Below are 144,179 nucleotides of genomic sequence, written 5' to 3'. Positions count from 1 at the left end.
GACAGAACTCAGCATTTTGTTGACGGCAGTAAACCTCATTCTACAAGGAATAACGCCTTTTGTCGACAGAATTTTGTTGACAGAGTTCTGCTGACATAAGGCGTTATTGCATCTACACTATCTTTTGCGTCTACACTCTCATGTCGACAAAGCAGACAAAGCAGTTCTTTGTCTACAGAACTGGATGTAGTCTAGACGCTCTTTATCGACAGTATCTGTCAACAAAGCCTCTGTCGACAAAAGCCTGTAGTCTAGACGTACCCTAATTCTGAATCTAGTTATGCTTTTGGCCTTCACAACATGCCATAGCACACAGACAGCCTCTGCATTGTGTGAAGCGGTATTTCCTTGTGTTTGTTTTACATCAGATGCTTATTAATTTCATGGGTAACTCCTGGTTCTTGTATCTGTGAATGGGGTAAATAACACTTCCCTATTCATTTTCTCCATACCCCCCATGATTTTAGAGATATAGTACTTTATCATAACCACACTTAGCCATCCCTTTTCTAAGATGAACAGCCCCAGGCTTTTAAATCTCTATTTGTATGGAAACAGTTCCATATCCTGCTCATGTTCATTGAACTTGCCTTCATCTTTTCAAAGTCTAATATATTTTTTTCTGAAATGGAGCAACCAGAACTACATGCAGTATGCCACGTGAGAATATACCATGGGATTTATATAGTGCCATTATGGTATTTTCTGTTTTATAGTTAATCCCTTTCATAAATGGTTCCTAAAACTTTGTTTGTCTCTGAAAATATCTGCTTAATGTGCAGTGGCACTCAAAAAAAAGCTATCCACAATGGCCCCAACATTTTTCGTGAGGAATAGCAGCTAATTTACAATGAACTTTAGACTTGACTATGTTGTGTAATTTTGTATCATCTGCAAATTTTGGTATTTCAATGTTTTCTCAACTTTTCTGGATGACTTATGAATATGTGAACAGTACAAGACCCATTACAGATCCTTGGGGAATGAAGAAGTTACTCACCTTGTGCAGTAATGATGGTTCCTTGAGATGCGTGTCCCGTGGGTGCTCCACTGTAGGTGTCGGGTTTGTCCCAGCACCGCAGATCAGAGATCTTTTCAGCCGTAGTCCGTGATGCTCATCTCGTGCCTTTCATGCCATTTCTGTGTGCATGGTCCAGCTCCTGCCAGTTTCTTCTGAACCTCTAGTGGTCTGAAAGACATAATAACAAGGTATTCCAAAGAGGGGAGGAGGGCGGGTTGTGGAGCACCCATGGGACACGCATCTCGAAGAACCATTGTTACTGCACAAGGTGAGTAACTTCTTCTTCTTCTTCTTCTTCAAGCAGTGTCCCATGGGTGCTCCACTGTAGGTGAGTTCACAGCAGTAGCCTATTTAAAGGAGGCAGAATTCGGAATTATCGCCTTGCTGCCATGGAGAGAACGGCATACGTCACTGCTGCATCAGTCATCAGCATGTTTGGAATAGCGTAGTATTTAGCAAATGTGAAGCTGAAAGACCAAGTCTCTGCACAACAAATATCTCATAGGGAAACTCCCTTGAGAAAAGCAGTTGACGTCGGCATCGCTCTTGTTGAGTGGGCTCTCAAAGCATGTGGAAGTGGCCTGTCTTATAGTGAGTAACACCTTGTGATACAAGTGACGATGAGTTTGGATATATGCTGGGCCAATAAAGGGTGGCCTTTGGAGTGTTCTGCGGTGGATACGAGGAGAGTCTGAGATTTCTGAAAATTCCGTGTCCTGTCAATGTAGAAAGCCAACACTCGGTGGACATCTAAGGTGTGGAGTCGTGCATGTTGTGCCGAGGAGTGTGGCTTAGGGTAAAATGTGGGAAGAACTATGGGTTCGTTTATATGGAACTCCAAAATTGACTTTTGGTAGAAATGATGGTTGGGGGCAAAGTATTACTGCATGGGGGGTGAATACTGTATAAGGTGGTGTTGCTGAGAGGGCGGATAATTCACCAACCTTTGGGCTGAAGTTATTGCCAACAGAAAAACCACTTTAAGGTTTATAGTGGTCAGGTCACAAGCTGCCAAAGGCTCACAGGGGGGCCGCATTAAGGCATCCAAGACTAGTTCCAGGTTCCAAGGGTCTACGGGTGTTTGTGGCATGGGAAAAGATTAGCTAGCCCTTTCATGAATCTCTTTGTCATAGAATGGGAGAACACAGAGTAGCCGTCAATAGAATTACAAAAGGCCGTGATTGCCACAATGTGAACCTTAAGGAAAGAGTATGCTAGGCCAGAGCATTTTAAATGTAGGAGATAGTCCAAAATGTAGTAAATAGGGACTGAGTGGGGGTCCAATTGTGCTGTGAAACACCATGAACAGAATCATTGCCATTTATGCAAGTAAGTATTGTGTGTATTAAGTCTCCTACTATGTAATAGGACATGTTTGACTGATTGAGAACAACTCATCTCCATCTGTTGGAACCAACTAGGTACCATGCTGTCAGGCGAGGTGATCGAGGTGGGGGTGCAGCAGACGATGTGGTTCTGTGTCAACAAGTCATGGCATCTGGGAAGATGGTACGGGACATGGGCCAACATGCAGGACAGGTAAGGAAACCACATCTGTCGTGGCCAATACGGGGCTATTAGAATCACTCTGGCTCCCTCCATCATTATCTTTTCAAGAACTTTGGGATGGGAAGGTGTAAAGGAGGTGCTGGCTCCGATCGCATCTCCCATTGACTTCAGTCCGATACCCGCTCATGAGCAGTAATGAGGGCACCTTATGTTGTGGTGCATGGCAAACAGGTCTATGGCTGGGTATCCCCAGGGATGGAAGATGGTGTGGAGCACATCTGGGCGCAGTTCCCATTCATGATTTATTGAGAAATGCCTGCTGAGAGCCTCGGCTATAGTATTCTGCTCCCCAGGAATGTATGCTGCGGAAATCGTAACTCTATGTTGGATGCCCCAGTTCTATAACCACATCACTTTTATGCAAAGGGATCAGGATTGAGCCCCACCCTGTCTGTTTATGTAGTATACCATTGTTATGTTGTCGGTAAGAACGCAAATAACATGACCACTTATTATGGGAAGGAAGTAACTGCAGGCATTGGAAACTGCTCTCAACTCAAGCAGATTTATGTGGAGCAAGGGCTCTTGGGCAGACCAGCGTCCTTGGATTTGTTGGTCATCGAGATGGGTGCCCCATCCTAGTAGTGATGTATCAGTAGAAATCTGCATATTTGGTGGAGATCTGTGGAAGGGTATTCCCTCAAGCAGGTTGTTGGCGATCATCCACCATGCCAATGATTTCTTTACATGAGAAGGAATGGAGACCCTCCTGTGGACATCGTGACCACTTGGGGTACATATGGAGATAATCCAATGTTTGAGACATCTGAAGTGCAATCTTGCATGTGCTACGACGTATGTCGTGGACGCGATGTGTCCCATGAGCTATAGACAGGTAAGTATCGGGGTGCGTGGACTAGTGGAAAGAAACTGTATGAAGTCCTGGATGGTTTGAAACCTGTTTGCTGGTAAGTATGTGCGTGCCATGATGGACTCGAGGCATGCACCTATAAATTCTATGTATTGAAGATGTATGGATGATTTGGGGATGTTGATTATCAGACCAAGAGCCTCAAATACAGTTTTCATTGTGTTGGTAGCATGAAGTGCTTCGACAAAAGATGGTGCTCTGATCGGACAATCGTAGAGATACAGAAATATCATGATTCCCACATGGCGTCAATATGCTGTCACTACTGTCAACATTTTTGAGAACACCCTGGGGGCTGATGATAGATTGAAAGGCAGAACTTTGTACTAGAAAGTGGTCTGAGCCGATTTGAAAATGAAGGAAGCACCTGTGAGCTAGGTGAATGGTCTCATGGAAATATATGTCCCGCAGGTTGAGGGACGTAAACCAGTCTCCACTGTGCAATTCAGGAATAATAGTCGCAAGTGTCACCATCTTGAAGAGCTGTTTGTGAAGGTAATGATTTAGGTGTCAAAGGTCTAGGATTGGCCTCCAACCTCCTGATTTTACCTCAAGAAGTAACAGGAGTAAAATCCTTTGCCTCTGAACTCATCCGGTACCTTTTCCACTGCTCCAATAATTAGCAGACGCATCACTTTTTGTCTTAGGAGAGACTCTTGAGATGGGTCCCTGAAGAGGGACGGGAGGGAAGGGTGGAAGGAAGGGTAGAAGGAGGAAGTGACATAAAGGAGATGGTGTATCCCGACTCGATTAGCTGTAGGACCCATCAGTTGGTGGTAATATGGGCCCATCGTCGGTGAAATGGTGTGACGGGGTGAAGCAACCCCATCACTCACCAGCAGTGCAAGACATGGGCAGGGGCGAAGGGTCCGGCGCCGCAGATCGGGCGGTCCCAGAAATACCGTGTGCCAGGGATGGGACACGGCATCAACGTGTGCCCGGGCGTGACGCTGACGTCATGAGCGCGCCTGGATGGGGCCGGGAGGAGAACCCGGAAGGGCGTGAAGCAGAGGACGATGGGGGGAAGGCAGGTATAAAAGAGGAGGTGAGGAACGCGGGAGGGGGGGTGAGTGAGCACCGAGGAAGGAGGGGAAGTGTGGCGTACAAGACAATAGAGGGGGAGGAGAGGAAATACGCCGGGCTGTAACATCGGCGGAGTGGACAAGACCCAGGGTGGGCCGTGAACCCCGAGAGCAGGTGTGTTTGGGGTGCCTGCCCCCCTACTACCGCCAAGAGTCACACTCCACCCCAAAGGGCTTTGAACTCAGGCCGGTCCGACTCTCCCCTCAGGGGACCAGAGCAAGAGGGTGAGCGGACGGGACAACTTGTGACAAATGGTCTTAAGCGATGGTGAAAAAGTGTTTGTGGCACAATGGCAGGTGATCAGTAGAGTGGTTTCTAGTACCTCGACCGAGGCGTCAAACCTGCTGTCTGGTGTTCTGTTGGTTAGATGCTTTCATTTGTGGTCGTCTCTTTTGCTGACTTTGTCTGGTGCGTTGGTATTCTTGCTGTCTGTACTGAGGCATTGCATGTGAGAATGGTCTTTGTCTCTGGTAGGGCGTATAACGCTTCTGGTGATATGGTGGTGTATACATGCCGAGAGTTTGAAGTGTGGTCCTGGAGTCCTTACCAGAATGGAGGACTTGGTCAGTCTGAGAAAAGATTCTGCCTGTCAAAGGGGAAGTCCCCAACCTTTGATGGGAGGTCTTTCAGAACTGCCGCTTGTTGGAGCCATGATGTTCTGTGCATGATCACTGATGTGGCGGTGTTTCACGCTGCAGTATCTGCAGTATCAAGGGCTATGTGTAGGGCTGTTCAAGAAGCCATGTGCCCTTCCTGCATTACTGCCTTGAGTACCTCATGCTTATTGTCTGGCAGATGTTCTAGAAGGAGGACCAATTTTGAATAATTATCAAAATTGTGATTGGCCAGAAGCGCAGCATAGTTGGCCATTCTTAACATTAACGTGGTGGATGAATAGACCTTCCATCCAAAGAGATCTAGGCATTTGCCTTCCCTGTCAGCGTTGCTCGCTTTGTACTGAGGAGTTTTAGCCCTCTGTTGCGTTGTATCCACAACCAGAGAATTCGGTTGTGGATGCGTAAAAAGGAACTCCATGCCTTTAGCGGGAACGAAGTATTTCTTGTCCGCTTTCTTATTTGTGGCGGAGGTCAAGGCCAGTATCTGCCATATATCATCTGCTATTTTTAAGATCGTGTTGACGAGTGGGAGGGCAACTTTTGATCTTTGGGATGGTTGCAGATTCCTTAACAAATGATGTTGCTTTTGTTGGATCTTGGAGAGTTGCACCTGTTGGCTCTCAGCAACTCTCTTGAACAGATCTTGGAACAGTCAGATATCATCAGTGGGAGATGTGTCACTGGGAAAGATGGGCTCGTCCAGTGACGAAGACGAGAGATCTGTAGGGGAGTGCCCTTGTGGCTCCTCATGTTCCGACAGTCGACCCTCTTCTCGTTCCAGTTGGGAAGGGTGAGGGGCAATTCCAGATGGAATGGGAGGTATTCTTCCTGGCTGAACTGGAGAATTTGCCCCGTTGCTTGAAATGCGAGGTTGTTGAGAGATGGGTGATCTTATAGTGATGTGCTCTGGAAAGTACAAGCGAGGTCTGTGGTAATAGTAATGGCATCTGTGTGTGTCGCAATGATATGCGCAAGGTAGAGAGTATCTGGGGGAGTATCTACCCCTGTGAGAGTTGTGGTGCTTGTAGTAGGTAGAAATTGTAGGAGATCTGGGTGATCGTGACCTGTCTCTGGATTGCCTCAAAGAAGAACCTGCTATTTACCTCTTTCCATTGTGACTACTGGCCATTTATTCTTACCCTGTTTCCTTTTAATCAGTTTCTGATCCATGAGAGGATCATCCCCTCTTATCCCATGACTGCTTAGTTTGCTTAAAAACCTTTAGAAAGTGACCATGTCAAAGGCTTTCTGAAAGCTATAGCCTGATGCCTCTTCCTCACTACCTTCTGGATCTGTGGAGTGGGGAGGGGCATACATAGGGCCCCTTCCCCAGTGCCGGAGGAAAGTACCTGATATGGATGAACTGTCCCTGCCTGCTCCAGAGCAGAGGTAGTAACAGTTTTTATTGAACCTTACAGTTAACAGGCACCATCTGAAAATTGCGCTCTGAATCAACTCATCCTTTGAAAACTGTCCCTGCTGAGGTGATTTGCAACAAAAATTGTTCTTTCCTACAAAATGCAAGACCACCACATAAACATTGTAAAGAATGCACCAATCCCATAATCTGATTGCATCTGCACATAGCTGAGTGGACTGAGCACATCCCTGTTTGTTGACATAATACAAGAGCATACATACTCCCATGCAAGTGAGAGGATGCTCTGAGGACTAACAAATAGCTCACAACTCCAACATACCAAAGTGCAAGTCTCTCTCCTCAGCAGTCCAGTGACCTTGAATTATAAAGTGACTCATATTCATGCTCCAACACATTGATGACTGGGAATGGAACTGGACATCACTGAAAATGCTTATTCTACCAGGGCAATGAGTCTGGAATGTCTTGAGCTGCTGACTAACATTTGAATATTGGGCAGATTTAGACTGTAGACCTGAGTCACCCAGTACTACATTGGCCTCATTCTGAGACTACATGAAAGAAGTCATGTAAGTAGTAGCTGTCATGAGACCCAGGAGACACTGAAAAAAGATTGCTTTCTCAGTTTGACATATTTGGACATTTTAAAACATAGTGAACTATTTTAAAAAAATCTGTTGTCTGGTACAAAGGCTGTCCCTGCTACCAAGTCCAATATGAAGCTTAGGAATAAAATTCTCTGCACTAGGCAGTTTTTCACCTTTTTGACAATCGGAAGACGTCTCAGGTCTACAAAAAGGGTGGTTGTAAAAATAATGTGACTTACTGGATCTACTTCATGAACTGCAGCCTTCAGAGATCAATTGTCCAAATAGTGGTAAAGAGCAACAGACCTGAAGCCTGGAGCCAAAGATCTGAATGGCACAAGGTTCGATGAAATACTTGGATCTATCTTTTTAGCTCACAAAGCTGTCATGAGTCAGATCCTTCAGCCAAGCTTGAGAACTGGCCAACCTAGCCTCCAGGCAGATTAATGGGCAAAGCTGGGTTGCAGTAGGATTGCCTGACTGGCTCTTGCAGGCCTGTTTTTAAACTCAGCAGCAGCAGCATGTCACTGATTGCTCAACTATAATTCCCCCAATTGTGATCACTCCTGTGCCTGCTTGTTCCTAGACTTGGCCCGCCTTGTCCTGCCCTATTTCTCTGTTTGCTAGAGTTGCCAATCCTCCAGGTTTGGCCTAGAGTCTCCCAGAATTAAAGCTTAATCTTTAATTAAAGTTTTTGAAATGTGATTAAATCTCATTAAATCTGCAATCTCCAGGAATACCTCCAACCATAATTGGCAATCCTAGTGCTTGCTCCTGACTCCAGCTCTGACCCTCAAGTTTGACTCCTGACCCTTGACACAATTTCCTAGCTCCCAGTTCTTACTCCAACTTCTAGACCTGACCCACGCCCCAATCACCACAGATGCTGAGACCAAAGCCAACCTTGATTTTTGTAACCATAGCAACTGTGAGAAGTGGCTGAATCTGATAAATCTGACATGGAATATGACAACATGGTTCTCGTTTCTGATATAGATAGCTTCAAAGGCCTGATGGCTAAAGTAGCAAGAACTGTAGCTGCACATTGTGCAGTTTCAGATCTCCTGGAAACCTTTAAACTTTAAAGGAGCCAAAACTGTCCTCAAACTTTGGATCCAACAACTGCCCAGATCCAGAAGGTTTACCCTCCAGGACCTCTGTGGGGAGAAGCACTGGAATACAATATCAGCACATAGAACACTGAGAAGGAAAATGGGCCTCTCCCAAGCATTTAAAGCATATAATATGGCTGTCCAACTTTAGGAAGACTGCAGGATATGAAGCCCACATCTTCGGTGGTGGCTTTAGTCTTCTCTGTTCCACAATAACCTGGAACTGACCTACCAAACTTCCTAAACTAAACAAAAAATACTAACAATGGAGAATAAACACAAGGATATAGACAAACCAGAACAGTTTACTTCCATTAACAGCAAACAGTTGGAAGAAACTGAGGTGACAGAGGGCAATACTTCCCCTGATATAGCCTCTCAGGGTACGTCTACACTAGAATTTTTTTGGAAAAACGGCCGTTTTTCAGAAAAAAACTTCAATTATGTCCACACTACAATCGTGTTCTTTTGAAAGAAAATTGAAAGAACAGAGGGGGTTTTCTGGTTTTGGCAATCCTCTTTCTACACGGATGAAACCTTTTTCCAAAAGGTGTGTGTGGACGGGAAAGAGGGAGTTCTTTCGAAAGAAGAGGAAAGAGGAAAAAACACAGGTGCCCTACTGGCCACTCCATCCATAGTAATCACAGCTTACATGTGAGGTAGCGTCCATTCAGTGTGGACGCTATCTTTCGAAAAAGCAGATCACTTTTTCGATGCGCTTTGGCAGTGTGGACGCACTCTTTCCAAAAAAGTTTCTTCAGAAGATCTCTTCCGGAAAAGCTTCTTCCGAAAGAAGCCTGCAGACTAGACGTAGCCTCAGCGTGATTGGAGATGCCGAGATGTGGGTGAAAGGGTGAGTGAGAGCACTCTAAGGGTGTGTCTATACAGCACTCTAAACTCGAAATAAGATATGCAATTTGTGCTATGCGCTATTTTGAGCCATTCCTTATTCCTTGTGCAATAAGGTTTTATCAGGATGGCAAAATAGCACATCCATTATTTCGAAAAATATTTTGAAATAATGGGCAGCTTGTGTAAATGCAGGGTAGCTATTTTGGGATTCCAGAGGTTTCCCAAAATAGCCATGCAGTGTAGATGTGCCCTAATAGACACTGCTTGGAGAAGGTTCTATCATTAGGCACCACCAGATTACAGTGGGGGCCCAGTGGGTACATATGTAATATCCAACATCCTAAAGAGAACATGAAATAGAGAAGGAGTATTTTCAGAACTCACCAGTCTCTATTCAAAATTCCTGTTACATTTTTATTATCCAAAAGGGGGCTAGATCATTTTTTTAAAGGACAAATAAAACAATGTTTATATAACATTTTCCTGACTATAATTTTTGGGTTCTCAATTTTTTTCTGGCAGAAAATGAGACAGAATCTTCTCTTGAGATTGACTCATAGTCAGACTTTTTGCTTTATAGTTTGTTGGCAAGAGTTCTATCTACATAACTGCACTTAATATAAAAGGGAACCTCCACCTTAACTCTGGTGCTTTGCAGAGTTGTTGAACCATTTTGTGGTATTGTTTTCACTTTCTTGTAGAAAGGAAGAGTTGCATGGCAATTTGTTTTTAGCTATATAAATGTGTATTATACTGTTCTTTTTCTGTTATCCCAGCAACAAATCCAATAAGGAAAAGTTGCAGCCCAAGTTCTAACAGCAAGTGACTTTGACTTATTGCTGTGATTATGTTAATTGCTCATCTTCCTAGTGGGTGGTTGCAGGAAGCTGTTTTGAAGTAATCAAGCTGAGATGCACCCTTCTATTTATAAGAGGTCTAGAAATCTTTCACTAAAAAAAAGAATTTAATTGAATCTCTCTAAAAACAACAGAGAGGATTTCTTTATTTCCCCCTCAGCTATGCAGCACAATAGTTTATGGTTCAGTTCTCTCTCACTGTGAATGTCTGTGAACTTAAAATGATCCTGCATAAAAGCTCTGCACACAAAGCTTGTTATAGTATTTGTTCACAGATTTTGGATGCACTGCAAGCCTGCTATAGCTCTATATTCACTCCAGGATCATCTCATACAGACATATACAATACCATGTTAATACAGACAATATGAAGCTCCTAGGCAGCTTCAGAACAAACATTATAATGTTTCATATATCAATGATGGGCTTCATCCCAATACTGTTTAATGTTTTGGCATCATTGAAATAGTTCTACAGTGCAATATGGTAACTTACCCTTATGAACAGTGATCAAAATGACTATGGGGAAAGGGATATTTTGGTCAAGAACACCAAGGCAATCTCCTGTAGTTTGAAAAAAAAAACCCTGCACAATGGAATCTTTACTCTCCATAAAGACCTTTTAAAGTTTTCTCTGAAATACTTCTTCCCTTACAAAGATCTTGGCAATCCAATTATTTACCTCAGAAACATGAAGGGCTGAGTCAACCTTCCAAAGAATCTATGGGTGAAATTCTGCTCTCAGTAACACAACTCATAGCAATAGAATTGTACTGGTGCAGATTTGGCCATAGTTAAAACATGATCTTTTTTCTGTTTGTATAGCAGCTAGAACAGTCGGGTTCCTGACTAAAACTACTAGGCTGTACAGTAACACAAATAATAAACAGTTACAATAGTAGTATTAATAAAGATGTTTAAGTCATTAAACCACTTATACCTTTCCAAAGACTTATGTGCAAATGTAGGATAGAGTAGAAAATAGGAGAAAAGCAAATTTCCTCATTTTGCAGGGTCACTGGACTGTAAATAACAAAGGTAATTTTTAAGTACTCATGATACAACAGTACTCCCCTAAGTAGTGCAGCAGACGCCAGGTTGATTTTTTGTATAACACACAGAAATTCATAAGAAATGTTTCAAAAGACTTTGCAACTGATTACAGCATAACCATACATTGACAAGTACACTATATGCAGCAGCTTTAGATAGAAAATTCAGGCTCCCAGATACCACCAGGATGCTGTGATGTAAGAACCTGGAAAGGCAGGAAATATCAGGTGGTATTATATGCTGTAAGAATAGACAAAGGGTATAACAGGCAAGATCTAGGGTAAAGAAATGAGCATGAGAAACATTTAACCTTCAGAGCAATTCAAGCACATTCTGATCTTACCAGAAAGGCAGATAACAAGTAAAGTACAAGTTCTGTGTCAAACAAACTAATGGAAGGAGGGGAATGTAATGTTCCTCTTGGTTTCTCCCCTCCCCCACACTCACTTGGCTTGTAGATCAAATAAGTCAGTTTCAAGCCTGAGCACTGACAATATATTTTTCCGGTGAATAAAATATAAAAAAGTGGAACTTTTCAATATACAATGTATTGAAAAGTGGAACTTTTCAATAGTCAATAAATAAAACAATACATTCCCTCACTCTAAGGCTGTGTCTAGACTGCAGAGTTTTTTCGAAAAAAGTAGCCTTTTTTCGAAAAAACTTCACCTGCATCTAGACTACAGCCGCGTTCTTTTGAAATTAAATTGAAAGAACGCAGCTTTTCTTTCGATGGTGGTACTCCTCATTTCACAAGGAATAACGCCTTTTTTCGAAAGTGCTCTTTAGAAAAAAGGCGTTATATAATGCAAACTGTGCTTTTTCGAAAGAGAGCATCCAGACTGCCTGGGTGCTCTCTTTTGAAAAAACGGCTTGCTTTTTCGAAAGTGCTGGTTACAGTCTAGACACTCTTTTTTGAAAGAGGCTTGCAGTCTAGATGTAGCCTAATAGACTGCAGGGAGGATACACCAATCCTACCTGATGTTGGATCCTAGTATAAATTGGATTATATGATGAATTAGGCTCTGATCCAAGACAAATCATAACTCTATGGGCTCTCCTCTCAGTCATATTTCATTACCAATCCAAAGGATCTTTTTAAAGTTTCTTCTAACTTGTCTCAGAATTAGATTGAACTTTTTTAAAAATAGCATGGTGTGGCGGAAAAGAAAGTTGAAACCAGCCAAACCTTTGGGTTCAGTCTGGGTTTCACAAACGTGGGAGTGCAGGAATTCCACAGCTTCACATTTGGAAAGAGGCCCAGATTGGAAAGTAAAAATAGAAAAATGTGTATGTGACTTGAAGAAACTGGATTGCAAGGAAGTAAAAAAGCAAAAAAAAAAAAAAGTTTCCTTTAGACCTAGATTCAAACTCTTGGGAAGTTTCAAAGTCCAAAATGATGCCGCTCCAGAGTTCCACTTAATTTTAGAACCTTCATTCAATATTCTGCACACAGGATAAGTATTCCAAGCAAAAATCAAAGATTTTTCCATCCCTTTTTAAAGTTGATTTTTAAAAATTATGTCTATAGGGTGTCAGTTCATAATTCTAATGTTTGTTTTAAAGCAGGACAATATTTAAAACATATTTTTGTGGATTTTATAACTAGAGAAGAGTTGTGGTAAATAGAGAGAGTAACTGTTACATTCCATTGTGTCATGAAGCTATGGTCAACCATATGGGCATTGCAGAGGACCATAGCTTATGCATTGCACCTCAGGTAGACAATACAGTTCAGGGTTGCCCTGTGACCTTACAATGGCGGCAAAGAAGCCATATAACCTGAGTCATAGAATACCAGCTCTAAACCCCCAGACCCACAAAAGCCCTGGGACAGGAGGCCCTTTGTGTGATACAGCTGGGGAAGGTGTCCTTGAGATGGAGTGATGCTAGCTGGTATAATACGAACCCCATATCATGCATGCAATGATAGGGGTCCCACTGGCATGTGCAAGATGGTGGGTGGCCCATGGCCTTGTTGTTCAGAAAAAAATCGAACATCAGCAATAATCCTTGATCTCCTTTTAGCTAGGCAAGGCAACAAGGTGGGGATGGACACGGTAAAGCTATAAAATTGCAGTCTGATGCATATAAAGAAAGGTGTCTTCTGGTGTTGAACAACTGAACATTTTGACCCAATTGCAAACTACTTTCCTCTGTATGCACCTATATTTTGTACTTGCTAATAATCCCACATAATTCATACTTACTTGTATGAATAGTCTTTTTTTCTTATGAATTAAATAGATACAGTTAGATATGCTTCCTAGTGCTGAAGCTGTATATAAGACGACCAATGCCATTCAGGGCCAGTCTGTGCCAAAAGAATTCAGGCATTCACAGTGGCCCCAGCCAGCACAGACTGCTTTTTCATTACTCTCCCCAGAGTTTCTCTAGAAGAAGGGGAGAATAAAAAAGTTTCAACCTGAATTACACATGGAGGAACCCCAGAGGTGGATGCTATCTGAGGGTGCATTTACACTGCACCCATAGCTCAAAATAAGCTGTGCAATTTGAGCCACATTTGCATCAATTTAAAAATAGCTTATTTCGAAATTTGGTGCTGTCTACACAGCACTTATTTATAAATAAAGCGCTATTCCGAAACGTCCCTTTCTCCTTATGGAATGATGTTTAAGGGACGTTGGAATAGCAAGCACATTATATTTTGAAATAATGGGTGTGCTCAAAAGACACGGAATAGCTATTTCAGGATACCTCCAGTACCCCCAAAATAGCGCTGCAGTGTAGACGTAGCCTAAGGGAATCCCTAAAATGGCTTTTCTAACCAACCAGCAGGCTCTAGGTTCTGAGGTGAGTAAGATTTCAGTCACTTCGGGCAATGCTGCCAAATTTGCAGATACAGGTAGAACCCATAATCCAAGACAAATCATGAACTCTATGAGCATACTAGTGTGATGTTTACTGCTCTTGTTCTAACTAGCCAATTAGCCCGTCATAAAATGGGATTTTCAAGTCTCTCCTCCACGTCGGTCTTCTCTCCTCCCCCTACTGCCTCCCCCTGTCTCTCTCTCAGCTCTCCACCGACTCCTGCCTCTCTCTGTGTCTCTCTGTTTCTCTTCTCCTCCCCCTCCTGCCTCTCACTCATGGGACTGCCTAGCCCAAATGGCCGTTTGGGCTCCGCACTCCCCATGCTGAATGGGGGGCACGGAGCCCAAATGGTCACTTGTGCTGCTTGCTCCCATGTGGCGGCCTGGCTGAGCAGCGCCACGGCGGGAGGTGAAGGGGAGCGGGGCGGTGACATTCACAGCCAGGGGGCGGGGCCTGGAGCCGCTGTCATGCCTCATGTCACCGCCCCACCCCCCTGCCCCCCACCGTGGCACTCAGCTGACTTCTGTGCCACTCAGATGCGCCACCGTGGGGGAGCAAGCGGCGCAAGCGGCCGTTTGGGCCCCGAACTCCCCATGCAGCACGGGCTGCCCAGAGGGAACAGCCAGCATTTCAGCAACAGCGCTGCTCAGAGGGAACAGCCAGCATTTCAGCAACAGCGCCCCCCAGAGGGAACAGACAGCATTTCGGCTTTACAGATTCTCAGACACTGGGCTACTATATATATGATTCCACGTGGTGGGGGCGAGTCTGAGCAGTTTTGTACTGACTACAAGTCCTGAAGTATATGAACCATTTATTGCAAGCCTCTCTGTGAACACAGCATGTTTTTCTCCTCCTCTTAGCCCCCACTCCATTTAACAGGAAGCCTCCATTACCTACCTACCTCAATAAACACACACAACAGTAGTGGACACATTGCTTAGTTTCTTCCCCTTTTGGGATGCAGGTTGAATCTATTCTGGTGCACAAGAGGCTGGGGATTCAAGCCCCGCAGTTAGCATGACAAAGTTTTAGGAAGAGGAATCAAGAAGACCACACCCTAAATTGTGGGTCTTCCTCCTGGGATGTTGGGTTTTTTGAACTGGGCTGGCCCAAATGCAACACCCTTCTGTATGGCCTACTTCCAACCCGAAGTCCTGCTACTATTACTTCATAGAAACCAGGGACAAAGATAGCCCATACATTTTAAAACATAAGAGCATCTAATTTTGATCTATTATTCTGGGCTTTTGTGTGTGCACATTTTCAATTTAAAAAATTAATAATACCATCAATCTCCCCAGGATTTGCTTTGATCCAATATTTTCTTTCATACACCCCTCTTTGTGATCATTTTCTCTTAATTATTTCAGAGTAATAAAATCATTTTGCAGGCATTAAGAATAATCAGAGAAGTTCAAATAGATCAGCCATGAAACAGTGAAAAAATAATGAGAGCAGAAGCTTTCAGCAGTTCTATTTATAGGCGTGGGCAACTATAGCTTAAATGAATAAATAAAAAGACCAGTAATTTTATTGAATTATATTGTTCAATTTCAATTGTGATCCCAACATAAACAGCTCAGTGATTGATGTGTTTTCATGCACTTGTGGAGTGTATCTGTAATGAATGTGTTCAGGACTGACCCTCTGAGAGTAAATCAATGTTTGAAAGAGACCTCTGTTGATTTGGAATTTTGATTATTCTAACTCAGATTTTAAACGCTCAGAATTTCTGTAAGGAGAAAGAAGAAAAATCACTAGAGAATATGGAAAATAATCCTGCCCAGATGTGACTCAATGTAAGGCAGTCATCCAGATCTTCAGCCTGTGATAAATCAGAGTAGTTCTACTGAAGTTAGTGGATCCATGTCAATTTATGTCATCTAAGTATATGGCCTCAAATTGTCTAGCTCTAAAACCTCTTTTACATACATTAATAAAGGAGCTTGCTCCCATCACTGCTCTTCTCAGTCTCCTGAAATGGCCTTACACAGAAGTTCCAAGGAATTCTGGTTCTGGAGATTTAGTTCAGAAAATAGTACGGTAGGGTAAACTAAGGGATAGGCTAGTATCCTAGGGCATGTCTACACTGCTAATGTAGGCATTTGAACTTGCAAATGAAGCTTGGGATTTAAATATCCTGGGCTTCATTTGCATGTTCCCGGGCGCCGCCATTTTTAAATGCCCCATAGTTCAAACTACCTGCCCGCAGCTACATACGGCATGGACTAGGTAGTTCGAATTAAAGCACCTAATTCAAACTACCATTAAACCTCCTTGCAGGAGGAATAACAGTAGTTTGAATTAGGAGCTTTAATTCGAACTACCTAGTCCGTGCCGCGTGTAGCCGCGGGCAGGTAGTTCGAACTACGAGGCATTTAAAAATTGCGGCGCCCGGGAACATGCAAATGAAGCCCAGGATATTTAAATCCCAAGCTTCATTTGCAAGTTCAAATGCCTATATTAGCCACCCTAGTTCGAATTAGGGTGGCAGTGTAGACATACCCCTATAGAGTACAACAAAGTAAGCTGCTGTAAAAACCATTTCTTGACCAGAGATGGATTGGAGGACTGAAGCAATCATCCATTTCTTCTTCTCCTTATCCTCAGCCTTGCAAGAGCCAAAAAATGTGTTTCCCCATGGGAGACCATTAATGCCAACTGAAAGAGGACCCATCATATTCCAACTCACAACACACCAGATACACGCATTGCCCCAAAATCCTTGATGCATGTAAACTGGAAACATGTTCCTAAAATGTGTTTTGAGGGCAGTCTAGATAAACAAGTTTGGTTTGGAAAGAAGATTATACATTTAAGCTATAAAGTCAATCTTTGTAAGCCAGAGAACAATAGAAGTACATTTACATATTAAGGTAAACAAAATCATCAAGTTAAACAAGTCAAGGAGAAGATCACTGAACAATTACATCAGGGAACAGAATCTGCACCCAGGAACTCTTGTAGCTCTTCAGAGACAATAGATTTTGGGTAACATTACGTGAGTTAACTCTCTCACTGCCAGAAGCTAGGACTGGATGACAGGGGATTGATAATTTGACAAATTTATATATTCTGTTCATTCCTTCTGAAGCATCTAGTACCAGCTACTATCAGCAAACTGGCCTAAATGGACAATCGGTCAGACCCAGTATGGCTGTTCTTATGTTCTTAAAAACATTATCGTTATCTGTCATTGGAGGGACATAGAGAACAGAATCACTTTGAGCTTATGAAAGCCCATACTCTCTTGGCCTGAAAGACAAGAACTGCTGGAAACTTGAAGTAAGAGAGAAACCTGCTTAGACAAAAGATTTTAACTTACTAAAATTAAGTTTTAATTTAGTCACTAGATAGTATGTTTTGCTTTTTGTTTTATGTGTAACCATATATGTCTCATAGATTCTTGCTTGTTATCTCTTACATAACTGTTTTTATTAATAAACTCATCCTTATTTCATTACAAAGCCATTTCAGTGCTGCATATTACAAGTGGAGAGCAACTTTTTTGCTAACCTAACAGGCTGACAGATTCTCTTAACTTTTGTGAGTGTCCAGTGAAAGGGAGTGGACACTTCAGGGAGGTATCTCCAGGGAACTCTGCAATTGGATGTTGCTAATTGTTCCTACTTCAGCAGATTGGCTCATAGGCAATCAGGCCTAGAGATCTGAGTCCAAACACCAAAGACTAGAGATAGAAGTTAGAGTAAAAATTCAGGAATCCCAACTGAGGGTTGACACTGAAGTCAGAGTCCAAATTCAAGTTTGAGGTGAAGTCAGAGTCAAGAGTCAAAGCCGAGGATTGCAGTCGGATTACCAGGAGTCAGGGAAGGCAGGATCAGGGCTGGTTCTGAGGCAGGAACAACATATGAATAGGATGGAAACAACACAGAGTGTAGGTGCAGTCCAGGGTCTGGTCTGGAACAATGAAGGAGCAGGGCTTGGAGAGACAAGCACAGCAGACGTAGCTCAATTTGAGCAGCTTATTTAGAGTTAAGTCCTTAGTGTAGACACACCTCAAATGTTCAGATCTTCATACCTCTGTCCTGAGGCACCAATTTCTCAGCAAGGCCACACTCCTTGGCTGCTCCTCTGATGGTCAAAATCAAAATAGAAATCAGAGGCTAGCGTGGAAGGGCATCCTACAGCCCTTGGTTTATAACAGTCCTGTTTCTATTGTCTTCAGATTTAATTTCATGCAATCAAATCTGCAGTAATTCACTCATCCTCTTAAACTTTCCACAAAATCAAAAAGATCTTATATACATTTGTACTGGAACTATTACAATTATTTTTTCTAGAATATCCATGCCAATATGTGTTATCCTACATTTTCTACTCAATCTACTTTGCTTTATTCTGGTTTTGAGGTTTGTACCTCTGTTGTGAAATCAATACTGTTCTGCTGTATGTTTAATTGGGGGGAGGAAGGGTTGTCTTAAAAAGCGTTGCCAAGCAATTTGAATTTTTTAAAAGTCCAGAACAAATAAGTATAGTCTGGGAAGTAAATATGAATACTGTAAGTACAAATTACACAAGTAAGAGGCAGGTGGCAAGCAAAAGCATAAGTATCATTGGAGCATGAGCTGCTAAAGTGGAATAATATTTATGTACTGCAAACATATTTGTGCTACTGAGCAAATCTGAGTTCTCTAAGGACTGAGAGAATCATAAACACCTGCCTTTGCAGCAGCACAGTGGGCAAGCAGTCTAGTGCCAACCAAAATAAAATACAAAAATATTAGCAGTGCTCAGATGGGGAAGATAATATTGGATAGTCCATGGATAGTCCATGCCAATATTTCTCACTCCTCTTGGCTGAAAAAGGTGAGTGGGTGGGGAAGTTTTTATTATCATGTAACACTCTATACTTGTCTATACTAGGGAATCCTTGTCTATACTAGGGAATTATTTCAAAATAACCCCCCTTACTTTGAAATAATGAGCAGAGCGTCCACACTACCAACCTAGTTATTTTGAAATAATGGGCTGATTATTTAAAAATCTGTACTCCTTCTTTCCTCAGGGAAAAATGCTTGTTTCAAATAGATATTTTGGGAGTTACTATTTCAAATTTAGTTCTTTTGAAATGATTTCCTAGTGTAGGCATATCCTTAATGTGCTAGGCGTTGAAAAATGATGTACAAAAAGAAAAAGAAGTGGATGGAAAGAGAGTTTACTATGGCATTTCCTTTGCTGTTTTGAGTGCTAAACTGCAGTTAAAGTGCCTAAAGTTAGGAATTTCAGAATGAAGATACAGACACTACCTGTCCTTTATACCACACTAGCATCAGTGCCACCAAAAGGAAAATTCAAATCTAGCCTAAACTGGCAGTGATTGTGGTGACAGGCCACTTCAGTGTTCTTTGTGAAATGAATTGGTCTTGATCCTGTTCCTACTGAGCATATGTCCTCATCACAAAAGTGACTATTATACCTAGCAGTAACTGACAGTTTGCTGAGACTCTCAACAGAGACCAAGGAATGGATTAGTATAAAGCATAAATTATCTTCTCATTGTTAGACTTGGCTCCCCCAGGACCGGAATCTAGCCGGGTTATGTGATACAGGGAAAATTGCTTTGTTGCATTTTGATGTTTATCTGAAGCTAATCTATTACCCAGGACATCAAAGTAGTTGCCCTATTCCTCCCTTGCAAAACAAAACCTTTCCCTCAAAAGACATTGGCTTCCCCCTACTGACAATTTTAGGAGGGCCATCTCACCCAGATTGCCATCTGTCTGATATCTTCAGAAAACTTTGTTTCCCCCATACCCTCCTGCCTTGAAAAACTACACAACAGGCCCCTTTTTCTCTTTTCCTCTTTGAATAAGCAGTGGTCTCCAACCTGTTTACACCCATGACCAATTTTTAAATGTCAGGGCAAGCCAAGATCTATCCCATTCCTTTCCCAAGAGCTTTTTTGAGGCCCCACCCTCTCCATTCCCCTCCTCTCTATCACTTGCTATCCCCAGCCCTTACTCATTGTCATTGGATTGACCCAGGAGGTGCAGGCTCCGGGGCTGTGTCTAGACTACACCTCTCTGTTGACAGAGAGATGAAGATTAGGCATGTCAAAATTGCTAATGAAGCAGGAATTTAAATATCCCTCGCTTCATTAGCATAAATATAGCCACCGCTTTTTTTTTCAAAACGGAGCTTTTTCGAAAAAAACCAGCAGTCTACACGTGGAGCTGTCAAAAAATAAACCTCATGAGGTTTACAGGATCTTTCGAAAAAGGGTTTATTTTTTGACAGATCCACATCTAGTCTGCCATTTTTTCGAAAAAGCTCAGTTTAAAAAAAAGCAGCAGCCATGTTTATGCTAATGAAGCACGGGATATTTAAATTCCTGCTTCATTAGCAATTTCAACGTGCCTAATCTACAGCTCTCTGTTGACAGATAGGTGTAGTCTAGACGTACCCTGGGAGGGAATCTGGATGCAGGAGGAGGTGGAGAAGGAGATGCTGGCTCAGGGAAGGGGCTCCAGGCTGGGAAGTGTTGGGGTCAGGTGGAGGGTTGTGGTGCTGAGCAAGCCACAGACATGTGGATATTGGAGTGCAGGTGTTTAGGTTGGGATCTTTGAGGGACTTAGGGCAGGGGGTTCAGATGTATGATTGGCTTAGGGTTGGGGTGTGAGGGGAGTGCAGAGGTGCTATGATGCTGTGGCCAGATGGGGGTTTAGCCCCAATTCGGGGCTTGTTGGCCAGGCTTCAGTTTTAAACAAAATATTATGTCCAACACAAAACGTTTCAACCTTGTCTTTATTTATGGGAGGGGTGGGGAACATTTTTTGGGCCAGGAAGGCTGCTGATGTACAGAAAAGTTAGTCTGGGACCACACTAGTGAGATGAAAAACCCCACCCCTCACTGATGTGGCCCCAGCTGAGACACTTCATTCCCCTGGCACTCCAGCCCCATCGGAGTGTGGGAGGAGGAGGTAGGTAGGACTGAGGTTCAAGGCCTCAGGACAGATTAACTCTTCTGGGATTCCAGGGTTAGTGAATTTTGTGAGCCCCCTTAGGTTCTGGGGTGGGACCAATAATGAGGGATCCAGTGTGCAGGATAGAGCTGTCAGTGAGTGGGATAGGGATAGGAGGGTGCAGAATCTGGGTGGGAAATAGGGTACAGGAGCAAGCTGTGGGTAGGCGTCTGGCCAGGGGAGAAGGGGCAGGGTGCTAGTGGGTATCCAACTAGGGGGAGAGGGCAGGAGCAGGCTGCTGGTTGGGATCTGTCCAGGGGAGAGGGGACATGAGCAGGGTGCTGGTGGATGTCTGGCCAGGGTGCAGGAGCGGCTCGGCTGGCACCGAGTTTCCAGGGCCAAATATCTCTCGGGAAGGATATGCAGGCAATGCTGGAAGAAGAACATGTGTGGTTCTTTAAGAAATCCAGCTGCTCTGGATCCTCCACTGCCATCTCACACTGTCCATCCCGCCTGCTCCCCCTATTCCCTGCTAACTTGGTGCACGGGCGTAGTAAGGCAAAACAAGAAAACATGCTCGTTGCTGTGGGGAGGGGAGGAGCAACACATGTGTGCTTCCTGAGAAGCTTGATCTGTCATGGAGTTGTGGGACTTCTCCTTCTCCCCCTCCCCCTCCCCCTCCCCCCCCCCCCCCCCCCCGCCCACCCCGCTGCAGGAAGCCGGCTTTGGCTCCAATTTTGTGAGAGGTGGAAGGTTGTAGCAGCAGCACAGGCTCCTCATTGCAGATGGGGGTGAGCAAGCGAAGGCTGGAAACACTGCACTGAGATCAACTGGCAGTGCCTCCGTGATCAACCAATCGATCACAATTGACTGGTTGGTGACCACTGGAATGGTGGGTGCTAAGTACCCTAATCTTCTCCAATGAGAGGCACCATTGGTCTTTTCCTCAAATCAGTCTCTCTGATTGTTCTAAGAGAATTGACTTTCCCTGTAGTATTTTGGCATTTTCATTCTGATGTTAAGAAAAGTCGTTGTAAGAATTTTCTCTTTTTTTTACCTTATCCACATTTCTGTTTCTGGTACTACCTGGAAATCAGAGGGCTACGTCTATATTGCAAGCTTCTTGTCAGTGTTTTCCCCAGGAATTGAAATTGGGGGGGGGGTTCGAATTTACGGGGAGGGGGGAGTCAGGGCTGATGAGGGGGTGAGACCATGAGGGTGAAGGTGGGCTGTAGGCACCACAGTAAAAACTGAAAAATGTTTCATGACCATTTTATTAGATTTAACTCATGTTTTAAAATCACACAAATTAAAGTTGGCTACTCAAGCCTTCTATGAAGCACTACGTCTACATCCTTCTTGGTTTCTTCTTATAATTTTGCACAGCTCTGTTAATAAACTTCTTGAATGCAATGCGTTTTTCTTCGGTGGCTTCTCGTGTGTCCAGTACTTCCATTCCTTCAATTGATATGCTCTTTAGTTCATTCATGTGATCAGGCAGAAGGTGACTTCTTTCAGAACACAAAATTCTATTCAATGATGAAAAAGAACGCTCAACTGTAGCTGTTGTGACTGGGAGTAGCAAGAGATGAATTCCTACTTCTTTCATCCCAGAAGACATAGCACAAAGATCCGGTCGAGACACTAGTGATGATAAAAAAAGAAGTTGAAGTCAAATCTTCATTCATTCGTCGTATGATATTCCACTCTGTGTTCAAATTCTCTATTCTGTCCTGAACACATGGCAGCCCCATTGCTGATAGTGCCTCACTCCACTCAACTGTTGGTGTTTTATAGGACAGGCATCTGTAAAAGGTACGTAGAGGTTGAGTAGACGCTAGAAGTCGCTGTTGTGGAATTGCAAAAGGTACAGAAATGGACAACTAAAATGATTAGGGATATGAAACAGGATGTCTGGGAATTTTCAGCTTAGGAAAGAGACGACTAAAGGGGGATTATGATAGGGGGTCTATAAAATCTTGACTGGTGTGAAGAAAGTGAATAAAGAAAAGTTATTGAATCCTTCACATAACACAAGAACTAGCAGTCACCCAATGAAATTAATAGGCAGCATGTTTTTAAAAAAACCAAAAGGAAGTACTTCTTCACTCAACATAAAGTCAACCCATGGAACTCTTTGCCAGGGGATACTGTGAAGACCAAAACTATAACAGGATTTGAAAAAAGCACTAGATACATTTCTGGAGAATAGGTCCATCAGTGGCTATTAGCCAGGATGGGGAGGGATGTAATACCATGCCCTGAGTGTCCCTAGCCTGTTGCCAGAAGCTGGGAATGGGCAACAGGGGCTGGATCACTTGATTACCTGTTCTGTTCATTCCCTATGAAGCACGTGGCCTTGACCACTGTTGGAAGACAGGATTCTGGGCTATATGGACCACTGGTCTGACCCAGTATGACCATTCTTATGTAAAAATTAATTATAATAATAAAAATGTTTAGTACAGAAACTCCCCAACATAATGACCTCTCAAGATACCAACAATGGGAGATGTTAACCTTGGCAAATAATGCATTTTAAAAATCTTGGCCTACTAGGAAACACATTTATATAAGTTTCCATTCCCAGTCACAAATCTAACATACTGGAGCAAAGTCACTAAAATATAGTCCAACAAACAAATGTTTATTAACGTGTCCCTCATTTTTCCCTCCACCTCACCCGACTCACCGATGTTGTCCTTGGTCAGTGGAGACTCAGAGTTCAGAGGTGCTTTCACGTGAGTACACCTCCCAGGTGGGGGGCAAGAAGGCACCTTGCTTGTTCCTCCAGCTGCTCAGTGTTTGCTCTGGCCACTGTTGTTCATTGTGCCACTGTTCACTCCATCACTCTGTTGCCAATGGCCCTGCACCGTCACCTTCTGGTGCTACCTGCCACTGTGATCTCTGCGAGTTGGTCTCCTGAGGTTCCACCCAGCTCTCAGTGATTTCAGCTGAGCTCCCAGTGGGGGAACCTTGCTGCTAGTGCACTCTGGGCTGTCTCTTACACAAAAACACTGTACCCACAGGAACACAGTCTCCACAGCAGGACTAAGCACTTAGACCTGATTATCAGTGATTTCAGCTGTAGTGTTCACTTAACAAAACAAAAGACTATATATGAAGCCTAATCAGCTCTGTCTTTAAACAGTGGAGAGGGGCAGGTCAAATAGTATTTGTGATTCAGACAGACCATCAAGCAAAACACACAGCTATCCCTACCCTCTTTCTTGATGCCCTCAATCAGTACAGGTTAAGTACAGTTCTACTGTCCTTTGCTCATACAATAAGAACAACAACATTTCATTCCTCCCCTCGCCCCCCCTCTCCCCCTGCATTCAAGTGATTTGTAACTTGCCCCAGCCAAAATCTATCACTTGGGCAACACAGCTCTGTTTGCTGGATACCTAGGTAGATTAGATGTGAATGTAAATACAATCTGGTCCTGAAGCCTTTCCCCCCAGCCCCCAGCTCATCATTAGCTGTCAGGGAGAGCTCATTTTGACTTTGCTTACAAATCATAATTTGAAGTTATTAGGTTGGCCAACATCATCAAAATGAATGCACTGACATGGTCATAAAAAACAACAGTGCTGTGTCTACATTGGCACACCTTTCCGGAAAAGGGATGCTAATGAGACCAGTCGAAATTGCAAATGCCGTGGGGGATTTAAATATCCCCCGCGGCATTTGCATGAACATGGCTGCCGCTTTTTTCCGGCTCGGGGTTTTGCCGGAGAAAAGCGCCAGTCTAGACGGGATCTTGCGGAAAATAAGCCCTTTTCCGGAAGATCCCTTATTCCTACTTTCAAGGAATTCCGCAAGATCCCGTCTAGACTGGCGCTTTTCTCCGGCAAAACCCCGAGCCGGAAAAAAGCGGCAGCCATGTTCATGCAAATGCCGCGGGGGATATTTAAATCCCTCGGGGCATTTGCAATTCCGACTGGTCTCATTAGCATCCCTTTTCCGGAAAGTGGTGCCAGTGTAGACACAGCCCAGCTGTATAAGGAAGCTAGTCTATGTTCATACTTTTCAAATTTATTATGCTTTTTCGGATACACATTTCTTATCATACACTGTATATGCTTTTAAAGTGTGTATTAATGTTTCAATTTCAATACAAATTTCCAAACAATCACTAAATTGGCATGTAACTAGTTCACAAAACTAGTGGGGTGCGGTGTTGGGGAAATTCAGGGGGGATATACACCCACATAGGGGGTGTAGGGAAATCCCTGCTTCTTGTGCAAGAACTATTTTGAGCAAGAGTTCTTGTGCAAAAGTTCTTGTGCAAGAGCGTGTCCACACTGGTCAAAGCGCATCGCAAAAGTGAAGCACTTTTGTGCAAGAGAGCATCTACACTAGCAGGAAACTCTTGCACAAAGACTCCCCCCACCCCCCCAGCCATTTCAGACAGGGCAAAAGAGCACCAGGACCTTCCGGGGGCAGGGGCTGGAGCTCCTCTGAGACATGTGCTTAAAGGGATCTCCCTGGACAGCCGTTTCTCTGCTGCTGCATGCTTTGGGACCTCTGGTAGGGACTGAGAGCTGTAGCAGTGTCTGTTGTGGTTGCTCTCTGCCTCATTGGGCACCACAGCTTGTGACCTAGTGCTTTTGGGGACTTTTGCCTTCTGCTTGCTGTGCCATGGAGCCAAGGATGGCCCTGTGGCTGTTCTGGCCCCACACGGCCATTTTGGAGTGTGTGCAGCTGCTACTCTACGCTGCCTTACTACTCCTGCACGAGCTCGATGCAGAGCTCACTTTGGACTCCCTCTCCCTGAATGCGGCGGCTTTGCTATGGCATCCTACCCGACTGTGGAGAGGCGATACTGGAGACTCAAAACCAGTTCCGACTGGTGGGACCAGCTGGTCCTGGAGCAATGGGATGACCAGCAGTGGCTCCATAATTTCAGGATGCAGAAGCAGACGTTCGTGGAGCTGTGTGACTGACTCATCCCTGTGCTCCTCAGACACAACACCCAGCTGCGGCCCGCCATCCCCATCAACAAGAGAGTCACCAGTGCCCTGTGGAAGCTGGCCACCTCAAACAGCTACTGCTCGGTGGCACACCAGTTCGGGGTGGGCAGGTCCACAGCCATCTTGATGCAGGTACGGCCCTTGGGGGGGGGGGGGGCAGGGGAAGGGAAGACTCCAGCCAGGAGAGGGATGGAGGGGTGGGGGAAACCCCATCACCCAGGGGCTTGTGCCGTCCCTCCCTCACATAGGCCTGTTGGTATGGGAGGGGGGCTCTGGGGCGAGAGGGCTCTGGCATGTTTGGGGGGGAGAGGGCATCACAGGGAGCAGGCACCCCCCAAGAGCTCATGCACCCACCCTGCCTCATTCTGTGTGTTCCCTGTGTTTGTCTGTGCCTTTCTGCAGGTTGTCTGAGCCATCAACGACATTCTGCTCAAGAGGGTCATCCGCCTGTGGGACATGGACGCAATTGTGGCTGGCTTCACTGCCCTGGGGTTCCCCAACTGCAGGGGAGCCATGGATGGGACCCACATACCCATCTGGGCACCAGAGCATCGAATGGCCCACTTCATCAATCAGAAGGGGTACTTTTTGATGGTGCTCCAAGCCCTCATGGACTACTATGGCTGCTTCATGGACATCTAAGTGGGGTGGTCAGGCAGGGCACATGATGCCCACATCCTCTGAAATACCAGCCTGTTTCGCAGGATGGAGACAGGCACTTTCTTCCCCCAGCAGGAATTGACAGTTGGGGATGTCTGCATGCCACTGTGCATCGTGGGGGGCGCAGCCTACCCCCTCACACCATCGCTGATGTGACCGTACACTGGACACATGGACCCCAGCTGGGAAACATTCAACCAGAACCTAAACCAGGCCCGCAACCAGGTGGAGTGCACCTTTGGACGGCTGAAGGCGAGATTCCATTGTCTACTCACCCATCTCAACATGAGCAAGCGAACATCGCAGAGGTTGTCGCAGTATGTTGTGTGCTGCACAACATAGTGGAGCAGAAGAGAGAGGCTTCGTCCTGAGATGGATGGCAGGCGAGGGCTGGGCATTCAAGCAGCCCTGGACAGCTGCCATCTGGCAGGCACACCACGATGGGATACGATTACGAGAGGCCCTCAAGGAGATGTTCTCCCAGGCCCCACACTAGGGTCGCTTCTGTCTGGCATCCACATCTATCTCCTATTCCCAACCCTTCCCTTCCCTCACCTCCCAATAAACACAAAACAGTTTTTTGTTTAACCAAGAATAAACTGTATTTTTATTTACAATAGGGAAGAAGAGTGGGCAGTGGGAGGGGGCTTTCAACTGGGAGGGGGAGTTATTGCTGGGAGGAGCAGCTCCTGCCTGTGCCTTTGTGGGTGCAGAGGCTTTGGCGCCCTTCAGGCCGGGTTGGGGCAGGCATCATGGGGAGGTGGACAGGACGGGGTGCAGCAGGAGGGGTGGCAGGAGGGGGCATGGGCACAGCAGGGAGAGCAGCAGTGTGGGGCAAGGCCATGCCATAGTGCACAGCATGTCCGATGAGAGATGTGAGGATGGAGATGGTGTTTCACATGCAGTCGCAGCGCTGGAGGAACTGGCCCCATTCCTGCTGCCACCACTCCATGTCAGCCCGCAGCTTGCTGCTAACCGTGTTGTCCATCCACTCTACGGCCTGGACGTGATGCTGGAGGAGCTGGTCGCGCTGCCTGGTCCACCGGACTGGTGCCGGGGTTGTCGGTGCCTCCGCCGTAGAGCTGAAGGGTCCCTTGCTCCTGACTGGTCCCAGGAGCACAGAACACAGAAAACGGTGATGCAGTCAGCCCTGCCCACAGTGTCCCTGAGCCCCATGCCCTCCTCCATGAGCCTCACGTTACACTACACCACAACTGTTGCTTGGGCCCAATCAGTCCCCTGTGTGTGTGATCACGCAGACTAGCTCAAAATCCTGGGGGAGTGAAGTGATCCTCCATGGGTTGCAACCCTTGGGAGATATCACTGTGAATGAAGACCTTTGTCTGTGTCCTAGCCACTTGGCATGCTGTGTCCATCTGCCTGCACTGCGTACACTCCCTCCCCAAGGTAGAGCACATGGCTTCTACTCTTGTCACTGTCTGTGAGCATACACCATTGATGCTGTAGTCATGTTTGAGTACACATCCCCACATTGCATGGGAGCAAGTGTGGCAGACGAGGTCTGGGTTCTCAGTCTACTGTCATTGATTTCCTCGGAGCTGCAGCCAGGCCTACTGGGGAGTGTATTGTCCCTGCAGCAAGACTATGTGGCCCAGAGGCTCTGGCTACCCACTTCCCTGCTCCTCCTCCCCCCAGCCCTTGGACAAGTAGCTCAGGGCAGTGCATGGCCATAGTAGGGGGCTTCCCTCGGGGCAGCAGAGGGGCTGGGAACAGCCAAGGGACTCTGTGGGGGCCGCGCTCACAGGGCTGGCTCGCTGAGCTTTTCACAGGAGCAGCTGCTGTGTCACATGGGAAGGCATGGTCGTGTGCTGTCTGTGTGCGGCACCCTTCGGGATGTGTGCGGTGTGGCCTGCGCCCTTGGGGCTTGGCTGCTTCCCTTTCCCTCCCCCAGGCAGGACATGTGTGAGCAGCAGGGTCCCAAGCGTGTCCTAGAGCTGCCTGCTGCATACATGTGCCACACAGTCAGTCTGCACGAGGTTGCATATGCTGCGTACTGCTGCACAGTGTGAAGCTCGAACTGCCTGACTGATGCTCCCTCCCCTCCCCCCAGGCATCTGTCTCCCCAACCCTTGTGAGTGAGAAGCACAATACTCACCGGAGGATCCATCGCTGGCCTCGGACATTCCAGAGGCTGGGCACTGGCTCTAGGTGGAGGGTGATGGGGCAGTCCACTTCATCACCCTTGGAACTAGTGGTCAGGTCACCCTCCTCCTCCAGGTCAGGCGGCCTGACCACCAAGGTGCACAGTCCAGTGTTGACCACCAGCAAGGGCCCTTGGACCACTGTCTCCCCCAGGATGGCATGCAAGCGGTCATAGTGGAGGCAGGTGTTGACTCCTGCCCCCTTGCCCTCAGTGTCCCTGATGTAGTCCAGGTGCAGCTCCTTAATCTTGGCCTGGATCTGTTCCAGGGTCCAGGATGGATGTCTCTGGTCAGCCAGCCACAGGACCAGGGGTCGTGGAGGAATTCCTCTTCTGCCCACAGATCCACATTGCATTTAAATTTAAAAAGTGATCTAGTGGTTTAAAAAGTTTGGAGACCACTAGATTAAAAGATACTCAATTATTTATTCAAAAAATTGTTCTTAGATGGCCTTCAGATATGCAGATCCACACAGTAATTACACAACTTATATGGGAAGTAGGGGACATCTACTTGTAAATTATTTATTGATTTTTGACAACTTGTTTGGTGACTTGCAAACATAAGAAAACAGAGTATCTGCCTTAAGAAATGCACGATCTAACTTAGAGTATTACCCATATATACATGTACACACAAAAATCAGGTATACATAGTTCACCAGTATGAGTACCATGAGTTGTTGAAATCTTTTGGTGGCTATTCAGGTCATTACACAATATAGACGTTATTTTTTCTTCTTAATATGCAATGTCCTGGTCACTTAATTTTGATTCCCTTATTATACTTGGTATAAAACTTAGAGTGTCTAATATTCATCTACCTAGCCCATACCACATATGAATTTGGCCCAAGATATAGAAATAAAAGCAATAGATTATACTCTATGTAGACTAAAATACATTAAAAATAAACAAAATAATGGAGGAACTGAGTCTCAAATCTTTAACTATAGGAAATGGGAAACAGTTTGGTTGCCCTCCTCCCCAATATCAAAATTAGTAATTATACAGCTTCCCAGAACTTCTTTCCTCCTTTTGGCATCTCTATATCTTTACATAGTCTACATCATCGTGTCACTGGGGTGAGGGATCACTATAAGAATGAAAAGAGTAGGAAAGAAAGCAGCACTGTGAGTTCTAAGATGAGAGCAGAGAAAGCCAGCAAATGATAAAGTCAGATAATCCTTCCCTTAGGATAGCACATTGGGTCATCCGGGAGCACACAAGAGAATTTTTTCCTTCATAATTTGCCATTTAAATTTTGCAAGTAGTAACCAGGATGCTGCAGTGTATTAACAAAGGGGACCTGACATTCCAAGTAAAGGAAGAGAATTGAATTAAAAAAAAACAACCATTTTTGAAGATCTCTGCAAAAAGATAGTTACCTTGGGGGAGGGAGAGCTAGACATTATCCTTTCATTTTACTCTGCTTTAATACACTGATGGAGAATATCCACTGACAGTAGTGAGAGTAGGGTGTTGTTTCAACTGTGTAGTTTGCTTTTGGCTAATAAGTTGGCTCAATACAAAATCTTACCTCACCCAGTAAAAACCCAATCAGATTTCAGTTTACTAATAATCTACCAGTTTGGATTTTCAACCCTGAACTGAAGAAATTCTTGAAAGTTTCCAGAGAATAAACACTAAAACCTGAATATCAATGACAATTTTTAAATGTGCCCCCCTCTCTTCCTCTATTTTGGCTCATAGTTCACCAGAGCCCCGATACTGCAGTAATTTACAGATGATTAATTTTACCCTCTGCAAGTAATCTTTTTAGCATCATGGGCAGGGCTCAACAAATTATGTCATCTACTCACCCGTGGCGAGTAGATTACAAGTTGCAAAACTGGCGCAGCCCGGTCTGCGCATGCGCAGACCGCAGAACCGCACGGCTGGCGAGCAGGGTTCGTTGTCACTTGGTGAGCCCTGATCATGGGCATATGGGTAAATCTACACAGCAATTTAAGTTGTGACTGCAGTACATGAAAGCAAGCCTTTATTAACTTTCATCTAGCAAGTACATACTATGGTTGATATCTAGAACCTAAATCCGTCTTGCCACATCTTCATTACAATTGCTATCTGCACCCACTTCTATGATCTCTGCTGCCATGCTTTCACCCATGAGTGTTACCCACACTAGCTAGGACTCATACACCAGTGTTTTCTGTAAGGTGAGCACTCGGGCGGCCACCCAGGAGAGGTTCAAATGCCGCTCAGCTGATTAGCAAAGTGTCCACAGTTCCCAGAGCCAGCAGAATGTGTTTCTACTGGTGGTGCATATCCATGCATACTTTGGTGCACATAACAAAATTTGTTCCACACATATATGGAAGAAATGAGAGGGAACACCGCTACACACATTACAATTACACCTTCCCTTGAGGTGTAGATGTATGCTAAGTCCTCACAAGGTTGGAGCCTGGGTACATGCTCATCTTCTTATTGTCCGATATATACAGATAACTGTTTAGAAGGAGGGCTAGGCAAAGCTTATTTCAAAGAATGAAGAAGAAAAAAAAATTTGCGATCAAAACAAAATGTACTATTGTCTATCTTACAAACCAGGATCCAATGCTCCAAGTTGCTCCAGTCTTCCAGAATCAGTGCCTTTCTTTTCCATTCAGCAGGGCTGTGCACTGCAGCATTCCAGTTGTGAGCCCTAAATGCACAGCTGTTGAGACAAAAAGGGCTTAACAATATATATGTATAATGTTTCATGTCATGTCAAATTTAAATGCAGCTGTAACTATTTTTGCAACAGAGACAAAAGAGAACCCCAACTCTAAGGCCTCTATCAAAGAGTCAAGGCTCTGTTCTGCACTCATCTTGATAAAGGCCTGAGGGCTAAAACTGAATTTTCATCTCTTTATGTTCCAAAAGCAAGAATTAACCCTTTCACTCCTAATCTCTCAGCACATCTGCTATGCTGGTTGGTTGGGTGGTTGGTTAGTTGCTTGGTTTATTTGTTTGAAAACATTTAAAAGTGTTAGGATGTGCCTGGGATAATTACAGGCAGTCCCCGGGTTACGTACAAGATAGGGACTGTAGGTTTGTTCTTAAGTTGAATCTGTATGTAAGTCGGAACTGGCGTCAGCCGCTGCTGAAACTGATCAGTTTCAACTGCAGCTGAATCTGGATGCCAGTTCTGACTTACATACAGATTCAACTTAAGAAACCCAGGCGTCCCCAAGTCAGCTGCTGCTGAAACTGATCAGCGGCTGATTCCAGGAAGCCTGGGGCAGAGCAACTCTGCCTCGGGCTTCCTGTAGTCAGCCGCTGGTCAGTTTCAGCAGCGGCTGACTTGGGGACGCCTGGGGAAGAGCAGCTGGGGTGCTGCTGGGTTGCTCCAGTAGCGCGGCTCCTCGGCGCTACTGGAGCAACCCAGCAGCACCCCAGCTGCTCTGCCTCAGGCGTCCTGATTCAGCCGCTGCTGAAACTGACCAGCAGCAGCTGAATCAGAATGCCTGGGCAGAGCAGCTGGGGTGCTGCCGGGTTGGTCCGGAGCGGCGCTGCGGGACCAACCCGGCAGCCCCCAGCTGCTCTACCCCAGGGGTAGGCAAGAAAAGCCTGGTCTGCTGGGGGGGGCACTAGCTGCTCCCCCCCCAGCAGACCAGGGGGACAGGAGCAAAGTCTTGGAGCACTCCCGCAGCGGGACAGCCCAAGCACGCCCGGGCTGTCCCGCTGCGGGCGTGCTCCAAGGCTTTGCTCCCCGTCTCCCTGCCACCCGTGTCCTCCGGGGTGAGAAAAGCTTCTCCCGGTCTCCCTGGTCTGCTGGGGGGGTCCAGCAAAGCCGCTGGACCCCCCCAGCAGACCAGGGGGACAGGAGCAAAGCCGCCCAGGCGGCGGGAGTCCCGCTGCCTGAGCGACTTTGCTCCGGGGCAAATGAGCAAAGCCGCCCAGGCAGCGGGACTCCCGCCGCCTGGGCGGCTTTGCTCGGGTGTCCCTGGTCTGCTGGGGGGGTCCAGCGGCTTTGCTGGACCCCCCCAGCAGACCAGGGAGACCGGGAGAAGCTTTTCTCACCCCGGAGGACACGGGTGGCGACCCGCCGCCCATGAGCTCCGGGGCGAGAAAAGCCCCATTCGTAAGTGCGGATCCGACGTAAGTCGGATCTGCGTAAGTCGGAGACTGCCTGTAGAGATGTTTTGTGCCTTGTGTGCCCCCTCTCCCAAAAGAGGATTCAGCAATAGTCAAACAGCTAAATAACCACTATATTAGATCTTTGGGGAAAAGTAAACAACTAGTTACTTTTGGCTATCCTAGGGTACATCTATGTTGCGCAGCTACTTCGGGTTACTCCAGGCTATTTTGGGGTACCACACGTCTTAACATACTTTTTTAAATAACAGGTGTGCTGTTTTGGCATCCTGGTAGCCCTTGTTCCATTAGGGTTAAGGACTATCTTGAAATAGCACATTATTTCTAAATTTGGCACTGTGTAGACGTGCCAAATTTCAAAATAAGCTATTTCAAAATAGATTCAAAATAAGATATGCAATTTACATATTGCAAATTGCATATCTTATGTCGAGTTTAGGGTACTGTGTAGAAGACGTACCCCCAGAGGAGATGATGGTAGCCAAGATTATTAAGCACCTGAGATCTACAATTATTATTCTTCCATACCTAAAGGAAGCCACAGTTTCTGCCCTAAAGAACTTTAAATCAAGCCTGGATTTTTCTCAGCTGTGGGGATTATGTTTGTTTGTTTGTTTTTAAAATTAAGCACATCTATCCATGCGTTTACACTCTGAGGGTATGTCTATACTAGTCACCCTAGTTCAAACTAGGGGGGCTAATGTAGGCATTCAAACTTGCAAATGAAGCCTGGGATTTAAATATAATTAAACATCATTGTACACTAACATTATACAAGCCATGTGTAAAGCCAATGGACTCAGGTCATCAACAGGTGGGATTAAATCTGGGACCTTAGAGGCTAAAGTCATGAGCTGCTGCAGTATGAGCTAAGAGACAGCTGACTCTCAGCTAAGGCTTTAGAGCAAATTTTACTCTCCTTTGTCAGTGATCTCTGTGCCTCTCGGTTGGGGTGCTGTACGAGACAACTATCCTCTTCATTATTTACTGACCTGACGCTATCAAAGCTATCCTTAAGAATGACCAGTGACCTCTCTTGGGTAAATGAAAATTTTTAAAAATATACTACAAATGTTTTTTTATAATGTGGTTTAGACATGCATTTTTAAATAACCATTAAAAATAGATGCATACCAATTATGTTAAGGGAAATTCACAATTGAGGCTTGGAGTATTCCAGTCAATATGGCCCTCTGTTAACAAAGCCTTTGAACAGTGGAGAATGATACGGTATGTACTGTGGATAAATGTAACCAGAGATCTCTCTCCCTTTGTCATATATAGGCCTTATCTATTACAATAACTATACTGATGGATACTCTAATCTAGAATAAAAGAGACTTTCAGCCTAGTTTTGACAACATGCTTGAACAACTGAGGACATGTCTACACTGCGGGGCAGAAGTTGAATTAATATACTGAAGTAACTTCAGCTACATCAATTACGTAGTTTCAGGCTAAGTCTAGACTGCAGGCTTCTTTCGGAAGAAGCTTTTCCAGAAGAGACCTTCCAAGAAAACTTCTTCCAAAAAAGAGCGTACACACCGTCAAAGCACATTGAAAAAGTGATCTGCTTTTTCAAAAGATAGTGTCTACACTGAATGGATGCTATCCAGCATGTAAGCTGTGATTACTAATGACGGAGTGGCCAGTAGGGCACCTGTGCTTTTTTCTCTTTCCTCTTCTTTCGAAAGAACTCCCTCTTCCCTGTCCACACACCTTTTTCCGAAAGAGCTCTTTTTCTGAAAAAACTCTGTAGTGTAGACATAGCCTCAGTCAAAAAAACTTATTCTGACTTTTGGCAGTGTCTACACAGCAGGAAGTTGCAGGAAGAACACTCTTCTTCCAGCGTCCCTTATTCCTCATAAAATATGGGGTACAGGAGTTGAAGTAAGAAGTCTTCCATCTCGACATTATTTTGACATTATGTCAAAATAACTGTTTGTGGTATAGATGTGGATTTTATTATCTCGGAATAATGTCAGTTATTTTGAAATGACACTGCTGTGTAGACATAGCCTGAACGTCTTATTCCCAGTAGCAAGCTGCCTGTTGGTGGAGCAAGATCATCACCATGCACTGCTACAGGACAAACTTGGGTTTAGCCGCAGACTTGGTCTGGCACTTCCCCAGCCAAGAGAGAATTTCAGTACAGTAGACAGGTGCAGATAAACCTAGCTCTTTGGACATTACTGATGTGAGGAGAAGCAGCTGCATATTCAAAGAGCTTCTCAGCTTGCTAGTTTACACAAATGTATTAACATTCTCCTTGGAGGAAACTGCTGGTATGCATTCCCAGCAGGCATTAAACTTTAGGTGACAGAGGTAGTTTAGAGAAAGCTTCAGATGCAGAGACTTTAGCTTTAAGCAGGAGCGAGCGAGAGAGAGAGAGAGAAAGAGAGAGATGGGGGGAGGGAGGGATGAGTAGTTCATAGACAGTCAATATATTATTATGGGTATAGTGGCATAGTTGTGCCTAGCACCACACTAAGGTTATAAAAAGTGTCCTTGCCCCTTCAATATTTTAATCTAAATGAAATCACAACACAAAACAATGGCAACAATCCTTCCTTGGTATGTGGGCCAAGGAAGTGCTAGGGAATAGACATCCATAGGCACAAGTAGAACAGTTTGCAGTGCAATTCTAGCCATGTTAGTCCCAGGATATTAGAGAGACAAGGTGGGACAAGGTAATATTACACAGAGCCCTTCTTTAGGTTTTAGGGGAGGGTGGATTTTCCAGTAGGGAATATGCAGAATTGATTAATATGGTGTATTTCATTTTGATTATTTAGGCTTTTATCCTTTAATATACTATTTCAATTTAATCATTTAAAATTCTATATTTGAAATCTATATGTAATTGCAGTATTGCCAATCTTTCAATTTAAATGCATGTGTCATGACATTTTGTTTTTTTCTTACAAATCCAGCTCCTGGAATCATGTGAGCTCAGGTAAATGTCACTTTCCTTTCCCCTTCCCCCTGTTTTCTTTAATTGCACCTAAAAAACTCAGAAATCAGAAGTCAAAGAAAAAATATTACTTTTTTTAATCACATGATTTTAAGGCAATCTTTGGGGGGGACTCATGATTTTTTTAAAGTTTAGAGTTGGAAGTACTGTTATTAGTAGGCCTCCTGGGACAGATTGAAAAGATTTTGTGGTTAAAAGTTCTGGGGTAGCAACTGAAAAACTAAAGAATGTCTTAGCAGCTACATGTAAAAAGCAAAACACTCACCTTTCATCCCATTCCATTTCCTGCAGTCACACTGAGTATTGGCTCAGACTTGAACTCTTGCTTTATCCACTAAAGACAAAGCTACAAGTTTGTGTATCGAGTATACTTCATTAGGAGAAGAAAGTTGTATCGATAATAGATACACAGACACACGCTGTTATCTACACTCATATTTAGAAGGAGAAAGAAGGGGAGTCGTTAGTATATTCCCCAAGCAGAAAATAAATGATGTTTGTATTTGTCTTGGGCTCTTGATTCCAATGAGGTAGTTATTAGAAGTCTCCTTCTTGCATTTAGTCATGTTTGGAATTGTTTTCAGGATGTTTAAGACTCTTTTCCTCAAGTTGTCACAAGCTCATTACCACAGAATTACATTATACAAACAAGTGCTGGCTAGAGCCAACTTGGCTTGGCTATTGCTGTCTGAGGGAATTGGAAAAGAGGATAATTTCCTTGCGTTTGGAAAAAAGTAGGCATAGACTGTACAGGAGACAAGTTCACACCCTCTCTGTCAGTGCTGGACCATGTGGCCTTTTATTTCTGAGAGTGGCTCTCCCTTTAACTGGCACTTTCCATGGACTGCATTTTTGGTAAGTACAATGTATTTGCACACCAAGGCTACGTCTAGACTGCAAGCCTCTTTCGAAAAAGAGCATCTAGACTGCAAGCAGTACTTTCGAAAAAGCAAGCCGCTTTTTTGAAAGAAAGCACCAGGCAGTCTGGATGCTCTCTTTCAAAAAAGCCCTGTTTGCATTCAAGAACGCCTTTTTTTGAAAGAGCACTTTCGAAAAAAGGCGTTCTTCCTCGTGAAATGAGGTTTTCCGCCGTCGAGAGAAAAGTCACGTTCTTTCGATTTAATTTCAAAAGAACGCAGCTGTAGTCTAGACGCAGGTGAAGTTTTTTTGAAAAAAGGCTACTTTTTTCGAAAAAACCCTTGAGTCTGGACACAGCCCAAAGCATAGGGGATCTGCACAGTAATGAATTTTCATCTCCAATGACTCTTTAAAACACAGCACTGCACTAAAGTCCCCACTGTATCACTGCAGAAATAATTACTAAAAATGTGGTGGCTATATATTTATTATTTAATATTATGGAGAACCATTTTAATGGAGGAAAAGCCCAGAGAAGGAATCTGCAGAGAATTCAAGCTAACCCAGCTCCCTGAGTTTCCTAATAAGACAACATTGATTATATCTATGAGGTTTTCCCATATGGTTCCTAGGGATGTTTTGCTTTTGTTACATTTATCAGGATCTTAACATTTTAGTCCAATGTGAATAACTAATAATACTGTCCCGAATACAATAACCCAAAACAGGCCAGATGTGGATACCCTTGCTCCTACTGAGTGGGACAAGAAGTTTATTACAACTAACAAGACTACTTGTGGAATAAAATATGTCTATTGCATATTGTGTATTCAATTAGAATAGTTGATGAATTTCAGGATAACAGTCCTTACCTTTAAGGCCCTCCACTGTACTAGATCAAGTTATCTAAAAGACCAGCTCTTGCTCTGGGACCTAAACATCCTTTGATAGTTGCATTTCACAGGAACAATGAAACTGTCAAGTTTAAGGAATAAACTCTTAAAGCAAGGGACAACATTCAAAGAGCTGGCCCAAGAGAAGGTAACTCCCTAAGTAAAGATGACCACAGAACCCATTCAGAATGAAATGTAAGATTTACTTTTTCAGCTCTGCATCTGCACAAAGCAGGAGCAACAAAGTAAAAAAAAGAAGACGGAGGGAAGAGGAGGTCAGTCACACATACATGCCAAAAGAAAAGGGGGGAAATAATTCTAGCAGCTTGGTAAGGAAGAAGTAATATAGTACACTTAGGCCAGGTCTACACTAATGGGGAAGGTCAAATCAAGATGCACAGCTACAGCTACATTTATTACATAGCTGAAGTCAATATACCTTGATTCGAGTTTCTCTGCCGACCCTACAGCGGGATGCTGATGAGCGTAAATGCTCCCATAGGCTTCACTTACTCCTCACAGAAGCAGGAGTACTAACTGCCAATGGGAGCGCCCTCTGAATTTGATTTTTCAGGTCTTAACTAGACCCACTAAAACAAACTTTGGAAGATCAAGCGTAGCAGTGTCTATCTTCCCCGGAGTGAACACACTGCCTTAGACACTATCTTGTATAGTTCTTTTTGGGGGGGTGAAGGGAAAAGGAAGAGGAGCAGGGAGGCAGTACAGATGCTATTATGATGTGTGCCTGATAGGAACAGATATAAAGAAAGAAAAAAACTCACTTTTTAATTTCCCCCAAAATTTAAATCATCTGCGAAGACGTGGTCAGAAAATGGCAAACAAATTAAAAAACCTTGTCAAAGTTTTGTGCTGGACTTTTTTCTCCCACTGAAGTTCAAAATGGATGACCATTACAGACCTTGGACTTCAGAAAAGCAGATTTTGATTCACAGAACTGATGGTCAGGTTCCTGGAGGCTAATAAGATGGGGAAAGGAGTACAGGAAAGCTGGCTATATTTTAAAGAAGTCTTATTAAGGTCATATGAAGAAACCATTCCAATGTGCAGAAAGAATAGCAAATATGGCTGGCAACCAGCTTGGCTTACCAGAGAAATCTTTAAACACAAAAAGGAAGCTTTCAAGAAGTGGAAACTTGGACATATGAGTAGAGGGGAGAATAAAAACATTGCTTTGTTTACACAGCACCAAATTTCAAAATAAAGCATTATTCTGAAATGTCCCTTACTCCTGGTAGAATGAAGTTTACAGAAATGTTGGAATAGCAAGTTCAAAATGAGTTTGCTGTGAAGACACTGGATAGCTATTTTGGGATACTCTAGTATCCCGAAATAGTGTTGAAGTGTAGATGTACCCTAAGAGGGTAGGGAAGCACTGAAATAGGTTGCCTAGGGTGATGCAGAATTGCTATCCTGAGAGGTTTTTAAGGTGAGGCTTGACAAAGCCCTGGATAGAAATTTTTAGTTGGGACTGGTCCTGCTTTGAGCAAGGAATTGGACTAGATGGCCTCCTGAAGTTTGTTCGAATCCTAAACTGCTATGATTCTATGATTTGTAAATATCTAAAAACATTTCAAACAGCTTTACTTCAATGTTTTCAATTGTATCACTATCCCACTGAGCCAAACCCCCTTCAGTAGGCTGTCCATCAGAGTTTTTGTCACTCTGGATCCTACTAAGTATTGCAGAAATACAATCCTCCAGGAGTGCACTCTCAGCTGAAACAAATACTAGTATTTTGGAGTTCAGCAAAAAGCTATTGTTTGGAACAATAGCATTCTCCCTCCTTTTTGGAGCTCTACTAAAAGCACTTATGTTCATTAATGGATATTGGGGAGACAGAAATGAAACAATTGCTGAAGAAAATGTCTTGTAAACATTCAAGCATCTGTAATAGTATTCCATGAATACATGAAACGAAAAAAATGAAAGCAATATTTTCCAATGAAATTAGTCTTTATTTAATCAGCAAAGAGTCCCATGACCTTGCAGATAATCTTTGGAATAGTAATTGAGAGTCACTTGAGAGTCCATTTGGAAAATAATAGTACAGGTTGAACCTTTCTAGTCCGGCATTCTCAACATCTGTAGTCCAACATGATTTTAGTAAGCTGGATGTCCACTTATCATGGGGGTGGCAAGGTTCCAGCACTCCCATAAAGTACAGTCACCAGTCAGAGTGCTCAGTGTTCAGTGCTGTTATTTAGCTCTAATTTACCCCTAAGAGCCCAGGAAGCAGTAGAAATGTTGGTAAAGTTACTAGACAATATTGACCTCCCATGGTTCGGTAAATTCTCTGGTTCAGCATCAGTCAGATCCTGAGGATGCCAAACTAGAGAGGGTTAACCTGAACTATAATTCACAGGACAAAACTTTACTGATATGTCAGAGGCACTGCTCTGACAATATTAAATAGTGCAGCCTTATTAGCTGATGCACTTTTGCACCAACCCAATCATTCCAACATCAAGGGCCAAGTTTCCCAAAGATCTCAACTCCCATTTAGGTAATTAATAAAGATCAGATTTTCCAGAGTACTCAGCAACCTGTAGCTCCCATTGTGAGAAAATGTGGTCAGATTATCGGAAGATTTGGTCACGGAGTGTTAATTTTGGTGTTTAAATAGGAGCTGAGCACTTTATAAAATCTGTTCACAAATATAAAGAAGATATTTCAGCAAGCATAGGTGCTAGTACTAGAGGTGACAGTGGTTTTTCCACACCTGTGGCTTGAAGTGGTCCATCACATCAAGAATTTACAGTTTGATTAAATTACCAGGCCCCAGGGCAATTGCTTCCTCTTCCCACCTTCATCAGCAGGCCTGGCGGGAGGTAATATCTTTGACTAGCCAAACTTCTGATGGTGAAATTGACAAAGTTTGATCTTACATAGAGTTCTTCTTCAAGTCAACAAGAACTTTGTGTAAGTTCAAAAGCTTGACCCTGTCATCCACAAAAGCTCTTTTTCTGTACTGTTGCACATGCACTGTAAAAATGTTATGTTTTCTTAAATACAGTTCTCAATGTGGATCTCCCAAAGATTTAGTGGGTACTGTGCACTTCCTTGGGTAAAACTTGACAGACAGACTGTTTTGACCCATGTTACGTCAATAGTTTGATCTAGTGCTCTGGCCAAACACAAGACAAAAGACATCCTAAAATCTTAGAAACTTTGCAGGGAAATGGTGACTTTTTCAAGGCTTATACCTCTGCAACCATTATCTAACAATCCCAAATTTGAGTCAATAACTCAACTATGCATTCTCTTGAAGCACATGAAATTTCAAAAGAATTTGGCTTAGAATTCAGATATTAGAGGGCTTAGAAAAGTCAACATTTAAACAGAAATCATGATGCAATCTTAACTATAGGAGTGCAGTTACAGCACCATAATATGTTTCTACCACACAGAACCACCTAAGCTCATACATAAGTTCCCTTTCCACAGGCAGCTCTTTCCAAGATCTCAGTCTTTGGAAAATCCTGTAAGCAACCTGTAACACCAGGAAAATGCAGTTTCAAGCCTATAATTTTCAACCTCACTCCGGAGACTAAATGCATATTCCTCTAATGCCAAGACAGAAGTAAATACTGAAACTGGGCCTGCAGAAAGCTTGCTGAAATGGGCATCTGTCTTCCAGACATATCTGGATCCATAGTTAATATATTTAAATGAATTTAAAATAGGATGTTCAAATGCTTATGATGCTGCTGTCAGGGGTACTAAAATCTGTTCTTAAAAATATTTGAAGGTTGAAGAGTATTGTCAACCTCACAAGAACAAAAAATATCAAAAGACTTTGAAAAGATAATACATTTTGCGTTCTTTTAATTTACTCTTTAGTGTGAGTTCACATTTTTAAAACTTTTATTTACAATGAGACTAGAAACTTTTTGAAAACAAAAGTTTATGTTCTCATACTGCAACAGTACGTTAGTAGCTAAGGATTTAAGAAAAACACCAATATCACAAGACTTGGAATAAAATTACAACACTGCCTCTGTGATAGATATGGCAATTTCCTGCAATATCCTTTGGAAACCTTATTGAATTAAGTTTAAGTATCTTTGGGAAATGAATGATTTATGTATTAATAGGTCAGGATTCTATGTAACCTCTCTAATGGGTAGATGTGATGGATCTGAGACCCGGGGGTTCAAAAGACTATACTGAACAAAATGCTAGACAAGATTGGGCTCCTGCAACAAATAGTGTTAAGTGTCTTTCCTGGGGAATATCTTGGTGGAGGTGAATGCACATTCCCCATCTCTGGTTATGCAAAAACTCTGCCTTTTGTATCTATATCCTGGGAAGCCATTGTCTGCTGAGCATCTGTTACATGAGGCCAGGAACAAAGGCTGAATTATTCCTGGTTCTTCTAGTTCTGAATCTAAGGCAGTTAATAGCTTGTAACCACAAAGAAAGCACATTTGTGGGTTTTGGAAGACTGACATCTACCAAAGCCTGAGAATGGGTTAGCTTCATAGCATGAATGTAAGTTCTTTTAATCTTTTCAATGTGTTGTCTCTGTAATGTTTTCACCTTAAGAATAAATGTGCTATATAAAGAGATGTGTGGCAACTTGGTATCATTATACTGTTCACAGCCTTCAGAGAGAAAACAGTGTGCAGATGTTTGCCTTTTAGGTGGTCCGTCTTGCAGGGAATATCAATGTAGGCAAGGAACTATGCAGCCTGCAAAAATACCAGTCAGGATTGAAATGCACACAGGTCGCTGCTCAAGAAAGGTGACAACTGAAGAGCTAAGCACCACCAGTGAGTGTCCTCCAAGGACCATGGAATGCAGTTGTCCTGAACTGTAACTGCCTTCCTGCTCGAAGAAGCTTACAATCAGGTTTAAAATATGGTGGTATGCTTGTGACACAGACACTGCAAATGGCACAGAAATATGAACTCAGTGAGAAAGCTAGGACTTGGTATTATGGTTTCCATATTTGTAGTTTCGTTCAACTTCCCCTGGATTACAGATGATTGTGGGGAAAGTTCTGTCTCACTGACATATACACATTTAGCTTCATCAAAATAACATGGAGCTTTTCTTTTCATTACAAGACTGCTTACAGCAGCTGCCAAAATTTCAGTACTTTCATGAGAGTTAGCAATGCTCCAATGGGTAGGAAGATAAGAATATGAGGGCAGGAAGGATGGGAGAAACACAATTATAATGACATCAGTGCTTTATGTAAATTTTCTCTGACAAAAATGTTCATTCTATGAGACCCTTTGTTGAGTCTGGGGCTCGGTAGGTCATGCTTGGGTGCCCCATCAGTCCAGGGTGAGGCCAGTCTCAAGTAATCCATGGGCTCTGCGGGTCCAATAGTCATGCAGTCTGGAGCCTCACAGTCTCCTAGCTAGGGCAACAAAACAATCAAAGAGTTCTATGACCTTGCAGCCTACCAACAGGGTAAGCAATTGGACTGGGGAATTAGCCCTCTAAGTAGGGCCTCCAATGGTGGCTCAGTTTGGGTTTGATGCATCCCATTACAGAGCCACTAAACAAAATTCTCACTTTTTCCTCCAGACTCATGTCCATTTTCCTAGGACTAGACCTACCTCTTTGCTTGTGAATACTTCTCAGTGACTTCAGTATTGCATACAGATTTTATTAATTCCAGGTGCAGTTAGTCCACAAACAGGCAAAAAAGGGTATTTTACTCTTAGTGTATATTTAATATTGATATTCATGCCCAAGCTCTGTATAGACAGATGCTTAGAGGCACCCATTAATTTTTCATTTAACATTAGAAGTTGGGCATGCAATACATACCCCAAGTGATCTACAAAATATCCTTGGCAAAAAAAGGACATCTCTGATGTAAATCAATTATTAATATATTGGCTCCAAATGAGTATGTTTCAACTGCAAGAGAGTAGTAGTGCAGTGTGACATATTCTAGAGCACTTGAGTAACTGGTCCCATGCCCAGCAGTAGAGGGAAATCATCAGTCTCAGCCCAAGTTATTTCCCAGGCCTGAATGTGTTTCATGAAGCCTCATTGTACAGGAAAGATACTAATTCTGTGATATTAGAATAGCCTCACAGTGGAAAGTCAGAGCAGAACTTGCCTCTGATTTGGAGGACTGATGAGCTTCCCAACATCTTTCCTTCTCTGCAGCAACTGAATGGCTACATGTCTCAGAATATTTGCAACAATCTCATTGTGAAGGAGATTCCTTCTCCTTAGCTCTGCGGGCAAAAGGTTAGATTGTACTTTTCTCCTGTTTTGCTGTACTTCACAACAATGCTATGTCTAATCTAGGGCCTGAATTATACAATCAAATGTATAAAGGTCAATTTTGCAGCACTCATTTTTGTAAAGTTGAATGTGGATGTCCCCAATACAAATTTGACTTAGTTTGACATAGTGCGTCCCTAGTAGGAGGAGTAACAGTAGTTCAGACTAGGAAGCCTAGTCTGAACTACCTAGTCCGTGCTGCGTGTAGCACTAGCGGACATTTAAAAATGGCGGCGCCCGACGAGATGCAAATGAAGCCCGGGAAATTCAAATCCCAGGCTTCATTTGCAACTCCGGTTGCCTACATTACCACCCTAATTCGAACTAGGGTGGTAGTGTAGACATACCCTGGGAGTGATGCACTGTGGGTAGCTATCCCACAGGTCCTGCTGCCCCTTTGCATTCTGGGTTATGCTCCCTGAAAATTCTCCTCCTCTTCTGCATCCACACCGTCCTCCACGCTGCTGCCTGGGGCTGTGTATTGGGAGAAATTCATGGACTGGCTTAGGAAACTGGTTAGGTTCCCCCCAGGATTCCATGCAGCTGCTCATAACAGCAGCATGTTTTCAGCGATGACCCAGACCATCCATTTGCCTCCTTTGTCATCTGGTATGATTGCCTCAGATCATTTATTTTCTGGTGGCTCTACAGGACGTCCTTAGCGTATCTTTTCTCCTCCAAGCCCTTATAGATCTTGGCATAGATATCAGCATTTATTTTGCTGCTTCATAGTTCAGTAAGAAGATTCCTCTCCCCACATAACTGGTGCTTGTTTGCGACCCTGGGCATTCATGGTCAGGTGTGCTGCTGAGGAGTGCTCCCTGCTCTGAGGTCTGCTGGCCACACAGGAAATGAAATTCAGATTTTCCTAGGGCTTTTCTTATGCACCTAGAGAGCAGTGGAGTTGAAAGTCCTGGCTAGATCAGTGACTGCAGGGCACTATGGGATACATCTCAGAGGCTAAAAACATTAATTATCACAGTGCTGCATCTGCACTACCCTAAAGTCAATGATGCATGATCAATTTACCTTTTTTCCTCATGAAAAGCAGGAGTACTGAAATCAACTTTAACGGCCCTTAAAGTCAATGGAACAGGCTAGGTGGTGTGGACTCATTGTTTAGAAAATCGACTTACTGTGGGTACGTTCGACCTGAACTCCTAGTTTAGGCCAGATCTAGCAGTAACCTACATGTTTATATCATGCCGATCACTAAATTTATCTCTGAGAATCTCTCTTCTGCACTAACAAAGCATCTTTTTTCTCCAAGATTAAGTTTGAAGAGATTCACCAAGAATTCTACTTCAGAGCAATTCTAGTAGTTGTCTCTCTATTGTGGAGTGAGGATTTTAAATTCATAGCATCCTATCGGATCTAGTTCACACTTTTCCTATTATCTTGTCTCATACTTCCTTCTGAAACAAAAAAACGGACTATGTAGCACTTTAAAGGCTAACAAGATGGTTTATTAGGTGATGAGCTTTCGTGGGCCAGACCCACTTCCTCAGATCAAATTGTGGAAGAAAATGAGCATAACTATATATACCAAAGGATACAATCAAAAAAATGAACACATATGAAAAGGACAAATCAAATTTCAGAACAGAAGGGGGATGAAGGGGGAAGGTAAATGTCTGTGAGCTAATTATATTAGAGGTGATAATTGGGGAAGCTATCTTTGTAATGGGTAAGGTAATTAGCGTCCTTGTTAAGCCCTAGGTGTAAAGTGTCAAATGTAAGCATGAATGACAGTTCAGACGATTCTCTTTCAAGTCTATTACTTCCTTATGAATTGCTTCATGATCATGCTGGGATACTTTTGGGGTGCCCAGGTCTTTCCAACAGATTCACTATAAAAAACAGTCATTCAGTGAAGTTAGAAAGGGTGTGTCTAGACTACATTCCTCTTTTGAAAGAGGAATGTAAATAAAGGAAATCGAAAATGCAAATGAAGCACAGATTTACAAATCTCATGCTTCATTTGCATAATTGCATCAGATTGCTTTTTCAAAAAAGGTTTTTTCGGAAAAAAAAAGCAGTCTAGACATGGTTCTTTTGGGGGAAAAAAACCCTTTTTCAAAAGAACCCTTATTCCTGAAAGAATGAGGTTTACAGGATTCTTTCGAAAAAGGGTTTGTTTGTTTTTTCAAAAGATCAGCATTTAAATGTCGCTTTTTTTTCTGAAAAAACCTTTTTCATAAAAGCGACTGTATGCGATTTCCTTCATTTACATTCCTCTTTCAAAAGAGGAATGTAGTCTAGATGCACCCAAAGGCTGCTTTCTCCTAAGGTAAACAAATGACTGGGGCTTTTATTTAAAGGATTTTAGGAGAAGTAAAAGTTGTGTTAGAACTTTTTCTTTATTTGGGTTATGTTTTCAGTGTGGCTTAACATGGTTGTAGTAATCCTAACCATGTTTGGAAGAGATGCAACTCTAACCATCGCAAAATGAAGCTTCAGGGGGTAGCCGAGTTAGTCTGTACAGGTAAACTGAAAAAACAATGAATAGTCTGATAGCACTTTATAGACTAACAAAACATGTAGGTGGTATCATGAGCTTTCATGGGCACAGCCCACTTCTTTAGATGACGGGAGTGTTGGATGTCTAGGACCAAAATAAATAGGGGAGGGGCGTGAGTGGAAGAAGGGAAAATTAGGAAGGGTGAGGGGGGATAAGAAAAGGGAGTGGGTAAAAAATATATCAAGGGAAAGCCGAGCTGGAAAGCAATAGGGAAAACAAAATGAGTTATGCAAGAAAAGAGAGCTCTAAAAGCAGGGCTGGAAGGCACACACTATGTTGGACAGGGAAATGCAGAAGCACAAATATAACACACACATCCTCTATTTTCACATGGCTTACTTAAATCTTGCTTTTAAAGACTAAAAGACAGGTTTGTTATGTAAATAAATATGCAGTGAGTGATAAGTGCACTAGTATTGTTCTGCCATCTGTGAGCAGCTGGCCTCCCACTTCCTAGGCCAATGAAGGCCTACCATGTTCTGGGAAAAGGGGGTAGTGGTCATTTGTGTTCACTTTTCTGTTTTTTTCACAAACCCAATTTAGAGAGAAGCATCTTGGTCTGAAATAAACTTTCCATCCCTTAACTCCACAGACCAGATGTAGAAGTGACAGCTGCCATTGAAAAGGGAATTTTTTAAAAGATTGTGGTAAAGCAGCAGGAGAAGGATGGAGGGAAAAAAAAACTGTTGTCATGAAAGAGTCAAAACTGCCAACATAAGGAGTCACTACACTATGCCAGGTGCTTATTGAAACAGGTGTTGTAAGGAGTAGGTAAGTAAGAGAAAAAGGTGTAAATCATGCTTAGAAACCATGTGCTGTGTCTGTGAATCCATTCATAGTCTTTCACTGGCTCTGTTTTGTATTCTGTACAACTGTAAGATTTTTTCCTAATGTTTCCTCTCATATCAGTTACAGAATTGCCTACATGTAGGTATCCATACATTATATTGTAGGCTAAGTGTTTCTAATAACAAAAGGCAGAAGTTGTTTAATTCACTGTGTATTGTTGTTTAATTCACTATGTATTGTGCAATGTTACTCAGGTGCCAGCAATGTCTTTCTGACCAGCACAGAGGCACAAGGGACCAACCCAACATACATTTTTAATGGGATCAGCTGTGACAGCATATACACAGAGAAGACCTTAAGGCCTTAAAGTCATCCTATTGGAACATTTTTAGGGGCCCAGAAGAACTGGTTTAATTAATCTTCTTTTTTTCAGGATTGCTTCTTCCCCCCCACCCCTCACCCCTCCTCCCCCCAGTATAAATTATGTACACTGAAAACCTGCCAATTATAGCAAATTAAGAGACTTGGCAAGTGCTTCCCTTGGAGGCAGATGGTAAATAATATTCAGATTCTGACTTGAAACAGGACGAACGATTAGCTGGTTCAGGATTGAAAAGCAGTCCAAAATACATTAAATAAAAGGGTTTAATATGAACACAAGTACTGTGGGTTGCTTTGGGGGTGACAGTGATAATACTGAAAATACTGATAATTCATCATCAAGAGAGTGGACTCCCTGAGTGACAGAAGGATTTTAGATCCTTTTGCCCTATTTTAAAAACAACAACCGTTGTTTATTTTGCTTTCAAGTGAATGAAATCAATAGCCATCTCATCCTTTCTGAAGCAATTCCAGTTAACATGACAGCATCATAGCCTAAGGACAGCTTAAATAGTGTCCTCTCAAACAAAGACAGGCATGGACCATGGACAAATATTCAAAGGCAAAGGAGTCTAATCTCCTGGGAGGCAAGGATCAGGAAATGCAGGAGCACAAGTACTACTCGTCTTCCATTTCCACAGAACTCTGTTTCTCGCGTAGGTTACAAAAGAAATGAGAGTGCAAGCCTCAACCTATTGCCCTAATGACCATTTTATATTGCACAAACCTACCTGACAAAGAGTTTAATAAATGCAATTTCTGTTACAGCCTGAAATAACAGAGATGGTGCCAGTCAGAAGGGTTCTAGCCGGACTACACTGGGATTGGAAGCTCTCTCTACACCTGCCTGTTGTCTGTCTGGGAACAATGATTATTGCTAATCTGACACTCACATTATGGCAATTTATTTGATTTACAAAACTGAAAGCACAGAGAGATCTTTTTTAAGAATCCAGACATAGATAAGAGGGATGACACAGTCAAGTATGTGTTAGTCATTGAATTCATATGGGGCTCAGGATACTAAATTTAGGAAGTGACTCAATCATCACACACAATTACTGCTATTTTCAGGCTATAAGTGAGGCAGCACCACAGCACTGATGCAAAAACATGCCACAATTAGGTCCTGCAAATGCTCTTTCGATAAGGCATAGTTTCCTAGGAGCACTCAGTCTAATTATGGAATCTGACTCTCCCTCAGGGCACACCTTACCATATGATTTCATTTTGCACATACAGTAACCTGCCAGTGATGTCACTGAAGTGCTGCTTCCCTTGATATACTCCTCAGCACACAATAAAAAGATTAATTGCTTAGATACATTGTTAAAGGGCACAAAGAACACTCGTTTACCACCCTCTTCGCATGAATATTTGTCCTCAGAAAGCACTAACATGAGTTTACTTTAAATACTACCAAGAAACTGGAGATGGAAAATAGCTGCCAAGAGTCAATGGAACTTTTTCTAGGAATTGGATTTATTCAAGGCAATTGAGCATATTACTTTGTGGCTTTTCTCACAAACAAGAGCATGGAGTTCTGAAGAAATGTGTAAACAATTAAACCACCCAAAAACTTGTTCATGAACACACACATGGTCCAGAATAAGTCAGTGTAGAGACTGAAGGTGAAATTGTGGCCCCCCTGAAGCTCATGAAAAACTGCATGAGGGTTTTAGCCTGAATCCTCACAGATTTGCCTATCCTCTTTGGAATTCCCTACAATACCCACTCAAAAATGAGTAAGTAAAGGAGGCGGGCTTATATCAACAGAATGACTCCAGCTGAAGATCTGAGCTAAAGGTTTTCAACCCTAACTTTTAATGTCTCTCTCTTCTGAGTTTTAAATCAAATCCATAATATTAGCTGAACATAAAATGCCTCTATTGGTAGAAAGCAAATTGTGCCATGATCAGGTGTATTCAAAGGCTTCTTCAGGTTACAGCAAGCCAAATTAACAGAAAAAAAGTCATTTGCTAGGCAGTGAAAACAAATCATGTTTGCTATACTCTCACAATGTTAACAAGCCTGGCATTCTTTTGGCTTTCTTTTATACAAAAGGTAGGTGAGGGGGGTTGGTTAAAAAAACCCACATCATTTTCCTAAGCTTAGCAAATGAATTCATCCCAGTTCTCATCAATCTAAGAAGCTGATTTGCTGATGCTAAGTACTTCAGAGAAAAAGAGAGTATATAGCCTCATAGAAATTTCAAAATGGGCATAGGTTTTTAGAACATTAACTTGAATTTCAGTGGTTATGGGACTTGCCATCAGATTAATAAGAACCTGGGAATTACTGTTATTGCCTAAATTGATACACCATATTTATTTTGCCTGCCTTACGTTTCTCAATGCAACTTTGAAACAGTACAGTTCTGCCTCTGACCTAACATTATACCATTGAACCCTGAAAGTTTTTGCCTGGATTCATTTATTTATTCCAATAACAGAAAAGCTTATCTACAATTGTAGATGTTTATATATATACAGAGCTTTATCTTGAATCAACATTAATACAGGTACTTATATTCTCTCAATCTACCACACACAACATTCTGATCCCTTAGCCAGCTCTCACTCTTTTAACCCACGTCATCAAGGAAAGGCTAAGGGAAAAAGTAAGCCTTAAGGAAGACGTTCTCAAACTGTACTCTGTGGACTACCAGTGGTCTGAAAGCTCTATTCAGATGATCTGCAGATAGTTCCCTCCAAGGTGCACACCTAGGCGGCTGCTCACTAGAAAATGAAGAGCTACCAATCTAATTAGTGGCTTGCAGGCCTGGCTCTTTTAATTAGGTGGCTAGACTCTGGACCCTCACATGTAAGGTGAGGTGGTGACCTTGAGGAGAATAGTAGGTAAGTGGGAGGTGGCAGTGGGGTGTGGTACAGAGAATAGGAGGTAGGTGGGGAGGGAATGGGGTGAGAAGAGCTTGAGGGGAGGGGGGAATTTGAAATATAGATGGTGGCCAGAGATGGAGGCTACTTTCCCCAGCTCTAGAACTGTGGCTGCTTGGGAGGTACAGCCCTCCTTCCCAGTCTCTGCTCAGTGCCTGTTGTGGGGGGGGAAAGACCCCTCCTGCTATTAAACTATAAGTTGAATGCTTTTACCTGTAGAAGAAAAAAAACCTTATTTATTATTAGGGGGGGGGTTATATAGCACTTTTATCCAAAGCACTTTTCCATACTTAGGTAAGGGTGCAACCAACCTTTGGAAAGATCATTAAGTGATCCTCTGAACCCTTGGCAATTTTCAAGAAAAGTTTGAGAACCACTGCTTAAGGTATGCACTGAAACCCTTATTTTCAGGTTCCAAAGATATTTTGATTACAATGGCCTGACACCAATTCTCATTTAAATCTGTGAGTTCACATGTCTCAGATGATCACAACTGCCATGAAACCACGTCAGGTAAGAAGTATTCTCTAAATGTCAGACCAATATGTATGATGCACATTTGCAGCACATATTGTAATAGCTCAATCAATACCATTATGCTGTGATATAGATTCACAGTAGCATCGAAGAGGTTTCCTGTGGATCTACAATATGCCACATAAATAGTCTCATAAAAAGTAATATGCCCACTACTGTTTGCTGTTTAATGAAAAGACTGACATTTCCAAAAGATCTTTGAGATTGCTGACCATAAAGACACTTCTATAACAGGAACAATACCACAACACATCTCTATAAACGGGTACTCACTTGCATCTTTGAAACGATATTGGATCAAACAATAGCTCAACTCAGGTACCCTCCCAGTAACATGCCAGAGACTATATATTCACCTGACAGAATACACAAAGGAGCTCCTGCTCCCTTGATAGACACCCACTGCAGCAGTGTTATCTACCACAAATAGTCTTAAAAACTTAGTTCTGACAGTCTGGAAGAAGCATCTGCCTTCTGAGACTTCTTAACATGTGTATGTAACCTAATGGTGAATGGGCTTTACCCATCTCCCTCTTTATCAAACTACATTGCTACAGCTTGAGCTAAAGAGCCAAGGCTTTCTGGTTGGGGGAAGTAACAACTCATATCCACAATTGCAGAGATGGGTGTCAACTTCAATTTAGGCTGTACATCTCTGAACACAGTTCTACTACAAAGGTCCAATCTCCCAGATATCATCTGCCATTCCCATATCTCAGCAGAAAGCACATCTTGATTGGGTGAAAGAAAATGACATTTCACTGTAATCCATGGACAGTTCCCTCTCTTCCTTTGAAGATCTCCTCTTAAGATATGAAGGCTCCTTAGGCCCTACTCCTGCAGTCTTGACATCACATTTTAGAGACTGTACCCAGAAGTACAAAACTCAGATTTTCAAGAGCCCTCCTAAAAGCAGTACTTCTGTCAGTCTGCCCTCCCAGGGTATCACGCTGTGCTGGTTCAGTCTCCCACTCCCCTCCCCACACAGGAAGCCAAGGAATATCACTACTTGGTGATCATCTGTGAAGCCATTTCAGCAACAGTGCAAACCAATGAAGAATTGGTTAGCAAACCAATTCAAATAATGCAAGCCAATGAATTAGCCTTGGGGAAAAGACCAATTCTTGCTTACAGATAACTCCCTAACCTGAAACAAATTCTTTCTGGTAACCACGCAACACACCTCCATCATAAGCATCCAGGAACCCACCCCTGCCATCACCTCCGGTGCCAACTCTGCACATACATCTACACAAGCAATTTCATCACTGGACCCAACCACATCAGCCACCAAATCAGAGGCTCATTTAACTGCACATCCACTAATGTGATCTATGCCATTAAATGCCAGCAATGCTCCCACTGTGATGTATATCAGCCAAACTGGACAGTCTCTATGGGAAAGAATTAATGGACACAAATCAGATATCTGAAAAGACAACGCACAAAAACCTGTTGGAGAACACTTTAATCTTCCTGGACACTCATTAATGGATCTCCAAGTCGCTGTTTTGTTTCAGACCAATTCCACAAGCCAAATGCACAGAGAAGGGTTAGAATTTAATCTCATTCACAAGTTTAATTCTACTGCAACTGGTATCTTGATATCGAATGGTAATCTTGATATTGAATGGCTCGCACATTATCAACCAACCAACGAAGGTGCTAATGGTTCTTGATGTCTGTGTAGAATCTGGTGTTGGTCATCTTCCTTTCCTAATGCAAACTAATGGTTCTTAGTAGCTTCTTGTAACTATTTAGTCTTTAAGGTGCTACTAGACTATTTGTTGTTTTTTAAGTCTTTCCTGTTGCAGACTAACTCGGCTATCCCTCTGAAGCTTATCTACTCACAGTCTCTTTTTTCTTCCTCCCCTCCATTTTTTTTCTTCTCTTCCCCCTTCCTCTTTCCCTTATTTATTCTTGGATCTAGACTTCCAACACTCCGGTCATCTGAAGAAGTGGGTTGCGCCCACCAAAGGTCATGATACCATCTACATGTTTTGTTAGTCTTTAAGGTGCTACTAGATTTGTTGTTTTTTAAATTTTTCAATGAAGATGAGACACTTGAGACTTATCCTAACACTAAACTCACACAAACCAAGTCATGGCTTAGTGCCTTGCCTAGACATGGCTTCCCTTTTGCAGGGGATCCACATCAAAGGAAACCTCACAAAGGTTAATTCTTAGGAATGCTGTTCAGAGTCCCACTTGGAAATTCCTTCCTTAATTGAGTGTGACACTGGGAGACACCAGAGGGCGATGTTACAGATCGTTCTCTAAATTGTGTGTATTTGTATCAGAGTTAGAACTTGAAGAAACATTGTTATCTGAAATAGAGTTTTTTCTTCTTAAACAAAACATTATATGGTGACAAAAACATGCCACCATAGGTTTTTAAGTGCTCCTGAGATAACCAGCTGCAGCTGAACCCAGTTAAACTAGGAGCATTAAAAAGGAAGTGTGCTGCTTTCAGGGAGGGAACACAGACATGTACTGACTAGAAACCAATACAGGGAGCTCTGGAGTCTAAGTGCATCTCTGTATATATTGTTTTGTTGGGGGTGTTTATACAGCATTTGGTTATTTGGACTAGAGCTGTACAAATACTGCAAAGCAGTCTTCACAAACACTCATTTGAATTCTGAACAGCTGTTTGTTTTAGCTATGGTCATGCTCCTTTTTTCATTATTAGTGTGAAAACATTTTTTGTGTACATGAATATTGGGGAGTGGCTATCCTTCATGTGAATGTTTCTATTTGCGTGTGAACAAAGGTACTCACTGTTGGTTATTTTCTGCTCTAAAAAGTTTCAGTTACCCAAGAAAGGCATGAAACACACCATGTGGCTTAAGTGATGGGTCATACACCGCAATGAGATGAAGTAAACAAGCTGAAAAAATTTCACAGAAATTGTGTGTGTTGAATAATTTTTAATAGTTAAGGCATTTTTAGAAATCAAAGTCTGTTTATGGATTCACAAACAGAAGCAAAGGCTAACTTGGATGGAATGAAGACTTTGACCAGCCCTAGTTAGTATTTAAAGATTGTTAAGCTGCTTGAAGGTGATGTGGCCAGAGACTTAAATGGTTTTATTATTTGTGTTAGGATAATTCAGGGAGTAGGCCCCCATTGTGCCAGATGCTATACACACATAATGAGAAGTTGATCCCTCCCTCAAAGAGCTTATAGTTTAATTCAGCAATGGGCAACCTAAGCTATTGAGTATGGCCCTCTATCTCAGTGGGTCACAAGACTCTTGTAACCAAGATGGCCTCTTAGGATAGGGTAGTTTTGCTAATTGCCCTTGTGTAACTAGAATTTGTGGGAGATGCCAACTGAACCGTTGCAGTGCTTTGATTGGATGCAGAAGGAGTGCACATCTCTTACAGTGAGTATTGTGTACAATCAACATCCACCTCACTTTATGTATCCTTGCTTCACCTGCATATCACTTTGATCATACCAGCTGGAAAAAAAAACTGTGAATAGAAACTAGTGGAATCTGTCAACCCTGCACATGGGAAACAGTAAATAAAATGTCTTGTGGGACACACATAGAACTCCAAACATTGCCCACCACTGGTCTAACTGATGTGTGGAGCACAAGGTAATAGTGAGACAACTGATAAGCACAAGCAGCACCAGTCACAGCAAGGCTACACACCAGTTGTGTATTACTTTGGAGAGAAGAAACTCTCTAAATGAAGCTGAAACCCTTCAAGAAGGCTTCTCTGCTGTACTTTGGGCTCTTGACAAATTCCTGTCCAGCCCCAGGCCCTGACACAGCATTATATAAACTATTGATGAGCTCTCTGAAAAGATACAAACCTCAGCCAAGCCTGCTGATGCTGTTGAGCTGTAAGACTGAAGAAAATAACAAGCAGTCTACACCTAGATAAAACCCAAACAAGGTGAAAAATGACTCCTTTGAAAAGATAACAATGAAAGCTATTTTACAGCAGTGCAGGGTACTATTTAGTAAAGCACAAGAGCATGAAGAAAAGTGCTTTTCTTTGCATCTGGAAACATATGGACAGTATTGCCATTTGACTGCTTAATGTGTATTCTTCAGAAGGACCAAAACAGTCTTCCTGACTGGAATGTGAATAGTCTTTCTAAGTCTGCTATTTCAAAGAGAACTGACATAAGCATCCAATTCTGATGCTTCTGGGTATTTTAATGTTAATGATTAAAATCATAATGTTCATCCCTCTTCCCCCTCTCCCCCCACCTGGCTTTACCAACATGCTTGTTAGGGTCTGTGTTATGTTTCACCCTACTCAAACAAAAGTATTTGTCATTATTGTTGAGACAGTTTCATATAAAGATGGGTGAAATGGGTCCAGATAAATTAAGACCCTTCACCCAGAATTCAAACTTATACCTAAGCTTCTGAGAGCTTTACAAACATTTTTTTCTTCTCCCTCCTTGTCTTTACACACATTTACCTCTTAAATTTCTAGTGTGATGGAAAGCTAGAAAGAGATATACCATATTATCAAAAGACAAGCTATTTTTGTAACAGTTCCATCCAAAATGGAAATGAGAACCTTTGAGTGCTTATCTGAAAACACTATGAACTCCATATCTTTTGTCATGCACCTTTCACTCATTCTGTGCACTAAACTAATATTATTATGACAAATGTCAATAAAGTAATACTGAAACTAAAGCTTGTTGGGAAAAATGTTGGTTCATTGAAAACTAAGCTGCTGGTGGGAATAGATCAATTCTGATACATTTTCCAACTTGAAAAAATGATGAACATTTTCAAAAGTGTCAAAATGGGACAATTTTCAAAATGACAAATCACGGCATCCTGTTTCTCAAAATTAGGCCCTTAAGCTATGTCTACACTACAAGGTTATTTCGAAATAATAACTCCCAAAACAACTATTTTGAAATTACACATCCACACTACAAATCCTCATTGAAATAGCACAGATTGAAATAGCACATTCACACTCATTGGAGCCTGAATCACATTTAAGATGGTCCCTGGAAGCTCTCTGGGCAGGGCATGAGGACAGCAGTCACTTCCTGAAACTGCTTCCTGATGCTATCTGAGGCTTATGCTTAAAAAGGGCTCCCAACTACAGTCATGTCTCATACCCTTCTCCATTGCCTACCTTCTTGAGGGACAGCAAACTTACATTGCACGCTCTGGTTACCCTTCCCGACATTACAGCAATCCTGCCATGGAGCCAGACCTGCTGCACAGCAGTGCTAGACTCTTAGACCACCTGCTGCACCTCCTGGTGCAGTTAATGTAGGCTGCCTTCATGACACTGCAGAACCAAGATGGCCAGTTCAGATTTGGGCACCTCCTCAACCTGACTCAGGCACTCCTACCCCACAGTCCCTCCCAACCTCACCAGGACACTGTGGACCTGCATTTCTGGCATGGGGACACCAGTTCTGACTGGATCGTCATGGAGCAGTGGGATGACCAGCAGTAGCTCCAGAACTTCCGCATGTGGAAAAATACCTTCCGGGAGCTTTCCGAGTGCTCGTCCTGGCTCTCCAGCAACAGGACACCCATCTGCAACATGCAATCCTCCTCCAGAAGCATGTGGCCATTGCACTTTGGAAGCTCGCCAAGCCGGAAAGCTAGCACTTGGTCGGGAACCAGGTTGGGGTGGGGAGATTGACCGTCAGGACCATGCTCATGACTCTTACTATTGTCCCAGGGGGGCAATCTACTGCAATGGGTTCTCTAGGAAAGTGCTGGAATCTCCATCACTAGAGGTTTTGCAGTCCTGGAATCACAAAGCCCTGCTCGGGTAGTTGGGGTTGCTCCTGCTGTGGGAAAGGACTTGGGCTCTGGGACCTCCCAAAGGCTCCTGCAATCCTGTGAATCTGTGTTCCTGTGAATCTGTGTTTTACAAGTGGTGAGGGCCATCAACACCACCCTGCTGTGGAGGGTCATCACCCTGGGCAACGTCAACCCCATCATCACCAGCTTTGCCACCATAGGCTTCCCCAATTGCGGGGGATGGGTGGCAGAGATTGATGACACCCACATCCGCATCCTGGCCCCTGACCACCAGGCCTCCAACTATATAAATAGAAAGGAGTACTTTTCAATGGTCCAGCAGGGCCTCGTGGACCACTTCACGGACATTAATGTCGGGTGGTCAGGGAAGACACACGACACCCGCATATTCTGGAACTCCAGCTTTTTCCAGAGGATGACTTTGGCACTTTATGACAGGGTACGCACCCTTTGGGGGTGCCTCCCAGAGTGCTGACAAGGCAACTGCCACTCGCCTTCCTGCTCTCTGAGACTTCTCACCACTCTGTCATGCTGGGCCAGATTCCTGGTCTCCCACAACCAAGGAACACAGCTGAGATTGCTGCCTCCCACCCCAAGAAGCAGTACAGACACTAAAATTCTTCAGGTCCAAGGAAAATGCAATTTGGGGCCCAGCCTCCTGGAATACAACTCCTCAAATGGGATCAGAACCCCACATGAATTATTAGGAAAGCACCCTTCAACAATGAAAGGGGGAATGTACACACTGGTGGCTCCTTCAGGTAGCAGTTATTTACACTAGGCTTGATAGTAAACAAAAGTGATCTTATTAAGTACAAGCAGTAGGAATTAAGTGGTAATAAGCGAGAACAAGCACAACAAAGTAGATTACAAACTTAAAATAAAAGAAAACATTTAGCTCATTCTAACACTAAAACCTCAGTACAAACTTATTACAAACTCATTACAAACTCACTCTAAAACTGTTCCTTTTTCTGCTAATCCTTCAAAACCAGGGCAGCTCCTCACCCTGAGGACTTTGGATCCCTTTCTTGGGAGTGCCCCTGGCAAAGACAAAAGACCTGCTAGTTTCCTATTGTTTTAAAGATTCCAACTTTTTTATGAGAAGTTACGTGGCCAGTCCCTAGCAGTTAGGGGAGGCCATGTGACTTCCAAAGATCAACTACTCTTAAGACTTAAGGACAAAAGGCTATTTACATACGGCTGCCCAGACATTGAGACATCCCAGCATTGGAAACACCCTTCATGACTTTCCTTTGCACATTTAAAACCATAAAGCATTCCATATTCCATATGTCTAATTTTATACACAAGGATGATACCTATGCCGAAATAAGAAAAACAAATCCGGTGGATTATGACATGAAGGTTGATAGGTTACATGAGACAGTTTGTCCAAAGCACCTTTGAGTTAGGTGAATCTGTATCCACTGCACCATGGGGATGTGGACATGCCTATTTGCATATGGGTGATGTAGCCTACCCCTTCCTCCCCTGGCTAATGAAGCTGTACACGGGACACCTAGACTCCACCAAACAGTGATACAACACCAGGCTCAGCAGGTGCCACATCATGGTAGAATGTGAACAGAGTGGCCACCGATAGAGTGAAAGGTTATTACTGTGCTTTAGCAAGCCCATTATTTCGAAATAATTTTGAAATAATGGATTTGCTGTGTGGATGCTCACCTTGTTATTTTGAAATAACTCAGTAGTGTGGACATGCCCATAATGGCTAGCATATAAGGAGCAAATCCAGGGTGGGCAGGGAAGGCAGGGCTGGGCGAGGCAAGCCTTGAGCCCAACCTCCAGCCCCACCCCTTCTGCTAGGCCCCACGCCTTCCCCAGATCCTGGGAGGCAAGACAGTGCACCCGTGCCCCCCTTCCAACCACAGGAAGGGGTGGGGAGAATGCACTCACTCACCACAGCCTCTCCAGCCCCAGAGGACGGTGTGCTGTGCAGCCCGGCCTGAGCCCCGCTCAGCCTCAGGGGAGGGAGGACGCAGGGCGTGCTGTCCCATGAAGCAGTCATTCTGGAGGTGGAATGTGGGCGGGACTATACGGGGTGGTTTGGGAAGACAAAGCCTTCCCCCACCTTACATACTGGATGCCCATGGACAAAGTCATTGTCAAACTGATGGTTGTGACTAAGTTACAAATAGACCTGTTCTTTGCACATGGATGGGAAACATTCTAGCAAAATTGATCATAACAAATGGGAAAAATGAAGCACAGAAAAGTTAAGAAATGATTACGGTCATAGAGAATAAGGAACAAAACCAAACACTTATTCCTGGTTCCCTGCTCTAATCATTAGATTGCAAGGCATAAAAAAGTGCCACTTATTCATATGTTCTGACATGACAGATTCAACCAATAATCGTCTTCCTTAGCAATAGTGAAAACCCCTGAAATTAGAGATCCAATTAAATAATACCTATTAAACACAAAGACCAATTGTCTAGTCATTCCTTAACTCAACCTTTACTCCTCTCATCCTTGTGGCCATGTGAGTTCCACAGAATGTCTCAACAATCAGTAGCACAGCACAGATTCTCTGGGAAGCACAAAAAGAAAACTTTGTTTCTATTTGTTTGCCTTTTTAACTCTCACCGCCATCCCATCTCATCTTATTACAGACGCAGCAGTAATGTTCAAGGAGGTAAAGCACAGTCACAATAAGCACATGCCTATTTTTAAAAATATTCTTCTGCATTCTTCCAACTTTCATGCACAACACCTAGTGCACATGCACATTAGGGTGTGGCACTACTCTGATTTGTGTGCTGGGTCAGGTATTTTGGGCTCATCATTCAGACAAAAGTGCTTTAAAAATATTGGTTCAACATATGCAATTTTCAAATGTGAATATTGGCAGTAAGTCAACCAAGAAGAACAATTTATTTCATTAACATGAGCATAATCTTTTTTTAAAAAAATCAGTATTAAGCAATGAGAAGAGATCATCTTGGTCTATGCTTAGATTAAGTGGAGTACTTCATGCAACAATAAATGCGTTGCATTTCTTGTGGTTTATTATATGATGTTACAAAAGTAGAAGCCTAGGATCTGATGCAGAGAAAGGCTGTCTAGCTATTCACAATCTGACAAATATCTATATCATATCTGAGTGCCATTCAAAGCAGCGTAAAATGTTTGTACAATCATCCAAGGACTTCACTATGTCTGAGAATTTGAAAATGTGTAACATCTTTTTCTGATCATTTGAGGAGTGTCAAGATTTATTAATGGTACTCATTATTTCATTCATGAATACAGCTATTTCATATATCATGTGATCATACATTTTGACTATTTCATCATGTTCCTTATTCAAAAAACATCTATTTCACCAATAAAATACATTCTGTTTTAGTAGAGGCTAAAAATAGGAAAAGCATCCACAGTACTAGCTTGCAATAGACTGAAAATAAATCCATGCAATCATAACTCTTACAGAGAATAATGGAACAAAGTCAAAGATATGTTCATTTACTTCCCCATTTTAAAAAAGCAATTTCTTATATAACACATGGCAAGAGATTTGTATGAAATGCATGTGAAATATATGTCCTGTGATCCAGAAGAATATACCGTATGTTGACAGTACAACAGAATGCAATCTTGATGCAATCTGGTCCATCCCAAATAACCAAAATTTACTCTTCAGAAGAGTTTTTATGAGACCTATGATAAGCCTGCTGTTTGGAGAGAGAGGATGACTTTCCTAATCTTCCCTTCATCTTGGCCAAACTTAGGTATGTCTCAACAGCTTTTTTCGACACAGTAATAAATAAGTAAACAAATAAATAAATCTGGAATGGAGATCTACAATACAGCAGAAAAAGGGAGCCCTTATACACATATCAGAGGGGTAGCTGTGTTAGTCTGAATCTGCAAATCTGATGAAGTGGGTCTTTGCCCACGAAAGCTTATGCTCCAATAAATCTGTTAGTCTATAAGGTGCCACAGGACTCCTCGACACTTATACACATATACATCCTGATGCCATAAGACAGGGCTACTCAACATGAAGCCTGTGGGTGAATCCTTTGAACATGGCTTGCACTGGGAACATACTTCATAATAGCAAGGCATCTCCCAGGCAGGGTGAGCATTAAAAGATACAAGCGGATGGGCTGTCTAGAACTGACAGGTACAGCGTGTCGACGTTTCTAGCCCCCAGGGAGGAGGTCCCAGGAGTGCCAGAGTATTGTGGGAAGTGCTTTGTATTCATGCCTGTCAGTGTGAACAAAGCTATTTGCATATATTTGCATGTATATTCAATCACACTTAAGTTGTGGCCCTCAGCATGTGCTGTGAGTATCACTGTGGCCCCAGGGGCTTCCAAAGTTGAGTAGCCCTGCCCTAGAAGATGACCCCAAATATATGTCTATAGTTCCAAAGATGGGACTATGTAATATTGATAAAAAACAATTAACTGTGTGCTAGGCATCCCATAAAAACAGAGGATTCAAAAGATATTATGTAACAAATGTTTATTAATATTTATAGTATATTCTGAAAATGGGAGGCTTATTGTATCTAGTATTTTAAGAAAAGCACTGCTTTATTATTTTCTTTCCATCAACTTTATAGTGAATTAAAATAAAGAGGTTTTAACTTATTTTTAAAATTCATGTTTAAACTTAATCCAAAGTATTTCCTGCTTTTCTTGTTTCCCCACATTAACATTCTATGTGCTACATGCCTACTAATAGATTATGTGAGCATGCACTGCAGATATATTCATCAGCACAGGTGCACATATGGCTCTCACTCTATGTTCAACATTCAAGGATAGATTCTTGCAGAAAACATTACTGCCCTCAGATTTCCACTGGCCAGTCTGACATCATCCCCAGTTCACAGACCCTTACTGCCACCTTCCAGAGCATGCTTGTACCTATCTGCATGCTGGCTCCATGAATATTTAAGAGAGAGGTTGAGAGGAGACTTACTGAAGATCCATCTGTTAAGCTGCTGGAGCAATAACAGGCACCCCTGAATTGGCCGCACACACACAGTACATAATAATGCCAGGATTCAACAGGGAATTTAAGATATTCAGCTGATCCACTGTCCAAAGCAAGCTGCAGGAAAGAAAAGGGTAGAAATGGCACATAAATGGTGAAAGAGGAATTTACGAGCAAATACAGTGAAAACTATCTCTGCAAAAATCATCTGTGACTAGTAATAAATAGTAGCCTTAATCTATCACTCTTTATGACAAGTTTACAGTTATTCTGCCCTATTTAAACTCTGCTACAGTATCCCTCATCTTATTTGACTTGAACAAACCCTGGTAGTATCACATTACAGCAAACAAGAAATCACATAGCAAACAATGTTTATTGGACTTACCTGATTTCTGCCAGTTATTTCAATGTCCAGTACTGTATCTCAGCATTTTGGGGGCAGTATGGGACCACCACCAGAAATCAGTCACAAATCAGGCCACTTTGGAGATTCCTACACTGAACTGGAAACCCTTTAACTCAGGTCTGCTGTTTGAGCTGTGTCCTTACTGTAAAATGACAGGGATTGGACCCAAGTCTGAGAAGAACATGGGCTCTGATACCCCATCCCCAAAACAGGGGGTTAGGACTTAGGTTCTGAGTGCTTGCTGAGCCAAGTTAGACTGATTTGTATGTAGACAGAATGAGGACTTGGACTCAAACCTGAGTCAGAGCCTGAGCTTAGAATACAGTATAAACATACACAAAGTCTTCTGCTGTCACCTAATGAAAGGTGGGGGTTTTTTTCTTTCTTGAGAAAAAACTACATCAGGGTTTCTAATACATCTTGATGGCTCAGAAAAAATTGAGTCAACCTCCTTGAGGGCATGTCATTCCTGTGTTAATATGGAAGCTGAAGGACAGCAGCTATGTTCTCTCTCGGTTTCATGAATTTCAGATTATGTTTTCTCCAATGATTCATTTAAAATTGAAATGAAGTGTCCTTAAAGGAAGAGGAGAAAAAAGCTGCATTATTTTTAAAAACAAGTTACATATTTTTAAGAGAATACTGAAGAACAGATGCTTTTCTCAGAATGAAGCAACAGTTTGTGATTTGTAGTTACACTGTATATTCCTGCCCTTTTTTTTTTCTTCATCCACCATTGCTCAGCGTCAGAGGACTCCAGGGGAATACTATTTCTTAAAACAAATTTCTAAAGAACTTGTCTACAGTATGACATTTATCACTTTAAACACCATTTTTTTTACTATTGCATTGGCTGTGATTTTTTAGGGCAATTTATCTGGGAAAATAATTGTGTTCAGCCGTATGTCAAATACCCATGATGAAGAGCAATTGGGACCAGAGTTTAACCACATCTGCTAGATATGGACCGCAAAGTTGTGAGCAGCATGGTATCAGCTAATTTAGGGTATGCCTACACAGCAACATTATTTTGAAATAACTAGTCTTATTTCAAAATATCTTAGTCCACGTCTACACAGCAGGCAGTTATTTCAAAATGTCAAAATACTGTCAAGCTGGAGTACTTCTTACTCCGACTCCTGTAACCCTCATTGCATGAGGAGTAAAGGAACTCAGAAGAAGAGTGCTCTATTTCGAAATAAGTGCTGTGTAGACACTCCCAATTTTGAAATAAGCTATTTTGACTTAAGCTATGCAATTAGTGTAGCTCAATTTGCATAGCTTATTTTGACTTAAGCTTTGCTGTGTAGACACGCCCTTAGTTATTAAGTGGGTCTAAACACAATACAATGTCCTCATGCAACTGAGCTTATATACATTGTTTGAAAACAGTGATAAAGTTCTTACCAATGGGAAATAAAGCTGTGTAAAGTTTAAATCCCCAAATACCCAAATTATTTGCCTTTCAATCAAGTTAATTGGCCTAAACCTAATTTTTTTCAAGTGAGAAAGAAGTATCAGTCCAGATTCCTTTTTAGTCCCAACACAAAATATATAAGCCAAGAATATACATGGTTTTGCACTATTTTGTATTATGAAGTATTGCTAATAAGATTAGGCAATCAAGATTTGTGTAATGAGATACAGAAGTGGAAGAGAGTCAGACAGGCACATTATGAAGGAGAGAGAGAACAAAAATGACAATGAATACGTTTCCCCCATAGTAAAGCTTATAGAGAAAATATATTATTGAGATAGAAACAAAGCCATCCTATTTTACATCATAATGAAGCCTTCTCCTCTTTTAATATATAACAGAAAGAAGAAGGTATATCTGCTGTATTTAATTTTACATTTCAGAAGGATAGTCCAGTAATACGGGCACTAACCTAGCTTTGGGTGAGTTGAGCTCTAATCTCCCAAAGACCTCTTGCATGACCTTTAGTAAGTCACTTACTTCTCTGAGCCTCAATTCTCCATCTCTAAAGTAGGATGATACTTTATTACTTCACAGGGATATTGAGAGAATAAATATATTACGGATGGAGTATGAAGTGCTCAGAAGTTACAATAATGGTTTGTGATTTGTAGTTATCACAAGCCATTATTGTAACTTCTGAGCACTTCATACTTTGCCCGTAATATTTTTAATGTAAAAAAACTACTGTAAATGAGTTGCAGAATGCGACTAATATCTGAACCTTCAGAAAAGATGATCCATTAATATATATAATTTCATTCTTAGACTATCCTGAGATGTTATTTGTGTGACACTATATCATATCATGTAATTACTTGGATGGCATCATTTGACATAGGACAAGCTACGTAAGCCAATGCTCTATGTCCAAAACCAGTGATTAAAAAAACAAACAAACAACAACTGTGCTTGTAACTACTGTCCTTGACAGCCAAATGCTTTACAAAATATACTTGGCGAGAGCTATTGAATGTTTACATTCCTGGCTGAATAGAAGGGGTTGCGCATACACAGTAACCACGTTTAACATTTCTATAGAAAAAACAATTAGCACAAAATGTTGGACTGTAGAGTTAACAGGAGAGATGGAATCTGATCACTATCATCTAAATATACTCTTGCAATTCTCTTCCTTTGAAAGCAGCCATCACTGTGGGAGGGGTGCATTCAAGGGTAGTAGCTATAAACAACACAAACAATATGTTACTTGTTTCTCTTTAAAAGATTGCCAGCCAATACATACCCTATAGGTGTCTCCTTCCTACTGATGGATATTTTGTTCAGCATTTTCTGAGGATTTAGTCAATCTGGATTTCTTTAATCCCCTTTTAAAAGGCATTGCTGAGAACTGAATCTGACTGATATGGTCTTTCAGTCATCTAGTTACAGGCTTAAACAGTTCCAGCTTCCTCTTAAATGGGACAGAAATGCAGATGATCTATCAGCTGTCTGACTAGGCAGTTAGATGTGTGCATGCAGCAGTATCCATGAGGGTTTGTTGTAGAGTTAGCAGTTAAGGAAACTTGGTGGGGGAAGCTCTGAACAAGGTTAAGTGGAGAGACTTTTTGCCTCTGGCCCATATCAATCTGAGATAAAGAAGAGAAATTTGCCAGTAACTGGCCCTAAAGCATTCATTCTAGAGATGGCATTCTTAAACCATAAGCTGACTATCTACCATTTTTGTACAGCATTCAGGCTGAGTAGGATCCTGATTCTGAGTGCTGCTGTAATAAAAAAATAATAATAAATAATAATTAAGCTAATGCTCTTTTTTAAAGACTTATATTCCCTGGCTTCAAAGGGCTCTGTGAAATGCTGATCGAGTCACCGGTATATTTCCTTTTTAAACATGCATTTAAAATGTTGCTGTCCTCAAAAAGAGATTTGCTCAAGTGTGAGATAAGAACTTCTTGTTCTTTCCTCTCCTTGTCTATTTCCCTCCACCCTCACTTTTACCCTGGGAAACGCTGAATTGATGAAAATGGAAATACATTTTTCTTTTTGTTTGCTGTTGAATGAAAAGAATGAATGAATGGAAGCTTGAAATGTAAATCTGTGAGCCAAATGGAGAGCTGGGTGAATACCAGAGAAATTCATCAAATACATTTGTTTGACAAATGTTGTTTCTATGTCAAATAACATACTTGGTGACTAGAATTAGACCAGCTATAAGAGCTGGTTAAATACCAGAATAATTGATTTCTCAAATGCATTATTTGACAAAAATGGCAAAATTAACTGAACAGCTTAAAAAAATAGTGTTTGACAATCCTGACATCCTTACTCAGGCTAATCTCCTTCTAGCCAATTCTGAAATCTTTATTCTACTCCTAAGTCTTCTCTTACTTGCACTGGAGTCTGTCTGCACTGATCTCCATCAACTGGGACCAACTCCAAGGTAAAAGAACACTTATTTGTTAATACATTTCCATTATAATAGTATAAAAAAGGCAAGAAATATTTAAAAATATGAAGGAGACTATTATATCTGCATAAGCACAGAAAATTGTGAGGGTATAGAAATAATGCAGCACATTCTTAGAGGCTGTAAATGCAAACTGAAAAATGGGCAAACAAAAAGAGATTATATAGTCTAACTCTTCAGTTACATGAATCCAGTGCTGCTAGCTCTATTGGCTTGTGAGGAATACTGGAGTGCACCACTCTCCTTCCTGCCCCCTCCCAATTCCAATGTATTCCCTCCCACCCTGATATGCTTTCTGCGACAGGAGAAGGAGGCTTTATGGGCTGTAGAAAAGGCAGGTATCTTCACCATGTGGCATTTCCTTGTGTCAGTGGAATCCACAACTGTTTAGTGCTCCATGAAATGGAATAAGTTTTGAGACTTGGGCTATATACACACTATCACTTACTGCTGTATAACTTCACTTATGCAGGGGTGTGAATAAGCCATTGGCAGCAGGTAAACACATCATTAGGGGAGGCTACTCTGTCCCATCCCACCTTGCCTGAAGGTCCCAGCCCTTCCCTTTTGCCAATCCTTTCCTGCCAGAGTCCAGAGCAGGCAGCTGTCCCTCAGCCTTGTGTGCACTGGCCACAGCCTACCTGCTTCAACCTCTCAGCCATAGAAGAATGGGAAGGAACTGAAACAGGAAGAAGGGGACCAGGAATACAGCATATTAGACCAGAAATATGGGGATCAGGAATAGAGCCACACCAGGCTGTTTAGTGAGGCACAGCCTTCTCCTGCCTTTGCTACCCACTGTCCATGCCCTAAGCAGCGTATTGTAAGACAGCATAGATATGCACTTACTGAAAAAAACTTAAAAAACAGAGAGTAGTCCTGCAGCACCAGAGGGAATGTCTACACTGCAGGGCAAAAGTCAAATTAAGTTACGCAACTTCAGCTACATCAATTGTGTAGCTAAAGTCAAAATAGCTTAATTCAGCTTTTGGCGCTATCTACATAGCAGGAAGTCGAAGGAAGAACACTCTTCCTTCAACTTCCTTTACTCCTCGTGAAATGAGGGTTACAGGAGTCGGAGTAAGAAGTCCTCCAGCTCAACATTATTTCAAAATAATGGCTTGCTGTGTAGATGTGCATTTTGTTATTTTGAAATAACATCAGTTAATGTTGCTGTGTAGATGTACCTTTACAGACTAACCAAAAAAATGTAGGTGGTATCATGAGCTTTTGTGGGCACAGCCTACATCTTCAGATGAATGACTGGTTGCTTTATGTTAAATTACTCCTGATTTACACTGGTTTTAGAACAGAATCTGGTCTCACAACAAGGTATAACAATAGGTTGCTGCTTGCTTTTTAAGACTGTATGTGGGTCCCGCAAGACTGTTCCTGGTTTTGACACAGAACAGAGGCCTTCTACGGCTATGTCTAGACTGCAAGCCTCTTTTGAAAGAGGCTTTTTCGAAAGCATCTTTCGAAAAAGCCTCTTTCGAAAAAGCACATCTAGACTGCAAGCAGTACTTTCGAAAAAGCAAGCCGCTTTTTCGAAAGAAAGCAGCGAGTGAGTCTGGATGTTCTCTTTCTAAAAAGCCCTGTTTGCAGTCAAGAACGCCTTTTTTCGAAAGAGCACTTTCGAAAAAAGGCATTCTTCCTCGTGCAATGAAGTTTACCGCCGTCGAAAGAAAAGCCGCGTTCTTTTGATTTAATTTCGAAAGAACGCGGCTGCAGTCTAGACGCAGGTGAAGTTTTTTCAAAAAAAGGCTACTTTTTTCGAAAAAACCTCTGAGTCTGGTCTCAGCCTAGGAGTTGTTCTCTTGGTGCATGGAAATTGTAGGTCTCCCAGCAAGCAATGGTGGGAAAGGACGGCATTTAAAGGAGACAAAGGAAGGAGAAAAACATGGTGATTCTCTCCTATGATTGTGAAGAGTTTAGAAGGAGCTGGTTTTCCCAATTGAGGGAGAGACTAGGAAAGGGACAGAAGCTTTGGATCTCTTCAGCAAACTGGCCTGAGAAAGAAACTTTGGGAGACCTTTCTCACACACAAAGCTACAAAAATATAATGAGTGTACTCTGAGCTGAAGGGAGGTTATGTTTTTCCAGAACATTTATGGAAGGTGTTCCTGATATAAGTGAAATTTCCCTTTTGAAATCTGGGAAAAATCTCTTCCAAACTATGCACTACACTTTTAAAATATTTTTAAGTCATGTTTTCCTAGTACAGTAGACTTCCGATAATTCGACACCCTTGGGACCCAGGTGGTGCCGGATTATCAGAAATGCCGGACTATCAGGAGGAACTCTGGCAGGGGCGGGTCTCATCGAAGGAGAAGCGGAGGAGGGGGCGGGGATGTGCCAAACCCTCCCTCCTGCTGCAGGGAGGCAGAGCCTGCGAGCGGAAGAGGAGAGGCGGTGACAGGCAGGCAGCCGCATTCAGGACGTTCTGGTCAGTTACAGTCACTCCGGCTGGATCCACAGCCGACACGCAGTTAATGTAATTTTCCTCTCTACTGCCGGGAGGAGGGGGGACAGGGGAAGGTAGGGGTTGGTGGGAGAGGGGGAGGGAGAGGTGGAGGGGGTAAGGATGTGCCAAAGCAGCCGCATTCAGGACGTTCTGGTCAGTTACAGTCACTCTGGCTGGATCCACAGCCGACACGCAGTTAATGTAATTTTCCTCTCTACTGCCGGGAGGAGGGGGCAGGGGAAGGTAGGGGTTGGTGGGAGAGGGGGAGGGAGAGGGAGAGGGGTCTCCCACCGACCCCTACCTTCCCCTGCCCCCCCCTCCCCCGGCAGTAGAGAGGAAAATTACATTAACTGCGTGTCGGCTGTGGATCCAGCCGGAGTGACTGTAACTGACCAGAACGTCCTGAATGTGGCTGCTTTGGCACACCCTTGCCCCCTCCTCCTCTCCCACCGACCCCTTCCTTCCCCTGCCCCCCCCCCCTCCCGGCAGTAGAGAAGAAAGTTACATTAACTGCGTGTCGGCTGTGGATCCAGCCGCAGTTAATCAATTACTCTAACAACTTGAAGCAGCTGCCGGAGCACTTCCGGGTTGCAGTTGGTGCCAGACCATCAGGCGTACCGGACCACTGGATGCCAGACCACCGGAGTTTTACTGTATCTCCCATCAATGTTCCACATTCCTCTCTCTTCTCACTTACAGGTCTCCATATTGGCATAATGTGAAGTCTTCATAAAAATATACTTTATACGTGCAGTAAATGTTATCATCCATATAATGTGCAAATTATGATAAAATTAGAAGTGATTTCTGTAAGTGCCCTGACTAAAAGGCTAGAAGAAATCTAGTGTCAATATCAAAGCAGAATTAATATACCATTTTACTGACCTACCTGTGTATAAATGAGGGCATATTTTCCTTTCAAGATACTAACATATTGAGCTGAACTTCCCAACACCCATAATGTTCACATCCAACTAAAATGTATACAGTTACCCTGTTATTATTCTGGACTTGTACACAAACCCTATATATGGACAATCACAATGCAAAGAGATTCCTGATTCTGTCACCACTAAACTTTTCTGATGCATGAATGACCCATCTAGCTTCACCATGCATTATTTTTACAGACGGATGTGTTTTTGCCAGTAGGACAAGACAAGCCACACATTCAAGGAATCATGGTATCTCCCTCAACTTGATAGTTATTCAGGATTACAGACTGGGTAGTTCAAATATGTGACCATCTTCTGATTTTGTAATGACTGAAGTAGATAAAAAAAAGTGAGAGAGAGCTCCTGATGGTAATTATACTTGTCAGAAGCATTCCACAGAAAATAACACTGGCAGGAAGAGAGGGGATTAAGTAATAAAAACATCAACTCATTAGGTGGGAATTAAGCAATATGAAGATAAAAGAAGTGTGTTTGCAGCAAAGATACTTGCCATGATTCAAACTGAATTTGTAATCAACCCCCACCATCACCACAGTTCCAGAAAAGGCATGTACCTGTAAAACAAGAAAATTAATTAGGGTTATTCTTATATGATCACAAATATCTTGAATTTTTGCAGTCTCAAAACAGAAATAAGAATGTGTACAATCCTACCATACCAGATAGGGTAAGCAATAAAATTGAGTATGTAAGGAATGTATGTGATATGGTTAGGCAATTTTTGTATAGCCAACATAGCCAAATTTCACACTCACTGTTTCTCAAGAACACACAGAGCTCTGGCATACAATTGATATATATGCACTTTCCGCTGGGGGTGTAATTCTCAATTTGAAATATACAACCAGGTTAATTCTTATAGAGCTAAAAGTCTTAGAGAGGTAGCCATGTTAGTCTGCAACTAAAAGAACTTAAAAAGTAACGACAGTCCTTAGCATCTTACAGACTAACAAAAATATATAAATAGTATCATGAGCTTTTGTGGGTACAACCCACTTCTAGAACATGCTAAAACTAACAGTGTTGGTAGGAGTGTTTGGAGGGGTTAGCTACCTCAAGCATATGCCTCACATCTCAAATGGGATCATAATCAAGGAGGCTATCCCCTCCCACTGCCATACCTACATCCTATTCTTAGTGCACTAGCTCAAACAAAGCTTGAGTTGGAGGAGACATACCTGACCTAAGTATAGATGTAACTTATAAGAGGTAATCTGGAAGAACAAGATGTGGTCAGAGAGTTTCCACCAAAGATTTTTCCATCAGAAAATGCCCATTCAAATGTTTTGTAAAAACACATAAATTTTAACAATTTTTTAGAAACCTGGAAAGCATTTCTATATTTGGAACAGATCATTTCAATTTTTCACATTTAAACAATATTTAATTTTGAAATTTATATTATTTTTTAATTACATGAAAGAATCAAAATGAAAACATGTCAGTTGACCCACCAATGAACGGGGAAAAGGTGTCAAGACACTAATTTGTGAGATAAATTTCAAGTTGTTGGGTTTTTTCTTTTTGTTCCATTTCAGAAAAAAAATATTGAAATAACAGAATTTCCCACAAATTGACAGTGCAATTCCTGCCTAGCTTAAGGTAACTCAAAAGATACTGTCTGCAATATTTGTGCCTGCTCACATAGAGCTGAACTGTTGCAATTCATTTTACAGAAGTAACTAAAGTTACATTTACACTGGCAAGTTACTGCACAGTAAATCAGCCCCCAGAGCTATAACTGGCAAGTGTGCACTGAGCGGCTCCTAAACTTTATGGAGACCCAATGGGCTCACTCCAGTTGCTGCTAGCACTGCTGATAGAGCAGCTACTCCAGTGGACCCCGTTTGCTGCCGGTGCCCCAAAACTGTTTTCCAACTGCCAACACAATTTGGCCACCAATCTATCCCAGGCAACACCCACTGCACTCCACACCCGCCCCCTCAACTTCCATCCATGAATACTCCGACAGGCATCCAATTCACTCAACACCCATCCTCATACAGTTTGGTGAACTGCAGCCTCCATGCATGGCAGGGCTGCATATGAAACCTGGACATACAAAAATCTATAAAGCATTCAGGGCCTGTCTCACCTCCTGCCTTCCTCCCACTTTCTCCTCTCCTGTCTCACCTCCTGCCTTCCTCCCACTTTCTCCTCTCCTTTCTTCTCTCCCACCCACCAAGTGCAGATGTGTCATGCTTCACGTGTGTTCTACTTTTGCTGTTTCTAATTTTAAAAATTCTTGTGTTTCAAAGCAAGCGTGTCCTTGAACTGCGGGTGGATGTGAGCTCAGCCCACAGTCCCAAAAAAGTGGCTTTCCTTATCCAAAAGTTCTGCAGCTATAGCTCATCAGCCCAGACTTTGATGTTGATGTGATCCTACCACTGAGTGCTTGTTTCTCAAGTCCAAAAGCAGAATTCCACTGTGGTCAGCACCTCCATGAATGGCACAAGAAATCTAGTGTCTATAAATGTCTATTATCATCATCACTTTGCAGCTTCTGGAATAACTTGACTGCCATGCATGACGTGTTAGTGAGACCTATCAGCATTTTCTTCAACAGCTTTTCCCTGGGACCAAAAAGGCAGAACACGCAGCACAAAAGATATTAAAAGATGGCGCCAAATGCAAGTACAGGGATTGCTGGAATACAAAGCGATGCACCATGAGGCATTGGGACAGGACCCAGGATGCCTCCTTGGCCTTCCCACAAACTCCAGTGGCAGAAGAGGAATAGTTTCTCTGTGGGTTAGCTGCCCAGAGTGCAGCATTCCAAAAGGTACTGCAAGTGCTGCAAGTGTGGTCATGCCACTGCACTGGCAGCTGACAGTTGGACACCCAGTAGAGTTTTCGCTGCTGCACTCTGTGAGCAGTGCTGTAATGGCCAGTGCAGCTATGTCTAGACTGCAGGCTTTTATTAGAAGAAACTTTTCCAGAAGAGATCTTCCAAAAAAACTTCTTCCGAAAGAGAGCATCCACACTGCCAAAGCACATTGAAAAAGCTATATGCTTTTTCGACAGATAGTGTCCATATTGAATAGACACTATCTCACATGTAAGCTATGATTACTATGGGTGAAGTGGCCACCAGGACACCTGTGCTTTTTCCTCTTCTTACAAAAGAACTCCCTCTTCCCTGTCCATATGCACCTTTTTCCGAAAGAGCTCTTTCAGAAAAAGGCTTCTTCCTCATAGTAAGAGGTTTGCCAATGTCAGAAAAGCCCCTCAGTTCTTTCAATTTTTTTTCTGAAAGAACACAATCGCAGTGTGGATATAATTGAAGGGTTTTTTTGGGAAAAAAATGCTGGTTTTCCAAAAAAAACCTCTGTAGTGTAGACATACCCTGCTTTACATCTGCCAGTGTATGTGTGGCCTAAACATCTATGAGAAAGCCAGAATAGACTATGAGATGAATTTCATTCTTTATATGTTTGGTCTCTTTCCTTACATTTAATTGAACCAAAACGCTCTTTCTTTAAGAAGTTTCTAAATCATGTCATTTAAAAGCAAAAGTGGAGTGGATGCAAAACAAGCTCTGTTTACAGTAAAGCAGGAAAAAAGGTTAACAGGAAACATTCCAAACATCTTAGTTTTGTGCAACCTCTTCATTTAGAAAGAAAACGTATTACTAACATAGTGCCCTCATAACGAGTCTTAGAAGAGAACTCTGCATGGGCTGTAATTCAAGCAAATACAAACTGGCATTACATTTCAATCAATGCTCTGCTGACCCAAACAACAGTGGAAAAGGCACCCACAGTGGAACAAACTGCTTCTAAACAGTAACATTTTTTCATGAAAAGAGAAGATTAGCACACAAAAACTTGGACATTAGAATTACTTTAAATTTTTCATATGAATAGATATTTCTTTAATACCAAAAATATATGATACATAAATATACTGATGGCATTTTTCTTACATTTTCTGCAATATATTTTATCAAAATCTTTATCAGAACTGTTAGTTATTTAAAATCACTGTTTGGTAAACTAAAAACAACTATTTTGATAACATTTTCTATTAAAATATTCATCAAATACATAAATGTTGAAAGAGAAAGAGAAAAAAATCAAAATAGGTTTAATTTAACCTCTACAAAATGAAAAAAAACAAATTTTTGAAATATTATTTAATCAAATCTTCATTTTCCATCAGTATTCCCGTAACAAAAACCATTATCACTATGAGAAGATATGTATCAGCTACATAAGAACTATTCAATTCAATCAATTTCTATTAGGGCTGTCAAGCAATTCAAAAAATTAATCACAATTTATCATGCAATTAAATAATTTAAGCACAAATAATTGTACAATTAATCACGTATGCTGCCCCTTTGAAATGATGCAGCTGATTCTGGGCTGCGTTGCACTGCCCCTTTGAAATGCCAAGGCAGCGCTTCAAAGGGGCAGTGCTGCACAGCTGACCCCAGGCGCTGCCCCTTTCAAAGAGGCAGTGCTCCCCAGAGCCCTGAGTCAGCTGGGGACTCCAGCTGATCCCAGGCTTCTACTGCGCTGCCCCTTTGAAATGCCCCTTTGACAGCCCTAATAGAAATTGATTGAATTGAATAGTTCTTATGTAGCTGATACATATCTTCTCATAGTGATAATGGTTTTTGTTACGGGAATACTGGTGGCATTTCAAAGGGGCAGTGCTGCAGAAATGCCTGTAATTAACGCATTAAAAAAATTAACCCATTAATTGTGCTCTGCATTAATCTCAGGCATTAACACACATTTATTGACAGCCATAATTTCTATAGGCCATAATGGCTTTTGCTGTCCAGTGCAACAGCATTAACATTTGGTGCTTTTCAATTAATCTTTAGATACTTTCAGATGAATTTTTGGATATTTTAAAAATATTTTTGCACTGTAATATTGCCCCAGCCACACTCCCTACACGGTGTACTCATATACCACCAGTGTTCCCTGTAAGTTTAGTGCTTGGGTGGCCACCTAGGAGAGATTCCAATTGCCACTTAGCTGATAAACAGAACTCCCACAACTGGCAGCATTGATGGTACACATCTGCACATGCCTTGGTGCACATAACAAAATGTATTCCTTAAATGCATGGGGAAAAAACGAGGGAACATTGCACACTACCTGTGCTCACTACACAGTAAGAGCTGACAGTCATGTTTACTTATTTCATTCTAGGGTAGGTGAGCCAGCATATGTAAGGAGGATTATCTGTCTGATAAACAGTTTCCCCTGAAGTAAGAAGGGGAGCCAGAGAAGAAATTGTGATTCTGAATCACAGTTTCTTCCGTGAGTTCTCTTCCTTGTTCCTGACACAGGACAAGCAGAAAAAGCTTCAGTCTTCCTCTTGATTAACAATGGGACATCTTGCCTATTTTCTGATAATTTTTGATTTAATGATCTCTTCTACATCCTATTTTGTGTAATAAAGTAGAAAATACCAGTGAAACTAAAAAGTAAGAAAGCCAGTCCCCTTTAGTTTACTAGAGTTCCTTATGTCTCCCAATTCATATTGCCAGTTTGTGCTCACTTATTTTCCATATACAATTATGCAAATATTGCATTAATGATTTCAGCCAGAAAGTTGAAGAGCCTATATCAACACTACATTGAATATGACTTACAGGTTTTAGGTAACATTTTCAAACCCATGTGAGGAGTCCAAGTGCCCTGTTTAAAAGAGATACTTAGAAGCTTTAAGTTAGTGAAAAGTCAATAAGCCTTAGCCCCCTAAGTGCCGAAGTCCCATTTCAAAATGGAAATTGGGCTCCTAATTCACTTAGGTGCTTTTGAAAGCATCACTCGATGTAGCCAGTTTACTTCTGAAAGTGCTGATCTACCATATATAGACAGAAACTTTAACAGACTAGATTGTGCTTGAAACAAATGCATTCAACCAACAGATTCCCTCCTTCCGATACTTAAATTACTATCTCCTGCGGAAGGAAGGAGGATTTAGGATTTGCACCTGACTTCACTTTTGCCCAGCTGCCTACAAAAGTAATCCAAAGAAAGCAATTTCAAAAGTAACGTGGAAAAAATCCCCCCCACAAAAAATAAAAAAACAATGCTCAAAGAACCTTCTACTCCCTGCAAGGACAGAGCGACTTTGTGTTATAAATCCTCTTTTGTTGAGGAAAAAGCACACACACACACACACACATCCCACATGCTGCATGATGCACCAATTCCCTTCTAAACATAGAGCATATTATCAGTGTGGCTGTACATATCAACAACTGAGTGACTGTTGAACACCATGTTTATCTAATGGACCATAATAGACAGAACGAAAGAGCACAACAGGAAACAGTGAGCTGTAAAAGTATGTTTCAAGCTAGTACAATTTTTTTTCCCTTCTCCAAATAGGGAAAGGCGGAGGCGAGGGCATTACACAAGACAGATCACACGGCTGTCCAGCAACCACTGAACCATAGCACAAGGGCCTTGTTTAAATAAATAATGAATTCTTTACTTTATTCTTAGAAGTGGAAATTGCCAGAGCTGAAACATAATGTCCCACAAATACTTGCAGCATCTGTTTTTGAGAGCGTGGGGGAGAGCAGTTTTTAGGGCATCAATTTTCATAGAATTCCAGTGGGTTGGAAAGAGGATTCCTAGCTCTCTATCTATGGATTGCACACATTTACAGATGGAGCATTAAGGCTGAGAGAGAGTTTTGGGTTCTAGCATGGGTTTTCAGAAATTCACCCCTGTGTTTTGCCTACAATAGAAATGGTTTGCCAAATGGTTTGTCGGTGAATAAACTCTGCTACTAGAGATGCAGCTTATATCAGTGAAAGGATTTTTTTTTTAATGTTTTGCTGCTAATGAGCAAAAGGACTGATTTGCTGGTATAAATGCATACACTGTGTTTTTTACCAGTACAGCTATGTCAGTTAGGGTATGTCTCCACTTGCCTCCTACTTCGAAGTAGGGAGGCAAATGAAGGTGACCAAGTTGCAAATCAAGTGCAGATTTAAATATCCCGTGCTTGATTAGCATAGTCGCGTCCAGTCGCCATGTTGGAAGTTGACTAGCCCGAATTAACTCACCGCATGTAGACGTGGTACTCCGAGGGAAAACCCCGTACTTCGAATTAACTGTATTCCTCATTGCAAGAGGATATTTAAATCCTGCGCTTGATTTGCAACTTCAGTCGCCTTCATTTGCCTCCTTACTTCGAAGTAGGGGGCAAGTGCAGACGTACCCTTAGGGTGCATCTAGACAGCAGCACTATTTCGGGATACTTCCGGAATTCTGAAATAGCGTTTTCGCATATTGACAGTGCACCCGTTATTTCAAAATAGCTTTTGAAATAACGGGCACGCTATTTCTACATCCCTGTAAACCATGTTCGACAAGGATTAAGGGATGTTTTAGAATAGCACTCTATTTCAAAATTTGGCACTGTGTAGACAGCTATTTCTAAATTAACTCGAAATAAGCTATGCAATTTTTGTAGCTCCAATTGCGTAGCTTATTTCGAGGTAAGGGTACAGTGTGGATGCAACCTTAGGGATACCAACATAGCTGTGTTGGCAAAACTTTTAGATGTAAACTAGGGATGTTAAATTTCATTTAATCAACTAGTTGATGGATTTTCCATAAACTAGTTGATAAGCAGAGGAGCCGCAGCACGGTTTAACTGCTCTTAATACAGTTAAAAGGCTGGTGGCAGAGACAGGGACCTGTCAGGCTCTTAATACATTTAAGAGGATGAAACTCAGCAGGGAGACCCAGTGCTAGACAGGCCAGCTGATTCCCTGATCACACCAGGTCCCCTCACAGCACTTCTGATTTTTAAATACATTTAAAAAGCAGAGGCGCAGCATCTGGGACTGGGCATGAGACAGCAATCAGCTGATATCCGGCTAGTGCCCAGTCCTTTTTAACCCCCTGCCTCCCCTGCCCTCACAGAGAGATGGTGCTGGGGGGAACTGGCTTTTAAGCCAGCTCCCCCCAGCACTGCCTCCTGTGCCCCCTTGCTCCCTCTTATATACAGCAAGGGAGGGAAGCGGCTAGTCAAGGGACTAGTTGACTATCTGATAAGTTTTTGCTAGTTGCTTACATCCCTAGTGCAAATCAGGGTTTAGGAAGTTCACATGAATTTCTTGGGTCTCAGCTAACATGGTCTCTGTAAAACTCGGTTAAAAAGTAAGAACCTCCAGTAAGACACTTGCTACATCCAGCCAAGCATTCCTGGGAAAATAATATTTTGCAAAGAACACCACACTATCAGCTGAAAGATTTTGGACAGAGAGATTTGTTGCTTTAACCCTTTTTCCCCTTTTTTAACTGAGAACTTGTGAAAACCAGATTTCATAGTGTTTAGTTATAGCAATTGGTGTAATAGAGCTTCCACGTTCCACATTCATGTCCAAATAAGAATGAGCACAAATTTTCCTTATTAAAAAAGTATAATTGTGCATGTTTCATGAAAAACTTTACTGCTTACAGTGTAACCACAATCATTTGGAACTACTAGTAAAGTTATTTTTGTTTCTTAAAAATGAGTAGGATGGATGGGGAGATTTTCTCTGATCTTTGAATATAGTTACAAGAAGGGAAGAAAAATGTAAATAAAGTAGGATAATACTGAATTCTCTGTAAGTGGTTCCCTAGGAACTAAACCCAAAGTAGAGTTGGTCTATGGCTTATTCATGAACTAATGTTTATGAGTTATTCACTAGTCAGTAGTCATGCAGTATAGCTACTCACTTCAGACATATGGCGCTGTTTCTGTCCCATAATTGGATAACCTGGGCTTTATAAACAGAAGTAATTATTCATGAACATTCAGATTTTTTTGACAATTAACAACTATATGAACAAGACAAAAGGCTTTTCAAAATTACCATGAGAACACTGCCAATATGAACAATCCTAGGGTACGTCTACACTACAGCGCTAGTTCGAACTAACTTAGTTCGAATTAGTTAATTCGAACTAAGCTAGTTCGAACTAACGCATCTAGAACTAAAAACTAGTTCGAACTAGCGTTTTGCTAGTTCGAACTAGTAAGTCCACATTGAGTGGACTCTGAACAGGGCTTAAGAATGGCCGGAAGCAGTGCCGGCAGGGCATAAAAGGAGGACTTAGAGCATGGAGATGCTGTCTCAGGCTAGCCGAGGGCTGCGCTTAAAGGGTCCCGACCCCCACCCCGGACACACAGTTCTAAGGGGTGCCCTGCTTGCAAAGAAGTTCTGGCTTGGAGTGCCCTGAGTGCCCACACTGGGCACATCACACCACTCGGCCATCAGCCCGGCTGCACTTGCCGCAGGCTGCCATCTGGGGAGAGGGAGTAATTGGGGGGCTGCAGGAGAGCTTCCACCCCCAGAAGCCCGCAGAGCCAGCCCAGTCCTCCCCATCGGGGGCTCGTACCCCATTCCTCCCTCACCTCCTTCCACTTACCCTTCCCTAGCCCCCCTTCTTATTGATGTACAAAATAAAGCTAACGTTTCTTCCAACATTGACTCTGTCTTTATTGAACAAAAGTGGGGGAGACTGGGAAAAGGAGGTGGGAGAGGGGAAGAGAAAGGCTGGGAGAGGGGAGGGCAACTAACATGATCAGGGGTTGGGAACAGGTCCCAGATGAAGAAAGGCTACAGAGACTGGGACTGTTCAGCTTAGAAAAGAGGAGACGGAGGGGGGACAGGATAGAGGTCTCTAAAAGCAGGGGTTGGGTGGAGAGGGTGCAGTCAGAAAAGTTCTTCATGAGTTCCCATAAAGAAGGACTAGAGGACACCAAAGGAAAGGAATGGGTAGCAGGCTTCAAACTAGTAAGAGAAAGTTGTTCTTCTTGCCAAAGCAAATAGTTAACCTGTGGAACTCCTTGCTGCAGGAGGCTGTGAAGGCTACAACTAGAACAGAGTTTAAAGGGAAGTGAGATAAAGTGATGGAGGTTGGGTCCATGGAGTCCTATTAGCCAGAGGGTAGGAGTGGTGTCCCTGCCCAAAGTTTGTGGAAGGCTGGAGAGGGATGGCACGAGACAAATGGCTTGTCCCTAGGGTTGGCCGCTGTCGGCAGACAGGCTACTGGGCTAGATGGACCTTTGGTCTGACCCAGTACGGCCATTGTAAGCTCAGGGCTCAGTGTCGGGGGTCTCAGTGGACCCCCTTGATTTTCATGCACACCTGGTCCTGGGTGGCCAGGCTGGCAGCTCTCCTGCCCTAGACAGCCACTTTCCTGTGCCTAGTGCGGAGATCGTGGATGAGGTCCACGATGTCCGCACTAGCCCAGGAAGGTGCCCGCCTCTTGCGGTCCAGGGCAAGCTCCCGGGAGCCGCCAGCCTGGTCCCGGCAAGAGGGGGTGGGCTGGGGGGCATCGGGTGGGTGGCTCTGTGCCGTGCCAGGTGCAGGGTCTGCTAGCTGGGTGCTGGCAGGCTTCCACCTGGCACGGGCACCGTAGCCAGCCCGTGCCCCTTTAAGGGGTCCGGGGCCGGGAGGGGGGCATAGAGTTTCCCTGGTGTTGGCCAGAGTGGCCACCAGGGAAACCTGGGGAGGGCTAGCCTCCCACTAGTTCGAACTAAAGGGCTACACAGCCCTTAGTTCGAACTAGCTAGTTCGAACTAGGCGTTAGTCCTCGTAAAATGAGGTTTACCTAGTTCGAACTAAGCGCTCCGCTAGTTCGATTCAAATTCGAACTAGTGGAGCGCTAGTGTAGCACCTATTAAAGTTAGTTCGAACTAACGTCCGTTAGTTCGAACTAACTTTGTAGTGTAGACATACCCCTACACAGGTTAATCACACTTGTATTCATGACAGTTTTGCTTTCTTTACCCATTGGATAAATGTATCCCTGAAAGTTTAAGTGGGTAGCCATTGAAATCACCTTGTTTGTTAATCCTAAACAAGTGACTCCTTTCGGTAGTTGTGACGCCCCGGGCCGCCCCGCGGTGTTTGTCCCAGGGGCTCTCTCCTGTCCTAGAGCTCCGAGTCCTTCAGTTTCCCCTCTTTTAAGCATTTATCTTCGTTTTCCCTCTCCCTGGCAAGGCGGGAGGGGAAGGGGGGCCCGGGCCCGCCCACTCTCACTGGCCCCAGCCCAGGGCCCTAAGGGTTCAGGTTCAGTTTGACCCGAGCCCGGCTGACGGGGTGCGACCCCTTAACACATCAGCCCACCAGTCAAGCCTGACTCTGCCCTGGGCTGCTTCCTTCCCCTCCGGCTCCGGCATACCCCGGCACCCAGCTGCCTGGAACAAACCGCTCACCGGGCTGAGCGCTGCTGCCGCTCCTCATCTCGACCGGGGCGACCCTCTCGGCTCCTTCACTCCTCCCCCCTCTCGGTGCTGCCGGGGCCATTTTAAAGTTGGCGCCGGGGTCGCGACCCCAGCGTCTCTCGGCGGCCCCGCCCCTCGCACCGGGGCGTCCCTCCGTTGTCCGGGCGGCGCGACTCCCGTCTCCACGGTGCCCGGATGACATCAGCCAGTGCGCTTAAGGCAGGCGTGCTCCGCGCTGCCGCCGAACACCCCGGGCAGAGCCGGGTGGCGCGCGGCCTCCCGCTATACAGTGCAGCTTGGGAGGGCGTCCCCGCCCCGAGCAGGGCTGCCCCATCACAGTAGTATGTATGTAAAGAATGGACCCAGCCATCCTGGATATGATTCTCTATTGCCCTACAATTTGTAGTGTTGTTCACTCCCATGCAAACAGTGTAGAATACTAATATTCTGATGAAACAGCTTGATGAAAGTGACTATATAAGGTGTAGAGCAATGGAAAATGAGGGTCTACTGGCAGGCTACGTCTACACTATGACTTTTGTCAGAAGAGTCAATGCAAATGAAGCATGGATTAGCATTTTCTCATGCTTCATTTGCATAATCTCTTCCAATCCGTTTTTGTGCAAGGGGTTTTTGTGCAAAAACAAGCAGTGTGGATGTTTCCATTTTGCGCAAAAATCCCTTTTTGCACAAGAGTATTATGCAGGGAGGCATATGGAAAAACACTCATGGAAATACTAACAAAACAATACTTCAGGCAGGCTATATGGCTTGGGTGAGGTTCTGGAGCTTGCAATCTTTAGGAATTCAGACTAGATGATCATCATTGTCCCTTCTGACTTTCAAGTCAAGCATTTATCCTCAGGGACGGGGGCCGAGAGCCTTAAATTGTTTGGATTTGTGTCTCTAAATTTTAACCATATCAGACCCATTTCACTGCTATTCCCCATAATTCTGTACATTTGAAACCATTAAAAATGTACTATACTGAGCAATATTTATTATACCCAATCTACAGTTTGTTAAGATGAGGCACAGACTAGAAAGTGATGTGCTTCATTTGTGCAAGTGTGTGATTGGCAGGGCTGCCACAAAGTGAAAGGATTTGGGAATGACAACTGAAGTGCTTTACAAATATAACCACGCACCTACTATGTGTGCTTCACTGACCCATATAGTGGCACTTAGGCCAAGAGAGAAAAAAAATGAGTGTGCTCTTCAGCCTTAGTTGAGCTGCAGTTGGCTTTATGGCTTAAGCTGTAGAGGCTAATGCACTAAACTTCCCAGGTTTGGTTCCATCTGTTGGGGTAACATAAGCAAAACCATTTAACTAAAAGAATTAAGTACGCTAGAATGCTATTACTTGCTTAGGAGTGTGTCATGACCATAGTGTCTCAGAGGGGCAGTCATGTTAGTCTATAACTTTAAAAACAAGTAGTCCCGTGACACTTTAGAGACAAACAAAAAAATATATAGTGATATGAGCTTTTGTGGGCAAACTCACTTCCTTAGATGAGCTTGAGCTATAGAGTCGTGTGATGAGCCAACCAACTTGGCAAATTGTTGTTCCAGGTAACAAAAGGAGTCTACATAGTTCAGTCCTCAGCATTAAATGATAAGTGACTTAAAGATGAAACCAACAGATAGGGGCTTCCAGCAACTCACAGTGCCTCCATTAAGATACATACTCAAATAGGAATAATCCAGTCCTCAGCCTGCTGGGGATATAGCCCCACCCTCTGGGGACACAGCTACCTATTAACAAGTATCTTGGGCATGCCAGCAGGTATTTCCCAGGAAAAATGATACGCCTAATAACAGAAAGCTGCTGAGCCTCCCGCTGACTGAGCAAGAATTTTAACTCCAGACAGGCTGGGTCCTCTGTTCTGTTCAATGAGACTTGTGCTACGAAGTCCATTAGGTGCTTTTGAAAAATCCAGTACTTAAACTTCTAATGGCTGAGATAGGTCAAAAACAGAACCTTCAGCCAATATCAACCCTGAACATTAGCAGTCTGAATCCATCCCTTGTTTGTGACTTGCACAATTTTAAACTGACTGATGAGATTTTACAAATCAGTTGCATATCACCCTAGGATTTTCAAAATTAAAATCTAGCTGATGGTGATCTACACTACAAAAATCAAGACACCTTATATATGGCTTCCTCTGATCATTGCTATGTAATAGTAGCATAGAGTATGTTATTTAAAAAGAACCAGGGATTAACAGCATTTTGTTGGCTTCTATTTATTGTTGTAAATAAGAATGGCCAGTCTGGGTTGGACCAATGGTTCATTTAACCAATAATCTTGTTTTCTGACAGTGACAGACGCTTAAGAGGGAATGCACAGAACAAGGCAATTAGCAACAGATCCTTTCCCTGTCATCCAGTCCTATTTCTGTTATCAGAGTTTTAGGGACACCTAGAGCATGGAGTTTCAGCCCTGCCTATCTTGGCTAATAGCCATTGGAGAATCTATCCTTCATGAACTTCTCTTGTTCTTTTTTTAACCCAGATATACTTTTTACCTGCACAACATCTTCTGGAAATGAGTTCTACAGATTGACTGTATGTAGTGTGAAGAACTACTTCCCTAGATTTGTTTTAAACCTGCTGCCTATCAACTGGATCACCCTCAAGAACATGCTTGCTGATACCATCACAGAGTTCTTATATTCTCATGAGGTATGATTTTCCTTTTTCAAAAACTGTATTAATTCTTCCCCTACATATCATGTTCATTTACGTATCTGATAATTCTGTAAACCTACTTTAGTCTCCAGTTTCTTAGCTGCTGGCTCTGTTTACTTAAAATGTTTCAGAATGCTCTACTAGAGACAAGGATTCCAGTGCTGCTGCCAAACTTAAATAGCTTATTTTTTCTTTAACATTGCAGACTCTGCACAAGAGCAGCATGTTTAAGGCCTCAGTTTGCAACTCCTCTACATTTTCTCTTCTCCACATTTCACTATTTTTCAGAACCTATTCCATATGTTGTTTTGGATGAACTGTACAAGGAAACCTATACTGGTATCTTATTGTAGTGTTGAACTATACCTTTACAAGTTCTCTAACACTTGTAAAAGACACTGCCCCAAATATGGATTCAATTGGAGGACATCCATAACATCACCGAGAAGGTCTTACAATTGCATCTATAGAACGATGCTCTGTCTATATAGGTGCCATATGCGAGAGACAGACAAGTAATAGAGACCCAGATACATGTGAAAATATCCAAGTATTTGCTCCAAAATATGTCTACAGACGCAAAATGTATCACTTTCAGAAAATGACCAATTTTTCTGATCACCAAATATGGTGATGTCTCATTTGATTAAATACAAATCTCACCATTAAAAAATCTAATCCCATCACTCGACTGTACACAGAAAGAATGCACACACATATGAATAAGCACACACTCTCACACTAATTATATCTAAGGATGAATCTAAACAACAACATTATTTTGAAATAACTAGTGTTATTTCGAAATAACTTAGTCTGCATCTACATAGTGGGCAGTATTTCGAAATAATGTCGAAATACTGTCAAGCTGGAGGACTTCTTACTCCGACTCCTGTAACCCTGTACGAGGAGTAAAGTAGGTCGGAGGAAAAGTGCTCTATTTCGAAATAAGTGCTGTGTAGACATTCCCAATTTTGAAATAAGCTATTTCAAAATAAGTAACACAATTGACATAGCTCAATTTGCGTAGCTTATATCAAGTTAAGCCCTGCTGTGTAGACGAACCCTTAGGTGCTACAATCTGCTAAGATTATCATTATAAACTGAAGTTGTGAGAAGACTGCAAATGTCAACAAAACTCCACAAAACACAGATGGCAAAAGCTACCTAAGAAAATACATCTCAGGTCTTGTAAGCAAGGAGGAAACCAATCAGGTGGCAGAAATGGGTGGTTAGATCTATAAAGGTTGCTTTACTTTACTTCTTTTAATTAGGGGCAATAGGAGCAAGAAAGAGCATTAGACTTGGAGAGAATTTGGATGAAGAGAGATGTAAATTAGAACTCCAGAAGGTGGAACAAGATAAAAAAAGAACACAGGTTGATGCTGTGACAGACTGTCCCTGTATTCATACCTTGTACACTATTGTGGTAATCTTTGTTCATAGTGAGATATCATTTGAAAACTCAATTTGCTGGTCATTATTGGCCCGGTAAAATAATGTTGCCACAAATTTATGAAAAATGATAAGATTCTACTGTCTGGTGTTACTAAAACATTACCAAGTCTGAGGAGCTCCTCAGAGACAGAGTGACTATTCTTTGGCAGGAAAGAGGTGTGGGTTAAAATATTTACATTTTATCAAAACACAGCACGTGGTTCCTCTCCATAGAGTCTACCTGTCATCATGATACCAGATGGAGATGCTTCTCAAAGGGGAGGAGAGGACTTTGAAAAGAAAGAGAACCCCTCCCCTCCTCTCTCTCTCTCTCTGTACATCAATTCACTACACCAGAAGGAACAAAGGAAGCAGTCATTACACTGAAGAAAGGGTCCTGGTCTAAGAAGTCTGAATAGTAAATCTATAGGAACATGCAGTGAGAAAACCTTTTCTTTGAATTTAACATAATTGTTAAGTTAGGCACTAGTTGTGTTTTATCTTTATTTTTCTTAAATTAATAATATGTATTTTATTGTTTTACCTCAGCCAGCATGTTTGAATTGAAATTTTGGGGAAAACTCCATTTGGGATAGCATGATTTGTACATTACGTTTCTATTAATAAAACAATATGAGACTTTATATGAGCTTGTATTGTCCAGGAGAGGACTGAGAAGTACAAGACGCATATTTCTTGGGAAAATCTCAGCTTATGAGTGAGTTGAGGTCAAGCTGCAATATAATTCAGGCTGGCAAAAGCCTGGATCTGATGGGCAGGTTGCAAGTGCACACTACATAGCTGGGAGTGACTTATATGGTGGAAGCTGATTATGAACAGTCCAGGAGTGGAGACAACAGCAATGCAATGTCAAGGGGCTACCCTAGGCAAGGGTGACATCGGTAGTCATTAGTCTGGATTGTGTCCTGTGTATGGCATAGATGCAGAAATAGGCCAAAATAGGATTTGGTGCCCCTTCACCAATCAGTACTTACTTTTCTTCTTCCCACCCAGCTCAATAACTCACTCTAGTCATCTGTGTCAATTCTTCATCTACAGGGATGTCTTTCTGATCAGTATTCTGTAGGGAATGCTTTCCAAATACATCTCCAGATCATCTGAACTGGATATGTGGCAATGAAAAATGAATCTGTAGCCCCCTAAGAAAAGTTAGGTTTTAGCATAGAACTCGTAGCCCTTACCATAGAACTTGTCTCTTTTGTCTGTTTAAACTGTAAGATCTTCTCTGCAGGAACCATCTACTACTTTGCACAGTACCTAGGACAATGGGACCTTTGATGGTGTATTCAAAAACTGGGATGGGAGAAGTTAAAGAGCTATACTAGGACTCCACCCCTCCCACCTTTAGAGCATGCTCCAACTGGAGAAATGCTTGAGAAGGGAACATCCCAGCTCAGAAGGAACTCAGCTCAGACCTACCCTGAAAGCTCCAGCCAAAGAGGCTGGAGATGCCTCCTTGAAGGAACAGAAATGTGTGCAGATTGCAGCTAAGGCTGGTAGTTTTGCGTCCCTTTTTAGTTCCTCTATCTGGGAGTAGAATCTGAGGGAAGGAAACAACCCAGGGACTGTAGTTTAGAGAGCCTCTCACAGAGACCATACATTCCTAGCATCTTGGTTCAGACCCCAGAGCTTTGGGCAGGCCTAAATTCCCCTACCACAGACCCACAACTGAATTAACACTGAGCACTAGGTTCATTGGCTCACCATGAACCCTATTACAGGCAATGGAGCCAACAGCCACTGCTGGCTCCAGGGTAAGGAGCGGCACACCAGCACACTAGCAGCGATTGAAAGAGTCCTTAGGTTCCGACCACTGCCATTGCTACAGTAGCACAGTGGCAGTGGCAGCTGAGAACCCCAGGCCCTTTAGAATCGCTGGGTCCCAGGGCAACTACTAATTCAAATACTGGACCAGATACAAAAATCTCAAAAAACACATCGTGCCATTTATTCCTTTTCCTCATAAAGGTTGTGTCCTGCTCCTCCGTGAAGGCTATTTTCATGCCAAACTCCCAATTAATCTTTTTTTTTTTAAGTCATAAGATTTTAATTAGTTTAAAGATATTAGGGAACTTTTTTCTCACATGCTCAAAAATAGGTGATTTGTATAAATGTTGTTGAGTCTTTAAATTAATAATATTACAACCAGTGTTGAGCCCAAATGGTTCTTATTTCAGAAATTTTAAAATATCTGAAAACAAAGGAGTTATAATGAAAATTGCTGTACAGCATTAATTGGTTAGTAGTCAGTACCCTGCCCTCTATAATAAAAAGGATTTTAACTCTCTACACATAGATTGAAGTGCACTCAGAGGAAGCAGCTGCTTGTGGATATGATAAAGGGTAATAACTTCCTGATACACATGGGAGAAAGGGGACTAGTGGAGTAGCAGTGCTCAATTTAACAATTCACACTCATTGTGGGGAATCTCAGTAGCTTCCCTTACTCTGTAATCAGGATAGGGACTCCCAGCTAGTTCACAGTTAAAACTTTCAGTCTACTTCTGCAGCTGCCTGTGAGGAGTGGCTTCCTGGTTATTTAGAACAAGTTGGTTCCTTCCCCACCCCCATGTGATTCTGATGTGATGAGGTAACTTTGCACTCTTCTGTGCATAACTCATTTTCTTCTGTAGGGAAAACATGAGTTGTTAAGGGGAAATATTTTTTCCCTTTTCTTCCATTCTTTTTTAAACTCACTTTTTTTTTCTTTTTTTTTGTAGCTGGAATTAAAGGGAAGTGAAACAGAGTTCAGTGCCCCAAGTGCATCACGATCTCTTGCAAATCAGGGAGATATATGAAAGATTGCTGCAATATAAAATTAAGCTGATTGGCTTGGGAACTAAGTTTAAAGACAATATTACTAAGTATAAGGAAAGCAATTGCAGGTACAGGAGAATTGTGAACCAAAGGAGGAGAGAGAGGTGGCCAGAGCAAGCACTTTTAGCAGTATAGATAGTATCCTTAGTTTGTGGATCTTCCAATAATGGCAGGTATGTTCAACTGAGAATTTCAAGAACCCATAAACTCTTTATAACACTTATAATCCACAAAAATAATTCAAAATTTAAGAGAGACATCACAGAATTCCAAGGAGAAATTATTGCTCTGCCACTGCACCAGAGTACAAGAGATGATTAACTACCAGGAACAGGTTATGAAGTCACTAGTGAGTGAAAACTGTTGATTTGCAATTGAATATTTCATGTCTTTTAAATCATGAAATTCCTTCTTCCACAATTTTCTATACCTTTCCTCTTTTCTTTCCTGACTCTGACCTCCTTTGTAAAAGAAATTTGAGATCTACTAATGATGCGTGCTAAGGACATCATATTATTATTATATCAATTTTCATTTTTCTTTCCCCATCTAAACTTCCGTGTCTTATCTTTCCTTTTCTTTTTAAAATGTGTGTTCTCATTCCTCTCCCTCTGATATCTACCGGTCCTTAAACTGTGGTTACAAACTCTGGCACTGGCTGCAAAAATTCTCAGTATAAATTCAGACGGTATTATTTTAATTGACCATCGGTAAGCTGCTGAGAGTTCAGTGCTATAGTAATAAGCAAACCATTTTAGATAAAACAACTATGTACACAAAGCTTCTTTCCAACACTAAATTGAACCTGACCCAAACTTTTATGGTTCAAAATGTGAAGGTTGTTATTTCTTATTATTTTTCATGTGTATATGTCTGCACTTCAAGTTCTACAAGGGGCCAGAAGCAAATGTTCCAAAATACCTAAAGACAAGCTGTTCTCAAAATACTCTAGTTCAGCCAGATGTAGGAAGCACCAGAAATCTCATTAGAAAGTCTGTTCACATAAGATTTCCAGCCCAAGTTTTGCAGACCAAGAAACTTGGAAATAGTTCAGAAAAGCACACAAATCTTTGATAATGAAATTGTCATACCAAATTGTTTGGGGTTCACTCAGCCCTAGCCAGCATTATCCTTAATATTAACATGTTACCCGATGATTGAGGATCAGGAATTGAGATGGTAACTCACAGACCACTAAAGCAGTTTTGTACCCTATATATTAAGTGAGGTAGAATCAATCACAAATAAATTTGAGAAGCAAGTGTAATCTAAAATTCCAGATTAATAAGTAAAACAAAGGAGTTTAGGAAAAGGTTTAGTGTCAATTTATCCCTCTGAGCTGACCCACAATATAAACTAAAACTATTATGTACAGTGTTTTACCCTTTTATTTATGGAGGTTTGAAATAAAAAGAAGTTATGGGTAGAATACGGATGACAGAGACTTTTCCGCCTTTGTAGCTAATTTGTTTAATTAACATATTGTATAAATGTAGAAGCAAAACAAATGCAATTGAATTCATAGACAATAGCCCAGATTCTAAAAGGCATTTAAATGCCTAACTCCAGTTATTTCAGTGGGAATTAGGTGCTTAAATGCCTTTAAAGATGTGGGTCAATATGCCTGGAGCTTGTTAAGAAAGAAAAATATTATGGGTAAACAATGACCCTGTTGCTCTATCATGAGTCCTGATTACCACCCCTGCACTCATTTTATTTTTATTTGTATCTAAAGTATTCGGCAACACTGCTAAAAATTCAAATAAATGTACTATAAAGAAATTATTACAATGACAATCTTTTTATTTGTAAAGGTGCAGGGTGGAGCAGGGGCTATATATTGATCTGCATATTGAAACCAGGGCAGCATGTAAGTGAAAGTGGCAAAATCTCTAAGTTCAATATTTTCTACCATTTATGAAATCAAGCTTTGGAAATAAAGTCAAGGAATTTCAGTGTTACTGACCAAAATAACAAAAGAAAATTAAAGATTTATAATAAATAGCTGCGTATAGGTTTTTCTTTTTCTCTCATTATGTACTAACTAAAGCATAAGCAGGATAGATGGGGGTGTATACATACATGTATCTGTCACTGATAGCTTTCGATCAAGGAAGTAGTAAACTTGCCCATTTGTTTTCCAGTTCCTCACTGTTAATTACTTTCTTTCATCATTCAAATTCCAGAGAGTGCTAAAAGCTCCCAGTGAAGAACAGTGTTGGAAGAATGACCAAAACAGGTTTTTTTTCATCAATGTTTCCTTCAAGAACTTGTGAAATTCCCCACATCATTCCCTGTGGAGCTGGCTGTGGGGGGAGAGGATTCTGCCAATTAATCAGTTGCTTTAGAACCACACAAACCCTTGATTATGGAAACCTTCAGGTTGTAATCTATTATTCTATTGCCCTAGTGGTTCCTTACGTGAATGTGCCCATGGTATCTGCATTTATGGAATTATTTTCACTATTTCCTAGGATTTAATTTTTTTTAAAGATAGGATCTTTCTTTTGTGTATGTGTCCTCCACCCCACAGTACCAACTCTAAAGACAACATTCCCTCTTTCTGGGAAGTGTTACTCTTTTTCAAGCCAGCAAAGACTGGCTGATCAGACAGCATTCTCTCACTATGCAGAGATCTCATGCAGAATAAACAAGATTTCTGTGTGAAATTCAGAGTGCTCTACTCTCACTAAGTCTGCTCTGTGGGAAAGATGAAACAAGGAACACAACATGTTTTGTTTTGAGACCCTTTGAATCAGTGGCCATTTTTTTATTTTTAAATTCCTTGGTAAATTAACAAATTAAATTCATTTCAGTCCGTACAAACCCCATTTGAATGTTTAAGTACAGGATCTGGGTGTAAATAGATTAAATCAAAACCTGGACATTTAATATAAGTTACATTAAACATCTCTCTTAGCTCAGAATTGAAAAAGAACTTTTACAAAATACTCAAGAAGGTAAAATATATACAGATATTAACAATTTTGTATAATGGTGTTTATTTAGGTCAAATCTTCTGAAAGTCTGTTAGCCCATTAATGGTTTGCTAATATCTGTAGTTTTCCTTAAGGCTAAACAAATGAAGAAGCCATCTTGTTTTCTACCTCACTGGACCTAGCATGCTACGGCAGATTGCCATGGCAACAGGAGCTAGTATGCCTGGTGTGAAGACAACAGTGTAGTAGGCCTCATTTCCTAAAAGCATGTTTCTACTAAAGTTGAATAACCAATTAAAAGACTCTTTTCTGTCCTCCAGGGCTTTAGAGATGCAAATAGAGTTGTGAAGCTTGCCTGGTCAGCTGGTACACCTAGTAAATTGTACAGATTGTTTTAAAAATAGACTTCAATTGAGTAACTTTCAGTAAATAAGGAAAAACAAGATGTTTCTAGAATTTCACTGAGTTTTAGATTAATCCCCACAAATAAATGCATTGTTTGAAAGAGTGGACTGAGGACAATTCTTGTTATGACTTGTGATTATTGGGTAAGCAGCTTAAACAAGGGGGCGTTCAATATGTCTTGAAGAGCCTTACAGTGAAACTTCTATGATATCAACAATACCATGTTTTGTCATCATTCCTCTGTCAGTGTGTATGAGTCACACACACTGAGTGTAAGCGAGGATTAATTATAGATCTAATAAAAAATAGATATGAAACTGTGGGATGACTGTAACTTTTAGGCATCATTCATCCTTTCATAAATGCACCATTATGACATGCTACTTTTTCTATTTTAAATAAGTAAAGATAAAATAAGATACTTTCAAGTTGCCTTTATTAAAGCAGAACTAATTTATATTATATCCAGGAAGTTTCATTTTAAAAAGGTGCATGCAATTACATAATTGATTATATCACCAAGAAATCATTTTACCTATCACAAAATCATGGAGCTGCTTAGTTCAAGCTAAAATGGCCTGCAAGAACTCATCATTTTAGTTTAATTACATTTTGAATTAGGTGAAAAAATGCTGCAGAAAATGCAGAATTTTTTTGGTAGGCCAATGACTATTAATGAGCTAATTTTTGCCCTTAGTTAAATTATTTGACTTGGTGAGAAGTCACTGCCCCGAGTTTGCATCAAGCTTTGTATCACATAAAAAGAGCTATGTGCATGAAGTATCAGATCTGTCCCGGCACAAGACTGCATCAGGGATGTTGCATACAGGGATGTGGTGGAACTCTTACATAAATCTCCAGAAGTCTTTGAACTGCTTGACAAGATGGCTAGTACAGTCATCGATACCAGGAGATTGAATTCTGCCTGTCATGCTATTCCTTCCCAAATAATCAGTGACCACTTATTGTTTTCCAGGCATGAGTTCATTAATAAAGATTCTTTATAGATTTTAATTTAGTTCACTACCCATAGCTTGAAATTATTTCAAAGACATGCAAATAACATTTTATCAACTGATTTTATCCTTTTCCTTTTGACAAACTATGATTTCAGATTTTGAGTCAAGCTGAAGTTAAACATACCTGTTTCAGTTTCAGTTTTAAATCTTTTACTTATATATTAGTAAGGTGTCTTTCACACAGTTTGATCACAAAGATCTTCTTGTTGGAATCTGGCCAGAACACCCCTTCCCCCCCTCCCCACTAAAGAACTTCAATTATCACAAACATGCAGGGCCTTGATTTTACATCTCAGCTGAAAGGCATCTTTAGTCATGCCAGATCACCTTTCCTTTAACACCAACATTATCCTTCTCACGAAATAGGGTGGTTGGTTAATTGCTACTCTGGAGTCAGCAGGAGGACAGAATATATTGTTTCAAGAGTCGCAAAAAGAGTAGGCATTCGAGAAGATTTTTTTTAAATTTATTTTCTTTTGTTTTTTAAATTCTCAGTGGAGTACTAGGTTTAAAAAGCAATGGCTGTATATTATGCTTTCAGAAAGCTTCCACTGAAGCCAGAGAATCCTTGAACTGAGTTTCACATGGAATAGAAATCTGCATGAGCATCTGAGAGCAGAATTTTGGTTTATACCAGAAGTGATCCCAAGCTACAAAATTCAGATCTAGATCTGAACGTTTGGTCTGCTATGGAAATAAGGGCCAATCTAAACCTTCAGATTTGAAAACATGTTTTCTATACAGTTGAGGATGATATGGGGTTTGATTTGGGAGCACAGTGATTCAAAATAATTAAAAAGTAGATAATGGCAGCCTTGTTTGCAGAGTGACCCTTAAAATAGGGAGCATGGAGTTTTGTGTTTAGTGTCTTGGTAATTTCCATATGCAGTTTGCTCAGTTCACAAGTAAACAGATGATTTATCAAATTGCCAGCTCTGCAAATTCAGCCTGGGTTCCTTTTGACTTGTAGAGCACCATGATAAAGAATCTGCACACCAAATTGTATCCTTCATACGGGTTATGCAGCTGTAAATGATAAAGTACACAAATGGAACTTAGTTAACTCTTGATGATACATAAGTCAGTTCAGAAACCAGCTGTTTTGGCTTCTGGGCTGAAATTTAGAATAGACAGACAGACAGATACCCTTTTATTATTCTCACTTTCACAAGCATCTTGAGACCAAATTGTCAAAGGCAGATGCAGATAAAGATAAGTACTTACTGAGACTTTAAAAAATGCTTATGCAAAGAGTTTGCTTATGTAAACTCTTATTGGTGCTTTTGAAAATATTACTAGGGACTTATCTGCCATTTTTGGATTCCCAAATAGCATTGATAATCTGACCCTTAACCACCTAAGGCTTTGTCTACACTTGCAAATAAAAAACAAAACTTATGTCTTTCATGGGTGCTCAATCCCCTTCCCCCAAACTACAAAGGTTCTGACACAACAAATGCAAGCGTGAATGTTGTTTTGTCCACAGAAGCATTGTTCACACCGCCTTGTCATTAAAAGCTGTGTAGTACAGATATAGCCTAGGTCAATGTTTCTCAGCCAGTGGTATGAGTACCCTTAAGGGTACTCGAGAGAATTCTGGGGGTTACGTCAACACAACTGAAATTTGGAGAAAAGTGAATTTTTGTTTTAAGTTTTATAGCGCTTTATTATTTTTGTACTTTTTACACCTCAAAATTTCATCAGCCGCCCAGCTCCGAGTAAGTTTTTAAATAAATGTGTTGCAATGGGAGAAAAATAACGTGTGTCTCTCAAAACTGTAGGTACTGGAGGTACATATAATTTTTTAGGGGGTACTTGTTTTTATTTTTTGAAAAAGAGGTACTTTATAAAAAAAAGATTGAGAAACACTGGTCTAGGTCACTTTTATATATGTGATTTGGGCTCCTATGTCACTCAGACCCACTGACAAGGAGGGCAAAGGGGGTAATTGCAATAGCAGCAGTGGTGGCCAGAGTCTCAAGCCCTATAAATTGCTTCCAGAGTGTTGTGCCAGATCTAGACCATGTGCTCCAGGCAGTGCTAAGGGACAGGGGAGGGGAGGGAAGGCACCCCACACTCTTGGCAGTGCTGTGGGCTGTCTTTCCCTCTGTTCCACCCCTTCTGCCCTCAGCCTCTCCCCTTCCGGTATGACGGAGATGAGGATCTCACCCACTTTGCACAAAGGCCCACAAAGACTGTTGGCTCTGCTGATGTTACTTAGGTGTTTTAGAAAATTGTAACTAATTCTGATAAATAAGGAAGTGCATTATTATACAGCCCATTCTTAAATAAACAGACACTGAAAAATAGATCAAATTTGGGACCATCCAAATTTGACACCCTCTTAACATACCTTAGATTTCTCTTTTTTACCGGCAGTATTCTAATGTTTTAGCATCTTGAGAGATAAAATGGAGCATGTTGATATGTGCAATAGCAGAGGAACAACGTATAAGCAAAATTATTTTCATTTGGATAACTGACAAAGAAAGTTTGTTCATTCTTATACAATGAACCAGGAAAAACAAATTGAGGAAGGTTGATTTGATTGTGCTATGGTAAATCCAAAGAAGGAAGCATTTGTGCTTTCCTAATGCAGACAAACAAGAAAACAAAAAAGCCAACAGATAGATAGGTGACTTATGAACTAGTCCAGTGCATTCTCAGAAGATTCACTCCAAGCAAATCTCAAGCATGTTCTTCTCATTGATTTCAATCCACTCGGATTCTCTTTGACCTCTTCAGTTTAATTTGGGGTTTCAGGTTCAAATCATCCTAAAGCAAACCTCTTGCTGAAATTATGCTTCACATGGAAGTCATCTTGTAAAATTAAAAATGTTGCACAATTTTAACCCAAAACCATAAGCTAAATCCCAGCTGGCTTGACACATGACTATTGGCAATTTAGGCCTTTCTAGATACTAGACATTATTTGAGCACTTAACTCCTTTTGACTTAAATGAGAGTTAGGCAGCTAAATATCTTGTGAGGACCTGGTCCATAAAACACTAAGGGGTATGTCTACACTACCACCCTAGTTCGAACTAGGGTGGTAATGTAGGCAACCGGAGTTGCAAATGAAGCCCGGGATTTGAATTTCCCGGGCTTCATTTGCATAAAGCCGGGCACCACCATTTTTAAATGTCCGCTAGTGCGGACTCCGTGCCGCGCGGCTACACGCGGCATGGACTAGGTAGTTCGGACTAGGCTTCTTAGTCCGAACTACTGTTACTCCTCATTTCACGGAGTCCGCACTAGCGGACATTTAAAAATGGCGGCGCCCGGCTTTATGCAAATGAAGCCTGGGAAATTCAAATCCCGGGCTTCATTTGCAACTCCGGTTGCCTACATTACCACCCTAGTTCGAACTAGGGTAGTAGTGTAGACATACCCTAATAAATCTTACACACACTGATGCCCAAAGCATGGCCTGAGCTTTATTTATTTATTTATTTTGTAATAAACAAAATATATGCAGATTTGCGCCGTTTCATAATTTGTGTATGCATTTCATTTCATTATCATGTATGGCAGGAGCATCTCTCATTTAACACAGAGCATGATCCTGAAACCCTTACTCACATGAATAATGCTAGTATAGTTAATGGGAAATACTTATGTAACATCTATTAGACATTGGCTCTAAATTGTAGGTACCTGGAATCATAGGTACATCCGATGAAAAACAATGGAAAACAAATTATGAAGACACTGAAATTTTCAAAGGTTATTTTCATTCCATAGGTTTCAGAAAGGAATGGTTTTTCATCAACTCAATTTTTAATGAAAATGTGTATGGAAAAATATCTGAATTTCTTCCTTTGCTATTTCCTTCCCTCTTTTTCATTGTTCTATTTTGCAACTTAAAGCAGTGACTGAGAAAGGAAAAATGAGAATTAGGGGGAGGGGTAGAGATAGACACTGAAAAACTGATTAAGTCTTGCCTTTTGTGGTTTCTTCAAAACAAAACATATATTTCTAAAAAAAAAAGAAATTTGGGGATGAAAATGCATAAATTTGAAAAAAAGAGACTGACAAACTTCATTCAAAAATATCCAGCCAGCTCTAATCACAGTAGTTTTCTGAGTATTTTTGCGATAGCTAAATATCTTTAAAAATCTGGCCCATGCTAAATAAAGTGCTACATTGTGATTATTGAACATAGCAAGTTCAACACCATTCAAATAATTTAATTATTTCACCTCCTACTTTCCATAATAATCATTACAGAACCAAAAACACACTGTAAATTAGTATGGGTTATATTGAAAGTAAACTTTGTATGTCATTAACACTACAACATAGTTCTGAATTGTGTTTGTTTGGTTTGGTTGTTTGTTTTACACAATGCGTAAATGATCCATATGCTCATTAATAAGGCTGATTTATTAAACACATCTAAATTAATTTTGGGGTAGTTCTAAAGCACTCATTATCTATTCTTAATTCTCTTGTTAAAGTTACACTGCATTAATCTGATAAATACACTCCTACTCCTTTTCTTGTATTTGTCTCCTGTTTCTTTAAATTTTTCTTCTCCACACTTGCCATCAGATAGAAAGGTTTTCTTAGTCTTTCCCTTGTGAACCACTCAATTTCATTTTATTTTGCTTCACTGCTGGCTCTTGATTTGTGCAGTAGTTGTCCACTGCAGTTTACTAAGGCATAGATGAGTCACTGCAATGCTAGCATTATACTTGGTGCACAAGGAATCACAGGGGCTGCGTCTACACTGGCATGATTTTGCACAAATACTTTTAACAGAAACGTTTTTCCGTTAAAAGTATTTGTGCAAGAGAGCATCTATATTGGCATGTGCTTTTGCGCAAAAGCATCCGTGCCAGTGTAGACGCTCTCTTGCGCAAGAAAGGTCCGATGGCCATTTTAGCCATCGGGCTTTCTTGCACAAGAAATTAACGTTGTTGTCTACACTGGCCCTCTTGTACAAGAATACTTGTGCAAGAGGGCTTATCCCTGAGTGGGAGCATTAGAGTATTTGTGCAAGAACCACTGATTTTGTACATTACAAAGTCAGTGTTCTTGCGCAAATACTCGTGCGCAAAATACTTTTGCGCAAAATCTTGCCAATGTAGACACAGCCAGGCAGTATATCTTACCCCCAACCCCTGATAAATTAAATGGCAATGATTTAAAATAACTATCTTACAACAGTTATCGTCTGTTTCTTTGAGAAACTGCTGAGCTACAGTACATCTGCAAGTTTGACACTATCAGCTCAGGATTAAACAAAGATTGTGAATGTCTAGCTAACTACAAAAGCAGCTTCTCCTCTCTTGGTATTCACACCTCCAGATCAGCTGCTAGAAGTGGGCCTCATCCTCCCTGATTGAATTAACCTCGTTATCTCTAGCCCAATTCTGGCCTGTATATTTATACCTGCCTCTGGATATTTCCACTACATGCATCTGATAAAGTGGGTCTTTGCCCACGAAAGCTTATGCTCAAATACATTTGTTAGTCTCTAAGGGTACGTCTAGACTACCGCGTTTTGTCGACGGAAGTTTTCGACAAAACTTCCGTCGACAAAGAGCGTCCAGACACATTGAGTTCTGTCGACAAAGCAAGCTGCTTTGTTGACAGAACTCCGTAGTCTGGACGCAGTGTTACAGGCAATAACACCTTCTGTCGACAGAGTTCTGTCGACAGAAGGTGTTATGCCTCGTAAAATGAGGTATACCAGTGTCAACAAAACTGCTGAGTTCTGTCGACGTTATGTCGACAGAACTCAGCGGTAGTGTAGACGCTGGTATAGTTTTGTCGACAAAAGTCCACTTTTGTCGACAAAACTAGGTAGTCTAGACACACCCTAAGGTGCTACAGGACTACTTGTCGCTATCTTACAACAGAATGCTTTCCATTGCATTTACAATACTACATGGAATATGCAAACTGGTCATGTAACTGGACCAGTGACAGGGAAATATAGATCAGCTGGGAATAAGCAAAGCAACAGTAAATTATAGAAAGAAACTTTATCCATGATCCTGTCAAAAATCCTTGTAATGATGATAATATCTTGCTTCCTTTTTATACCGTAAAGGTAGACCTCCACATGGGTTTTAACTAACTTTTCTCTTCAGTATGAGGCTATCATTAACTCTCACTAGTCTCAGTGTTAGTGGAATAAAACTTGCTGTTTCAATTTGTTATCTCTTATGAACCAATAATTATAGTTTATTCTATATACTGGTTTTCACAATGCAAACGTTCAGTGCAGGACATGTATATGGCCATTTCTTTATCTGAAGAACAGAAGGATAAAATTCCAGAACTAAACAAGCACTTGTTTTAGTTTTATTTGGCACTTCCATGTGGGTTTTTTTGTTTTGTTTTTGTTTTGTTTTTTAATCTTTGATCCTTAGGACACTGTCACCAAAGGATTTCTGCAAAAAAATCCCAATGAGTTTATTTAAAAAAATAAAGTTGGCAACTCTTGTTTTTTCCCTTGATAATTTCTTATTTCGTTCATCCCACCAAATTGGTCAAATTAGTTGATTTGGAAGTCACTGCTCTGGGAGAAATTATTGATGTTTTCTGTAGCATTGAGTTCCCAATGACTTGCTAATGCACCACACCTGATACAATCAGCCTGCTCTCCTCTCATGGTAAGTCAAGCCTGAACTGTGAAATGACATCCTACAAAACTGTAGGTATCCCAGCAGAATTGCACTTCAGTGAGCATTTGCCTCTTTTTGCTGAAATTGAGAATATTTATAAGTTTTTACTCTCTAGAACGATGTTCGCACCTTGGTTTCTGTTTCTATCAAAAGTCACATTCGAAAATGGAAGTGATAATTATGCAAACCTTTTAAACTATGGCTTGATCTCTCACTTTGGTAACTAATCATTAGCAAGATACCACAACAGCTGGAGGAAAAAATTGTGCAGTGCTACCAAAAGCAAGTAGCCAAAAATGAATTTTACCAGAAAAACCCAACCACCGAAGAATGGTGAAAAAAGTAAAGGTTTTCCTAAGTATTTCAATAATACTCTTAAGTTACTTAATAAACTTATTTATATGCAGTTTTTGGTTCCACTGTAATCCAAAAATCTCCCACTCAGTTGTTGCAGCCTCTACCCTGCAGGTGCCTAGATTTTTGCAACTCCGTACATAATTTTCTGCTTCTGAGAATAAGCATGGCTGCCTTGTTCTAAGCTCCCACATACCTATCTCTGACTTGAGCCCTAGAGAGGCCAGAAGCCAGAGGAAGGTAGGCCTATACTGACTAAAATCATAGGTGGGACTCATACAAAAGGCTCAGACTGAGTCCACCTATCAGACATGGGAAACACTACAGTGGCACAGCTGTAGAACTTCAGTGTAATCTAGGATTGCCAAATCAGTTGGACTGGATGATAGGAGGGGTTCTCCTGTACAGATGGTAGTTAGAATTCTTCTGTTGATGTAGAGCTGTTTATATTGGGTATGGGTTGCAGGTGGAGCCCCACTTCAGGAAGGCTAGCTCTGTCCCTTCCATCCCCCCGCAACCGGAGCCATGAGTCCCTCCCCAGCCGGAGGAGATCCCAGGCTTCCGCCTTGTGGCCAGAGTAGAATCATGCTGGCCAAAAACCTGAGGGCCCCTCTCCCTCCCAGACCATTCCAGAGAAAAGCATCTTGGCTTCTCTTCTCAAGAAGAAGCTTTTGCTATGACCCATGCAGGTTCTGAGGTGACTAAGGAAGCGGTATGTGTTAACTAAGCTTCCTGGGTTCTTCAGTAATTTCTCTGGAATCCACATAATGCCTCCTCAGCCACCCTGGAACTCCCTCCCCCCCCCCCCCCCCGCTTCAAGCCCCACAACTGGGGGTCTGACAGCAGCAGAGGCTGAGCCTCCCTCGCCTAGTCCTATCATACTCACCAACCATGTACTGGGGGTTCAGAGAGGTAGCTGAGTTAGTCTGTAACTGGAAAAACTTAAAAGTGGGTTGTTCCCACAAAGGCTCGTGATACTATCTACATGTTTTGTTTGTCTTTAAGGTGCTACTAGACCATTCATTGTTTTGTAAGTTTTTCCATGTATTGGGGGTTAGGTTGGAATAGCCATATCTCTCAGCAGTACAGTTTTTTCACCCCCCAACAGATGTAGCTATGCTGATATAAATTCTCTGTGTACACTAGCCCTATATCCCATTCAAAATCTACTTCTAGAGGAGGTGATGCCACCTGACTTGTAACTTGTAACCTTTACCACAGTCTTATTGGATAGGGGAGACCCAATTTCAGTTCCTTATTCTGCTTGTGAAGAGGAAAGGATTTGAATGGGGGGGAGTCTCACACCTTACAATAAAGGGGTGTAATCATAAAGCTAAGGGATATGCTGTTGTTGGTGGGGCCTATATCAATCTCTCCTGTTGAAGTTGTTCCTCTTTGGCTAAACAATTAACAAGTCATTGGAGAAGGGGTAACTTTTCACTGGGTCTCCCACTTGCCAGGAGTAACCCGCATCTTAGCTCTGTATGGCAACTTGCTCTTCTCACTTAGCTAGTGGGGCCTGCTGCTGGTGAGCACTGTAGTTCTGAATACATGATACAAGGTTGGGATGTTCTAGGAAGGGCCTAAGAGTGGCATAAGCCCATTCATCACTGATTTCTCTTTTAAAGAAATAATTTTGCAGGAAAGCATCCCTATACCCCAACCATAGAGAGAATTTCCATTTAATTGAACACATTTTATATGGGCTATTGGCTGCAAGACATATAGAACTCAGCAGTTCACCATGCTATGAAAAGATGGAATAATGATAATATTTTATTTGTATGTAGCTCTAAGATTTACCCAGCGTTGTTCAGGTCCTTAGGTCAAATAATTTTTGTTTTATGGAAAATAAAATGAAAAATTTACATGCTTCATTTAAATCATTGCCATGCAGTGGGGCTGGAGATGAAAGGTTCAGTATGCAGGGTGCCCTGAAGAGAAAGGACTACCCCAGCCCCCTCCAACTGCAGCAGCTTGGGGCCAGGTGAGAAACATCTCTTCATGGCCACTGCAGCTCCAGCACGCACAGCCAGGGTAGGGGTGCATGCCCCCGACTTGGTCACATCCACATCTGTCTTCCCCCTGCACCCCCCAACTAAAGTGAAAAATGCAGCAAACTGTGCATTTTCCCCTAGCTCCCTGATGAAGGGGAACAGCCAGCAATGTTCCTGTGTGATTTAGAATGAGCGGGGGGGAATGTAACTTCAGTACTTTCCATAGTTCCTAAAAGTCACCTGAGGGGTGCAAGACTCGGGACTGGGGCAGTCCTTGGAGGTGCGGGAGAGGGAGCAGTGCCCCCTGCTAACTCCTTCCACCTTCCTGGTGATTGTCTCTTTCTGTATGGTTTTATGAGAAGCAATCCAATTCCAGGCACAACCTATTTTCCTGGCACAACCAACCCCTTATCTTGCTTCAAGTTATGATAAGAGGAAGCTGCATACCAATGGTCCTAGCTCTTACTGGTTTTGAACAGACAGACAAATGGACACTCACAGACAAACTCTCTCAAATATATAGTAGATTATTCATCAGTAGGCAGGGCAGCCGCCTCAGGTGCGAGACTGTGTGGAGGGGGGGCACCACTGGACCCAAAGTGTAGAAAATTGTGTCTCCTGCTGGTGCATATGTATTCTCTCTGCTCTAGATGCACAGAGATGGTGGAGTGCTGTGCTGGAGGAAGGAGGGTACAAGAGACATAACAGGCAGGCGAGTGGACACGGGGGCGTCATTTGAGCTCCCCGCCTCAGGTGCCAAAATGTTGTGGGCCGGCCCTGTGTCTAGGGTGTCATTACATTGTAAAGGATACTCTTAGGCTATGTTTACACCATGTTTCTGAAAGTAGTGGTCCAGGGGGTGCTACCATGCCTACTGGCTTGAAGTAATAACACCACCAAATCCATTGTTTCCATTATCAGAACCCCCCACTGTAAAAATTGTTTCTGCACCCCTATGTACATACATTAAAGCTTTGAACTGTGTTTTAATCAAGTAAGAGGATAACCATGGACAACCAAGTGACATTAGGACAACTTGATTATAGTCCTAGTGTAAATAGGGTCTTATAAATATTTCCTCTTGGTTCATGTGGGGGAAGTATGCATTGCTCATTCCTACACTGTATGTGTTCTGGGCTTCAATCCCCAGGATTATTAAAGGAACAATTATATTTATTTTAAAAGAAAAAGGAAATAATTTAGGAGTAAAATCTCATTTGTAGATCACAAAGAGTAATAATGCAGTAGGTGTTCCTCTGTAAAGAAGTTTTATTTATATGCTGCTGAACATCTATTTTTAAAAATGATTGGTGTTGAATTTTCTTGGAGCATTATAATGAAATAAAGCTGCCTGGTCTTTGAACTGAATTTCTCTGAGACAAAGACAACAATAATTAGTAATCAGGGCAGGAGACTGAGCGTGACAATTTCTACCCCAGAGCAAAATCCATTAGTAGCAATGTTAGACAGTAATAATTTAAAATCTTTTAAATACCGTACAACTGTAATGCTATACTATAAGCAAGATAATTGTTTTAGGGATTTTAAAGCCTAGGTTAAGAAAGCATTCCAGAAAATTTTAACCCCACTTGAAGATTGTGATTTCAATATTTTCCAGAAGGAAAACAAATCTTTTGAGGGTCTAGTAGCAGTCAAAATGCTTATACTGACATTTTAAGATTGGTGTGAAGGCAACACAGTTTCAATAACAGATATTAACTCAAGTTTTGTCTACAGTAGTATTTTAAAAGGTACATTGCTAGAACACTAACACAATCCAAAGGCCTCGTCGACATCTTAAACTTAGACTGATCTTAGGAAAAATTCACACCCCTGAAAGACATAGTTAAACCAATCTAAGCCACAGTATAGCCTTTACTACATTGGTGAAAAGAATTCTTCTCTTGACACAACTACCACCTCTCGGTGGGATAAACTTATGACAACAATGGAAAGAACACTTCTGCCCCTGCAGCAAGTGTCCACATTAAGTACAAGTAGCTACAGTGGCATAACTACAGAGCTGTAACTCTACCACTGCAGACCTAGTCATGTAGAATAGCATAACTAACATGCAATAGTATGAGGCTAAGTCTATACTAGTAACTTATGTCACCCCCTATGTTGCTCAGGGGCATGGAAAATCCACAGCCTTCTGACACACAATTATATTGACCTAACACCAGGTGTTGACAATGCGAGGACTTCTTCCACCTCTTGGGGAGGTGTATTACTCATGTAGATGAGCAAGGCCCTACTGTTAAAGCAAGGGTAGAGTCTTCACTGAAGCACTACAGCATCACCACTGCAGGATTTTAAGTATAAACAAGCCAATGTATACTTTAACTCAACCAATTTAGCATGTATTGGGTATGTCTACACAGCAATTAAGAATCTGGGGGTGGCCCATGCCAGCTGATGGGGGTCTCATAGGGACTGGGCAAAAAAGCTATTTTACTGTAATGTAAACATTTGGACTCTTGCTAGAACCTGGGCTGTAAGACTCTGTGTGTTGAGAGGGCTCCAAGACCAACTATCTAGACTGCAATTAAATAGCCCCTTATCCCCAATCAGCTGGCATGGGCAGCCCAGAGTGTCTACTTGTAGTGTAGATATAGCTAATAAATCCGAGCCAGAACCCAGACAATTAACAAGCTTAGTTTATATTGAAGAACAACTTGCCTTATCTTCATTAGAATTTCAGAAGGAGTCAGTTATATCAAGTTAGTTAACATGACTTAAAATCAAACCTTTAAATTCCAGTCAAGAGAAGGTCTCAGATTCTCTAAAAGCCAATCTGGTTGACAAAAGTGAATGATGACTCAGAAAAAAAGGAAAATTGCAGACATATTCTATTGAATATTGGACCAGCAGTGGTTACGTGAAAGAATAAGACAATAAGGCAGGTAATTTTGAAGACAAGAAGTTTCCAGGAAGGGAGAAAAAAAAGAGAGAGAAAAAAAAAGACATAAAAATTAAAGAAAAGGTAGCAGCATACAGAAAGGAAAATCAGGAAGTGGAAAAAAATTGTACAGTAAACTTCCGATAATCCGGCACCTTTAGGACCCAGGGGGTGCCGGATTATCAGATATGCCAGACTATCAGAATGGGGGGGCTATGAGGGGTCTGGAGTGGGGCGGGAGGGGATGCCACCCCAGACCTCTCATAGCCCCCCCTTACGATAGTCTGGCTCTGCCCCAGGCGTCGCTGATTCAGCCGCTGCTGGTCAGTTTCAGCAGCAGCTGAATCGGGGATGCCTGCAATAGAGCAGCTGGAGTGCTGCTGGGTTGGTCCCGCAGTGCCAAAGTATGGCGCTGTGGGACCAACCCGGCAGGACCCCAGCTGCTCTGTCCCAGTGGTCCCCGATTCAGCCGCTGCTGAAACAGATCAGCGGCTGATTCCAGGAAGCCAGGGCAGAGCTGCTCTGCCCGGGGCTTCCTGGAATCAGCCGCTGATCAGTTTGAGCAGCGGCTGACTTGGGGACCCCTGGGGAAGAGCAGCTGGGGTGCTGCCGGGTTGGTCCCACAGCGCCGAGGGGCGGCGCTACGGGACCAACCCAGCAGCACCCCTGCTGCTCTGCCCCAAGCGTCTTGATTCAGCCTGCAGGTGAAACTGACGCTGCTGGTCAGTTTCAGCAGTGGCTGAATCCCCACGCCTGGGGCAAAGCAGCGGGGGTGCTGTCGGGTTGGTCCCGTAGCACCGCCCCTCGGCGCTGTGGGACCAACCCGGCAGCACCCCAGCTGCTCTTCCCCAGGGGTCCCCAAGTCAGCCGCTGCTGAAACAGATCAGCAGCTGATTCCAGGAATCAGCCGCTGATCTGTTTCAGCAGCGGCTGAATCGGGGACCCCTGGGGCAGAGCAGCTGGGGTCCTGCCGGGTTGGTCCTGCAGCTGAATGGGGGAAGCCTGTCCGGCTGTCCCAGCACTTCCGGGTTCCTGATGGTGCCGGACCATCAGGAGTCCTGGATCATTGGATGCTGGACTAATGGAGTTTTACTGTACTCTTCTCATAGTCCAGTTTAAAGATGGCAAATTGATGTTTAATTCTGGGGCCGGACAGGGTTTAATTATGGGCAAAAGTTCCTTCATTTTTGTTTTATACCTAAATTAAAAGGGATAATATTTTTACAATCAATAGAAGGAACACTAATAAAGCAGAGTTGCTTTTATATTTTGTATGCACAAAAATGACAAGGTGATTATGTGAGACAAGGTGGGTGAGGTAAACACTTTTTTTGGACCAACTTCTGTTGGTGAAAGAGACAAGTTTACAGGAGACAAGCTACAGCCCTAAAGCTTCTCTCTTATCAACAGGAAGTTGGTCCTGTTAAAGATATTACTTTCCCCACCTTGTGACTAATATCCTGGGACCAACACAGCTACAGTCATGAAAGTGAAAAACATCACTTTTCAGTTAGACAGTGAAGCAGCATGGGAGAGAAAATCATGTAGCATTTTAAATAAATGACCAAAAATATTAGTGAATGTATAAACAGAAGAATCAGGTTTGCAAAGTTGTATACTGTAGTAGAAATAAAGATATTATACACAGAATAAAGAACTAGAAAAGACTTCTGGGACAATCTAATCTAGGTATCCCCAGTTGTCACATGCATTAAAAAATTCTTCACCTTATAATTGTAATTTTTTCACCCACCTTTAGTAGCTGTGATAAAAGCTTCTCTCAGTGAACCTTTATAAAACGTATATTGAAATGTCTCAGTCTGAAATTCACCATGCCTAAATCACAACCGTTCTTTACACGTCAGTTTGCTTCCTACGTTCGAGAATGTTTCTTCGGATGCTGGGGGATCCCAGAGGTATCAGTGTGAAAATGGAAGTAACAATTGCCACAGCTAGAGCACACTAGGTAAAACATTCTCTACTCATCTTGAAAACTCAACATCACTGTTCAGTTAGACAATGAAGCAGCATGGGAGTGGTGGATTTTTCACTGAAGATACCTACATTTAACCAACAGTACAATGACTAGGGAATAAAATGGCAATGGTATTATATGTTTCTTAAAATGGTAGACACCAATGTTTCCTCTAACTTTTCCATCCAGAGGTGGATTATTTCCATCCATGTGCAGAACAATTTTTTTCATGTGCACCGAGGCATGTGTGAATGTGCACCACCAGTAGAAACAAAATAAAGTATCTGTGGGTGCTCTGCTAATCTCTCGAGTGGCTGAACAAGTGCACAGCTTACAGGGAACACTGGTGGACACCACTCTCCCAAATATTAATTCATCACACTCTGTAGACTATCATCACTTTTCTATCTCCACATGTATGTGGAAGAATTTCTAGAATGGTATACAAAGGCTATGGAAAGCAAAATGTTCCATCTACCCTTTCATAGAACTGTCACTTAGCTCCATCTATCCCTTTGCTGCCTGTTTCCAGATCATCATCAGGACACACACTCAGGACTACAAGAAAAGTACATGTTCACCCTATGTCTCATGTTCACCTTTCTTCTACTACGTACTCAGGGTGAAATCTGCCATGGTGTAGAATGTCAGCCCCAGGCGTATGCGCCACAGGAGGTTTGCCTACATTAGTCTATGTCTACACTTGCAGAATTTTTGTGCTGTCAGTTTCACAGATGATAGTGAAACAGTCAAAGAAAAAACCTGGTTTGGGTATTCACTTACTTCCACAAGCATCAGAGAGTGTTTATATTTGCAGCACTTCCATCACTAATGAAAGCAGCACCGCAAGGGCCACTTTCAGACAGTGCAGCTTCTCTTCTTTGATGATAGATCTTGTGGGAAGTGCGGGGGAGGAGGAGGATGATCACAGGAAGCCTGAGTCTCTGCACAGCCCTCTCGCTTCAACCACTGATCAGCTCCAATAGCTCACCATTACTGCAAGCAGGGCATCATTTGCTCCATGGAGAAGGCATTGGTGAACACTTGCCAACAAAACAGGTCGAGGTGTTTCAAAGTTCATGGAGCTTTACGGGGGGCGAAGGTGTGAAGGAGAGTCTGTTTATTTGGCATCTGAGCTGCTGGCTAGTGTGGTCAACTAGGTACTGTGGGGTATCCTGAAGAGGCTAAAAGCTCTAAAACAGCAAGAAAATTACTTCACTTGCACATCACCACAGAAGCACCACCAGTAAGAGCTGTATGCCTCACGCGGTGCTGGGTTTCTTTTTGCAGTGAAACTTTTGAGTTTCACTGCTAGGAGTCATGAGTCATTTTCAAGTGTCCATGCTCTCCACACTTTGCACAAAAAGGGACTTTTCCAATTTAAATGGCAAGTGTAGACATGCCCTTAGAAAGGAAGTTGTACTACTTTAACTATACTGGTATGAAAATATAAACATGCTCTGATGCTTATGGAAGTAAGTGAATACACAAACCAGGGCTTTTCTTTTACTGTTTCACTATCACCCGTGAAACTGACAGCACAAAAACTCTGCAAGTGTAGAAATAGACTAATGTAGGCAAAACTAAAGTGTCAACCTCCTCACCCATTAACTACACTTCAGTTAACTTTAAGTATAGTAAATGGATAAACTTAAAAAGCACCAAATGGTCTGGTAGCACTTCATAGCTTTATTTCATAATACCATCTACGTGTTTTGTTAATCTATAAAGTGCTACCAGACCATTTGTTGTTTTTTAAGTTTATCCTGTACAGACTAACTTGGCTACCCCCTGAAGCTATAATAAATGGATACAAGTTGTGTGTATAGACAACACTGAGATTATTAAATCATTTGGATATGATAGAGACACTGTTAATTGAGACATTTAAGACTCATCTGGATAAAGTTTTACAAAATCAACTGTATTGAATTGATCTGCAGAAGCACTGGGATGGATTAAATAATAATAAAATATTAGGCAAAGTATTTTTTTGTAATTACAGAACTGAAAATGTTTTAGTCAAGACTGGACCCCATTTACTCCATTATTTCTTGTCCACACAGGGAAATGTACCACAATAATTATACTGATATAACTTTGCATGTGGACACTGTTATTCCAGAATAGAAACATCCATTCAGGGAGTTATATTGATGTAATTCATATCAGGGTAATGTAAAGATATAAATATGCGAGTCAATTTCCCTAGATATGTCTCCTTATATCACCAAAAATAATAATACTCCCTTCAGTGAGGTTTATAACCAGGTCAACACTTATAGACACTAGTATGCATGCCCAGTCCATCAGTAGTTGTTTACCTAAGCAAAACTTATTTAATTATTCTAATCTCAATTCTGTCCCTTTCACTCACAGGCCTTTGTGACTTTCTAAGAATCATAACATTTGCTCTGCCTTTCTTGCTTTGAACGTAAGACTTCAGAGCAGGTCAGACATGCCAAAAAGCTGTTAAATTTGATCAGCTAGCTAATGGGGATAAGATGAAGAATTTCTTCCTATTCATTGACCATTCCTGTTGGAGGGAAGGAAATCAGCTTTGTTCATAAAAAGATGGAACATGATTTCTTCTGAAATTTCTCAAATATCTCATTATCCTCTTGCATGTGATTTATAGTATGGCTTTGCCAAAGTTTGTGGAGAAGGAAGAGGCAGAACGCAAGACCACTTGCAGTACTGCATTCTTTTTTTCACCCTAAGGGCTGCAATACAGAATGAAAGCATCCATAGTTCACATTAGCATTGTCATCCCCATCAGCAACCATCTGTTTCAGCTGTAGAGAATGATCTGTCAGTTTTGTTGCTGTTTGGGGTAGAATGGCACACAGCCTTTTCATCCCTGACTTCTAGAGAACTAAGAGGCAGTTAACCATGCCAGACCAGGCCTTCATGTTAAATAGGTCATCAGTCCACCATTTAAGGAATGTTTCTGTATTGCCTTGTTTGGAAGTGTGACTTAAAATTGAAAACCTGTTCATTGTTTCTTGTAATTTTCTCTAACAAGCTAGCACATTATTTACTTCACAGAACCTTCATTTCCCTTTTAATTCAAAACCAGAGTATTAGTAGCATTATTCATACTATAGATATTATTACTGGCATTAACAATAATTCTATAATGTGGTTTACAGAGTCTTCTATCCAAGGATTTTAAAGTACGCTATCAACAATAATTCAGCTTTATAATGTCCCGAAAGGGTAGGCAAATATATAAGGAAAGCATATTTTACAGCCTCTTAACAGAGCAAATCTACGCCACATAACATGTTAGGGCAGGAAACAAAGAAATCTAGTTACTAATGCAGTGCAGGCCTATACTCAGGGGGTGCAAACGAACCCCCCCCCCCCCAGTCCTTCATGGGGCTGGCTGGGGAAAAGCAGGGAGGTGCACAGAGAGGTGCATTGCCCCAGCTTCCCTCCTCAGTGCTCCAGATGCCCGGGGGAAAGCAGGGAGGTGCACTGCCTTCTCCTGTGCTCTGGCCAGCCAGGCAAGGCTGGGGCTGATTCCTCACTTCCTCACCAAGGAGCGAGGGGGGGGTGGGGCTGGGCCACAGAGGGCAGGGCTGGGTCGCATGGGGTATGTGAAGTAGGCCCCCCAAACACACAGAAATTCCTGTGTATGGGCCTGCAGTGGGAAAATTATAATTTGACCAGGAAATTAAGGTTAATACTCCTATTCTGAAATAAGGACTAAACTGTGCAAATCATTAAACTTCAATCAAGGATCCATTAGAGCGTGAGGTTTGACCTCAGTCTAGGTTCACAAACACACAGTGGGTAGAGCTGGTCAGGAATTTTCCATTCCAATGATCAAAAAAATCAAAATGTCTATGGGTAAATTCTGCAATTTTTTAAAAATCTTTTGTTTGTTGAGGGAAAAAAATCAAAATGCCAACTCCTCATCTACCCATCTTGATGACTCTTGTCAAATTCAATTTCTCTCCTATGGGGAAAAAGCGGAAAAGAGAGAATCTGATAGACTGAAAAACTCAGTCTCTGTTCTCCTGAAATAATGTTTCTGGAAATCCATTCCTATGACAAACGTGTCAAGATGGACATAAACTTTCTCTCTTGGATCACCATGAACATTGTGAAGATGCACTTTGCTGATGCATTTAGAATTTGAACTGTGTTAGTTGGGAAAGATCATCATAGGGCAAGTCATGTGGGATTTCAGCTGTGTCTTTTAATTAGCTGAGCTATCCCAAGCAACAGGGAAGGTCATCAGAAGCCATTTTCTCTTAGTTTCTCAGGAGAGGGATGTGTTCATCTAAATTTTCTGAACTACAGTGGAAAAACAGAAGCAAAAAAGATTTCTTCCCTTTTGATAATTTATCACACACAGAATGATTGTTTGTATAAAGAGGGAGGGAGGGGTTTTGTTTCTCTTTTGGCAAATTTTCCATGACATTCTCAGTCAAAGGGAAGAGATTTATTTTAGTTTATAGGACACAGACCTCACACCAAAACACTAGAGCAACAGAGGGCTCCGCCTTATTAATTCTACTAGTCAGTGTTAACCTTATTTTAAAATTTGCAGGTAGCAAAGGCAATGGTTACAAAGTGTACTGAGATCTGATCTCCATTCATTCACATGCTTTATCTTTCTGAATCTTTCTCTCTTTTTAGCTGAAATGTTCTTTGATTAGTCTCAGCTCCAAAAGTAGATATTTTCTTGAATGTTGAACATTCATTCACCCATTTCTAAATTTTCATGAGTTAAAAAAAAAAAACCTCTTAAGATTAATGTCTTTTGACATAACTCATGACTTATTTTATGAGTCGAAAACATTCAGCAGATCTCAACTAAATTATGTATTCATTATTTAATCACTCTCGGTGTACTCGGAGCTGTACAGTACAGAAAGGAATGTCCAGCTCAAGGATTGGCTAAATAGATAACACATCACACTCAAAGGGGACAACATGATGCAGGTTTTTATCTTAGAACATCTTAGATAAGATTCAGGAGAACCATAGAAGATAATCAGAACATGAACAGCATTTTAGCCACGGGGGCAAAAGAAAAGTTGGACTTTTTTGGCTGTAAAAGAAGTGAAGATAACTATAAAAACAAGGCATTTAATAGTTTAAATAAAACAGTATTTTTAAAAAGCCATATGAGATAGTGCTAAATATCTGATGATCAACAATATAGAAGGAGGGAAAATAATTATTCTCACTGGGCACTAAAAGTTAAAGAATAAAATGCTAACATGGAAAATTATACATTTAACTTCTGATATGTAAAGTTCCAAAAATTATCCAGGCTATGTTACTCTCTGAAAATGATATATTTTATTTAGTCATTAAGAACAATATTTTGATACTAAGGTCAGACACAGTTTGTATAGAAGGAGGTAGTTTTAGTATAGCCTGTAAACATGATCAAGGAAAGGATAAAAACAGATTTATGGGAAGGGTAGTGCTTCATGCAAAGATTCAGACTACAGATCCAAAAAGATCTTCCAACAACATTTTCAGGTCTGAATATATGAAAATAATAGAGCTATTAAGAGAAAGAGGAGCTATATTAGTATCAATCATTGAGAGGTAATACTGAGCAGAATGACGACTTCAGTTGAAGTCAATATTAAAATTTATTGATCTGAGAGAAAAATATTGACCAAGGTGAAGCCAAAGTCAATATTTAACTTCAGGAATAGTAAATCTTGATAGTGACTATAAAGAGCAGTGAGCATCATCTATATCTGAAATATATTCTGTTATGTTTTACAAGGGACTAGAAACTCTTAAAACAAGATTGATTTTCTGTGATTTCAGAAGCCCTGGCTTGTAGACCAATCCAAACTGTATGCACTTTATTTTCAAAAGATCATATAATGGTTGGGGTGGTCTAGAAATTGAGAGAACCAATCCAAGCATGTAAAAGCTACCTATTTAACTAAAACATTTGAGATCATCTTTTGCAGATTTATGTTAATTATTAAATGCTGAAGCACATTGGAAGCTAAAGCTATTTAACAGTTTATTGGAAAATCAATTATAAAGTATGTAAGGTATCTTAACAATTGTCTGCCTTTTTCTTAATTTTCTACTGATCCACCTCAACACATCAATTGGACCCATAAAAATGTTCATGTATATAACAGTTCCCATTATATTTGCATGTTATTTCAATATATAAACTATCATATATTGATGCCCATAATTTTCTGCTGGTGTGTTATTAAAATTCCTATCAGTTCTGCCACCAGTGTATGTGCTCTGTTTCCTAACCCTCTGCCTAAAGTTTTACAATGTTAAATGGAAAGATCTCGTTCTTTTTTGCTCTCTCCCTTCCTGAATCTCTTTGCTAGTATTAATGAGATGGAGCTGATTGTCACAACTATGATAAATGCAAATTAATAAATACAAATAACTACGCAAAAACCCACATCATTTAACAGCCTCGAGGCAGCTCTAACAAACAAGTGTTCTCTATAACATTCAGAAGGGTTTTTATATTATTAAATTAGAAAGTTATTTGATTTTAAAACCTGCTGAATATTTATATTTATTTTTCTAACATCCAAATAACACATTTACAATAAAAGATCATGTGGATAGCCCTTGAGGATACCAGTGTTCCTAAGCTAGACAGTAAAACACAAGCACAAGGAATGATGTACCACAACTGAATACAATAAGATTTTAATTGTATCAGCAGAGGTTTTGTGACGTTAAGAATCATTGCAGTGAACCTCAAATGGTTTATTTATGTCACCACAACCCCAAAATTAAATTAGTTCTTATATACTTATGCTTAGGATCATAAAATTAGATATAGAAAGCCATCCTAAATGCCCATCTCCCAGTCACTGCCATACACAGTCCCGTTTTCTAGTACACAGTCCAGTCTAGTTAAAAATATCCTAAGCTACTGAGAGAGAATAGCCTACTTTTTCAAAAGTGTACACTAATCTTAGGCAATGTTAGACACTGATTCTCAGGGTGTGATTTTCAGAAATACTGAACACCAAAAACTCCATCCAAAGTCAGTGTGTTCAGCATTTCTCACAAAGTTGGGCACCCAAAATTAGTGGACACTTGAAAATTGTTTGTGTATTGTTGCAGTAGCTAGGTTGGTCGTGGAATATTAGAGAGAGACCAGGTGAGCCAAATAATATCTTTCAATGGGACAATTTCAGAGACACAAAAGCTTACATAAAGCTCTTCTTCAGGTCAGTTTGATTAAGTCTATACTAGGAAATTATTTCAAAATACAGAAGAGTCTTAATTATCCAACCCTCGCTTATCCGACATTCCGTTTATCTAACGTGCTACTCGCCAATGTGATAAATTGATGAATAAGAACGCAGCATGTACAACAGCTAATCACAATCTGTACTGCGCATCCACACCATACATACCTAGTGTGCTTGTTAGCGATTGTGATTACATGAGTGCAGTTGTGTTTTTGTTTGATGACACCAGTACTGTATTTCTTAATAAAGACGATATTATCTAACTAGAGAAAGTGGATAGGGAAGGGAAATGGATAGGGCTTTCGACACAGCACTAATTTATATTGAGCAACAGAGAGAAGCGACCGCTACAGACTTACTGCTGTTCAGATGCTGATGTGATCTTGCCACGAAGAAAAGTAAGGACACCCAAAAACAACTCCTGATCATTCATTTCTTTTTATTAGTATTCTGTATTATCTGACATGTCCACTATCCGACCATCCTCCGGTCCTATTTAGGTCAGATATTGAGACTTCACTATAATGTATTTCAAAATAATAACTCCAGAAATAACTATTTGGCTACCTCCTATACTGTAGCACTATTTCAGGATATTAGGAGGTATCCCAAAATAGCTATTTCATGTCTTTTGAGCATACCTGTTATTTCAAAATATAATGGGCTTGCTATTCCAACATCCCTGTAAACCTCATTCCACGAGGAGTACAGGACATTTCGGAATAGCAATTTATTTCAAAATAAAGGTACCTCTAGACTGCACTCCCTTTTTGACAGAGGCTTTGTCGACAGATACTGTCGACAAAGCCTCTGTCAAAAAAGAGTGTCTAGACTACAACCAGTACTGTCAACAAAGCAAGCCACTTTTTCGAAAGAGAGTCTAGATGCTCTCTTCGAAAAAGCACAGTTTGCATGCAATAGCACCTTTTTTCAACAGAGTATTATCGAAAAAAGGTGTTATTCCTCATAGAATGAAGTTTACTGCTGTCGACAAAACTGCCACATTCTGTCAACTTACTGTCGACAGAACGTGGCGATAGTATAGACGCAGTTATAGTTTTGTTGACAAAAGCCCACTTTTGTCAACAAAACCCTGTAGTCTAGATATATCCTAAGTGCTGTGTAGACAGCACCAAATTTCAAAATAAGCTATTTTGAAATAACATTGAAATAAGATACACAAGTTGCATAGCTCAAATTATGTAGCTTATTTTGAGCTAGCGCCACTCTATAGGCAACCTTTCAAAATAAGCATTATTCCTCATCACAAGTAGGGGTTTTTATTTCGAAATAACAAGCCCATTATTTTGAAATAATTTTGAAATAATGGGTTTGCTGTTTGGCCGCTCGCCTTATTATTTCTACATAAGGGGAGTTATTTCTAAATCACTCCCTAGTGGAGACATGCCCTTTGGCATTTGTAAAAATTGTTTCCTTTAGCCATTAATTTTGCATTGTCTAAAAAAAGTCAATTAAATTTGTTTGGCAAGATATTCTTTACATATTCTTGCAGCATATTTCTCATGATTCTGTATGTCTCCTGAACTCTCATGATAGTAATTAATTTTTTAAATATTTGTTCTGTTTTAAAAGGGGACACGGATGGAAGCTGGGTCATTATTTAATATAATACAACATTTCATAAATGATTTCCCTGCTAGCAAGGAGTATTGACACACTGTGAGACTGAGTGTTTCCTAATGCCTTGCTAGAAAAAATGACATCAAACTTTATTATAATCTCGTCCAGGAAGTCAAGTGTTTTGCTCAAGTTAAGTATCTCTGAAGTTATAAACAGAGGTGATAACACTGGGGTTTTACACACTTGAAAGGAGACAGAAGAGTCAAGGTCCATTAGTAATCAGAAAAAGGGGTTTTAACAGAATCACATTAAAAGGGTTTGTTTTGTTACTGCAATCTGGCTTTTGAAATGCTTACTAACCAATGGACGCTACTGAAACAAAACAAAATAAGCAAAAAAACTCCTTGTGATATTTCTGGGGAGAGATAATACACATTTTGGGGGAGGGAAGAATCCCTCAATATATTTTTCTCTCTCAAAAGATTTCACCAAGTGTGGCCCTCATCAAAGCATTTGGTTGGATTGTGATGATTCAGTCTCTTTGTTTCCTTCTTACAGGATGAAGTCTTTACGCAGTATTGTCTGAATGTTTGCTCAGTTAATCTCCTAGCAATGTGTGATGAACAATCTGCCTATTGACTGTCTCAGCAATTGTGAGGCCCTCCACCCTCACCCCATGTTGAGACTCATCTAGTCTCTGCTGGCTGCTCATTTTCCTTTTAAAGAAGTGCTCTGTCTCTCTTCCCATCCCCCAACTTACAACTTCCACCTCCCTCTGCTATCCCATACCCTTCTCTTCTCCTCTGTCCCTCCCTTTGGAATCTGGAAAATGCTGCCTACATCATACACTGTCCTTGAATAATTACTCAGTTCCAGTCACCTTGACAGCGATACACAGAGCGATCTCTCTACTAAGTTTCATATCTTCATTTTCACACCAAGGAAAAACAAACTTAGGATGAAAAGGCAAGTTTTGGCAACAGCTGTCATCACATTATCCACAGAGTACTAGTAATGAATAGTTGGGGGAGGGGGAAAGGGGAACTGTATTGGAAGCTACACATTATGACTAAAACTCATCTGACCTCAGAGCAGAGTAGATCACTCATGGCCCCCATCAGCACCAACTTAAAAGAAAAATAAAGGACCAAATACAAATCCAAGATACAACATACTAAAATTTTGAATTAGCTTGAAATCAGAGGATTTGCCTGTGCAGAGCCAAATGCAGGACAGGGAACCATATCTTGCAAATGGCCCCTACTTTAGCATAGGAAAAATTAAAACTCAAAATTTCCTAAGCCTTGGTGTTTTCAGTCCAGACCTCAGGAAAGTTTTCAAAAGTACCAGCATGATTTGGAGGCCAAAGTTCAATTCTCAAAAGTGATTTCAGCACTACTATACTTCTATTTTGAAACTAAAAGGTGCAGCCCCACAAGCCAAACCAAACCATTGTCAGCAAAATGCTGAACAGTTTAAATGATACAAAATGCATTTTTTAAAGACATGGGTTTGAAAAATTAGCCTTTCCCTGAAACAATCTCAGAGCCAGTGATTCAAACACATATTTCCCTATGTATCTGCAGTACAAGTGTGCTATCACCGGGCAAATCTACACAGCAGCGCATGTCACCCTGTATGTCTATTGTGTAGCTTATTTCAGCTCTTGGTGCTGTCTATGCAGCAGGAAGTCGAAGGACGAACACTCTTCCTTTGACTTCCCTTACTCCTCATGAAATGAGGTTACCATGAGTCAGTAAGAAGTCCTCCAGCTCAATATTATTTAAAAATAAAGGGTTGTAATGTAGACATGCACGTCAGTTATTCCAAAATAACGCTGCAGTGTAAACATAGCCCCCGTATTACAAAATAGACGAAGCTACATCTCCATCAGCTCAGGTTTAACAAATTTTAGATGTGATTCTTTAATTTTTAGTGAAATTTGGGTTCAAAATTCATGTGCCATGCTCAAAATGTTTCCCTTGGGGTTTTTAAGACAAGCTTATTTCTCCCATAGAAGCATGCTATTAAAATAAAACCCTCTCTTAACAACCTTTAGTTAATCCTTTGCACTATTCCACACACCCATAATTAATCACTACATGCATGTGTGTAAGAAGAAATGAGGCAGAGCTTTATCACTTTTTCCAGGGATCTAGGATATTGCTTTTCAGATTAGCACCAAGTAAACCCAAAATTTTATTCTTTGCAATGGCTTGTATTTTGAAGTTCTGTAGAATCTTCAGTTACAGATATAATTAATTTTATTTTCAAAAGAATTTCTGATAATAAATACTGCCTTTTAAAGAAATACATTACAGCACTGCTGATTCTGCTTTGTGAAGTTTCAGAAAAGGAAGAAACTTCTTTTAAAATAAATGAAAATGGTGACATTAAAGAAACTGTAGAAACTTTGGATGTGTGTAGTATATAACGGTTGTCTCTCTCCTACATTTTGTTTATACCTCTGTGTCACAAGTTTCACACTGTTAAGAGAAGGACTAATCAAAAGAAGCTTGTTAAATAACATGCCTTTAATTAACTTGATCTCAGAAGTTTCCCCTAGTCAAGAAAAACAGGAAAGTTGCATATTTTTATGCAGTTCTCCTCTCTAAGTACAAACTCCAATTCTCCACGATCTTTCTGACTCCCTATCTTGCCCTGTCCAGTCTAGCTTTCACTCTGCTGCCTCTTCAAACATGCACACCAAATCACCAGCATCCTCATTTACTGATTAACTCCATCACCCTTGTGCTTGCCCCCGTTAGCACAATTCTTCCCTGCCCTCAGAGCTCCTCAACCCCCACTCATTTATCTCCAACCAGCCTTTTCTCCCTTCCCAGAAACCATCACCTAAGAAAATCTAAGAAAGCTGATCACAACACCAAAATGTGCTGTTCTGTAAAAACATAGAAAGCTTTCTTTGGGAGACTTTTGGATCAACAGGTGGATAAGAGATTAAGTGGGTGGTTCATATACTGGCCTGCATTGTAGGGGAACAAGATTCAAGTGCTGGTTTTCCATCCCAGATCTAGTCAATGAAGCAGGGCAGGGACATGAACTTGGGGCTGCCATACCTCAACTGCCAGGGTACACATCATCTTCAGAACTCCTTCCATTCCACTTGACATCCACAACCATCAGGCCCAGAAGCCTTTTCCCCAGCCAAGAATCTCACCTCACCCCAACCCCTTACTGGAATTAAAGAAGAAGAGGAAGTGGCAGGGAATGATAGTGGTGGCTCCAGGCAAATTATGTGGCCTGTTTGTTGGAATGGACAGAATTTGCCCCTCAGAAATATTTTCCCTACCCTGTTCGTACTTCCTCTGCTGTCTATGAGCTTTACAGGACTTTTTTTTACCAAGTTAACTGTCAGTTTACTCAAGGCATTTACCACATTTGATCCAGACCACTAATATTTATTCTAGGCATCAGCCCTACTAAAAGCCCATTAAAGACAGCAGGTGGTCCTGCATCCTGCCATGCATCACCCACACTAAACAGAGTCTACAGTTCAGGAGGGCATTTTTGGTGGGGCATAGTCCCATTAGTCAATTAAAAGCAGTAGCTGCCCCTACCTGGCACAGGGAACTGAAGAAGTTTAAGTTCATATGGCCATATCCTGGCTTGCAATAGGGTCTCTCTGAATTTCTCCACCAGTGCAAAGGTGCCCCAAAGACAACTTACATAACTGCTGGATTCTGATAGTCTAAGGGGATCCAGAGGTGGCAGACAGCCACTCTAACAGTTCCTACCCTTACCTATCTAGATCATGAAGATAAAGAGACAATCACTGGAGAAATGAGAAAGTGACTAGGGGATATCCATGCACCCTTCTAATTCCTCAGCTGCCATGAAGCCCATTGGCTTCGTGGATAGCCATCTTCATTTAGAGCAGCTCCACTATTGAGAGAACATAAAGGTAGTCCAGATTTGCTTTGCATCTCCCTCTGCTCCTCACCAAGCTGTATCTGAGGACCTGGCATTTTAACATCTATTGCTTTCCCCTGAAGGAGCCTTAACAGCACCTGCCCTGACTCATTGCCTCTTCCAGCTCTGAGAAGCCAGAATTCTCTACAGTGTGTCTTGGCTGAGGGTGGCATCTCCTCACTTTTGTCAAGACCCTCAATCTCAGATGCAGCAGAAGAACATGGCCCCTGAATTTGCTTTAATAGTAATACCCTGGTTGTGCAGCCTATTGGGTCATATTTATCACCTGTACTCATCTAAGGTTTGCTGTTCATAAGTAATCAGCCTCAGGCAAAAGAAATAATACAGCATTTCTTATCTTCAAATTGCTTTCCAAACATTAGCTAATTAAAGGTCAGGAACAATTTTTTCTAAGCTACTTTACAAACACTACTTAACAATAAAATAGGGACATTTTAGAGTGTGTGAGGGGAGGGGGTAGTTTATTTTTGTTGTTGTTTTGTTTTGCTTTTAGATCTAAATATCTCTAATAGCAGCTTGCTAACTGAATAATATGGAGATTTTCCTACAGATCAAATAGAAACAAACACATACAGAAAGTTGGTTCTGATCCTGCAAATATGAAACTTTATGAGTAACACTGCTTAATTGTTTTTGAAAATCCAGTTCACACATTTTTTTAGCTCCTAGTGGCCATACACTTGTTGAAACTTTGCAGACTGAGGACAAGGAAGGCACCCAAAGAGTTGGTTCCTTTTATGTGGCTTGTCACATGTCAATAACCTCGGTGCGTTAGTAGCAAGTTCTCATTCTTATCAGTCTCTCAGTAATGAAAAAAAAAAAAGAGAGAACGCAATAAAACTACACTAATAATCCTGAAGAATTCCAGATCTTCCAGGTAGAAAACATAGTATTTTCTCTCTCAAACTGTTAGTTCAATATCAAAATTAATCATACCACATTGTATTAAAGTAGCATGAAGGTTTATCAGACCCAAAGAAATTCTGAATTAACGCAAACTTTTCTACACACTTTCCTTGACTCATCTTATGGTTTGAGCTCTAACCACACACATAGGCTCTTTAAAAACAGCATGACTTAAGAACGTGCAGCATAGTATCTGCCTACACTAAGCAAATGTTAAAGTCTTCTATAAGTGAATTAAACAAAAAAAAGGGCTCCCATCGATTTAACTGATTTTTGGATCAAGTTCTTACTCTCTATGTTTCAGATTCCCAGGGATAAAATGGGAACATACAGGGATCCTGTGGGAATAAATTAATTACTATCTTTGTCTCTATGTCTCTTGCTCCACTCATCTGAAGAAGTGGGTTGTGCTCATGAAAGCTCATGATACCATATACATTTTTTGTTAGTCTTTAAGTTGCTATAGGCCCATTTGTTTTTTTAATATCTGTGAAACACTCAGCTACTGCAGTGATTGAAAGGAGGGCACATTTAACAATATAGGTGTATTAGCCTTGTGTATTCAGGGCAGAAACAATGCTCACTGATTCTCACTCTGCCTGCACTAGTGTAAATTAGGAGTCATTCCACTGGAGATGGATCACATTATATGTGAAATCAGGCACCATCTTTTTCCATGCCTCTTTTTAGACAGTGTAAGAAATAATAAAAGGGGCCTGTTTGAACCCTGCTGAGGGCACTCACAAGTGCGTCAAAGGAACCAAGAACAGCTTTGTTTTCACTTTGTAGTTTAGACAGGATCTTAACTATTTTCCAGATGCATTCAAAGGCCTTGGCCTTGTTGATTTGTTTAGCACAGTAACCCTGCCTTGAACAGAGCAGAATTATGGATGTGTTTACCCAGTTTTGAAAATAATGTCATTAACTCATTTCTGAAACAGTTTTAAAAGCCATGTTATCATTAGGAGGAGTAAAGGGCACTCCGGAATGTATTTTAGCCCCAGCACTCTCTGCAACTCAGCAATACAAAACAAAGCGGTAGTGTTGGAGTTTTCCCACCGATTGTTTCATTTAAAAGTAGGGAAAAATGAAAAAATACAATGGATTTTAAGTATTCATCACGCAATGCCTGAAGTTCTCAGTCCACTTAAAACAGAATTCTCATGAATATGTATGTGGACAGATATGACAGACTGAGGTAACCCACTTGATGCTGTCACTGTTTACTCTATAAAACTGTGTGGCTAGGCCACAGGCAAGAACTCTCCTTTCATGTGCAGATGTCAGAGCTCAATGTCCAAGTTCAGTAGCCAGAAGTTTATTTAGGGAGGCTAGGCATTGTAAACTGCCTTCCAGATGTTGAACTGGGCACTCTTCCACTCCAGGAGTTACCATCTGCAACACTGCCCCAGTCACAGCACAGACAGGAAACTGGACCAGTTTAGTATGTAGCTGCAGCAGCCCTGGATGAGCCAGAGAATAATCTTGTTGAGCCTGGTCCAGGATCTATGATCAAGAGGACAAGGAAGCAGGTGAAGTGATATACTCCTGAATTTACTTAACATGTTAGTCTCTCTTTCCCACCAGTATCTTCATGCTATAAGAATGTTATTTTCAGCTACTTGGTGGCACCAGTCATCCATGAATGGTAAAGGGCCAATAGCACTCTTGTCCAGGAGTGCATCAGCCACTGTAACAAGGTGGTCTTGAGAGATCTACAAGCAGACCTTTGAGTTGGGGCTGCAGACCTTTGAGTTGTTTCCTGTCTGAAAATGGGACAGCCAGTGAGCTGGAGAGCGAATAGGTTAGTATCATCTGTTACAGCTTTCCAGGCAGACTTAACAGTAATGGCATCTCATCGCAGGTCTGGCAGACTTATGCATGCTAGCACATATCACCTGAAGGCTGGTGTAGGATATAAGCAGCCACTGCAAGTGGCTGAATTCAGATTCATGTCAACAAGCTGAATGCAGAGGCAGCACCCCCAAAGCTTAGAATATCATTCAGCTGGAGCATACACAAGGGCCAATACAGAGTACATGGAACCACTGGGTCTGTTCCTCAAGAGGTGCCCAACAATTTTTGTAACAAGGCAGTACCAGAAGAGGCTTCTGAAGTGAAAACTAGTATGTCAGGCTACAGTCCCAATTATCAGAGAGGTAGTCTGGATCTGTAAAAACAAAGAGGAGTCCTGTGGTTCCTTAAAAACTAACAGATTTATTTGGGCATAAGCTATCATGGTGTCAAAACCACTTTATCAGATGCATGGGGAGTCCCAATTATGTGACATCTGACTGAAATGGCAGTAACCACCCTGTACATGGATCAGTATGGGTTGTCTGAAAAGATGATTGTTGAGATGGAAAGCAGCACCAGCTCTCTTCGTTTTGTTAAGATTTAGTCTCTGCTGCTGGCAGTATGTGGTCCAAGGTTATGTCTATTCTACGCTGAAGTTCCGAAAGAGGATATGCAAATTCCACGGGAAGTTGCTTATCTTCTTCCAATCTCACTTTCAAAAGTGGAGCTTTCGAAAGTGAAAGTAGTCGGGACACATTTTTTTCAGCCACCCCCACCCCCTTTTCAAAAAGCCGCTCTTCCTCAAAAAATGAGGGGGGTTCCCAAAAAAATGTGTCGCAACTACTTTCACTTTCGAAAGCCCTGTACATTCAATAAAATTAAAATGTGAAATATTCAGAATAGATAAAAGGAAATATCTTTTCACACTACATGTAATTTGAGTGTTAATGCATTGTCATAGATCGCCACTAAGGCCGAGAATTTAGCAAGATTAAAAAGGAATAGGATATTTACATGGATTAATAAAAGTATCTGGAGTTCGGACAAAAATTCAGAAGGGATATTGATCATCGTGCTTCAAGGTTTAAGACAATTTCGATTAGGGGATGTCTAAACTACAGAGTTATTTCGAAACAACAAGGTGAGCGTCCACACAGCAAGCCCATTATTTTGAAATTATTTCCTATTCCGAAATAGTAAACCCTCATTCAATGAGGCATAGCACCTATTTCGAAATAGATATTTTGAAATAGGATGAGTGGATGGCACACCTGTGCTTATTTAGAAATATTTGGCCTCCAGGGCTTCTCACAGCTGCCCTGGTGGCTCTGTCCACACCCCTCAGAACTCTGTAGTTTCCCTTCCCCTGCAGCCTTTAAAGGTGCAAGCAGAAGGAAAAGTGCTTGTGGCACTGTGCCACACACCAGCAACCAGCCCAGCCCTCCTTGCTGCCAACGCAAAACCCAGCACTTCCCTCTCCCCCTCCCACCACCACAGCTGCAAGCTCTGAAGCCCCAGGGATACAGCAGACAAGGATACAATTTCTCACTCTGTGTGCCACAAGGGCTGCCTGCATTAACTGTGCCAGGAGGTGCAGCAGGAGGTCTAAGAGCTGGTGACAGCTTTGCAGCAGGTCCAGCTCCATACTGGAAGTGCTGTGGCATCCACAATGGCAACCAGAGACAACACTGTGGTGTCTGCTGTCCCCCAAGGGGATAGGCAATGGAGAAGGGTCAGACACATTGGTAGAGGGGAGCTCTTTTAAGCACGAGCCTCAGATAGGCACAGGCAGCAGCTCCAGGAAGTGACTGCTGTCCTGATGCCCTGCCCAGAGTGCTTTATGCACTTAAATGCAGTTCAGGCTCCAATGCACTTTATGCACTTTATGCACCTTAAATGCAGTTCAGGCTCCAATCTGTGTGGACGCGTTATTTCGATACAGATCTGCACTATTTTGATGGGGTTTTGTAGTGTGGATGCATTATTTCGAAATAGCTATTCCAGGAGTTATAATTCTGAAGTAACTTATTTTGAAATAATGCTGTAGTGTAGACGTGCCCTTCGAGATCAACATGAGACCTAATTTGGGGTGAGGAAGGGGAAATTATCCCACAATTGCCTACTGTAGCTTCTTGTCCCTTCCCTGAAGCATTTCATCTTAGCCACTATCAGAAACAGGATAAGGGCTTAGGTGGACCTCCAATTTGATCAGCATGGCAATTCTTATTCACATTGTGGGTGGGTGGTGGTTCCAAGTCATAAGGAACCAGATCAAGTTTAATAAATTAAATGACATCTGGACTCTAAAAATCAGACTATATTATTTTCCCACCACACTCACTTGAGTCCAAGCATGATTTTAGCAGCCAATATTCTTGCAAACCATATCATTAGATATTAACATTTTATACCACTTGAGGAAATTATAAAGTTTCTGATCATGTGCAGTGCAACATTGTCTCTAGCTCTAATAGCTCCAGTGATAATAGTCACTAAAATTAGCTGAGAACAGAGGGAAGTAGGAACATGCAAAAGCAAATGGTTATAAAAATGGTGTGATTGAAATTTTGATCTGTCTCAGAACACCAGCAACAGAAAATATTGCCATGTATCACTAGAAAGCGAGAGTTCCCAAGCTTTCTGATGGAGTGGAATGCTAGTTTGTAACCCTGGTGATTCATAAGATATACATAAATGGTCACTGGTTGCTTAGAAAACCAAAATAAAGTGCAACTTACCAAACAGGCAAGAGCACTTTCTTCATCCCACACATATGGACTTTTCAAGCACTTTCACAAGAGCTCTTCAGTTAGATGTCCATTACTCCACATCATAGTTTGTCAGTAGGTCTACATCTAGACTGCAAGCCTCTTTCAAAAAAGGCTTTTTTGAAAGATACTTTCGAAAAAGCCTCTTTCGAAAAAGAGCACCTAGACAACGAAAAAGCCCCTTTTTCGAAAGAGAGCACCCAGGCAGTCTGGGTGCTCTCTTTCAAAAAAGCACAATTTGCATTACATAGCGCCTTTTTTCAAAAGAGTACTTTCAAAAAAAGGTGTTATTCCTCGTAAAACAAGGTTTCCCGCAGTCGAAAAAACTGCCGCATCCTTTCGATTTACTTTCAAAAGAATGTGGCAGCAGTCTAGACGCAGGGAAAGTTTTTTCGAAAAAAGGCCACTTTTTTCGAAAAAACCCTGTAGTCTAGACACACCATAGGTGCTTCAAGACACGCTGGCTACGTCTACACTGGCCCCTCTTCCGGAAGGGGCATGTAAATTTCAGCAGTCGTCGTAGGGAAATCCGCGGGGGATTTAAATATCCCCCGCGGCATTTAAATAAAAATGTCCGCCGCTTTTTTCCGGCTTTTAAAAAAGCCGGAAAAGAGCGTCTAGACTGGCCCCGATCCTCCGGAAAAAGTACCCTTTTCCGGAGGCTCTTATTCTTACAGTAGGAATAAGAGCCTCCGGAAAAGGGCACTTTTTCCGGAGGATCGGGGCCAGTCTAGACGCTCTTTTCCGGCTTTTTTAAAAGCCGGAAAAAAGCGGCGGACATTTTTATTTAAATGCCGCGGGGGATATTTAAATCCCCCGCGGATTTCCCTACGACGACTGCTGAAATTTACATGCCCCTTCCGGAAGAGGGGCCAGTGTAGACGTAGCCACCGATTTAAAAACTTAGCAAAAATATATTATGCAAAAAATACCAGAAGGAGCCTTCTGTATATTTAATTAATAGTTTAAATATCCCAAAATGTTTATAATATAAATCTGACACCTACTTGAATTTAAAAAAAAAGGGTTATAGGAATGCAAACAGCATATAAGAACCTAAAGGGGAAAAATCTTACATTATCTCTTAAAAATACCCCAGCATATTACATGTATATGGATAATAATTAGCTGATTTGCTTGTTTTATTATTTTGTTTTCTGAATTCCATATGAAACTATTGAGAATTAAGAGAGAAATAACTATTAATAAATCCTCCCATTAAATGTTTACTGATAACCAGCCAGCTTTTCAAACTAACTCAAACTTTCTTAAGTTTCAGCTGTGAGTGGATTCCTGTGGTTCAATTATCAACCCCTGAAAAAATGAAAAAAAAAAACACAACTAACAGAGGCTGCTGTCACATGGCATTAAGAGACTTATTGTGACTGCTGAACCAGTGCCTGAGATTACTCTACGGTTAGGAATTCTGTGTACTTTGTTTTAAAACTCTGCTTGGTAAGTCTTTTTCTTTATTATGTTAAAAAAATTAAAAATAGCAAGAAGTCTCCCAGCTGGGAATGAAGCCTAGAGACCCCTTGAGCAACTTGGGTAATTACACTGTTGGATAAATTGCAGTTAAGCCATTTGGTTTAACTGTATTGCAACCAGAGGCTAGACCAACAAAAGAATGGAAAGGGGACAAAATGTGTGCTGACAACACTACTAAAAACCAGGGAGGGACAGCCTTTCAATGTAAGGCATCTGCTACTGTCTTCAGGATATTATACTCCCGAAGTACTTTAAGTCACAGACAGGAATTGGCTAGCTACAGTTTATGTAGTAAAAAAGCCCAATCAAACAAAAAAAAGTACTGATCTCCCATGGAAGCTGTGATTTCATATTTCAGACACCAGCAAAAGAATTTTATGCATTTGCTTCCCAGATATAGTCAAGAAATAATGAACACAGTATAATGAAATTACAAAAGAAAGTCAACCTTTACATTTAGACAAAGACCCTATATTTTCTTTAAATAAAAAGGTGATTTTGTCTATTATATTCTTTAATTTTCAACAATTGAGTTATACTACTACTATACCTATTTTCCAAAAGAGGTCATATGTATCCTCTGATACCATAAAAATTAAGATCTTGTCTGTTCTTTGCCAAAATTAAGGGTCCTTCCTATTCCTTAAAGATAAGGCTTTCCCCATTGTCCTGTGCCAAAGCTTCCTCTCCACTGTATGTACTGTTTCTTCTATGCATCAGTTAGTGGCTGCAATTCTGCTGTATTATTTATATGTACCAACTACTACACCAAATTTTAAGTCAGTAACTTTTATGAGAGAGAGAGAGACTGGTGATGCATTCCCTTTAAGGAAGTGAAAGGACTGATGTTAAATGCGATCTTCTAGGATTAGATCCATACACACACACACACACACACACACACACACACACACAAAAACCCCACACAACTTGGGTGGCCATGTCTGACATTTCAGCATCATTGACATCCTCAAAACTCCTGCTCAGCTGCTGCCTAATCCTGTAGGCACCTAAAATTTTTATACCGCTCAGAAGAGTGCCCTAACCATTGGGATATTCTGATGGGGCGGGGGAGTTCCCTCACTCTCTCCTTTTGAAGCTGTTCCTTGTACTTCAGGGCCAGAAATTCCGAGAGGTAGAGTGCTTGGATGCTTTGGCCATGGGGCTGTGGGTGGAGACAGTGTCTGGGCTCTCTACTTTTTCACCCAAATGAAGTAGGGAGGCACCAAATCAGGGCATTCACCCTCAGCAGCCCTCCGGGAAAGATTTTGTCAATTTTACAGGCAGAAAGCGAAATTGATAAGAGCCTTTCCTAGCAGCCAGAGAACTGTCATTTTGATTTTCCCAATGGAAATTTGAAATTTTCCACAAAACTAAAATTTTCCCATGGAAAATTACTGTTTTATCATCAGGGCAGTGGTGTGGGGTTTTTTTTTTTTTTTAATGAAAATCATTCTGACCAAATAAATAAATAAATCAGCTAGCTCTCAATGTTACTCTTCTATACGGCACATGAACTAGTGGAGTGTTCTACAGTGGCTGCCAGGATCATCACGGATGTTTGTCTGCCCTCCCTGAAGTCCTGCTGCTTTGGAGGCCCCTAATGTAATATATAACACAGTTTGGGGCAATGAAGCAGCTGTTTCTGCACCATCCTTTTCTCTAGAGGCATGGAAGCATTGCACTGGTAAATGAATAGCTGTGAATACCTTTTGGAATTTGGGGTGTAGGTAAAATACTGATTTCACTTTTCAGTTTCCTTCCTGGGGAAGTAGCCTACAGGAGAAGCACCACTGAGAAAAATTTCAGAAAGACCAAAAAAATTAAGACTTGAGCATGTGATGAAAAATGTAAATCAGTATGGATAAGTACAGTGTGATGGATATTGCAGTAGCAGTTTAAGCTACTTGTACACACTCATGGCTTCTGAATTACTATAGTTAACCTCTCAGATCTGACCATCATCAGCTGGGTGAGGAGGTCTGCCCTGCATGAAGGAGTAATTGAAAAAGCAGATAAAATATAATCTTAGGCTTAATTCAGAAGGGGACAGGGAATCATGGACAGAGAAAGTATTGGAAGACAAGAGAAAATGTAGTATTAATCTTCAAAAATAGGAAAAAAGAATGATCATAGCAATTACCATCCCATAAGTAACTTCTGTTCCTACTACGAGACAAGGAAGCCCTACATGTCTAGAGTAGCATGGATTGCTTAAAAAATATTCCATGGCACTTGTGATTTATGTTTTTGGGATGGAGGAAGAGAACAGAATTACAAAATTAGTAGATGGAGTTCAGTGGATGCAATATTTGATTTTCAGCAGCATCTGATACAGTCTAATGAAAGCTGTACTCATGCCATGCCAATGCCCTTTGGTTAAAATGACTGTAAACAAGTAGGATGATAAATGGCCATGTATCACATCTACGGTAGAACACAAAGAATGAATGTTAAATCTGGCCTCACTGAATATTTCATTAAACAAGGTGAAATAGAATCAGAGTCCTGTGTTTGTTTACCTCAGATGTTGTCACTTCTTCCATGTGGACTACCAGCACTTCCAAACCTCAGAGGCATTAAAGCCAGTAGCCACCTCCACTCTCCTGGAATAAACCATAGATAAACTACAGTTCTCAGCTCTGGAATTAATTTTTTGCTTTGATTTGCCCCGCTGACATCTAATACTTTAGGGCACTGCAAGAGACATCATCAGTATGTCAGGCTTTTCCTGAAGAGAAAAAGATCTGTGTGTGCAACAGGGGTCAGCGTGAGGGTGCGTGGAGAAAGATGGAGATTGTGTAGAAGTCCATAATTGGAGCTGGATTATATGAAGGATCTATGCCACAGAATGTTTTCCAGGAGTTTTGCTTTTGAAGGTATGTCTACTATGTACTGCTAAATGTTGTGCCTTTACCATGATATAATTCTCTTAGGGTATGTCTACACTAGTTCGAACTAGGGTGGCTAATGTAGGCATTTGAACTTGCAAACGAAGCCCGGGATTTAAATATCCCAGGCTTTATTTGTATGTTCCTGGGCGTCGCCATTTTTAAATGCCCCGTAGTTCAAACTACCTGCCTGCGATTACAAACGGCACGGACTAGGTAGTTCGAATTAAAGCTCCTAATTAGAACTACCGTTACTCCTCCTGCAATGAGGACTAATGGTAGTTCAAATTAGGAGCTTTAATTCGAACTACCTAGTCTGTGCTGCATGTAGCCGCGGGCAGGTAGTTCGAACTACGGGACATTTAAAAATGGCAACGCCTGGGAACATGCAAATAAAGCCCAGGATATTTAAATCCCAGGCTTCATTTGCAAGTTCAAATGCCTATATTAGCCACCCTAGTTCGAACTAGTGTGGCAGTGTAAACATACCCTTAGATATTGTATTAGGGCAATAGAAATTTTATGTAATGAATGTAATTTAGTCCCTCTTCCAAATTCACAGATATTAATTTTGGAAGAGCAGCTAGTAGTGAGGTCAGGAAAATAAAACCATTCAAAATATGGGCAAAACATTGTTTTCAATCTAAAACATTATACATCTGAAATTTACAAGTGGACAAAGATACTTTGAAAGCAACAATGCTAAAACAGACCGAGGAATAATAGGAAATAGTGAATTAGACATTAATTGTAATTTATTGGGACACTAAAATAAAAATACACAAATTTCAGATTTCATATGTTAAGAGCATTAAAGCCCAAATCTAGCAAAGCCAATGTGACTGCTCATATCCTCATAGCTAGTACACATATTCTGAATGCTTGTTAGTTGCTGCATGCATTAATGTTACTTGTAGTATCTATGTTCCATGCTGTAATATAATGTATCAGTGTCTGAATTGTGAGCCACACATTAATTAGTGTGATGAGCTGGTCTTTACAGAAATTATTGTTCCCCCTTCCTGCAAAAGAGAAGACTCATCAATACCAGAAGGCCATGGGTAGACCTTAAAACTGAAATGTGTCCACATCTGGATTGAGGAAATGTCAACAAAAGGACTATTGTTCTGCTCTCCTCTCCATAAAGATGAATTATGCAAGATCAAACACATAATAGAAGTCTATATTATCTTTTAAAACCTGACATGAGCTCATTCATGTATCTATATTTGCTTGCTTTAACCCTGTAAATAACTCTCTATTTCCCTTTCCTATTTATTAAATCTCCATATAGTTAACTATAGGACTGTCTATAAGCACTGTCTTTGGGGTGAGACCTAAAGTTCAATTGACTTAAAGTGACTGTTTTTTCAGGACCAGGAATAACCTGAATATTACTGAAAGTCTTGGTATAAAGAGTCATTTATGAGAGAGACATGCTCACTTGGGTGGCAAGACAGACCAGAGAACTCCAGCTATGTCTACACTCGCAGCTTCTTGTGCCAGAAATATGCAAATGAGGCTAAGCGTGGAGTATTGCCAAGCATCATTTGCATACCTAATGAGCCACCATTTTTGCAGAAGAGGCTCTTGCGCCGGAAGGAGCTGCCTACACTGCCCCTTCTTCCACAAAAAAAACCCCTCTTGTGCAATGCCTTTATTCCTTAAAATAATCGGCATAACAGCATTGTGCAAGAGGGTTTTTCTTGCACAAGAAGGGGAAGTGTAGACAGCTCCTTATGGCGCAAGAGCCTCTTCTGCAAAAATGGCGGCTCATTAGGTATGCAAATGAGGCTTGGCATTATTCCATGCTTAGCCTCATTTGCAAGGCTTGACAAACTATAGAATCTACTCGCCCATAGATTTCAGCCGCACGCCCTGTTTACCGGTGGCGCGTGCATGCGCCATGCGACTCTTGCGCATGTGCAGTGCGGGGCTGGCAAGCGGCTTTTGCCACTGTTTGTCAAGCCCTGCTCATTTGCATATTTCTAGCTCAAGAAGCCACGAGTGTAGACATAGCCTAGGGGATTATCTGACTCCGTGTTAAGACTGCTAAAGTTCCTGAGGAGTTTACACTTCATTCAGTTGGTTAATGAAATCCAAGATTAGAATTAACAACCAATTAGGAGTTTGTGCCCTGGTTTTTATTGGCGTTCCCTGAGGTTGGTACCCACACTTGTGTGTCAGTAATGGGAGTATCACACACATACTGGGTAGAATACAGTAGTAGAACAGAGGATGTGTCTACACTGCACAGTCCTTTGGTGGCATGTTGAGTACATGTAGGTGAAGGGAGGCTGGCATGGTCCTGACTATTCTCCTTGAACTTTGACACCTAGATCCCCAGTACACTAGGGCTGGGTTGGAGCTGGGAGCCATAGTGTAGATGTGCTAGGCTCCTATAGGGAAGGGGTGGGGATGGGACATCAGGAACCAGGATGGAGATAGTCTCCCCAACAGCCAGATTACTGGGCATTCATGCCCTGTACCCCCATCCCCTCCAGCTAAAATAGGTATAAATAGTATAGAATGTAAATCACTGCTTAGGAAAATAAAGACATGACAGAACTGTATATAGCTCTGTACACACACAAGAAGTGCTCCTCTAATCAACCCTGCTATTTTTAGCAGTGTAGTTTCCTGCCACCAGGGTCTTCCACCCCACCTGTCTACCCCTACACATCAGGGAATTGCTGGAGTCTTTCCCACCACTATGAAGGAGTCCTGCAGTGGGAAAAGGCAGTGGCAGTGGGGAGATAGAGGAGAAAAACTCCATCATCCAATCTAATTTTAGCGACTCAGCCAACAGGGTTCTGCTACTTCCCTTGGGAGACTATTTCATTCAATTAGGCAATTTCCCTTCATACTGAGCTTCTATTTTCCATTGCTCAATTTCATCCCATCGTTCATAATTATAACTCCCTGAAAACCCTAAATGTGTCTCTTCTTGATGTTCACGGGCTTTCAGTATTCATTCATGGTGATCTGAGATTTGATCTAATTCAGGCAAGCAATATATATTTGGTGATTTTAATTGTCTCTCATAAATCAGTCCTTCTAACCTTGTCATAATATTTTCAGCTTTTTGTTGAATACTCTCCAGTTTATTGACGTCACTAAGGTGCCCAAAACTGAATGCATCACCCTGTGTGTGGTGTCACTAGTGCCAAACATGTTATAAAATCTCTCTGAATGGAGCCAAAAATCATAACGGATTGTCTTTATGAAGAGGCTATCAGTTCCTCATGTAGCTCATAGAAACAATGGTACATTGTGAGAAATGTGACTGCGTTTGTTAATGCAAGAATTAAAGAAACCACTGGCATAACAGGAGTCAAAAGGTCAGTTTCTCTCATTTTCATGATGTAAAATTGGAGTCGCTCCATAATAATCAATGAAGTTACACAGAATTTACGCCACTGTAACTAAGAATAGAATTTTTACCAGAGTGTCAATGTTGTGGATTGGTCCTCATATTCTTTAGTGGAAATGGGATAGGTTTAGAAGTTAAAATTAAAAAAAAAAGTTAAAAATCACTTAGAAAAATTAGATGTCTTCAAGCCTCCAGGGCCTGATGAAATGCATTCTAAAATACTCAAGGAGCTGATAGAGGAAGTATCTGAGCCTTTAGCTATCATCTTTGAAAAATCATGGAAGTTGAGAGAGATTCCAGAAGACTGGAAAAGGGCAAATATAGTGCTGATCTATAAAAAGGGAAATAAGAACCACCCAGGAAACTACAGACGAGTCAGTTTAACTTCTGTACCAGGAAAGATAATGGAGCAGGTAATTAAGGAATTCATCTGCAAACATCTGGAAGAAAATAAAGTAATAGGTAACAGCCAGATGGATTTGTAAAGAACAAATCATGTCAAACCAATCTGATCGCTTACTTCCATAGTATTACAAGTCTTATGGATAAGGGAGAAGCAGTGGATGTGGTATACCTAAACTTTAGTAAGGCATTTGATACAGTCTTGCATGACCGTCTTATCAATAAATTAGGCAAATACAACTTAGATTGGACTACTGTAAGGTGGGTGCATAACTGACTGGATAACCATTCTCAGAGAGTAGTTACTAATGGTTCACAGTCATGCTGGAAAGGCATAACAAGTGGGGTTCTGCAGGGGTCTGTTTTGGGACCAATTCTGTTTATCAACTATTTAGATGATGGCATAGAGAGTACGATTATTAAGTTTGCAGATGATACCAAGTTTGGAGGGGTTGCAACTGCATTGGAGGATAGGGTCATAATTAAAAAACATCTGGATAAACTGGAGAAATGGTCTGAAGTAAATAGGATGAAGTTTAAGAAGGACAAATGCAAAGTACTCCACTTAGAAAGGAACAATCCATTTCACACATAGGGTGTGTCTAAACTACACCCCTCTGTTGGCAGAGGGATGTAAATTAGACACATCAAAAGTGCAAATGAAGCCAGGATTTAAATATCCCATGCTTCATTTGCATAATGGCGGCCACCTCTTTTTTTCTAAATCAGGCTTTTCAAAAAACAAACAAACCCGGCAGTTTAGATGGGGCATTTTCGACAGAAATGCCCAATTTCGAAAGATCCTGTACTCTTTCGATGTGTCTAATTTACATCCCTCTGCCAACAGATGGGTGTAGTTTAGACACACCCATACAGAATGGGAAGTGACTGTCTAGGAAGGAGTAGTGCAGAAAGACATTTAGGGGTCATAGTGGACCACAAGCTAAATGTGAGTCAACAGTGTAGCATTGTTGCAAAAAAAAAAAAAAAAAGACACATGATTCTGGGATGCATTAACAGGTGTTGTGAGAAAGATATGATGTCATTCTTCCATTCTACTCTGCACTGATTAGGCCTCAACTGGAGTATTGTGTCCAGCTCTTGGTACTACATTTCAAGAAAGATGTGGAAAAATTGGAGAAAGTCCAGAGAAGACCAACAAAAATGATTAAAGGTTTAGAAAACATGAGCTATGAGGCAAGTCTGAAAGAATTGAGCTTGTTTAGTTTGGAAAGGAGAAGACAGAGAGGACATGATAGCGGTTTTCAGGTATCGAAGAGGGTTTCACAGGGAGGAGGGGGGGAAATTGTTCTCTTTAGCCTCTGATAATAAGACAAGAAGCAATGGGCTAATGGGCTAAACTGCAGCACAGGAGGTTTAGGTTGGACATTAGGAAAAACTTCCTGTCAGGGTGGTTAAACACTGGAATAAATTCCCCAGGGGGATTGTGGAATCTCCATCCTTAGAGATGTTTAAGAGCAGGTTAGGCAGACATCTATCAGGGATGATATAGATCGTGCTTGGTCCTGTCATGAGGGCAGGAATCTGGATTTGAAGATCTCTTGAGGTCCCTTCCAGTTCTAGTGTTCCATGATTCTATTATTCTTTTCCATGTCAGGCATGATAGAAATGCTTCTCAAATGCTGCAACCATTATGAAAGGATAGGTTTGTTACTGACTAAAGCAGAGATTTTCAAGTGCACAAAAGTCAGGTACCTAAGTCCCATTGATTTTCAGTATAACTACCTTTTGTGTCTTTGACAACCTACCTCTGAATAACAGTTTAGCAAAGCACTAGAGCACATGCTTCACTTTAAGCATGCAAAAAAAGTCAAGTGCCAGCAATGCCCCTTTGTCATATATATCGGCCAAACTGGACAGTCTCTACTACAAAAGGATTAATGGATACAAATCAGATATTAAAACTGGTAACACAGAGAAACCTGTTGAGGAACATTTTAACTTGCCTGGTCACTCATTAGTAGATTTAAATGTAGCTATTCTCTTACAAAGTAATTTCAGGAATCAACTAGAGAAAGAGTCTGCGGAACTGACCTTCATACTCAAATTTGATACTATCTCTCATGGCTTGAACAATGACATAAACTGGATGGCCCATTGTATTCAACACCCAAGTGACATCAAAAGCTAAATATTGGGCACTTACAGCCCATTCTATTAGCCTCATTTAGCATGGACACTTTAATTGACAGGTTTTCCTCCCCTCCCCTCTCTGCTTTATAATTGAGCCTCTGTGCCTCTTGCTCCATTATTTCTGAAGAGGGTTGTTCCCATGAAAGCTCATGATGCTATCTATATAGTTTTGGTTAGTCTCTCAGGTACTATAGCACCATTGTTGTTTTTAAGGGTGTTTTAAAACATGCACGTATTCCTGCTGACTCCAATGGAAGAATTCACATGCTTCAAGTGAACCATTTTTAAAGTGCTTTGCTAGAGTAAGGTCTAAAGGAAGACTGAGAAACATATGAACCACAGGGAGATACTGCCCATTACTTGAAATGACTCAAAAAATCTATGAACTTGGTTATTTACTTATTTTAATTTTCACACATCTCTGGAATTTCTAGTTTCAGCTGTGAGAAAAAGCATTGCAAAATGAGCCCTTGCAAAATAGTTCTCAATACTTTCTGCACATCTGGAACTAAAAAGAATTGAAAATCTCACAAAACAACCTGATATCGAAACATCTTTTAGCCTGATTTCCAGACCAGAGAATTCTCTGGTTTTGGATCAGCTTCAGGACTTTCAATGCTTCTCCCAAAATTAGCCCTCCTTCTGAGGTTCACCAACCATTACTAATACAGTAATCAGGGTTTCAATTTTAGGCTATTACAAAAAAAGAAATAGCTCCCTCAGAGACAAAAAAAATCCACACACTCCACAAGTTTACCAGCATATGTTAGGTAGCACAAAAAAACTTAAATATTTTTGTGTTACTCTTAATTCATCAGCCACAGCTGTCATTTTCATACAGTCCTAGTCAATTTCACACTGAGGACACACCATGGGCTGACTGAGGACATGCAAATTGGGCAAACATCCCTGAGAAATGCTTGGCAAATCTGGCTTTTCAGCTTTGTGTTTACTTGCCAAAAGCATCCTCAACCTCCAGTCTACCCTTCACCATGCCTAATTTAATTTCTAAACGTCAGAAGCCTTAAAAGTGAAAATCCTGCAAAACACTGCCTACATCTCTCAATGAAATGAGAATGCATATCTTACAATTATGTTTTGTTATAGGTGCAAGAGAAGTCAAATCTTTCAGTTACTCTTGACCACAAATGCTAATACAATTACAAACTGTGTCTCCAAAGAGCTATTGAATTTTTAGGGAGCACTTTCCCCACATACAAATAAATCTCAAAATGCTCCTGTTACATACCACAACCCAACATTGCCAGGAAGCCAAGAGGCTCATCTTCCACATTAGTGCATCTGGTTTGTATAACTATTCCCCATTCCAATGCAGTAAGACACTGCACTGCTCTCTAGTGAGTTCAAGGCAAATGATTTTCAACAATCCGCCATTTCTATAACAGTTATTTAATCTTTCAAATGAGACCAGTACATTTTGTTGTAAAAATAGAATACTCATATTCTTGAAGACAATCTCGGTGTGGCTTCCTTTCTTTGGGGTCTTCAGGACTTTCTGACAAATGTATTGTATATGTACATGCATGTAAGTATGCATAAATATGTGTGTGTGTGTGTGTGCGTATGTATGCACAAACATATGTATATGTGGCAATGGGTAGATATAGATATCATGAATTTTAATCAGTTTTGAAATGGCTGGGGGAAATGGACAATACTCTTCAAACACTGCAATTTTATGCACTTTATTTTACAGATGAAGAATTTTTGCTTAAAGTGAGATTTAAGGATTTGCCAGTAGCCTACAGTGAATACTTTATTCTTTTCTTTTTGCACTACTTTGACTGGCCTTCTTTCCCCTCCAGTAATCATTGTCTAAAAAAAGAAAACCTCTAGGAGCACTTCACTTCTATCCCTTCCCTCTGGCAGAATGCCCAGCCTCAGTATGATGCTTTTAAACCCTTTCCCTTTTCCTGTGATACAAGGTTTTCACAACATTATTGTCCTGAACAATACAGCAGGGCTATGGGCTATGACACCATTCATGCAGTGATATACTGAACAGCTTTTTAGACGAGTACATAACTACTCTTCTAAAGAGTTCTGTGTATGTGTGTGCACGCACATACACATAATGTTTTAGCATATTATGTTTCATAGTTATATTGAGTAAGAAGAATCTGCCGACAGAAAAACACAATGAATACCACACGGAGCTCAGACTTGTCTTGTGCATATGTGCTGGTTTTACTGGAGTTCAGCAGTAAATTTGGCAAGTGAGAAAACAGCTGATATGGAAAAAGAAGAATCAACAGTTTCCCCATACTACTGTCTAATGGGATAGTTACTAACTAAACATTCTGGGCCTGATATGGTATTCCTTGCACAGTGAAACCAATAGGAACAGTAGAAAGATTGTAAGTTCAGGTATTGGATAGTACCTTCTTCTAAAAAGATATAGAGAACAGAAAATGAAGGCTGCATTATTAAGGGGATTAAGTTGAAAAAAAAACTCTAATCCATTTGTATCTACGGCATTATCACTTTATCAGTCATCTGGAGAATCCATAGGCTTTTCCAGTATCTCACTTATTGTAGCCACATAATAAAATATCTTTTGTACCAGCCTTTTTTTTTTGTCCAACTGTCCTGTTCACTGTGGTTGAACAATCTGCATACCTTTTTCCGAAATTTGGTCCATCTACACTTAGCCAAATTTTGGAAAAACCTTATCTTTCAGAAGAGTCCTTCCTTCTTGTGGAAGGAAGAAGACAGGGCTTCTGAAAGAGCACGTCTGCTCTTCCACAAAACAAAATATGGAAGAGCAGACGTGTTCCCTGGATGCGACGGAGTTTCTCAAAACCCCATAGTGTATATCTAGCCTCAAAGCCAAGAGTCTTGTTTGTTACCCAGTCTTGTTTCAATGGACATCAGTTCAAAGAGACTTATCACAAAGGCTAAAGGAGAGGGTGTTCTCTTCTCTTTGTTCTGATGATACCAACAACATAATACAAATACAGAGACCGATGACTCTGTTGTAGGTTGGTTTTAATCCAAATGTATTAAAATATTAAATTTAAATACATAAATAAGACAAACACCTAAAACAGAACTACAAGACTCAGTGACACCCCACTTCATAAGCAAATTCACTTATGTTTATTGAGAGAAGAAAAAGCACTTAAAATGCTATTTATTGGATCTCAAAAACAAAACTGGTTCTATATATGAGATGTTCAGTTATTTGTAATTCAAGGGAGTTTTTAATGAACATTTTACTGCTCAGTTGGCACCTCATGATCTTTGTGATGCTTTCATAAAGTGGGCAAAGGTTTTATGGGCCTTGTCTTTCAGCCATTTACATAAACCTCCCATTGAATTCTGCAATTGAAGGTAAAAAAAATGCAAAAATTGGCAGTAAATTTAATAATGAATTGATCTGAATATGATTTCTGAGAGCAAAGAAAGGCTGAAATCACTGTGTAAGTGATCTGTTTTGCTTAGCTCTTTTCATGAACTGTGTGGGATTTAATGTTGTTTAGAGATTTTAGCTGCTAAGCCGTTGTAAGTCACTGCAAGTTTACGATCACAGGGACTCAAGTGTCCATAGAAATGAAGTATTTTTCTAGTAATAAATAATCTTCATTACTTGCACTATAAATCTGATATTCACTTAAACATGAGGATATTATCAATAATAATAATAATAATGAATAATCCACGTGGAACATAATTTAGCAGGGAAGGAAGGTGAAATAAACAAATAAAAAGTAGCAACAAAACAAGCCACGATCCACTAAATGTGAGACTTTAAGACCAAGTTGCCCTATTGAAAGAGAATGCCATTAAGAATGTGAAACCAAACCTCTCCCACATCTGTAGTAAAATTTCTTAGTCACAGCCTGCCTGCTGTTAAGTACCCAGACAGTGCTGATGAAAGAGTTCTAAGTACATTGGAATATGTGTCCTTCTGTGAATGTGTATACAGGTTTAACAGGCCTGCAGGCAAGAGATGAAAGCTGGGCATGAGGAGGATGGTAGGATTGGAAATTCAAGTCAATTTATTTTAGTACAAAATCCTGAGCACAGTGTGTCCCCTTTCCTCTAAGTAAATAGTGGTTGTCGCTACTGAATAAAATGCAAATATAAAATTCCCACTTTTCTTTTTTCTTTTTATTTCAGGAGTCAAAAGGGACCAGCAAAGAAATGTAACACTAGCCTGTTTTAGATTGTGTAAAGTATGTTTACCAAGGCAGGAAGGAATTTCGTAAATATTCCCTCTCCCAGGATCTATGGAGTCTGAGACAGACTGAACCAAGCAGGAAAGGGGAATAAGGAAAGAAAGAAAACAACTTGAGAGATCATCTTATTTTCTTTTTTTTACAGTTGGGCTAAAAGCATTCAAGACCAATTAAGAGTACACACTCAAATTAGATTAGTCTCCACAGCTAGATATTTGGTTTTGTTGTTTGTTTTAAAAGTAGGGTTGGTTTGTTTGTTTACAAAAGTCAACAGGAATGAAATAAATTTAACAAATTATTAGGCAATGATATCTATCTTTTTTTCTTACAGTATGAAATGAAATATAAACCCCAAGCAGCCAGCCAGGTTTAGCCATCAAGTGGCATTACATTAAAAAAAGTAAACAGAGCAAGTGTTGAAAAAGACAATTGGTTTTGGTGGGGGTTTTTAGGAATTATTTGAGTTTTAATTATTTAAGGAACTTGTTAATTATATATGATGGAAACAAGTATGCAGGGTGTCAAGTATCTTTTGCTTACTACTGAAGTAAATGGGACATTCAGACAATCAGCAGCTCTCAGAAAATGCTTAGCTCCATTCAAATTCAAACCCGATATTAATTTATTATCCTGACAGTGAAAAAATATTCAAGTTTTACAGCTGCTTGTTGGTTCTTTTTTGGCCTACTGTGACTTTAGTCTGTGCACACTGAAACTTGCTTGAATCTTGGAAGTTATTTCCCTGCAGGTTAGAATGATGTGTTTCATTCTATAACTTTCATACACAAGGCATCTGCAAAGCACTTTACAATGTAATGAAAATTAGACCTTGATCTTATATTAGAACCATGCAGGCAAACCCCTGAGCCCATGCAGTGCTTCTTTGACTTCAGTGAGCCTTCACATATGCACAGAGGACCTACCAAATGCTTTTCAATGCAGAATAAGCCCTTGGCATCGTGGGTAAAATTATGTCACCTCTAGTTCCACATAATCAGAGTCAAACATACAACTCGTACTTTTACTTTTACATGTACAAATAAAATATTACAGATTTTAACAGACTTTACAGCTACACATATGTCTATAGAAAGCATATCTTGATCTAACACTAATTGGAATTCATATTGCTCATCTGAGTGTGACTGTGATGAATTGGAAAAGTGCATTGTAACCTGACTGTATATGTTCCACCTGAAAGGAAATTTGTTATGGAACTAAGTAGAGTGTTTGGCAATAATGATGTTCAAGTGAAAAGACATGAATTTTGTTTGGCCTAGGTAGCAAGGTTGCTTCAGCTGGTCTTTTTGTGTGTGTATGTGTTTGTGAGAAAGGAAATATATTTGTACTACTTTAATTCTGTGTCAGCCTGGACTTTATGAAAGATTATTATAAACACCACCACCAATCCATTCTCATGTATTAGATGCTCATGATTGCCATTAACTCCACAACAAATTTTCAATAGTTTCACCTGGTGAAACGTCACCATTACAAGAGTAAAGGCAAAATAGCACCTCTTTAATGTGCAGCCAAACTTAATGGCTTCTTCTGTTGTCTTCAAACAAAGACCTACTCCTTCTGCTACCAACTTCTTTACTTGCATTTTCATTTCACTGAGGTCAGCCGTAACTAAATCATCACAGATCAAAATGCAAGGAGAGGATAGGCATGGATGGCAGGTGTGAGAAGCCAAGGGAGACCAAGCCTCCTCAAACAGGATGAGACACACTTCCCTTTGGTGAGCTGCCACCAAAATGGTACATGAGCCATGGCCCCACCTATACTCCACCATCCCACAGTTTCTTTTCCTATTACAGCCGCTCCCTGAGTTACGACCACCTCCACTTACGACCACCTGCACTTATGACCAAAGTGGTCGTAAATGCGGATCCAAGTTACGAACGGCGATCCGCGCTTACAAACAGTGCGGTCACCATGTAACTCTATGGGATCCGAGTTACGAACACTTCGACTTATGGTCCAAGTGTTACAATTGCCAAGTGTTGGTCCGTAACTTGTTTGTAACTCGGGGAGCTGCTGTACTGCTCTGCCTTTCCCTTGCTCTCCTCCCCCCTCCACTCATGCCTCTGCTCCCTCTAGAGACAATGGGGCTATTTCAGGATACAGGAAATATCCCAGAATAGCAATTCCACGTCTTTAAAGGCACCCATTATTTCAAAATATATTTCAAAATAACATGCGCACAATCCGGTGTCCCTGTAAACCTCGTTTCATGAGAGTTAAGGGATTGGTTGGAATAGCGCTGAATTTCCAAATTGGCACTGTGTAGACACAATTTCATAGTGCAAATTGTGTAGCTTATTTCCAGGTACGGGTGCTGTGTAGATGCACCCTGAGAGACAGAGAGGCAGTGGTGGCAGGGCCCCTTGTGGGAGGACGCTGAGAGGTGCAAATGAGAAGTGCTCTGAAAGAAGGGAGCAGAGAAGTGTAATTGGTTGGTGGGAACTTGTGGGTGGGGATCAAGCAGAAATGGGACCTGAGGTGGAGTCGGGGGAGAGAGGCCAAGCACGGATAGGCCTGGGGGTAGGGTAATGATTTATGCCCTGGTGGCCCCCTCCCCTTATTTCTAGGGAACTTACTTCTAAGGCACACAGGCCCAGCTTCCCTGTGGGAGTCACATTCTGTCCATAAAGAGAGGGGGAAATGCCTTTTGGTGAACATTTTTTTAACAAATTTGCTTCAGGCCACATTCATCCCACTCTGCTTTGTTCATTTTCACTTGGTGAACATCCATGGGATGCTTGCAGAGTGCAACATTCTAATCTTCCACATTTACAGAAAATGTTGAATTTTCTTGCCCGTAGCAGTCACACACACAGCTCTAGAAAGAAAGACAAAATCTTGAGATTTACAATATTTGGCCAATTGCAACACAGTCCAAAAAGCACACATTTAAGAAATTGGAGTTTAATACTCAAACAACATTGAAATTATTCAGCAAGCACATATATCTGCAAGTGTATGGTTGTTAAGCACCCACTACAGTGGAGGCATGATCCTGCTTCAAGTCTTTTGGTGTTATCACAGTATGAAAAATAAAACAATGCAAATAGTAAAATATGAGACCATTCACAAATATTCTACTACCAGAAACCAAGGCAAAATTATGGGACCAAGTTATTATTACTTGATCATCTGTGTTTATAATGCAATGCTCCACCACAGCGCTCCCTCCCCCTCAAAAAATAAAATAACTTAATTTCTTTTCTCAATGTCTATGACTATTTACCAGCTCACATTTCAATCTAAAATCCTTTTTGCAACCAATACGGATCAAATGTGTAAAAACAAAACCGGAGCTTTTTTGCACTGCTTCTTGAACAGCAGACAGAAACACAAATTGTAGGAGATTGCCACATCAGTAATAATTGTGTGCAACCTTTTGTTGTATTAATAACAGGAGAGCGTGCATAACCTGTCAAAAAGAGCTAAAGGTCTCTTCTTTGAGACACTTTGAGGTCTTAGAGGTTTGTATTCTTCCTGCTTTAGTTTGACATGCATTGTCTCTTTTTGGCACTGTGATTATTTTTGCCTTGTTGTTAGCCTCAGGAGCAGATATCATTTGCTGTGCCACCTTTGTGACTCTTTTAGTATCAGATAATCTGTTTAACACTCACCATCCCAGATGTTGAGAAATCTAGACTTTACAATTAGGCAGTACCTATATGGCACTGATTCCTGGGTCAAAAAGTCTCTCCCCACCCCCACACCCCTGCCGCCCATACACACACAGGATAAGCATGATTGAAAAACATGCCAGAAAGACAATTGTCAGGCAAAAATACTACAATTGCCATGTGTCTGCTTTTGCGCTGTTTGTGCTTTCTCTCTCTCTTTTTCCTTGTCTCCAGAGATGCACTGCCTTGATTTTTCTTCATGATTGCACTAGATTTATTGCTCCAGTAAATTTCTGCAAAAGCAGGAAGGGTGGGAGTGTGTAAGAAGGTACATGAGGACCCTGATTGCTAGCATGAGATCACCTGACTACTCAGGGCTTGCTTCACCAAAAAAAAAATTTAAAAAATCCTTACAATTCAACTGTTTTGCCAGTGCTAATCCAGAGCAGGAGATCAGCAGATGGAAAAAGTGTAGATCTGTTTGGAAGAATGAAGGGAAAGTGGGGGAGGAGGAATGGGAGGAGGAGGAGCCACACATGGGCTTGCAGCTCAGCCTTTCGGCAAGGTGCCAAGCAGAGCCCAGTTCGTCTCTTACAAATGGAACTGGGATATGTTGTTGTTCACTACATTATTTCTGATTTATATTTAATCTGAATGAAAGCTTCTCTTTCTTTTTAGATGCTACTAATTTGCTCTTCAGTTTCATTTGGCTGCATGACGTTCAATACCCCACAGGAAAGTATGTAATTATTTTAAATCTTTCATCACATTAGTTTAGTGCTTATAGGAAACAAGAGGAAAAGAGATCCTGAGATGGGCAAAAGAAATTTCACTTCTTGCTTGAAACTTTGCACACCACACTTGTGATGCATTTAAAACTTCACAATCCCATTCTCATATTGTGCTTCATTTAAATCTGACATTCCAGTTACCTGGAGCAACTGCCTTGATGAAAAGAAACTTAGAGGGTAATCCACCAGGACATATTAAACTGTTACAAGTCATAAAACATCTGCACCCAATGACAAGCTATAAAGCTGAATGAATAAAGCTATTAAAGACATAGCATTTCTCTTATCCCTGTGAGCACACTCAACTTGTTCACACACAAAAAGCTTTTTCCATTATTATATCATGTGAAACTCATACGATTATTTCACCGATAGAAGAAGTTGCTCATAAGCAGCTTTGGTTATGTATGCGGTTAGGTAGAGTTCCTACAGTCCCTGTGATCACAAAACAGAGACTGTTGCATACTGTTGTATTTTGCTGAGCATGTAACAAGTTATTTATACACCCATGATGGATGCTTCCCTCATCCTTGTCACTGAATTTTATAAAAAAGATTAAAGCACTGAAAATAAAATAAAATAAAATAAAATAAAATAAAATAAAATAAAATAAAATATGAAGGTTGAAGCAAGAAAATCCACCAGTGCAAGAAAATGTCACTTTTAGAAAACCACAGTAAATATTAGCCCCAATTCTCCGTTATTCTAGTCTTACACTCAGCATAAGAATAAAAAATGTATAAACAACAAGGAGTCCTGTGGCACCTTAAAGACTATCAGATTTATTTGGGCATAAGCGTGCCACCGGACTCCTCATTGGTTTTGCTGAAACAGACACATACAGCTACCCCTTTAAGAAATGTATGGCAGTGGGAAGGTGGCTTACAGACACAGCTTTACTCTATATACTTTTTGGGGGGGGGGCAGTCAAGCAGTCAGGCAGATCCCAGTGTAAGGTAGGCCATGTCTACACTGGCAGATGTAAAGCACCAGCAGTTACAGCTCTGCACACAGAGTGCGGCGGCGAAAACTCTATTGGGTGTCCAACTGTCAGCTGCCAGTACATTAGCACAATCACACTTGCAGCACTTGAAGTGCCTTTTGGAGCAGTGCACTCTGGGCAGCTATCCCACAGAGCACCTCTTCCTCTTCTGCTGCACAGGTTTGTGGGGAGGCGCATGGCATCCTGGGTCCTGTCCCAATGCCCTATGGTACAGCATTGCTTCACATTCTAGCAGACCCTGCACTTCTGTCTGCATTTGGAGCCATCTTTCAATGGCTTCTGTGTTGCATGCTCTAGCTTCTTCATGTGTGGGAATGTATTCCCA

At 41.4% G+C, this 144,179-nt stretch overlaps 2 long non-coding RNA genes across 2 annotated transcripts; one reads left to right on the top strand and one right to left on the bottom strand.

Moving 5' to 3' along the window:
- Positions 1-25,894: 25,894 nt before the first annotated feature.
- Positions 25,895-64,827, bottom strand: LOC102443371 (uncharacterized). The gene is made up of 4 exons (XR_331306.4): positions 64,670-64,827; positions 61,926-62,522; positions 61,523-61,654; positions 25,895-31,238 (listed from the first exon to the last, which is right to left on the bottom strand). It is a non-coding gene; the product is annotated as an uncharacterized LOC102443371 (long non-coding RNA).
- Positions 64,828-82,848: 18,021 nt separating this feature from the next.
- LOC112543591 (uncharacterized) lies at positions 82,849-139,770 on the top strand. Its single transcript, XR_012902692.1, has 6 exons — positions 82,849-83,167; positions 125,183-125,364; positions 128,091-128,276; positions 131,370-131,629; positions 133,137-133,332; positions 138,361-139,770. It is a non-coding gene; the product is annotated as an uncharacterized LOC112543591 (long non-coding RNA).
- The last annotated feature ends 4,409 nt before the right edge of the window (positions 139,771-144,179 follow it).

The sequence above is a fragment of the Pelodiscus sinensis genome, chromosome 3, assembly GCF_049634645.1.
Source record: "Pelodiscus sinensis isolate JC-2024 chromosome 3, ASM4963464v1, whole genome shotgun sequence".
NCBI classification, from domain to species: domain Eukaryota; kingdom Metazoa; phylum Chordata; order Testudines; family Trionychidae; genus Pelodiscus; species Pelodiscus sinensis.
The sequence above is the reverse complement of the archived record's forward strand: the minus strand, read 5'-3'. Positions and strand labels throughout refer to the sequence as shown.